Consider the following 121,896-nt stretch of genomic DNA (forward strand, 5'->3'; position numbering starts at 1 on the left):
TCCTTATTCAAGAACTGTACATATTGTTATTGTAAAGCTATACTCAATAAACGCCTGAATTAAAAAAAAAAGAAAACATAATGCCCCAATTTATGCTCTGAAGTACAGTCCTTAAAGAGATAAAATTAGCTTTTCTGAAACTCAGTTTCTTTGTTACCCCAGCATATATTTGTTTTCCACTAAACATCAAATAAAGTAACATTATGGTCACTATCACCCAGAGGTTCAGCCACTTGCACATTTGCTATACGTTCTGGGTCATTATAGATCACTAGATCCAGTACAGCATGGTCTCTGGTTGGCTCCTCAACAACCTGTGACAAAAAAGTTGTCATGCAACAATTTTGTAAACTTGTTACCATTTATTGTGCTTAGTTACGTTGCCTACACCTTTGTGCATGTACCCCTGACGAAGGCCCCTATGCTGTTTGGCGAAATGCACTGGGTTTTTTATATGTGCCACTAATACATTTTGAAATGTTTTTCTGTGGAGTGCTGTGTTTTTTGCAATTGATTGTAATTGTTATGGAGGCTTTCAGGTGGCTTCCAACATTTTGGTGTGCCATTCTGACATCTGTATATTGTACCATTTACTGTCCCGCCAGTCAATATCAGGGTAATTAAAAGTATTGTTCCAAACTAACAGCCTACCCCTACCATTAATTTGCTGGACTCTTTATTATCTGTGAAAAGCTCAGCTCAGAAGGCTTCAGCTTCCTTAAGTAAACAACCATGTATTGACCCAGAAGATCCCTGAAGATGTCGTTGACAAATTCTTTTAAGACAGCAGGGGCGTTGCAGAGCCAGACACCAGGAAAAGGGGAATGCCTAGATGCTTTATCTAGTATAAATAAATCTAAAGCAACTGGACTTGTTAGGTAATCATTGAAGACGTTTCACTACTCATCCGAGCAGCTGAAACGTCTTCAATGATTACCTAACAAGTCCAGTTGCTTTAGATTTATTTATACTAGATATACCATGACCTGGATGAATGAAAATCTTCATAAACACCTAGATGCTTTGCAAAAGCAAACTCCTTGAAATTCCATGCAAAAAATAAAGAAAGTTCCATAAACCAACTGAAACTGTACTGGAAGCAGGAATATATGAGAGTTCTTTTGGGTAGAAGGTTCGATGCTGCCCAGATAAGACTCCCCAATCTTATAAAGGCACTGGTGTTTCCCTGCATCAGAGGACAGATGTTTGCAAAATGAGCCTTGCCCCCACAATATAAGCACAGGCAAGGCAGAACATCATCACAGTTTCTCTTGTTCAGAAAGGTGTCTGAATAGGTTCCTCGGAGGAAGTGGAAGGGAGCTGAGGAGCGGGGCTCTGAAGAAATTGTCTTTGAAAGGATAGGCTGGAATCTTTTGCCTTGCTCTCTTTCAGCTTGGCGCTCACTGAGGTGGGTATCTACTTTGATGCTGAGAGCAATCACATCAAGGTCATCATTTAACCTATCAGACAACCCCTGCCAATAAGCCACCACATATACCTCACTGTACCAGGCAGTCTTTGCAGCAAGTTTGGAATTTAAAAGTGTGCTGGCTAGCACTGTGATTTCCTTGGCAGATCTGCATGAGATGATAAGATGTGGTCGCCATGAAAGTCGCCATGTTGAGTAAGGCTTTCTCCATTTCAGAAGGTGATTCTTGAGTAGGGTCCATGGCCCGATTTTGCTGTCAGAGCCCGACGACCATTACTAGGGTTGAGATCAGGACCAAGGAGGAAGGTGAGTAGAAGTCCAAGGGGTTAAGCAAGGCTCTATTTTTAATTCAGGCAAAGGATTGGGGCAGATAGTGCAGTCACAAACTAAGCAGATAGTCAGAAACCGGTGTCAAGGCACACCCAAGAGCTTTTTGAGAAAGGACCTAAGTAGTGAAGCGTCTACACCTTTCGTCAAACCGCCCACTTCCGGTAAAGTGACAGGTGCCCCGCCCCTTTTCTGGTCTAATGCGTCAGATGTCCCGCCCCTTCCGGTTTAAGTCCCACCCACTACACCCATCGATCGACGCTTGAGCCCCGCCCAGTACACCCACAGGAATGTCACCACGTGACCCTGAACAACCAATGGGATGGCTTATTTAAGGGCGGCACCACATGACCCTGAGCAACCAATGGGGATGTCTTATTCAAGGGGCGGCACCACGTGACCCTGAGCAACCAATGGGGATGGATTCATGGTTATTGAGGACATGCCCGGGCATGTATAGTGTTATGCCCGGACACGTCTGTGACTAAAAAAAAAAAAAAAAAGGATTCTGCGCAGTGTGGTTATAGTTTTTGCTGTATATTGTAAAAGCACAAACTCTCTGTAACATGTCGCTATGCCCTCTATTAAACTTTTATTAAAATAACAATAGCACAACCGTTTTTATCCATTAAATTCTCTTTATTAAATAACAAGTCATACAGTAGAATGGTAAACAGTATGAATAGAAACAAAAATGTAATATACAATCAATATTCACATTAAAACACAACATGTATTTACAGTGTTACAAAATATTTACAGCGTCAACCAGGTTGTCTGTAACAAAGGGAAACCTCTTTTCTTTGGAAGTAAACTACCCTGTGTTAATCCTGGTGATGCGGTTGTTAAAGCTTGTTTTTTATAAGGTCCAAGAGACATAGTGTTCAGCGGTGAAGAAGCCCCATGTAACTGTATTTTTACATTGTCCAGAAGTGATCTCGTAGTTGAATTGCCAACAACTGTAGAGGGGATGTTTAATTCAGCCATGGCGTGCATAAAAGAATCCCAGCCATGCGGCATTTTGCTTTTGATCATTCCGTGACTCTGTGTGGTAGTGCGTACCAAGTCCAACATGTTGGAGCCAGGGAGGGTTTTACCTTTGTAAATAAATTCCCCTCTTTCATTCCAAGATGTGATTTCTCCAGCCTGTCGCAGTTTGTTTAACAATAGTTCTGCATTTTTCTTGAAACGGACATTTACATGTCTTAGTATTTCTGGGACAGCATTATCTTCGTTACTGATGGCACTTGGTGTTTGTTGTGTACTATTAGGCATTAGCAATGTTAAAGTTGACAATTCCTTTGCATCCTGTTTAGCAAATACCAAGTATCTCTGCAACACAGTTGTGTATCTTTTAATTTTTTCATCATCTGATAAGTCATTCCTATGTAAAATTTCACTGATTTCAGTATCTAAACGCTGTGTAACACTCTGGCGGATGTCAGGTACTGCGGGAAGGGGTCTTTTTAGCCTGTCAAGTTCAAGCTTGGATACCAGGTACATTTTATCAGCATTTTCCATTATGATTAGCTAGCAGTCTTATTACCAAACAAGCTAGCTATTAACGGAATCGCAAAACTCAAAAGAGGAGCAATGACACCCCCTGTCTGTGTCACAAGCCGTTTTTTTACCTCTGATAGGAAATTTTTTATCACTTAGTTTTTTTATAGCTTTTCGCCACCTCTTTAGAATGCTCTTTTGGGGCTTTTTTAGAGGTATTCGCCCTTTAAGCACATTAAGAGCAATTTCACTAATGGCGGCTATCAAATCATTACTGGCTTTTCGTAAAATAGATTTTCTATCAGATGCTCTAGCGGTCACAAGGGCTTTTAAAAGGGCCCAGTTGCGACGCAGTCTGCTAGACATCCTACCACCAATGCATATAGTATTAAGAATGCACACAACAATGAAAAAACTTACTTTTTAGAGCAATTTTTCTTAACTACGTACACCGCTGGTAGGGATGGTGGGAATAGACCCGTTCTTAACCGGAGTTCCTCAGGGGTGTTGGATCTTAAATCAACTAGTAAATACCCATAGGGTTGACTTGTTGCATCCTCAAAAGCTTCTAAAAAGAAACGTGTTTTTCCAGGGTACATTTGTCGTGACAGTGTAATAATTTGTAACTTATCACGCGGATTTTTAAAAAGCACCATATATTTGGTGTTTAAGTTTATTGTCCGGCTTTTCTTACCCTGACAAAACACATTTTGCACAAGATACATAATACTTAAATTTCTGTGATGCACATACTTGGTAAATGCTTTTTCTATTTCAACATTCTCACTAGCACTTTCCATAAGGTCATCAACAATTGTCAAATTTACCTTACCAGGAGGGAACAAATCATCATCCATAAATGTTTGAGGCAGACCCTCAATAAACCTAATATGGGGAAATGAAGAAGATAATTCATCATACAATTTTTGCCAGCATGCATAAAACCAAACAATATTATCAGGTTTGTGTGACAAAAGTGTCTCAGCATTGACTAATAGCTGTTTTACAAAATAACTTTTCCCTGAATTTGATGGTCCTGCTAAAATACAGGAGAATGGATGTTGAAGCCGTGTATCCATGGCCTCTATTTAGTAGCCAAAAGGTAATGTTGTAAAATCGTTTGACAGCTGTCTCTTTGTATAAACACACTTTTGTGTTTTCCGTAGTGTCCTGGTCTCTATCTGCCAACGTTTCTTGTTTCTGACAATACCAGATTGTTCTGTTCCTATTGTCTTTTGCGTCTTAACATCTGTATTGTGTGGGTAATCCAGAACCAGATCTTTCAGGCTGTCAAAATTAATAACCTGGGTGTTAGCAACATTGAGCGTTATGCCTTTCACTTTCAAGGTTGTTTTACCAGTGTTAAGCCTGTAACCATATGTCTTGGGCCCTGCAGATACAAATTCTGTGATATGTGTGTTATTTGGCACCTCACTGGTCAGTTCACCCAGATAATCACCCAGTGGTGGATTCCAGTCACCTTCTTTACTCACAAAAATAACAGAGTCTGTGTCATGATAGAGGCACCTTTCTTGTAGCCTGTCTAGAAGTTTGTATAATTCTAGTCTGGCATATGCTGTAGTAAAACAGGCTATAAAGATGTTGGTGTTTTTATTGATTGTGTACCGTTCCTTACTGTATTTCCAATTTACAGCAGCTGTCTCATCATTTATAAAATTAACCTCAGAAAGTTCATAGTAAGGCAGAAATGCTAACTTAAAAAGTTCATCGGGGTCTGTGACAATGCTGGTGTGTGGTAGGTTAGACCTCTGGCCAAACTTGCCCCACAATGAATTGAGAAATAATTTGGAAATTTGACGTTTTGTAGGGTTTACGGCTATCTTATCAGCACGTAACTGTATGCCCTCTTTTTCATAAAATGCGGCAATGTATTGTTTTTTCTTGGCCGCATCAGTACACCAGTTTGGATAACCTGATGCTTCTTGTTTGTCCCTGAGGTGTAGATTAATGTATTGTGTAAACAAGTCATTGCTGGAATTGTCAAAATGCCAGATCTCATAGATTTGTGCTATTCTGTAACCCTTTTCTATAGCTACCTCTAGTTCCATAGTCGTCCACGTACCAGTCAGAGAGCGCTGCTCATCAGAGTGTGTGCATAGTTCTGCCTGACAATTCAAAGCACATGTGTAACAGAGAGGGAACATGAGTTTTTTGTTCAGTTTCATAGGTAAGACTGGAAAAAACAAATCCCTTGGTGGGTATACTTTGACCTTAGCAAGACCAAAGTATTTTTTGATGTAACCAAAATTTTCGTAAATTATTTTTGGGTGCCCAACTGGATAGGTCTTGGTTTTATTAACAAAGGGGTAAAGGCTAGTGAAATCATAATAATTTATGTTTTCACCATCCTCTACTTTGTGATACAGTTTGATAGCGTTTGTTCTACCGCCATAAAGCGCATCACGGGGATCCAGGGGTATTGGAAACTGCATTTTATGGATAAATTCTTTAAGCCGTTCATCCTTTTCAAGCATTTCATGCCATTCATGCTCCCACATCAAACGAATTATAAAGCCACATTTTTTCAGTCTGTGATGGTTTTTTGTGTGTTGCACGGCTCTCAACATTATGCGCAATGATCTCAATGTCGGGCTCTTTTAGAGTTGCACAGTCAAGAATGTTTAGGTCTAAAATAAAAATATAGTTTTCTAAGCGCCGTGGTTATGATATCATACGTTATATTTGAGCCCTATACTAATAACTGTGATTAATGTACAAACAATACAGTACGCTTACCTCTAGCTGTTAGTCCTAAAATATCTTCTGTTTGTGAATAGGGCAATGGTGGTAATACAACATCCATAACAGCCGCTATAACAAAAATGAAATAATAAATAAAAAAAAAAGATAGCAAGTTTACTAATTAAACAATGATTACTGTATCAAACATACAGTAAAGACAGGTAGATAGATAGATAGATAGATAGATGATAGATAGATAGATAGATAGATAGATAGACACATAGATAGATGATAGATAGATAGCTACATAGAAAGATAAAGTAAAAACATACCTAACTGAGAATCTGTAATGTCCCCAAAGTTGTTAAACATGCTATTAGCGCTGTGTTGAGACATCTAGAAATACAACACAATACAAATAATGTAATGTAATATTGAAGCTATACTAACATTATTTACATCAATTTAACAGACTTATAAATCTACGCTGGGACGTTATCCTTATAATATATACTAAAATAAGCGTCTGAAAAAACAGTCTAAATTTTAGGAAACCATCAGCCCTCTATGTGTGAACAACAGGCTGTTTACAGAGTATACTAAAATGATGTGCATAAACAGAACATAAAAGTATAACATTTTAATAAGCTTTAGTTGCACAAAATATAGAACAAAAGCCATCAAATAACTAAATAATAATTAATTTTAAGAAATAAATGCGATTAAAATGTTCTGTATATAACAATTACAAAAATATATATAGCAATTAATAAGGTATAACTAAAAAAAAATATATATATATATAAATCTACAAGTATAAAAATATGAAAGATATAAAATAATACATACCTTGTTTTTTTATCGTCAGAAAAATGTTTCTGTGAATAAAACTTTTGTATTGTCCAGGTCTCATGGTACGCTGTATTTATGGCCATCCTGTATTACCGCCCATAGATGCCTTGTTTTTGCGATTGGCTAGGCCTAAATTACGCCCCAAAACTATCTGCACTGCTATTGGGTCTGCTTAAATTATAAGTTTTAGATATTACCATATTTAACACTCCCCCTCAACTTATAATTAATTAGACTAGATACCATTTAAACATATGTTGCTAATTTGTATATGCTTTTGTCCCTGATCATGTTCCTGTGGTCAAGAGTCCCCAGACACAGAGTGTCCTGAGTGCTTAGATAATTGATATAGCATATGTGCTTTGTCTTTTGTTTCTGGCCAGTTCCCGAGGTCATATCTCCCAGACACATGTGGTACTTATTGCCAATATAATTGATATAGCATATGTGCTTTTGTCTTTTGTTTCTGGTCAGTTACTGATGGCCAAAGGGCATACATCTGTCATTAGTGATTATATATTTGAAACGGTCACACTTCCCTAATATGTTCACTGACAACCCCCCCCCCCCCCCCCCCTTTGCATCTCAAACTAGCATGTATCACTTTTGCTTTAGAAAATACACACAAATGTTGTCCATTATTAAATAAGTTTATTGTATAGTTTAATAGTATCAGTTACAGATCATAGCTGTGTTTTCACAATACGGTATACATGTTTGATTGTTATGACAACACTGTCTAAGTCTAAATGTTAAATACAGCATACGTTTATTTACAAAATGTTTTACTATTCTATCATTTCTTTTAAAATCACTATTAAAGAATTTTAATACATTTTTATAAGACACACCACGGGCTATATGGTGTAACATGAATATACAGTAATGACCGCAGTATGAGCTAACAGTATCCTGTAGCTGTCTATTTTGGTATGTTATTCTTGTAGAATTTCTTTTTAAAAATTGTATAAAATCCTTAGGAAATACAACATTTTCTGGTGATAACCCATAGCTATCAAAAAATATAGAGTTCTTATTATCACATAAAATGATCAAGATCCAGTGACGGCCTCGTTTTTCTGAACTGTCTGTATTTACAATATATGCAGCAGGCTTCTGTTGGACCTTATGTCGCGGTAATAAATCACATGGAAACACACCCATAAACATTCTCTGGGCAATTGCATCTGATTTCATAATGTGGGTAATTTCCAAGTTATTCATTTTTAATTGTAGTCATACAATATTTCTCTTCTATTATTGATCTCAATAATGTTTGCATTTACAGAATATACAATCATATTAATGGTGTTTGGTGTAGGTTCTGCAAATCTTATTTCAGCTCTTAGATTGCCCGTCTTTACTAGAGAGAAATGTGCTCCGGGTTCTTGATCTGGTGATAAATCAAATCCAAATAAAGTAAAACCATTCATAAACTCTTCACGATCCACTGAAATCCCATTATCTGATTTTTGCTTGCCAGAAAGGTGTACAAGGGCCATGTATTCACGAATTGCTGCGTCATTTTGGAAGGTAGGCTGAAATCCTCTCCCACCAGGTACCTGTTGTCCGTCAACATATAAAGCCGCGTGACTTATATTATAATGATGGAAACATAATGGATTCCTCTGGTAGCTTCCACTGAAAGCCTCATTATCCACAAATCCTAATATTACAATTTTAGGAATTTGCCCCAGAAAGAGATTTTCGTGGTTTGTGATCCTTGTGCCTGCAGGTATACTGTATACTTTCAGAGAAACTCGATCAATGGCATACTTTGCGTTTGTTGTCAACAGCGCTTGGCTGTGGCCTATTCTGACTGCTGGAGAGACCTGCACTCTTTTAACATAGAGGGCCGCTTGTAATATTTGCACTTTATAGTGTTCAGCATCAGCAGTCATCAGACAAAAAGCGTCTTTATTTCTGGATAGTTTAATTTTGAGATCAAGTCCATTCAGAATCAGGCGCGGTGAATTAAAAACATCACCATAAATGGGCCCTATAATTTCTACAGTTTTTGAGCCGGCTGTAAACCGGGCCCTTTTGTTGAATCCTGTATTTTCCCCATTAGGCGTCCTATCATGATGATGGCCGGCTGTGTCTTTATAAAATAAGCCGGCCGTGAATTGTGAAGATAGAGTTTGTGGGCTATAGTTCAGGAGGGTTTCAATGTAAGCTCTGTAAGTATATAGATTATCAGATTGTGAAATGAGTCGATCACCCAAAGTTATATCCACTTGGTTAAAGAGACTGGCTATAGGGTAATTGATAAAGCCCACACGAGCCCCATCCCCTATAACTGTGTTATCTTGTTTAACAATTTTACAAAGTATGTACAAGAGTGTGTTATTTAGGTCATAATAATATTCACCACTCCCTGATATAAAAAATTCCAGCGGCGCATTGTCTGCAAGTTCCGCTATGGGCTGAGACTCTACATATAGGGATTTTTCAATACTTGTCTGTGTAGGAGGTATTTGAAAGATGTCCAGTTCAGATTTAGCACATTCATCAGAACTGTCGTGTACAAAAGCCATGTTGCTCTCTTAAAAGATGTCACCGGGTGAACGTCTAGCTGTTTTCTGCACACGGCGTCTTTTACGTTGTGTGCTTTTATTGGTTGCCATTGTTAAGAAAGCTGAATTATAACGCCTCTTATATTTCCTTGGCTTTTTACTTATGTATGCAATGCCTGATCCTTCTTGTTCTTGCGCTGGTCGGGTCATTCTATCCATAACAGCTGTTGAGACATTGGCAACTGCGTCTTTGACTATGTTTCTCGCAGCATTCTTTACATGTGGTTTTATAATTTCTAGGCCTCTTCGAAAAATCGGGGAGATAGTCCTAAAAAAACCGCGGAAGAGACCCCCGATTCCTGCTCCATACATATATTCACTGCCACGGAACCCATCCAGCCCATGGCCACTTTGTGTAATGTAATAATGGGTATATACAGCCGGATCCCCATACGTTCTTTTGGACAGCATTTTTAGTATGACAGTTCCTTGCGGGGTCTAAAATGTAATCGCACCAGGCATTTACCGTACTTGAATTTAACTGGTTTACACTGGTCTGAATAAATTGAAATTGCCACTGAATCAAAGTGCTGTTTGCATACAGGTATGTAATCTGGTCGTGTGTATCGCTGTGTGATTATCTCATTGTTTTTACCACTGATTTCTACAGTCCGGAGAAGTTGTACATAACTATCGCCCACTAGTTGATGTTGTATTATGTCTGAGTACACAAACATTGTGTAAAATCCTGCTTTTATATCTGCATAAATCTTTTTGACTTTTGGTAGAGAGGTACCGTATGGAGCTATATAACCATCCATACCTAAAATATGGGCAAGCTTTTCTCCGGGTGCAAAAGTGTATATTGGTGATTCAGATACTGATACGCTTCTTTCTAAATCATCATAACGCAGTTTAATATGCTCATGTGGAATTTTTAAACTATCAAGTCTCGCATTTATTGCTTTCACAACCTCATTAATAGTGTTATAATACCCCGATTTAATATGATACTCTTTCAAAAGATCATCCTGTTTCCCAACGACAAAATTACCTTCATGGGGGTCAAAGGTGTTCCATGTGTGGGGGTATTGTATTTCTGTAAGGGCTACTTCCCATGGCCCTCGAAGGTCAACACTTTTTGCTAATTTAGTTGTGTAATTAGATATGGTGTTGTCAGGATATATCTTGGAGGATGCATTGCTGGGCAAGGTCATATAGAATGATCCCTCATCCATGGTCTATAAATCAGTCAATTGATTCTCTTCAATCCAACAATTAAATTTTGGGGGGTAACCCATCCATTTAACAAAGAATAGATTAATGCCGTCAATATTTTTCTCTTAATAATTTTCTCTATTCTGTATATGCGATTCTGATCTGGAGGAACTTTTTGTATTTCTTCTGCGTAGAAAGAGCCATCTATGGGGTCATCAGCCAGATCCTTCAGTTTATAAAGCGGTCTGAGCCCCCTGGTGTTTATATCGTAAATGGTGAATATTTCATCTGTGTAACTCTGCTCATACCCTTTACTAAAAGTTCCTTTATATTTAGAAATTCTGACATCATCACCGATTTTGAATTTGGGTTTAATCTTTTTAGAAGAAAAATATTCATAGTAAAGATTCTTCCAGATTTTTAATGAATTTTGTTTTGTAACATCAGCTGGTCTACACCGAATTGATGAGTGATATGTGTGATTGTAACTATATACCAAGTTGGGCAAAATATCAATATATCTAAAAGTGTTACGTTTTGTGAGATATCGCCACATTTTAGTCTTTAATGTACGGTTAAACCGTTCCACTAAAGAGCATTTCACAGTGTCTGATGAAACAAAATGTCTTATTTTGTATTTATCAAAAAGCTGCTTTACTTCTTTATTCAAGAATTCTTTACCACGATCTGTTTGTATTTTAATCGGTGTTCGGTGATCCTCTTCAAATATTCTCTGAAAGGCCGTGGCCACCGCTGTCCCTGTCTTATTGCGCAGGCCGCAACACCAGGCATATTTTGATAGGACATCTATAACTGTCAAAATATATTTTATACCATCATTTTCTTTAGACAAATCTATCATGGATACCAGATCTGCTTGCCACTGTGAGTCGATATCTGAAACCACAACTTTGTTTCTTTTAAAGTTCTTTCTAACAGGCTTATGCAGTGCATAGACATCTTGCTGATTTAACCACTCTTTTACATCTTTTCTTTTTAACCTGTGTTTTTTTACTTCTCTGTACAGGTTTTCAATACCGCCATAAGAGCCAGGTGCTCTGGGGTTAAAATATTGCCTTTGTAATATGTGTTTTTTATTCCTCCGTCGTGGCATGATTGTAATGCAACAACCACTATAACCACAATGCGCAGAATCCTTTTTTTTAGTCACAGACGTGTCCGGGCATAACACTATACATGCCCGGGCATGTCCTCAATAACCATGAATCCATCCCCATTGGTTGCTCAGGGTCACGTGGTGCCGCCCCTTGAATAAGACATCCCATTGGTTGTTCAGGGTCACGTGGTGACATTCCTGTGGGTGTACTGGGCGGGGCTCAAGCGTCGATCGATGGGTGTAGTGGGTGGGACTTAAACCGGAAGGGGCGGGACATCTGACGCATTAGACCAGAAAAGGGGCGGGGCACCTGTCACTTTACCGGAAGTGGGCGGTTTGACGAAAGGTGTAGACGCTTCACTACTGACCTATTTTGGGGCATTGAACCCAGGACTTTGCTGTCCTTTTATTTTGAATTTTTACACCAAGCGCAAAGTGATGATGTCACTGTGCTGGTGCTGCATCACACATGTCGCCCATGGGCGCCGCCATTTTGGATGCAGGACCAAAGAGGACATACCAATTTGGAAGGCAGGGTGTACAAAACTTTAAGAATTTCAAGGTCTTGTTACACATTCATTCCAAGGTGATTATAATATATTTCTTCAATAATGATTTTTCTGTGGGCTCAGGTCTGACCAGGGGGCTGTGTGGGCTATTTTGATTGATTTTTGTTGTTTGGATCTCCCGCCTGCTCAATTGTTGGTGCTGGCAATTGGGGGAAAGGGAGCACCAGTTGAAGCAGTAGGGCGTAGGTGCAAGTGGGCAGGGCAGGAACTAGGTAAAGAAAGAAAAAACACCTGCATATGGTGCAACTATGGGGAATGGGGGAATATAGGCATGTATCTCTTCTGTCTGCCCCAATCTGGGCTCTTGTTCCCCCACCAGCGCTCACTACCATGCAATTCTACCCCCAGTGACATCACCACTCGTTTGCGCACATGCAGGGGAGGGTGTCAAGTTGGCCAGCCAGGTTTCCGAGGGTGCCCGGCTTGACTGGCCTCTGCCAGTGTTTTGGGGGTGGGGGGTGTGAGTGGCCTAGGGGTGCAACCAGCTTTAAATCTGGCCCTGTGTGGACTAAAAATGGACATGCTGTAAAAAGGTAGTAAATAGTTTAACCCTTTTACTGCCAGCCATTTTGGTCAAAGCGGAACTTGTATTGCCAGACAGTTTTTGAACATTTTGCACTGTTTCACTTTAGGGGCCTTTCCTCGGGGGGACTTTTAGTTTACCAAGGAAAACAATATATCGTTTTTTTCAGAACAACCTAAGCTTTCAAAATATGGTAGAATTTTTGTGTAATTCCAATTCTGTAACAAGATATAGGCTTCTAAATGTCTAAAAATGCAAAAAAAATCAAATTTTCCATAATATAATCACACATACTAGAAACAAAAATTATTTTATGCACGAATATACAACTGATTTGAAAAGTCCCATGTCTCCTGAACGTGCCAATACCAAATATATATAGTTTTATGGAGATTTCTCACTTGTATAGGTCAAAAACTCCCAGCAGTACACTACCAAATTCCCAAAGCACTGCTCCAAAAAAACTGCATACTTTGGATTTCAAGGCCAAAATTCCACTAACAGAAGGTTTATCCCAGAAAATTGTACATTTTTGGAAAGAACAGATTCTGGGGAATACAGAATAGGCACAACTGTCTGTCTACTCCAAACTATCAAGTCGCAATGCTTTCCTAAAGTTATTGGTTTTTATCAAAATTTGTGATTTTTTTTAAAAATCGCTTCAAAGCTTCCAGTCTATAGTATCTTATCTCCTACAGGTCATAAAGTAACCAAATAAAACACCCTAAATATGAATGCCTGGGGTCCACTGAACAGTTTGATGCCCAATATGTATAGGTTTACCTAAGTATGTGGCATGTAGGGGCCCCAATGTGAACATACCCCATATGAACTGTCATTTCAGCTTCTGCAAAATCAACACATTTACATCATTATATGTGGGATAAAGCTAGTAAAAAGTATGCTCACCCCAGAAAGTCATATATTTTTGGAAAGTACACATTCCCCCGAATCTAAAATGGGTACCCATGTCTTTCTACTCCAAAGTACCAAGCCGCACAGCTTTTCTAAAGTTAGCAATTTTGATGACATTTCCAAAAATCCCCTCAAAGCTTCCACTTTGAAGCATCTTATCTCCCACATAGCATTAGGTACCAAGATAAAACACCCTGAATTTGAACACCAGGGGTCCACTGAACAGTTTGATGCCCAATATGTATAGGTTTACCTAAGTATGTGGCATGTAGGGGCCCCAATGTGAACATACCCCATATGAACTGTCATTTCTGTCATTTCAGCTTCTGCAAAATCAACACATTTACATCATTATATGTGGGATAAAGCTAGTAAAAAGTATGCTCACCCCAGAAAGTCATATATTTTTGGAAAGTACACATTCCCCCGAATCTAAAATGGGTACCCATGTCTTTCTACTCCAAAGTACCAAGCCGCACAGCTTTTCTAAAGTTAGCAATTTTGATGACATTTCCAAAAATCCCCTCAAAGCTTCCACTTTGCAGCATCTTATCTCCCACATAGCATTAGGTACCAAGATAAAACACCCTGAATTTGAACACCAGGGGTCCACTGAACAGTTTGATGCCCAATATGTATAGGTTTACCCAAGTATGTGGCATGTAGGGGCCCGAATGTGAACATACCCCCATATATACTGTCATTTCTGTCATTTCAGCTCCTGCAAAATCAACACATTTACATCATTATATGTGAGATAAAGCTACAAAAAAGTATGCTCACCCCAGAAAGCCATATATTTTTGGAAAGTACACATTCCCCCGAATCTAAAATGGGTACCCATGTCTTTCTACTCCAAAGTACCAAGCCGCACAGCTTTTCTAAAGTTAGCAATTTTGATGACATTTCAAAAAATCCCCTCAAAGCTTCCATTTTGAAGCATCTTATCTCCCACATAGCATTAGGTACCAAGATAAAACACCCTAAATTTGAACGCCAGGGGTCCACTGAACAGTTTGATGCCCAATATGTATAGGTTTACCTAAGTATGTGGCATGTAGGGGCCCCAATGGGAACATACCCCCATATGATCTATCATTTCAGCTCCTGCAAAATCAACACATTTACATCCTTTATGTGGGATAATGCTACAAAAAAAGTACATTCACCCCAGAAAGCCATATATTTTTGGAAAATACACATCCCCCCGAATCTATAATGGGTAAATATTTCTTATTGCTACAAAGTACCAAGCTGTAAAGCTTTCCTAAGTTTGCAGATTTATATGACATTTCGAAAATCGCATAAAAATGTTGCAATTTGCCGCATTTATCTCTCACAATTTCTTGATAAAGATCAGATAAAGACAAATCACCCCAAAAAGGAACACCAGAGGTCTACTGAACAGTTTGATGCCCAATATGCATAGATATACCAAAGTCTGCGGTATGTACTGAACCCAAAATGAAAATAGCGCATAAGGATTTCTCGCCTGCCAGCTCAGCTTTTGCACACAGAGCCCCCTGTCAGTGTATTATGTGCCAAAACTTCCCCTAACCATACAGTGACCCCCACAAAACCATATATTTTTGGAAAGTACACATTCTGACAAATCCAACAAGGGTAAAGAGTCCTTTCTACACCAAAGTACCAATCTGCAGAGCTTTCCTAAAGTTATTGGTTTTTATGACATTTCAGAAAATCGCCTAAAAATGTTGCAATTTGTCGCATTTATCTCACACAATTTCTTGCGTACAAAGGCAAGTCACCCCAAATAGGAACACCAGAGGCCTACTGAACAGTTTGATGCCCAATATGCATAGATATACCAAAGTCTGCAGTATGTACTGAACCCTAAATGAAAATAGCGCATAAGGATTTCTCGCCTGCCAGCTCAGCTTTTGCACACAGAGCCCCCTGTCAGTGTATTATGTGCCAAAACTTCCCCTAACTATACAGAGACCCCCACAAAACCATATATTTTTGGAAAGTACACATTCTGACAAATCCAACAAGGGTAAAGAGTCCTTTCTACACCAAAGTACCAAGCCGCAAAGCTTTCCTAAAGTTATCGGTTTTTATGACATTTCAGAAAATCGCCTAAAAATGTTGCAATTTGCCTCATTTATCTCACACAATTTCTTGCGTACAAAGGCAAGTCACCCCAAATAGGAACACCAGAGGCCTACTGAACAGTTTGATGCCCAATATGCATAGATATACCAAAGTCTGCGGTATGTACTGAACCCTAAATGAAAATAGCGCATAAGGATTTCTCGCCTGCCAGCTCAGCTTTTGCACACAGAGCCCCCTGTCAGTGTATTATGTGCCAAAACTTCCCCTAACTATACAGATCCCCCACAAAACCATATATTTTTGGAAAGTACACATTCTGACAAATCCAACAAGGGTAAAGAGTCCTTTCTACACCAAAGTACCAATCTGCAGAGCTTTCCTAAAGTTATTGGTTTTTATGACATTTCAGAAAATCGCCTAAAAATGTTGCAATTTGTCGCATTTATCTCACACAATTTCTTGCGTACAAAGGCAAGTCACCCCAAATAGGAACACCAGAGGCCTACTGAACAGTTTGATGCCCAATATGCATAGATATACCAAAGTCTGCGGTATGTACTGAACCCTAAATGAAAATAGCGCATAAGTATTTCTCGCCTGCCAGCTCAGCTTTTGCACACAGAGCCCCCTGTCAGTGTATTATGTGCAGTAACCCCCCCTAACTATACAGTGACCCCCAGAAAACCATATATTTTTGGAAAGTACACATTCTGATGAATTCAAAATAGGTAAAGTTATTTTTGTACACCAAAGTTACACCTGGCAAAGCTACGCTAAAAACAGATCAGGAACACTTATATAGGGATAAAATGTGATAAAACCACAAAAATTGTGCAAATCAGTGAAACAACAAAATAAGTTACATGACAGTGTAATTAGTGGCCAGAATATCTGATCCAATAGTTACGCTGTCAAAATAAACAGTTTTTAGGTAAAAGAAAATAAAAACAAAGTGGTAAAATGAAAAAAAAAAAAAAAAAAGCAAAACAAAAAAAAACCAAAGTGTTTGTGTATACATGTGTGTACATGTGTAAAAGTTGTGTGATAGTGTGTAAGTGTGTATATGAGTGTAAATAAGTGTATAAAAGTGTGAAAAATGAAAAAAAATAAAATTAAAAAAAAAAATAAAAAAAATGCTAAAATGTGTGCTGTAAGTGTGTGTAAATGTATGTAAATGTGTGTATAAGTGTGTAAAAGTGTGTAAATGCAAGAAAAAAAAAACTCCTTACCTGTTCCTGAAGACCGATTGCCTCCTTCCTCAGTTGGGCCGGCGCTGGGGGAGAGGGAGGAAGCAGCAGACGCGATGCGATCGCGTCTGCTGCTTCCTGGAGGGTCCTGCGAGCGATCGGCTCGCAGGACCCTGATGACAGCCCCCCTGGCACATTGCCCAGGGGGGCTGTCATTGTTAGAAGCCCTCTGCAGCGGCGGTATGAGACACGTCGTTGGCGTTTAAGCCCTTTTACTGCCAGCACGTATGCCATACGTGCTTGGCAGTAAAAGAGTTAAAATACTTTCTATTTTTATTCTTTCTGATCTTTGGGGAAAATTTATTAAGACACGAACGCTCCGAGCGTATTTTTGCCGTTTTTTCGTACGCCCGCGCAGCTTTTTCGTATGCTTGCGTGAAAAATTCGGAAAGGTTCTGCCGCTGTTTACAATCGCTCGGTACGAAAATTTCATGACTTTCGGATCGCCAATGCGATATTATCGTGACTAATACGATTTTTTGTAAGCATTTTCGTGATATTTGCGATCTTCAGAAATTATTGTATCCAATCCGAATTTTTCCCATTCGGGATTCAAACTCATGTTTTTCTAAAGGTGGCTCAAATGTGAGATAAACATATATGCTTTGCTTTAGCAATTATTGTTACTCTGTATATCCTTGTTTGTTAAGTTATTATAAACCCCCTGTATGTTAGAAATGAATTGAAAAGCGCTGCATAATTTGCTGGCTCTATTTAAATAAATCATGGTGATGATTGTAGTATATCATCGTTTTGTATCTGAATATGTGATATTACTGCAAAAAAATTAAATATAATTATCAACAGGGAGCTGTATCAGTGCTTTCTGCCCTGCGTGGTTTCAGTCACCTATTTCATTCCACACTCCTTTTCCTTGCAGTATAGGGACTTTATTAACATACTGATGTGGATTAGAAGTCTATTGTCAGTGTACAAATCCCAGTTTCATTCTAAACTTAGAATAACAATAGGTGGAAAGGCCTCATTGCATTTTTTAAGCAAGGAAAAAACATTAAATAAACTCTTATTGATTGGTTTTAGAATAAAACGTGTATTTCATACTATTTATGTATAAAAAGTGGCTTATTGACAGTTTATTTGCATTGTTTCTCTAGATTTAACTTGCCAAATCAGGCAGAACATTGCACAAATCATAATGTGACTGGAGAAGATATCTCTGCACTGCACTGATGAGTTGAGATAACTTTCACAGCTCTCTGTTTATTTTTAGGGGTATAATTATAATCATAATCTCCAAAAGTAAACTGTGGCAAGCTCAGTTGCCCTGTGGACAAAATATGTCAAATGTTTATTTTATTTATGGTAACCATTAATCATTTTTGTTTAATGACAGATCTGTACCATACTGGAAAATATATTTGAAAATATTGCCTGTTTACCTTGAGTCACCACAATGTGATGATCTGTGTGCTCCCTATTATATCCGAAGGGCAGCCCTTAGCACTTATAATGGCAGTTTACTATTTAGGATTATCCAGTTGTTCCCCAGCATCAATAGGCACGGCTGTACACCATTCACTATAAAAGGCAGGTTTAATGCATTGGCATGTATGTCACAGGGGCACATATTGATGTAAATTACTCCTTAAGTTTTAAAAGCCACCTTCCATTAAAGGCTTGTAGTCTAAATAATTAAGACAAAGGATTGGTGGCCTTGTTACCGCAGTTAGTGGCCAGAAAAGGAACATTTCTGCAAGTATGAAACCAGTTCCCTGGCAACTATATATCAGCATGAATACTGGGATATACCCAGCAATATTCTGAAAATTGGGATATCAACAGAAAATATGCTCAAGAACGATTTAGTAAAAGTTGAGAGAATACAGATCTCATGACGCAAAACCACCTGAATCTGATTTTTACATTTGCTGATCTTTAAGACACCATCTGCAAATCTGATCCAGCTGAACAGCTGCAAAGTTAGTGGTTGCTATGTTTGTAGAATGGGGGTTAATCTCATTCACAGCTGGTTTACCTAAAGACTAATAAGCCTTGGAATCAAAATTATAGTGTATATTCATCCAAAATTGGTAGATGAAGAGGCAGATTGTCCTGTCCTAGCTCTTGCTAGAATAGCAGGCAATGGCTGAAAGAAAACTTTCATGATGTAAATGAAGTAGAGATAGCATGAATTGCCTGATCTGAATATCCCATTATTGACCTGTTTCATAGGAAGGGCTTGAAGAAGACAGCTGAAGAAATATCAACCAAAACAAGGTCTTCAAAGTGACATTCCAGGTGGAGGCCTCTTTTAGTGGTTCAAAATGAGGAGAAAACAAAGGAATGTATCTGCTTTTGACCACTGTATCTGATGAGCTGTCTGTGCACCTCATTGTTCCATGTGTAATAGTGCTACTTTAGGAAATTGTTTTTACAAACTCTCATGGGAATATGCTTCTTATTATGCTTGCGACAACAAAAATTAAAAAGTCCCATTAAGTAGAAAAGGCCTCTTTGGGAGTTAATATCTGCCAAAACAATAAACAGCAACTATTTCCAACCTATGGAATACTTATTCTTGCTGATATGCCTGTTGCATATACTTTGAGAGCTCTACATATGTGATCTTTTTAAGCTGTTTTTAAGTTCCAAGATTTGAGGTAAAGATGGAGAAAAAAAATCATTCATATCTTTTTAGCACTGGCAGAAAAATCATTTCTCAGAATTCTGTACTAAATATTAGAAGCTGGCATCTTTCTAGTTTGAATAAAGGTCTCTATCACCACATCTAGGCCTTTCAGTCCCCATACCATCATGAGATGATATCCGGATTATGAAGAGGTCCTTAAAGTAGCAGGTTTGACTTCCAAGATAAGGACCAAGGATCATACTTTTGAAGCTTCAGGAGAAGAGGAAGGGCAGCAAGTCCAGTTAAGGGCAATAATGTTTGCTTTCATCACCTCCTAAAGGCTTTTCAGTAAGGACTGGAGAAAACACATAAACAAGAGAAATATCTAATTCTGCTGCCTGAGATTAGAAAGAAAAAACAACCAAAGTAGCAGGGTTGTTTGGTTCTTCATAAGGGTATGCTTGGATTTCTCCATCTTCTATCTTTCTCCATCAACTAATGAAAAACCTTTGGGCTGAATTGTTATTCATGTTTGCATAAGACACTCTTGCTGAGTAAGTCTTATTGTTGCTTCTCCAGACTGGAAACATAAACTGCTGTCAGGACTTGTAGATTCTTTTCTGCCCAGCTCAGAATAAATTATATTTTTTTTACAGAAAAATATAATTATTCTAATACATAAGGTATACTCACTGATTTCACAAACACACAGGGTAGTGCAGATTCAGAGCAGATTGTGTTTAGATATTATATGACATTAATAAAAAAAAACCAAAATAATGTGTCTTTTGCCAATGGTTTTCGGCATAATTTGGGCTTGTTATGATAAAAACTCAGCTGTGTGTATACTGCTCTATCATAACCAGGGTAACATTTGTGTCTGCATACAAATACCAAGCCAGAAATCTTTGCTTTTTGGAAGAGTTCCAGAAACTGGCAAAAGTCACACAACATTCTTCAGGAAACAAATACATATGCGGGGTTTATGGTTTAAGAACAATACAAAAATATTAACTATGTCTTGATTTTTTTAAGAAATATTTTTGCATTGTTGAAAAATTATTTTTAAATGGGCTTTATAAATATGTGATCACGTTGACAGGATAGCTTGGACAAGGAGATTTATGGAAATAGAAGGAATGTTAGCATAGAGCAGAACCAGCAAGAGTCATTTTATCCTATCCTGTAGAACAGCAACCCAGAACATAGTAATAATTGATTTGTTTGTGTTCAGTGTTGGTGTCTGCTTCTGTGTCTACAAACTGAAAAATTATATCAACTAACACTTTAGCAATTTAAATGACCATAGTTATGTACTCTGAGGCAAGCATATGCAACCTTTGCTACCTGAGTTGCATTGAAACTATTGCCTTTATCATTACAAAGTGCAATTAATTGTCAGCAGCACTGTGCACACTTATTCTGGCCCAGCAAATTACTCCTATGTACTGTATGTTTGACTCCAGAAGGCTGATGTACAGGTACATGGAGCAATGTGTGCAAGGTGTGTCTTGCCCATAATATTATTTAGTAGCTCACACACACACAAGACCTAACTCACCCTCCATTGCCCTCTATGACTGATATGAATAATGAACAATCTCTTCAAAGATTCAGATGGTTTGATGCAGATGGGTTGTGCCATATCAAGGTTAATAGTAAAAAAATGGCTAGTTCTTGTTCAAGCTCTTATCAGGAGATTCTTTCCTGAAACCAGTGCTGGAGATTATTGCCGTAAGTACCATTAGGTACTTTTGTAGTTGTGTAGATTTACTGAATAAATATGTTCTTTGCATTTTTTTCTTCTTCATTTCCCAGGAATTGAGAGCTTGGGACAAATATGTCCTTTATTGAGTTCTGCACTAGGGTTACTATTGCCAGTGATTTGCCAGTGATTTTGCCAGTCGCTGCCCATTGCATCATTTCTTGCATATAAACTATAGCAAAAAAGGAAAAGTTGTGCTCGCCACTAAATTTTAAACTATTAGGCCGGGGTGCAATGAGGCTATGACCACAAAATTCACAAATTTACATAGACAGAAACAAGAGGTCCTCTGTACTCACCCATTTTCAATATATATATGACATTAAAGAGATGATTTAGCAATGTCTGAATTCATTTTTTTTTCATGAATGTGAATTATGGTTCAAAAACTCGAATGCCTGATATTAAATAAGGGGAAACAAAAACTCGAATGTAAACTTCCTCATCTAAAAGCTTGCGAGTTTATGTAGAAGTCAATGGGAGTTGTCCTAGGCAAAGTCAAGCTATATTTTCAATTAGAGATAATTCAAGGTATTCAAGCTTGTTTATTCTAACAAATTTTTAATACTAATAAAAAAGCAAGCTTCAAACTAATAAAATTCACAAATTTCAAACCTAATAAATAAGCCCATTATACATTCTGTGCATTAATCTTCCAAGAAATGGCCTCCACATTGAACAAACCAGGCATTGTTTGTCCACTTATTGCAATATACTTCCAGCTATGTTGGTCATCTGACGTCTGGTCCGGTCAGTCGTACACTCTCTTTTATCTGATTTATTAAGAATGCTAAGAATTCTGCTTCATTATACCTTTTACAAAGGGACTAAGTATTACCTGCAACTTGCTTGCTTTCAGGGTTAGTTTGGTATATTGGTGAGCTGAGCTTTCCCTTTTTTCCTCTAGTGGCCAGCTTCATGCTGTAGCTCAAATGCTTCCCAGCTTCAGTCAGGTAATCCGAATGGCCCAATGAAAGGGCAAGCATTTGAGGTTTAAACCTTGAAAGTAAGCAAGTTGCAGTCCTTTTGTAAAATGTATTTGAAGCAGTAGAATTCTTAATGAATCAGATGAAAGTTAATCCCTTGGTCTCCCCCAGCATCATCAGCTCTGCCCCTAAACATTATCTGCTACACCCCTAGATGTCATCCTCCCTGCCCCCAATATCAAATGTCCTGCCCCCCTGATCTCATCTGTCCAGCCTAAAGCAGTTAAAAAGTGACAGCCCTATTCTGCAACTTGTTCAAAATGTGCTGCATACCTTATTTTGGCTTTTGTGAATTTAACATTCTTTTAACTGCAATTTAACTAAAACAATATATCTTACTGCTCTATTGATCTAGTAACTCATATTTACTTCAACAACGTGACCAGTAACTGGAGTAAACTTTGCAAAAAGACATATTACTGGAGTTAAATTGTCATTAAAAGTTTGCAAAAGCCTTACACAGTTTCTTTAATACAACAGTTTTGTATGCTTAAATTGAAACATTCAAAGCTGTCGTATATTTTTTTTGGTGTTATAAACAAGTAAAACAACATTTAGTGGAGTTAAAATCAAACTAAGAAAAGTTTTTTTTTTTTTATGTAGCGCAACTGGTGCATGCAGCACTGAACAATACAATAACAGAACAGTAGTCAATACAATAATAAAAGTTGATTACAAAATATAGTTACATTAATTTTTAGGTGCTAATATGGCAATGTAATAAAAAGTTTGCCAACATCTAGTAACCCCTAGCAATTGGGGGCGAAAGCTTGCCAGCACTCATTTTGGTTTAAAAATATTTTTGTTTTAAAAAATGAGGTGTTATTACTGCACTTTGGCGAAAATATGTTAGCTTGTGTGCCAATTATCCGACAGATTAAGAGCTCCCTGCTTGCTCACTACAGCTCCTTTGCTAAGGGTAAGTGCAACATGGTTTTACTACTCTGTCACTCTGTTTGCTTGGGGACTTGATTTTAATTGCACTACAGATTTAGAATACTAATAGGCAGTGTAGGACTTAATGTGGCATGTGAGCGTACATATTTTGTGGTACAACACCTTATTTTTTGTAAAAAAAAACAAACAAACAATATTTTAAAGGCAAACTGAGCACTAGCAATCTTTCTCCTTGTGTACAAATAATGGCTTTTTATCCTTTCTAGCAGCTGGTCAAATCCAGAACATGGGTTAGAACAAGTGCTGGCAAAAAGGTGCTTCTAAGCAGCTGGTCAATTCAACAACATGGATTAGACCGAGCGCTGGCGATTTCTTCCTGTGTTTCATAATCAATCGGAGGTATGTTTTCAAACAGCTGACCAGTAAATTCTACCTACTGTTGGGCTCTTACACATAGGCAATTTTTTTTGTGTGTTTGAGCACACCTAAATGCATCAGCAAATTTATCCAATTATATTCTGCCTGGAATGTTGAAAGTTGCAGCGTATAACTTTTTGTGTGTGAACTCTTTTATTGTGGATGTATTTAACTGTTCACAATACTCTACAGCACTTTTTTATTCAGTCAACTTGGTGCTCCTTTCACACATGAACTTCACGTTGTTGTTCACACCCAAGGGTACATGTACACCACCAACGTGCTATTTTATTAATACCGTTTGTGTGTACACCTGCATAGAATGTTTGAAATATTTACTACACAACAGACACATGCACATCTATTGTATTAAGTGGTAACCACTAGTTGTTATAGAATAGAAGGGAACCTTTGCCTTCATGAATGATATTTGTGTGTTTTTATTTTATTATATTTTAAGACTGTTGATCATAGAGACTGGTGATAAAGGGTGGAAACTTTGCTGCAGATGACACTTTACCAGCAAACACCCTAGAAACATTATTTTTACTCAGAAATCCAACTCTTTTTTTGTAAGAGGAATTAGTCTGTGATGCTATATGCCCCCCCCCCATTCATACTGCAGAACCGTGTAGGCAGGGAATTGGGCCAGCTGCCTCAAGTAGCAGGTAATTCATAAACCCCCTTGAGAAAAATGCTGTAGTTTGGGTACAAAAATGTTATCAATATTTTGTTCTTCGCATACTTTTAGTAAATGACTTCTATGGGCTGTTTACCACTGGACAGAATGAGAGTGCAACTGCAAATAATTCACAGTGAAGCAATTTTATTGCCTTCTGTGTATTTTTCTTCGAAATACATTTTACATAGGTATCAGCAGATAACTGCCATGTGGAAATTCGCTCCCATTTTGCGTCGGTTCAGCAGGGGCATTAAACTGAGCTGTCCAGGCAGAGTCCATTTTATCTGTGTGACTAAAGCAGTGGGCATGTGGTTGCACCGAGCTACCATTAGTATGTGCATGAGTGCTATCGTCACTGCCTGCAGGATTCGCTCCAGCATTGACCTGCATTTGCAGCTGCACCGCCAGGCACTTCCCCACTGAGCCGTAGCTTTCCCCCCAAAGGAAGCGATCACACGCCAAACCCCGGGAAGGTGCTTTTCTGGAACACTAAGCTGTTCCTTTAAGAAAAACAATGACCTGTGTGTGGGAGGAGGGGCCGCATCCTGAGAATCAGGTGCATGTCTGAAGGGATGATGTCATCTTCCTAACGAGACCTGCCCGGGAGGGAAGAGGGGAAAATACGGATGCAGAGCGAGCTATTTCCTTAATTGCATTGTTCCAGATGGGAGGATGCACAGGGCACGGAGGGGACTGCCTGCGCTTGGTGTGAGTATCAGAAGCAGCAATGGTGCCTCAGTCAGTCAGGGCTGTGCAGCTCCTGCAGATGCGTAGGAAGGCAGTTTCAAGGTGACACGCTGTCGCTTGTCCCAAGTTAAAACACAGCAGGTAGGGAGATGTGCTGTGCAGACGTCATTATTTACTTCCCAAATGTTTGATTGTGTATCGACGTCACTGTCATTAACCCTATCTGCACCGTAACGGCTCAACACTGCAGCAATGTGACCTGACTCTCCCTAATCCCCTCTCTCTCCCTGCCTGCCTATGAGGCTTAGCATCACTCTGCCTTGCTTCTTGTGTGCTTCCTATGGCCATACTGGAACTAGGATTATGTTATGTTTATTTCAGTCAGACTTGTGCTTTAGTGAGTATTAAAACTGCTTAGGCCACTGTGTTATGGCATTGTTATCCCTGCACCACAGCCTTACCTAGTAATAAGTAACATGCACATCAGTACCATCTGCCATATTTTTATAACATTCAAGTATTTATTTAGAAGTGCAGGATATTTACTGATGATACTTGTTTACTATCTAGGCCCAAGAGCCTTATTATGATTGTGACAACAAAGCCATTATACATGTTATTTCTAACACAGTTTGTTTTTGCTATATATGTAATATTAGAATAGGCAGTGTCAGTGCTGGCAATTGCTTGATACATTGAGTGAGAACAGTTTGTTGCAAATCAGGGTATTTTATTCAGATGCCATGCTTGTGCTGGGCCCGGTTTGTTTATCTTTAGTCCTGGTAAATCTTTATCTCTTTCCATACATCAGCACTCATAATAACAATTTATTGCAGTAATCGTTAGCAATAAATATAAGCCTTTGCCTATGCATGTAGCAACCTTGAAAAGCAATTCATGTTGTGAAGGCTTACGTTTAATTCGGAAAAACAGAATCAACATGGATGCGGCTGCTGTTACATAACCTGTGTAAGTCGGAAAGCAGTGCTGCACATTGGCTTTAGGAAGCCCATGACTGCAAGTAACCTCCCTGGTTTTTAATATGTCAGAGAACGTTGAGGCTTCTGCATATGAGTGTGAGTGAAATAATAAAATATTTATGTTCTGGGGAAATCATTCTGTTGCATCCTCCCCTTATGGATAACTTCTGATGCTGATTTGTTCGTTTTTAACTGTATTTTACATTGGGAGCATTCTGTTGCTGACTGTTGGGAAGACTTTATTTTCTATGCAGTTGGTCTGTTGTAGCTAGAAAGATTGCACACTGTTTGTTTTTCCTCTGAGAATTTGTTTTTAAAGAAATCGCTCTGAAATTAGCATTATTGCTACTATTAACAGATGTATTTTTATTTGATCCATTTACTGTTAATGCTACAATATGTATCCTGGACTTGTGTGGAAATGTTTTTAATGAAAAATAGTCTGCATGCTTTATTTTTTTTTGTATTAAACTTGTTTATTGTCGTAATAATAAAGCATCCAAAGAATATAGTTACAACATTTCACACTTGTACAGACAATTTCCTATATAGTCTCATGTATTATAATCATTATGTAACAAATGCAGAGTGGGGAAGTAGAGCTTTGTAAGACTGTAATAGATTAAAGTCTAAGCAAAAGCAGGTAGGCAGAAAATTGTAGGTTGAAAGAAATAAGAGAGGGGAAACATAGAGAGTAGAAAGGGAGGAAGGTCTGCATGCTTTATTATTTATAAAACACCATCATCTCTTGTGGTGCACTACAGAGTTGGGGTTCAAATACAAGGCATAGCTAGTAGAATGCATCTGATTGCAAGACCTCAGATTTATTATAAATAAATTTGGTGCCCCAAACTGAAATCCGGCACTGCTCATAGGCCAAACTTTGAAGGGGTCCGCACACACCTACCTGATCCTCCCTCCACCCACAGGCTTGCCCACCTGCCTGCTTGTGTTCTCTGCTTCCCAGCCCCTCACGCCAGGTAGGTAAGAGAGAGGCTGGGGAGGGGGAATTTCTTAGAGCTATAGTGGGAGTAGACCCCATGGTCTGGGCCGGCCGCCACCGCAGAGTCTTTTTCATGTATTGATACTCCACTGTGTGCTTTAATACTGAGCACCAATTATAAGTGGTAGAGAAAACCTTGATCTGTATGCAGTAATGTAACTAACCTTGGCCGGACCCAGGTGCAAAATGTGCGGACACTTCTACACCGGTGGCACAGCTGGTCCTGAGGGGATGTTAGTCCTGGTGCAGTCAAATCCCCCACACCAGGGGTGGATATGCTACTGCCCTTATACAATGTAATAATGGATTGTGTGGATACAACTTTTTTTGTGTCAATATGTTGATGAAAGGTAAAGTTGGGCAGGTATGGGATCCTTTATCCAGAAACACAGAGTCCCATAGACTCCATTTTATCAAACAATTAAATTTTCTTTGTAATAAAAAAAAAAGGTACAGTTGGGTTAATTTATTTTTAGTATGGTATGGCGATCCAAACTACACAAAGACCTCTCATCTGGAAAACCGCAAGTGCTGAGTATTCTGGATAACGGATCTCACGCCTGTACTTAGCTGACACATGTAAGTGCTGATCCACAGTCACTTGGATTCAGGATGGCATAGTAACAGCGGAATCAGTAATTTTATATAATATTGGAGTAGACTCTATGGTTAAAGCAAAACTATACTCCAAACAATGTAGATTGAATAGAACATCTCATATAAAACCCTGCTTCATAAAAATAATCAATTTAAATAAAAATATAGTTTTTCAGCAGTATGTGTCATTGGTTAAACCTAAATAGAAAATTGCCATTTTAAGTACTAAGAGGTACCCTCTGGAATCATACGATTCATGGTGTACACAAACATAGCAAGGGCACACATACATGTTTGGAGGGTTATGGATTTGATCAGAAATGCATTTCTGGGCATTATCATCAACCAGTTATGATTGCAGGGATTGGCACAGTAGTAGTAAGTGCATCCAGTAGCCTAAGCTTGGATGTCCAGAACGTGAACTACAACACCTCTAGCTGTATCGGAGTTCTTGCATGCTACAATTTGGTACAACTGGCCAAATCAGATAGTGCTGCAATGTGATTTCAAGCAGTCTGGTACCCTGGTACCAAATGGTATTAGAGAGAAATGAGAGAAGAAAGAATAGAAATTAAAAGACAGAGGGGAAACCAGTATATAACGTATTAGGTTATGTCTTCTATATATCTTCCCCCACAATGAATAAAGAAAGTAAAAAGCAAAAACTTTCAGAAAAGTTTGTAAGCAAAAACCCCCAGTTTTAAAACTGTGACTGAAATAATGAGAGAATAGTAAAATTCTTGAAGCTAGTTCATCAGTAATGAGTAACTAAAAAGGAAAATACAAGTTCATTTTTTTCTAATGTTATTTGTAGAAAACAGTCCTCACTCACAGGTTAGGCCCACGGTCACTGGTCTACAGTAAAGGCCCTTTACCCAGAGGTGCCTGCTACTGTATTACTATCCTGTGTGTGAACCAAACACTTATATTTTGCTCAAATTGAAGCATGCAAAGTATGCTTTAGATTCGGCAAAATCTTTTATGGTGTATTTAGCATTCAGCCAAGAAAAAAAAATCATAAAGGAAAACGATACCCCCAAACAATTTAGGTCTCTCTGAAAATAAATCACATAGAACAGTCCATATGTGCTTCATCTAAATAAACAATTTTTATAATAATATATATTTTTTTTAGTAGTATATGCCAACTGGTAAGCCTCAATAGAAAACTGCCATTTTAAGTATTTAGGGCCGCCCCTGGAATTATACTATTTACGGTGTACACAAACTGCACACATACATGTTAGGTCACGTCAGACAATTAATAGACAAAGTTCTGTCTTTTACTCCTACGCTTCTTCCTGTTACAGTTGAAGCTGCATTATTTCTGGTCATGTGATCTCTGAGGGAGCACACAGCCCATCACTAAATGGTGGATCAAGGTAAAATGTAAAAGAGCAATATTTACATATATATATATATATATATATATATATATATATAATTTCAATTGGGCAAGTTTCATTAATAGTTTTTATCAATATTGGCCTATCAAAGTATTCATTATGGGGATACTGTTTTGACACACGGCAAATTTGCGCTTAAGTTTCGCAAAACAATGCCGAAATGCGGAGATTCGCTGCAAATCCATGCCTGCAAAAAAATTCGCTCACCGCTAATCCCAAATATTGTTTGGATGTGTAGGTATGTGTATGGATAATTTATATTAAAAAATGTATACCTTTAGGGTAAGCTTCCCATCTCAAACAGGATTTTGTAAGGTGGAAGGAAAATGCAGATAAGGCTCAGCTAATGGCTGCTGTGCCAGATGAGAGCAGTAAGTTACCCATCACACTTATTAACTCATTACAACATGTATCCATTTGAGTCAAGAAAAGTCCAGTTGTTTTAGACTTTAATTCTACCAGATACTGTATATCATGACCTGGATGAATGCGAATCTTCATAGATATATCACTTAAGGCTTTTCACAGGCCGAGAAACAGCAAAACCACTGTCCTTAACCCATACCTGTTATCTGTCAGTGCACACACAGAGCACATTTTGGCTAAATATCCCTTGTGTACTTTTTCTGGGGGAAATCTGCTTCATGTGTGCACTAACAGATGGATTACAGTCTTGTCAATGTGTTTATATGGAATAGAGAGCTGCGCCTTTCCATGGGCTTATTGGAACCCTGTGGAACTGTGTCTTTCATTGCAAAGTACAGGTTCATTGGCGCATTTACACAGAGATGTATGTTATTCAGACACTCTCATGTGTCTCTGCTGCATGTTTCCCCATTTAGTAAAATTTACTAGGGGCAGATTTCACATTAAAAATCTGACAGCCTCTAGACTCTGCTACCTCCAGCTCCTCTACTATGCCAAGAAGGCCATTCTACTGCAATGGAAATCCTTAGCCCCCCCAACCTTCCCATTCTGGAGAACTCTAGGCAACAACACTCTTACCAACCAGAAACTGACCTACCTTGCACGGAGTTGTCCTAAAAAATTTGATGCAATATGGGGCCCCTGGATGACCTTTTTTACTTTTATGTTAAATGAAAAATGCATAAATAAAAACTTAAAAAAAAAAAAAATCCCTGACAGCCATATTTGGCTGACAGTATGTACAAGACATCTCACTGCTGTCATCAAGAAATTCAGGTCTAAATGAACCTGGCACAGTAGGGTTTACCCTTAGGTCAGGTGGGCTAGGGTTGAAATTTGCTTCCTAAACCACTGCTGGCCACTCAGAAAATCTGGTTGAAGGTTTCAGTCAATTTCTTATTTGCCTAAAATTGCCAGCCCAATGGGGGGAATTACTGATGAGACTGAATCGCAATGGGGCCAATGCAGAGTGGATAGGTAAGGCTACCACATTAACCAGTCCTATGTGGTACTTTTCACAACGTTTTCAACCTATCCCATTAGACAACTGAACAACCACCAACCGGACATTGGTCGCTCAGGTAGGCAATTGTTTAGGTTCCAGGAACAATGCCAGCCGATGTATAGTCCGCTTTAAATATAAGTCTGAAAGGTACTTTTGGCTTCGAACAGAAAGCAATTTTTCTTGTAACCACCTAGTTTTTATCTTTTCTAAAGCTACCTTCTGCTCTAACATTCTGCGCAGATTACATCATTGTTGTTAGCTAGACAAGTATATATACATGTATGACTCATGAAGACTGTGATTCTAAATCTGATAGGTTGCTTATAATTTGGGTAAAATATTGCAGATCTGCCTTTTAAAGTAGACCCAGCACAATTTGATGTAGGTCAAAGGTACATGTGATGTTTTGCTCCTGCTACTTTTCCACGAAGATACAGAGCTTGTTAGACATATTCACTTAAAGGAGAAGGAAAGGCTAATAAAGAGTTAATCTCAAGCAGCAGGCATACCTTCAGTTGCCTCAATAGTACCCTTAAGTCTCCCCATATTTCATCTGTTCAGATGATCAGAAGCCAAACAGGAAGAAAAAAACGCTGAGCTGTGTAAAGAAAGTTCCCATAATGCCTCACTCCTAGACCGAGACCAAGTGTACATGCTCAGTTAGAGTATGAGTCCAGCTTCCTGCTGATTGGCTCAGATCCACATTCCTAAGGGGGGGGGAGTGAGTCCTTAGCATTCTTGAGGGAGGGGGGAGCAGCAGAGAGCTGTGTGTCTCTGGCGCATGAATTACAGACACAAGAAATCTTTTGACAGAGAAGTCAGTGCAGCATTTCAGTGAGTGCTTATGGCTGTATTTACATAGACTTTTCTGATAAAGCTTACTTAGTTTTTACGTTTCTTTCTCCTTTAAGCTGATTAGTGATCAGACTGGATTTGTAGGTAATGTAATCTAAAACATTGTGGTCCATAGTGTACCAACTGATTGTTCCACCCACTGCATGCATTCAAGTCTGCCATTAACCACATACATAAAACATGTCATTACTTGTCTGCTGTGATATCAAACACAATGACCAATCAACATCTAGTTGTTCAGCAGATATGAATTGTCTAATCAGCTTTACCTTCACAATGGCCAACCAATATGGTCATCCAGTCTTTGCCTGGTTTGTATCGCAAATACCACTATTGTTAGTTAAGACCCCAGTATAAAAGTTCTAGACTCAACAAAAGAAGGTTTCTCTCCATGAAGATGTGGACTGTGCAGTATTAATGTACAGGTCAGGAAATTCTGAACCTGCACCCAACCCTAACCAGCAAAATGTTGCAATTGTAGGAGCAGTGTCTTTCCACTCTGTATGGTACTTTGGTGTGCGCCTTAGGTTCCAAGACAAGGAAAATTTGGGAGCAGAGGAAAAATGTACTTCCCGAGTCTGACCCACACCAAAGCCTAATTTCCAAAGGTCACGATACTCATTGGTCAAGTTGGAGCAGTTATTTATTAGGCACATGCCAGGACATCTAAGTAGCCAAAGTTAAACAAAATCCTCTGTCCAAAATAATTAAGAGTGCAAAATAAAAGTGACCATTTAGTTTAATTTGTGAGACCTGCTTAATGAAACATTGGGGGGAAATTATGCTTAACTATGATTAAAACATTTGTAACTAATATTCAATATTTTTCATTGACTGTTTCATAGTATTTTATAATGGATCAAAGTGGATTTTTTTAACAAAGAGGGGTCATGTTATTAAAGCTGCAATATTTGCATGCTGTCTCTCTTGTTTTGCAAACCTGACTTGTTTTGTCCCTGCTCAACATGGCAGTTATAGCTTCTAATGATAACGGACTACTGCTGCACAAATATGGCAGCCCTCTCATAGACAATTATAGGGGATCAGATAGGTAATGCAAAAGCATCAGGCAAATACTTTAAAGGCAAAATTATAAAGCTCATGCAAAGACAATGTTATGATATATTAAAAAATATTTAATTTCTTTAAAATGATGTTTTCCAAATTTATCAGGCTGGTGTCAGTATCCATTTAATAAACTGTCCAACTGTAATTTTACTTCTGGACAGTGCTCCCCTTCTTTCTCCATTACAGACTCATGCCATAACTTCTGTTCTCATTGTCTTAGTACTTGACATTGAGCTTTAATGGTAGGATGAAGTCTTGATGGGCTGGGGTGTTGTTTACATTTGTACTCAGCCTATCAAGATTTTGGCCCACATTCTAAGAAAATTGGTGTCTACTGCAACATCACAGATAAGAGCCATGTTGCTTGAGCAACACAGGTCCAAAATGCAGGTTTGTGGTGAGGCATGGGTGACACAATTCTACAATACGATTAGTGCAAATTGTTAACATCTATTTAAAGGGTAGTGAATAATATGGAAAATGTCACAAACATATTAAATATTTGCTGTCAAACAGGTGACATGTAGATGCAACCTGCTGATTGGTTTCTAGGCCTTGGAAAGTTTGCAGAATTACATAACCCTCTATGTATTAACGATTTACATGCTGCTTGCCATCTATCATGTCAACACCGAAGGGTCTGCATTTTGGGTATACTTTAGGTATGTGGCACGCTGCTTGTTTATTAGTGCCATGCTGCAACATTATAAGAGCATTTAGCAGAATAAGGTTTAAAAGGGAATTTCCCTGTAATATAGGTGTATTTCTTAACTATAGTGGGATTTAAATAAAAGCTATTTTTGTTTCCACATATAGATCAAACATTATTGCCAAGAATTTGGCAAGAATATTTAATTACATGTAAGTGAAACAGTAAAGAGCAAGAAATCTATATGAAACCATTTAGGAAGTGGAATGTCTAGTCTGACAGCATACTCATAACAATGAGACTGGCAGGCAAAGAATGATTCAGTAAATACTGCAACAACTGCGTATGCAGTATGCCTGTGTAGGCAGATACAAACAGATGTATGTTCTTTTTAGGTTTTCAGGCAAAATGTTTTATTAGGGCACTTAGTCAACATATTTTTTCCTGAAAAACAACTCAGACATGTTGCTTTGATGTTGGAAATTCCAAATCATTGACTTCTGCACCAGTTTATTACACTGGGAAAACCAGTCTGTGACTCACAGCATGGCTAGGTGTTTGCAGCAGTCCAAATTTGTGTGGTTGAGGAACTACAAATTATAGCATTAGATATCTGAAAAATTATAGATTAAAAATTGTTTTTTTAACCATCCACTATACAGTTTGTTATTTTATGGGTTAGCAGTCTGCATTTAAAGGGAAAATACTGTGACTACAATTTTTAATTTTATTAATGAATCAGATCGTATTTTAGTACAGGTATGGGATCTGTTATCTGGAATCCCGTTATCCAGAAAGTTCCAAATTGATGGAAAGACCATCTCCCATAGACTCCATTATAAGCAAATAATTCTAATTCTTAAAATAATAAGAGTACCTTGTACTTGATCCCAGCTAAAATATAATTAATCTTTACTGGCAAAACAATCCTATTGTTTGAATAATCTTATAGTAAACTTAAGGTATGGAGATCCAAATTACTTACTTTTTTAGGAGATTAATGTTTTATGACACTCCCCATTAGCAATTGTAATTACCAGATCCATAGAATTAACCAGGAAACTTGTGTACCTAATTTGATGATGATAATGAGTGGGTGCGTGGGGAATTCCACGCACCGAAAGGAACCAACAGGATGTTCTTAAAACAAAAACTTTATTCTTTCATTAAAAACATGGGTCTTTAGGGAACGATTAAAGGTATAGTGACATGGTAAACTCGAACAGGAAAGTGTCACTATTTTTGATGTAAATCGAATGCAATTGTGCTAAATGTTTTTTAAGTCCAATTGTGTGCCTGGATTTTTTAGACACAGGTATGCTCTGCCCATTAATGCTGGGCATTAAAGGGAACCCTGGAGCTTTTGGTCCAGAAGGTGGTGGTAGCTCTACTGCGTCCATAGGTGCACCTGTGCTCGATTCATAACAGGAAGCAAGAAAGACTGAGGGGTGCTGAGCACAATTTAAAGAGATTGCAAAGAGGGTATTTTGACACAAGTACCTTCAATGAAAGGTGGAAATTATGTGAATGCAACTACGGTAGATATATATGACTCATTGGATGCTTAAGTGCATTTTCTTTAGCTAATTTAATATTTGCTTTGTGTAATGTACACTATTATCTAAGGCTAATGTCCAACAGCGATTTAGTTGCCCATGCTTGGAAAAGCATAAGCGATGCATAGGCCTTTTCACCAGTGACTCTTTTTGTTGCTGGTGGAAAGGCAGTTCGGAGCAGTTAGTCGGCGTGGTAGGATCTATCACAGGCGACTAAATTGCTCTGTCGGACATTGGCCCAATGGTGGGGATAGAAATACAGACTGAATGGTTTTATTAGAGTAGTAACCCTCAGGAACGTGTGTGCCGTGATCAGTGAAACACGTAACACAAATTCAAATAAAAATGGTTATTGGTCCATTCATGGGTAGAAATTTTTTTTTCAATTAGAGAAGTACTTGTAATATTTTTATTGTACTGTTGTAAGCACATTCCATGTAGTGTCTTTCTTAAACTTACTTACTTTATAGAGTTTTATATATGTACTTGTAATGAAACACTTACCAGCGCGGCGGGGACGCCCACCGCGCTGCCATCGGCGGGGACGCCCGCCGCGCCGTTCTCCTCCTGTGCCGGCTCCTTCCTACGTGTGTGCGCGCGCGCATTTCCGCAATTTAAAGGCGCACGCACGCTGGCGTCATGACGTCATCGCGCAATGGCGCGAAATTCAAACTATTTAAAGGGACTTTTGCTTGCATTCATTGCCCGTGATAGGATTCGATTCCTGGTGCCTTCCTGAGCCTTGTGCATTCTTGTTCCTGTATTCTGATAGTATTTCTCCTGTTTTGACGATTTCGTCTCATCCTGCTGTATTGATTACCCGGTTTGACCCTTGCCTGTCTGACTATCCTTGATTGCTGCCCGCCCCGACCTAGCCTGCCTGAAGACGACCTTGTTTAACCCTATTTGTACCGTGATCTTTGGCCTAACTGACTTTATACAGTCGTGCCCCATTGCTAGCCAGAACTCCTGCTTTGCACCTCTCGTATAAGTCCAGGTGGCATCCGAGTAGCTGAGGGCTCCTCCCGAAGCCAAAGGCGGTCACGCTACTGGTGAAGCACGAGCCGAGACCAGGGTGCTTGGTACTAGCTCTGGTATTGGGTGCCGACCGTGACATTATCACGGGCCATGGAGGACCAAGATCACGTTGAGTCCGCTGCTGCTTCTCCCGCTCCATCTGCTACTACTGAAGCGCTTCTTACTGCCCTGCTACAGCGCTTGGAGGATCAGGAGCAAAAACAAAATTATCTCCTGCAGGGTTTTCACAATTTAACCCGCCAGCTGGAGACCCCGCAAGCTTCACAGCAGCAGCCAATTCCTAGTTCTTCCCCTCCTGTGGGTTCATATGCTTTGGGGGGTAACACTTTCAGGTCCCAAGAACCCAAAATTGCATTTCCAGAGAAATTCTCTGGAGACAGGTCTAAATTTTTCGTCTTCAAAGAGGCATGTAAACTGTATCTTAGCTTTTTCCCTCTTTCTTTCCCTTCGGGTGTGGAAAAAGTAAGATTTGTTATGACCCTTCTAGTGGGGGATCCCCAAGTTTGGGCCCTTAGACTGTCTCCCTCTGATCCTGCCCGTTTTTCCCTTGATGTATTCTTTGATACTATGGCAGTTCTTTACGATGACCCAGATCGTGCATCATCAGCCGATTCGGCGATTCGTAAACTGCGCCAAGGGAGGCGGGAGGTAGAGGTATACTGCACAGAGTTCCGCCGGTGGGCAGGAGAGACTGAGTGGAACGATGCGGCCCTGCGCAGTCAGTTCCGTGTCGGGTTATCTGACTCTATTAAAGATAGTCTGGTGAATTACCCCTTGTCGTCCAGTCTAGATGATCTCATGTCCCTAGTCATCCAGATCGATAGGAGACAGAGGGAGAGAAGGAGTGAGAGGGGTCATGCTAATTTTTCTGGGGTTTCTTATATGGGACCTGACTTGGTGCCCAATGTCAAGTCTTTGGTTTCCCCAGTGTCTCCACCTCAGGAGGAGCCTATGCAACTAGGCCTATTCCATCTCTCTCCTGAGGAAAAGACACGCAGGCGGACCCTTGGGTTATGTATATATTGCGGGGACAAGGGTCATTTTCTGAAGCAATGCACTAAGAGGCCGGGAAACGCCCCAGCCTAAATGAAGAAGGGGAGCTTCATTTGGGTGCAGGCGTTTCCTCTCCCCAATTTGCCTCTAAGGTTCAGCTACCAGTCAAATTGACCTGGCCTTCGGGCTCCATTAATTTGTCCGCTTTTGTGGACTCAGGGGCCGAGGGTAACTTTTTAGATGCCACGTTTGCAGCCAGACACGGCATTCCTGTGGTTCCTCTAGATGTTCCCATGAGAATTTTAGCGGTGGACAGAAGACCCCTAGGCTCAGGGGTGGTAAATAAGAAAACCATCTTCTTATCCTTAAGTACAAATAATGTTCATAGTGAGGAGATAGCCTTTTTCCTCATCGAAGGTGCCTCTTCTCCTCTCATTTTGGGGTTACCCTGGCTCCAGGCTCATAACCCCCTAATTAACTGGGTTACAGGGGAGGTCACTCAATGGGGGGATGGTTGTAGGGGTGTTTGTATTCCTCCTGTTATTGCGAACACCTTACTAGAGGGTTTACCTGCAGCCTATTCGGCTTTCGCTGATGTTTTTTCCAAAAGGGCTGCCGAGACCTTACCTCCGCACAGACAGTATGACTGTCCCATTGACCTGGTTCCAGGCGCCTCACTTCCTCGGGGTCGCACATATCCTCTTTCCCTACCTGAATCTCAGTCTATGAGGGAGTATATCCAGGAAAACCTCGAAAGGGGTTTTATTCGGCCCTCTAGTTCTCCTGCAGGTGCGGGCTTTTTCTTTGTGGGTAAGAAGGATGGTAGTCTTCGCCCTTGTATTGACTACAGAGGTTTAAATAAGGTCACAGTTAAAAACCGCTACCCCCTTCCTCTAATTTCAGAGTTGTTCGACCAGGTCAAGGGGGCTAAAGTCTATACCAAGCTTGATCTGAGAGGGGCATACAATCTCATTCGTATTAGGGAAGGGGATGAGTGGAAAACTGCTTTTAACACCAGAGACGGCCACTACGAATATTTAGTAATGCCCTTCGGGCTCTGTAACGCCCCCGCAGTTTTTCAGGAATTTGTCAATGACATTTACCGTGATTTACTAGGGGTATTTGTAGTGGTCTACCTAGACGATATTCTTATTTTCTCGTCTAATCTCCATGAACATCGTATCCATGTTTGTGAAGTCTTAAAAAGGCTAAGGGAGAATAACCTGTATGCGAAACTTGAAAAATGTATCTTTGAGGTCTCTTCGGTCCAGTTTTTGGGGTTTATTATTACCAGCAAGGGTCTAGAGATGGATCCTGGTAAGGTGAAAGCGGTCCTGGACTGGGCACAACCTCTTTCTTTACGTGCAGTACAAAGGTTTCTTGGGTTTGCCAATTATTATCGGCAATTTATTAAGAATTTTTCCCTTATTGTAGCCCCCATCACGAATCTAACTAAGAAGGGCGCCGATCCCAGTATGTGGTCCCCTGAGGCTGTTCAAGCTTTTGAAACTCTTAAGAAAGAGTTCAGTTCTGCCTCTTTCCTTAAATACCCCGATTCTGCACTCCCTTTCATTGTAGAAGTAGATGCATCTGAGGTGGGAGCTGGGGCAGTCCTTTCTCAAAGACACCCGATGACCAATAAATTGCATCCCTGTGCTTTTTTTTCCAAGAAGTTTTTACCCGCGGAGGTAAATTACGATATAGGGAACAGGGAGTTGTTGGCGGTTAAATTGGCCTTTGAGGAATGGCGTCATCTTTTAGAGGGGGCTAAGCATCCGGTGACGGTCTATACGGACCATAAAAATTTACTTTACATTGAGTCCGCTAAGCGCTTGAACCCAAGACAAGCCAGATGGGCTTTATTCTTTTCTAGGTTCAATTTTGTTTTAACTTTTAGGCCTGGTTCAAAAAATACCAAGGCAGATGCACTCTCTAGGAGTTTCAATTCTGTTTCCTCTGACCCTAGTGAATGTACTCCCACCATTCCCAGGGAGATTGTTGTTGCAACCTTGGAGTCCGATCTCTCTTCCTTATTGTCTCCTTTACAATCTTCTGCCCCTGTTGAAACCCAATCTGGTAAATGGTTTGTTCCTGAAGAGCTTAGGGAACAAGTTTTAAGAGAGGTTCATGATTCTAAAGTAGCAGGCCATCCAGGTATTGCTAAAACTGTTTCTTTATTGTCCCGTCATGTTTGGTGGCCTTCCTTTAAACAGGACGCTAAAACTTTTGTCAATTCCTGTGCAGTCTGCCAACGCTCTAAGCCATCTCATCATCTGTCCCAGGGTCTCTTAAATCCCTTACCCATCCCAGTGATACCATGGTCTCACATTTCTATGGATTTTATTGTGGAATTGCCTCCTTCCCAGGGTAAGACAGTGATTTGGGTGGTGGTCGATAGGTTCAGTAAGATGGCTCACTTTATTTCTTTACCACAACTCCCTTCTGCTAAGGTCCTGGCTGACTTATTCATCACACACATTTTTAAGTTTCATGGGTTTCCTGAAAATATTATTTCTGACAGGGGGGTTCAGTTTGTTTCTAAATTTTGGCGTGCTTTCTGTTCTTTGGTTGGTACAGAACTGTCTTTTTCCTCTGCCTATCACCCCCAAACGAATGGTCAAACCGAAAGGGTGAATCAGTCCCTTGAGCAGTATCTCAGGTGCTATGTATCCGATAACCAGTCCACATGGTCTGAACTGCTTCCTTGGGCAGAATTTGCTTACAATAATGCTACCCATTCCTCCTCAGGGAGGTCTCCTTTTTTTGTCGTTTATGGGTTGCACCCCAAAGCATTTTCTTTTTCTGGCTCTAATTCCCCGGTACCCTCTGCCAATTCCTCTGTCTTAAAATTTTCTGAAATATGGTCGTCAGTTCATGATTCGTTGTCGGCAGCTTCCCTAGCCCAGAAAAAAGCTGCTGACAAATCCCGTAGGGAGGCTCCTCAGTACAAGGTGGGGGATTTGGTATGGTTATCTACCAAAAATATTAAGTTGAAGGTCCCCTCTCCCAAACTAGGTCCCAGGTTCATTGGTCCATATCCCATCATTGCAATAATTAACTCATCTTCTGTCCGTCTTCAGTTACCTCCTAATTTCAAGATTTCTAATACCTTTCACGTTTCTCTCCTAAAACCTGCTTCTAATACTCGTTGTCTGTCTGTTCCTCCCCCGGTGTTGGTTGAAGGTCAGCCTGAGTACGAGATCCAGGAGTTCCTCGACTCCCGTCTGGTGAGAGGTAAGTTACAATATCTCACCAGGTGGAAAGGCTTTGGTCCTGAGGAGAACTCTTGGGTCTCAGTTGATGACATCAAGGCTGATCGTCTCAGGAAGCAATTCCATTCAAGATTTCCTGAGAGGCCTGGGGGTCCAGTGGCCCCCCCTAGAGAGGGGGGTAATGTAATGAAACACTTACCAGCGCGGCGGGGACGCCCACCGCGCTGCCATAGGCGGGGACGCCCGCCGCGCCGTTCTCCTCCTGTGCCGGCTCCTTCCTAAGTGTGCGCGCGCGCGCATTTCCGCAATTTAAAGGCGCACGCACGCTGGCGTCATGACGTCATTGCGCAATGGCGCGAAATTCAAACTATTTAAAGGGACTTTTGCTTACATTCATTGCCCGTGATAGGATTCGATTCCTGGTGCCTTCCTGAGCCTTGTGCATTCTTGTTCCTGTATTCTGATAGTATTTCTCCTGTTTTGACCCGGCTTGCTCCTGACTATTCTGATTATCCATATCTGACCTCGGCTTATACTTTGACTACGATTTCGTCTCATCCTGCTGTATTGATTACCCGGTTTGACCCTTGCCTGTCTGACTATCCTTGATTGCTGCCCGCCCCGACCTAGCCTGCCTGAAGACGACCTTGTTTAACCCTATTTGTACCGTGATCTTTGGCCTAACTGACTTTATACAGTCGTGCCCCATTGCTAGCCAGAACTCCTGCTTTGCACCTCTCGTATAAGTCCAGGTGGCATCCGAGTAGCTGAGGGCTCCTCCCGAAGCCAAAGGCGGTCACGCTACTGGTGAAGCATGAGCCGAGACCAGGGTGCTTGGCACTAGCTCTGGTATTGGGTGCCGTCCGTGACAGTACTGTATATATACTGGTATTGGACCTGTAATCGAGAATGCTTGGGACCTGAGGTTTTCCGGATAAAGGGTCTTTCTGCAGTTTTGATCTCCATACCTTAAGTCCACTAAAAAAATCATGAAAACATTAATTAAACCCAATAGGATTGTTTTGCTTCCAATAAGGATTAATTATAATTTACCATATATACTTGAGTATAAGCCGAGTTTTTCAGCACGAAAAATGTGCTCAAAAACTCAGCCTCGGCTTATACTCGAGTATATACGGCTGACCATACCGCTCCCCATACTGCTTCCCGCTGCGTCTTCTCTGTCTGCTGGCAGGTGTGAGTGGGGCCCCGGGTCAATTCACGGACGGGGGAACGCACATTCGGCACGCTCTGACACTGGTGACATTCGCTCACGGGATGGGGGGGTGCAAGCGCCGGTAAAGCTCGTTGTAGTGTGGCCGTCCCCATGTGATGATAGGCGGGATCTCTAGCCGGCATGACCACGCTTCCCATCAACCAGATAAATCAATAATATTCGGCGCGCTCTGACACTCCGGCATGACCTTACTTCCCATCAAGCAGCTCTGACACTGCTGGCATTCGCACGCAGTGTCAGAATGTCAGCAGTGTCAGAGCTGCTTGATGGGAAGCGAGGTCATGCGGGCTCTATACTGGGGCTGCAGTAGGACGGGATGTGGGGGGGGGGAAGTTCAGCTAATAATATTCGGCGCTGCTGACATTCGCGCGAATGTCGGCAGTGTCAGAGCGCGCCGAATATTATTGATTTATCTGCTTGATGGGAAGCGAGATCCCACCTATCATCACACGCGGATGGCCACACTACAACGAGCTTTACCGGAGCGTGCACCCCCCACGAATATCAGCAGTGTCAGAGTTAGTGCACTCCCATATCTTCTGTGTTTCCATGACCTCTAAGATCCTCTGTGTATGTTTATGTGCTGCTGTTTGGTGGGAATGGAGCTGCAAGGAGCAGTCTGATTATTCTGCATCTTGTCCTTAAATCTCCTTTAGTCACATGCATGTCTCGTGTGTGCGCTTCATTGCTTTTAGTTTTATTGTCTTTCATGGCTGTGTTTTTATATGATATGAACATGACTTGTAGAGCAGCAGGACTAGCAACAACAATTTCCAAGCATGCACGGTCAGCCTTTAGTGCTACAATGGGAGTATGGTGTGCTAGTACAATTAGGCAGGCATAAGGTAAATGCTGTGTATATAATGATGTTTAATTTTTCCTTAAACCAGTGAACTGTTATCTTTCTAGCTGAACTTCAGCCCCCACATCCCATCCTACTGCAGCCCCAGAATAGAGAATGGTAGTGTGAATGCCTGTAATGGATGAGAGGGAAAGGGGTTAAAATAGCTGGTGTGCATTGTCTCATAAATCTTATGGTTTGACACACTATTCTTTCTCCACCCTGGTTCTGTTGCTATAGCTCTCTTTTCTACAATACTAGCAGCTTCTACGGTGTTTTAAAGAACCAGTAATGTCATATTGGGCCGCACTGGTATAATGTGTTTGCTTCAGAAATGCCTATAGTTTGCATGGATAAGCTACTGTGTAGCCATTTGAAAAGTCTGAACTGCAAATATAATGTAAAGAATATTTATGTTCTCTCCCAGCAGTGCAGTTTAGTAAGACATTTATTTGTAAATGACATAATGAAAAATGACATACCTTTCCCATCCTAGGCTTATACTCTAGTCAATTAGTTTTTCCAGTTTTCTTAGGTAAAATTAGGTACCTCGGCTTATATTCGGATCGGCTTATACTCGAGTATATACGGTAGCTGGAATCAAGTACACAGAACTGTTTTATTATTACAGAGAAAAAGGAAATCCATTTTAAAAATTTAAATAATTTGCATGTAATGGAATCTATGGAGGATGGCCATTGCATAATTGGAACTTTCTGGATATCAGATCCGATATCTATATATCAATCTGTATATGTAAAACTATCAAGTCAGTGATAGAACATGCAGATGAACAGTAAAATGTTTTCAGTTTTACTATATTTTGCTGTTTTAAAAGCAATTTAGTCCGAAAGGTATGAAAAAAGTGATGGGTTCTATTTTAAATTATATCCCATCAATATGTACAGCATAAAAAAATAAATGTTAGAAGTTCCCTTTAATAAGGGTATTTAAATTTGCTGTTAATATATCAAAAAGTTCCTTCATCATCCAATATGGGGTGTTATTCCCGCTGATGCATTTTTATCAGAAACCACCACTCCCAGCACCAATTGTCGGCATTCCAAATATTTGTATTAGCCAGTCCTGGCCAATTCTAGACATTAACCACTCTAGTGCATATTTCAGCTGGCACAGAAAAATGCCAAATGTGCCTTCAGCCATTAGATACATGTTTTCCATGCACATTTATATTTGTAAAGATATTGTAAACTTTACATGCCTTACTGGGGGTTTTCAACCTTAACATTTTGGGGAAACTAGTTTATGAACCTTAAAATAATGTCCCTCTGTTGTATAAATAAAAGTTTCCTTTTTAAGCCTTTTTGACAGTTTAGGGCTCTGGCACACGGGGAGATTAGTCGCCCGCGGCAAAACTCCCTGTTCGCGGGCGACTAATCTCCCCGTGTGCCAGAGCCCTTAGGCATTAGAATTATTATCTTTGCTACTAGCCACTACAAATGCATAAAATACTGCAGGAAGTCTTCCACAGCTTCAGCTGGCTTGCGAGAGAGCCAGGCCTGTGCTTGGAACGTGCTGCTACAGTGAATTTAGAATGTTTATGGTTAATGCAAGAGGTGGGCATGAAGAAGCTGCATGCTATTGGTTTGCTATTTTGGTTAACGGCTGCTAATTTTTCTATACGTTGCTGATAACACAATGCAGAGATTACAGTAGTTGATTCTACTTTATAAATCATTATAAATGATTTAAATCTCTGTGGATTTTCTAGCTAGATAGGTAGAAATTTATGTGTATTTCACTGTATGTACAGTAAATGTGCATTGTAGATTTGACATCAAAATTGCCTATGCTCTGCCTTACCGAACTACATTTTTAAGCAAGAGATAATCTTGATACTGTTACAAAAAAAATGTGGTAATCTCATATAGAATTTAGAAGTATGTCCCCTTTCAAGTAAATGGTGTGTCTGGCAGCTCTTGGGATATTAGTATTATTGTTAGCATAGCTGTCAGCTGTTACAGCCTTGGGGGCTGCAGTCCTTGGCTAGGGTGCTCTGAAGCTGTCTTTATTTAGCTTGTTTCCCTAGCAGAATCATTTTATTACAATTCAGGAAGCATCTCTATCCAATCATAAGCTGTGGGGAAAATCAAGAATTTGCTTTAACCTTGATATGTAATTTTTTGTTGTTTATTTCCCTACATTGCTTTCATATAACACATTCTATAAATCCTTTGCCTGTCTTGAATTCCTTTCTGGGAATTTATTCTTATTATTTAGGAATGTATGGCAGTCATATATTTGCAATTGTTGTCAATATTCTATCCTGAGCATTTCCAGACCAAGTACTCCCTGTGCTAGTGGTGCCAGGCAGCTCCCATTGATGGGCAGGGTGAGGCAGCAGGGGCAGTATGGGCTCTCCAGGGCTAGCTGAAATACACATTAACACATTTATTTATAAAGCGCCAACATATTCCGCAGCGCTGTACTCTATAAAAATATATTGCTTAAACAAGCTCATATGTAAAACCCTGCTTCATCTTAAATAAACCATTTTCATAAAAATATACTTTTTTGTAGTATGTGCTATTGGGTAATCCTAAATAGAAAATTGCCATTTTAAGAATTAAGGGCCGCCTCCTGGGATCATAGGATTCACAGTGCACACAAACAAGCCAAGGCACACATACATGCTTGGCCAATGAATGGACTGAGTTCTGCCTTTTGCTTCCATACTTCTTCCTATAAGGTCAGGGGTGCACGGGGAGATTAGTTGTGCTGTGACAAATCTCCGTTGTCAAGGGCGACGAATCTCCACGCAATGCCATCCCACCGGCTAGAATGTAAATCGCCAGTGGGATGGCATATGTGGCGCCGAAGTTGCCTTGAGAGGAAACTTCGGGCATCTCAGGCAAATCGTGGTGTCGCGTATTCCATCCCACCGGCAATCTACATTCTAGCCAGTGGGATGGCATTGCGGGGAGATTAGTCACCCGCGATAACTAAGATTTGTTGCGCGGTGACTAATCTCCCGATTTGTTACTGCCCTTACAGTTAGAGCTGCATTATTTCTGGTCATGTGATCTCTGAGGGAGCACACAGCCCATCACTAAATGGTGGATAAAGGGAAAGGATGTAAAAGGGCAATTAAAACTATCTGTTGGTTAAGAATGAATATTCTTGGGGTATATTTTTCCTTTAAGGCAGTGGATCCCAACCAGTGGCTTGTGAGCAACATGTTGCTCACCAACCTCTTGGATGTTGCTCCCAGTGGCCTCAAAGTAGGTGCCAATTATAGCTCTTATTGGCACCTCTAGGAACTTTTGTCATGCTTGTGTTGATCTCGAAAACCTTTTCCATTTGAATGTGGCTCATTGGTGTAAAAGGTTGGGGATCCCTGCTTTAAGGAGTGGGTGTATTTGATCTTGTTAAATTGCTTATTAGCTTGGGTGGAGATATTGTTAGATATTTTAGTGCATCATTTGGATGCCATATAGTTTACTGCACTGTATTGTATAAAAATCTATCACTCATGTCTTTGATGTCCAACAGTGGCCATCAGTACCTTGAAAGGCCCCATGTGATAATAAAGCACTACTTGCAATTGGCTGCCTACAACTCATCCGCCTGGTGCCATAGAGGGTCCTCTCAGTATACTTTTTCAGACTCTGATGCAATGTTTTAAATCTTACACAATTTCTTTCTGATGAAATCATGTTATCCTATTGACAAATTCTACTTAAATAAGGAACATTCTGGTTTACTCACACAAGTACAATAACAATTATTGATTGTTTAAATTCATTCCAGCTAACACAATTAATAGCAGTTGCTGTTTACTGTTCTGCATTTCACATTGTATTAGTGAGAAGACTAACACTACCATCAAGAGTTTAAATACCAGGGAATTCCCTACCAGTCATTTGAACTGAAGAAGCCACTCGGATGAGTGGTGAAACGTTTTCAAGAAAAACTCAGAAAAGTCCAGTTGTTTTAGACTTAATAGATACCAACACCCAAGTTTTAAAATGGCAGTAATACCCATTTTTCTACATTAGTTCAGTATATCTATGGGTTTTGCTATTTCTTGAACTAAACTGCACTAAGCTGTTAGCAACTAAAAACTGAAAGTAAGAATCTTTATTATTACTTAATGGTTCTTACAAGCTGCTTTAAACTTATTACCAACAAGTTGGTATTATTGTAAATTTTTTATAGGTCAGTGGTATAAGTAACATGCACTACGTGACTTATTGTACATTGTTTTTTCTTTCTTTGTTTTTGGACCAAGCAACTGTCACTTAATATATCATACTATACCTGTCTCTTTTACCATTGTTATTTGTTTACAAAGCTAAAAATATAAGTTAAAAAATACCTTTCCACTAAGAAGCTCTCTGTTTAAACAAATATCTCCCTTCTTCTAGCTGCAGCCTTTGTTATGCTTTAAGATAATGAAGATCTGATTTTACAGAGGACTTCTCAGTGGGTTGGAATGGAGTTTTAACCATTATCTGTAAGAAATCTGCGTGTGCTCTGTTTCACACATTGGGAGAAAGATAGCAGCAGGAGGATATGTGGGAGTCAGAGTTTCTCTCTCCATTAGCTGCTCTTTAGGTTTCATTAAACTAGTTTCTCATTGCCTTTGTTATGTTAAATACCCCCCCCCCCCCTTCTGTTTTGTCCTAAACCTGATTAGAACTGTCCTTACTGCCCCGAAGAAGCCTTGCCCAACCAACCTGGACCCCCACTATTCAATCTTTCATGTACTGTAACAGTTTATGTTTGAAAACTAAATAAAGAAAAAAATATATATATATATGTATATTGTGGGGGTTTAGCTGGTAGCAGCCAGTAGCGGATGGAAATCTGGGCTTCACAGAAGAGACAGGCAACTCGGGTTTGCAACCAAAATGATCAGGCTCCTGCCTGTGCTTTATTTCCCACAGCAAACAATATATCACCACATGGCATTTGGAACTAAACAGTTCAACAAACCAAGTCTCACCAGACTGTAGTATAAACAAATCCTCACTGCCAATGCTTGGCAGTCCCTTTCTGGAGTCCCAGAATCAGGGGAGCTTGTAGTCAGTCCAGCATATACCCCTCACAGTCTCTCTCAGATACTCTCCATGCTGCATGCTTCAGGTGTTGCCTAATTGACTCTAGCATTCTCTAGCCATACTTCTGGGTCCTAGCCTCTCCTGCCCTAGCGAATTAAAGGAGCCAGTACCTCTTTTTCCCCTTAATGTTATGCATATGCTGTCCTGTTCTTTTATTAGTCATTATAGAAGTCACCTCAGAATACTGTGGCCTGATTAGGGAATGTCCACCAATAAAAAAAAAAATTTTACATTTATTTTCTTAATATATTTTAAAATTCCTAAATAAAATTGAAATAAAATGTTGTTCTGTGTTCCACAGAAAAAGTTTTATCAGAAATCAGTTCTCATCTAGTAATGCAATCACAGAACATACAAGAAAGACGTTAGAACTGATGAAGACTTGGCTGTATGAGATCTGACTACCTATGCAGTTTTCCATCGGTATGAAACCGATAAATTGCCTACATGCCCTTTTAAAAGTACTTGATCTGTGGACCATGCCTTTTATATGGTCACAGTACTCCTTGCAGCCAAAAAAGAAAATATATTCTCAGCAATTACAGGTGACTCCTAATTTGTTCCAGGGTTGGTCTTTGCCAGTATTACATAAGATATTATATAAACACAAAATAACTTTGTGGCAAAGTTATTTATACCACACTGTTACATAAGAAAACAGGTTTTTGTGCTTTTTGGAGCAGGAGTGTGGTAATGAACTGAAACTAACAAGTGAGGTTTAGAACTAACATCCACTGTTATATGTAGAGCCATATATAGTTTGTTGGCAAAATTAAGAGTACATTTTTGCCAAAAAATGCTAACCCCTAAACTGTTTTTTCTTTGTCATACTTACAAGTAATTTGCTATGTTCATTGTTGTTGGCATCCATCATTGCAGGCAGACAAACATATGAGTTGGTTTTGTTCCTATGATGCTTTTAAATGAAAAGGCAAATGAACTGATGGAAGTATTTGAACAAAAACTACATAGGTGTAGGGTGATTTTTTTTGGGGGGGGGGGGCGGGCTCTAAAATTGCCTATACATGTTTGTTGTAGCAAATTCTGCACTGGTGTAAAAATATCCCCATAATTCTCTCCTGGAGCTGACATCTACTTTAATAGTAAACATGCTAAAGCAGACCAGGCACATTATATACAGTATGTGGCAGTGTTTAATGACAGACTAAGCACGTGATATGCAGTGAAAGGCAGTGGGCACTGGGAGCCCAAGTAGTGCTTGCCACCCCACCCAACAACAATAAAATAATGTATCTAGGGCTACAGTGATGCCAAAAACGAAAATGTAAGTCGCCGGTGGCATGGCACATGCGGCGGAGCAATTTCGGCAAATCGACGAAAATGCCTCGCGAGGCAACTTTGGCGATTTGCCGAAATCGCCTGCGCTGCGTGTGCCATCCCACCGGCGACTTACATTTTCGCAGGTGGGATGGCAATACGGGGAGATTAGTTGCCCGCGAACAGGGAGATTTGTCGCGGGCGTGTGCCAGAGCCCTTAACCTTTTTGTCTGCCTGCTTGTGTGTTTTGATCCTTCCCTTTAATTGTACCACTCCTGCAATAAAATCACTACAGTCTTCCATGCTGCTGGTTTTGCCCTTAATGTTTGTCCAAGTATAGCCATGCAGCTATTGGCTGAAGGGAGGTTCAAAGCTAATCATCCAGCCAGAGTAATTCCTGCAAAGCTGTACTGGGAGCTAAACTGATCCTTGCAGGCAGGAGATACCTGAACTTTGATGTATGGGAGAAGAAAGGAAATGGCAAACGAGATAATGGCAACACCTCCTCCTGCTCCTTCACCCCTTCCGAGATAAGAACTAGCAAAGTAAGGCAGAGGAGGGTTTTTTCTCATCTCTTTTATTGTTTTTTTTTTAATGTAATTGGACTTGTTTGGGGAGGCTTGTATATAAATTTTTTTCAGCAGGCATGGATTTGCCACGTGTCAAAATGGTTGTGCGATAGCCACAGTTTGCAATTTTTTCCAGTTTTGAGAATTTTTCAGTAAAGCGAAACAGGACAGATTCACTCATGACTATATATGATATATATGCTTTATACTTTTCTAAATAAAATCAGAAGTGGCAAAAAGATGGTTACAGATGACAGAAGCACTAGTGGATTTAACTGGGACATGGCTTGTACAGATCGGCTTAGGTTTGTTTTACTTTGTTTTGCTGACAGTGATGTAATATTTTTTTTCCACAAGGAAAAATTTCATGGTACTGCCTGTTTATGAAGGATGTTCCAAATACCTATACAGATGTTTGCGTTCCACTGTGTTGTGTAATAATTTGTAATAAAGTGGTTGATATTTTATAGTCCTGTATATTCTGTCTTTTCCTGCTTAGCTTACATATGAAACTTTTATGTTGTGGCCTCTCCCAACAAAAACTAAAAAACAAAACCAAAACAGAAACCATATGAATACTAAGGGGGGAAGATTTATCAAAGTTTGAGTTTGATTTTTTTTCATGATTCGAGGTTTTTTTCCCTAAAGAAACTCAAATTCAAATTATGTATCAAAAAATTGATTATCTGGTGCAAGAGACCCAAAAACTCAAATGTAAAAATTCTCCATCTAAAAGTTTGTGAGTTTCTATAGAAGTCAATGGGACTTGTCCCAGGCAAAGTCAAGCCATATTTTCAAAATCAAATTTTTTCAGTTTTTTTTAAGTCTGTAAGCTCAAAAAAAAATTGAGGTATTCAAGTTTTTTATTGGAACGAGTTTTCCTTTTAAATAAATAAGAGAGCATTCGATATGCAAGTTTATTCGATTTAGAAAAACAAACTCTAATTCACAAACTCGAAAACCTATAAATAAAGCCCATATTTCTGCGGAATTACCTTGACTGTTAGATGAAAGTTACAATTAAAGTTAAACAATATCCCCCTTTTCCCTACTTTAAATAAAATTTTCTTAGACAGTCAGCATGGTGGTTGTTATATTGGAGGGTTAAAGGGGAATGATGATTATACCAAGCTGTTTTTTTTATTTAAAGGGGTTGTTCATCTTTTAAGTTAACTTTTAGTATGTTGTTGAATGATTAATTCTAAACAACTTTTCAATTGGTCTTCATTATTTTTGATCATTTTTGAATTATTTGCCTTCTGACACTTTTTAGCTTTCAAATGGGGGTCACTCACCCCCACAGCCAAAAACTGTTTTATTGTTTTTGTTAAATTTTATTACTTTTTCTATTCATGTCCTCTTCTATCCATATATCAGCCTCTCATTCAAATTAATCCTTGGTTGCTAAGATAATTTGGACCCCAGCAACCAAATAGCTGCTGAAATTCCAAACTTGAGAGCTGCTGAACAAAGTGATATAATTGAAAATAATAAAAAATGAAGACCACTTGCAAATTGTCTTAGAATATTACTCTCTACATCATACTAAAAGTTAAATCAAAGGTGAACAACCTCTTTAAAGGGAAAATTGTATATTATACTGATTACAGCTTAAGTCTTCACATAACAGGGTGTAAAAAAATAATTTAAGGAGTGTAATACCGTATGGGACTTATTATCCAGAATGCTTGGGTCCTGGGTTTTTTCCTGATAAGGGGTGTTTCTTTGTTAGGTCACTAGTCAACTAAGAAAATTGTGTAATCATTAAGTAAATCCAAAATAATTGTTTTGTCTCCAATAAGGTTTAATTACACCTTAGGATTGTACGAGGTTCTGTTTTATTACTACAGAGAAATTTAAAAAAAAAAAGTAAATTATTTGATTCAAATGGAGTTTATAGGAGATAGCCTTTCTGTATTTGGAGCTTCCTGGGTAACAGGTTTCTGGATAATGGGAGATCTATTATCGAGAAACCTGTTACCCAGGAAGCTCCAAATACAGAAAGGCCAACAAGTTTCTGGATAATGGGAGATCCATTACTTGCGTATCCATACTTGCGTATGCGCAGTAGACTGAAACTTGGAAAAAAAACTTGGCTTTTACACTCTACTGCGCATGCCCCTGCCCAGGGATTCCATACACAGAAGACATACGGAAGAGGAAATACTCGCTGCTGCTACCCCAGGCTAGTGCGGTTTTCTCCTAACAGGGGCACCATCCTGGGGTAAAAAGGTAAACGTTTAAAGTCACTTGAGGGTGCCTAACATTTTGGCACCCCCAAATGACTTAGCCTTTCCTTCTCCTTTAAACCTGGTGGCTGCTTGTTTAATAGAACATTTTACTGTCCTGGCTGCTTAATGAAGTCAGGTTCAGTGAGGTAAGTGTGGTGGTACCCTGACACATATACATTTGCAAGTGAGGCGGGGATAAAGTTCTTCCCCTAAATGATGGCCAAAACCAAATTTTTTCGGTACAGATATTGTACAGATACAGAGTTTGATGAGAAAAACTTGATGGATATTAATGGGGAAAATTTGGAATTTAACTGAGAGAAGTTATTCTTATTGAATTGTATCTGACCAATTATTTGGTAATGTAACATCTTCTTTGATACCCCAGACACGTGGTTCCTTATGTGCACTAGAAGAAGATCTGCATTCACTAATTGTGTTTTTCTACTGAGCTTTGACCCTATGTAACACAGAGGATTAGTATCAAGCATCTTTTTATTGTTTTCTACTTTACAGATGTCTTTAAGCGCGTTTAATTTATAAGCTTCCAAGCCTGAATCTCGGACACAATAGACATTAAATCTGTGCTGATTGTCTTATTTACTGGTTTTCTAATAAAAGCTTTTTATAATCAGGTCAGATCAGAAACAATGCAAATAATTTGTGGTTAACGCACTTTCAAAACCGGTAAAGCTGGAATCATTAAAAAAAAAAAGCTATTTAAACTTAAAATAAATAGCAATATTTCTATTTTCTTAAGTTGGTTCACCTAAAATAAGCAGTAATCACACATGTTCATGGTTATTTAATATCATAAGTCTCATTTATTTTACAAAAATGTTATTTGCTTTACATGGCAACTTCTGGTCTCATAGCTGTAAAAAATGAATATAGCAGGTGCAGAAGTTTTTAAGGCAAAGCCATGTCAAATTCCCTGAGGGGTGCAATGTGTATGCCACACCCCAGTGGATGAAATCGCTTACCTTAAACCCCACTCCTATTTGCTGAAAAGTACCATCGCACCATCTCTACCAATGTCACAGCGATTCTGGGTGGTGCTCAAGGGATAATACCCTGGGATGGTGTGCTTTCATCAAATTTGAGTGGTGGTCTGAGGTAAAAGAATATATTCACTAGGAGGTGCATATCACATTGGCACCCCAGTGACATGTCCTTTAAGTAACCTGTGGTTTTGTTCCTCCATAATTTATAAAATCAGGCACAAAAATGTTCATTGCATTCATCCATATGGAATTTTTTAGAAGTGTCCATGATTGTTTTTGCATTGTTTGGTAATCTTACCATGAATAAAAACAAAGGTTCCAAATTTAGTGCAGTGTAGTGTGACCTGTTATAAACCTGGCTTCCAAAACCCTACTTCCAACATCTCTTTCAGAAGACCTGCTAGAAATAATATTATTTTCTTACAAAGAAGAATAGGAGTCACCAAGAGACCCAGAAGTAGGTGTCTGAAACAATTGAGCTTGAAAGCCAGGCAGCTTCCAACACCTAGATTTGCTCATAATCTGCCCTGTTTCTTCTGTAGGTAATTGCCCTTCCATGCACAGTTCAGCATAAAAAAGTTTTAAGTTTCCCTATTTAAAGGATACTTCTTAATATTATACCTCACTCAGTCTTAGTACCTAATGCCCTGAGATGGGCACTCTTTTCTTAAAGTGATACTGACACTAAAAAACTATTCTTCACAATATAAATGTACATTAAGAGTTACCAATAGGCCATGTTTCGCTGATAGGTTTGCTTTTGTAAGTAATTGTTACTTGAAGTTTTTTAAACCTGACCTTGCTAACCTGGCTGTCCCTTCTCAACGTGTCAGTTATAGCTTCTAATGCTAATGGATTCCTGCTGCACAAATATGGCAGCCCCCTCAGAGGAATATGAGGGATCAGATAGTTAATGTAAAAACATTGGGTAAATATTTTTATGGCATAATTATTAATAGCATGCAAAGACAATGTAATGATAGATGTAAAAAACAAAGATTTAATTTCTGGAGTCAGTATCTCTTTAAGAAAGCCTTCTTAAGCAGCTATACTTATAGTTCTCGCTAATAATCCCATCAGCTAACATTTTTTAAATAACATTTAAAAAATACTGTGGATTTGTGTGTTTTAAAAGGCTTCAATTTCTGCTGTGAAACTGAACTAGAAAAGGCGAACACTGCTTTAAGATGGTACTGCCTGTCATGTTCATGTCTGTGATGTGCCCATGCTTCCAAAAGGCAGCACAAAGGGCTTTTTGTTTGCAGTGAGTAGGGAATTTGAAGCAGCAGGTGTCTGTTAGCCCTCTGAATGAACAACAGAGTATTATCATGCTGATAATGTCTGATTGTGCCATTACTATTGCATGTCCATATACTATTGTGCCTGGGGTTTCAAATTAAGAAACTCTAAAAGTTTTCATTGTAAGTTCCTATTGTAAACTGAACACAACAAAACAACAACATTCTTTATTTAAAAGGAGCAGCCGTCTGATAGGGACTACATATTTCCTAGGCTGGTAAAGATTTTATCTAGTGTGATGCACCACATTTTCATTGCACACTCAATTAGGAAAATAATTTGGGGTTTTATGCATTGTGGCATGTCACTTTTGGAAAAGGACTGTTGTGAATAGAAGTTTTGGAACTTTTTGAACCTTCGGGCTGCACTAACTGCAGACTTTATAAAAGGATAACAAACAGTCAATGGACAATTTTAATTTCAAGGAAATAAAGACTTTTAGATCAGCAGCCATATATTGTGCTGAACTCTAATTGCCACTGGCTAGGGTTTTGAAAGGAATAATAATTGCCCGAGTGAGTTACTTCCCTCAGTGTTTTTGGTGCACCATGTTTCCCAACTCTCCTCCCCCTACAATATTGCTTCCAATCAGGTAGGGAAGGAATGTGAACTGAGAGAGGATTGTCTTCAAAGTAAATAGGGGGAGGAAGAAGGATGGCGGGACACTGCTAAGTCTCCTTCCAAGTCCTGGATAATGTTGGAAATGTATCATCCACATGCAAGTATGATGTGCTAGTTTATTTCAGAGTTGTATTTCATTTGTATAAAGGTGTTTTGTTAACAATTGCTTTTTTATCAATATTCATGATAGTTTTGATAATTTCCAAATTTTCTGTGTTTAATATGTAGTTAACTGGGAATTGGTTCCTTAGTTCCTAGTTTTAAGGCTGGCTTATAAAATTCCATAGAACTGCTTCCCTGTAATCTCTATACATTTAACAGCGAACTGTAAACTTTGGAATTCGGAATTTATATTTATTTATAAAGGAAGTACATTGAGCTTGCGTGCCTGAATTCAGGGTTTAACTATATTTGAGCTATGTTGATAAAGATGCATGCTTGTAATGCCAATTTGAATGGAATGGAATACTGAATATATACTCAACTTTCAAAACAAATCTTTGAAAGAATTTTTAAAGTAAACACAACTGAAAAAATACACCTGTGCGAAATGCATTTCTTTTTTTCATTGCCAGATTAAAGAATAATGCATGTTTCTCTTCACTGCAATCTAGTTAAAATTCACTTAGTTAATGTTTCTCTGCAAGACTTCTTTAGACTGCCAGGGCTGTGCTTTCATAGCCTTTTGTATGTCAAGAGCTAAGAATAAGTGTAGGTTGTGTTAACATGGGTGGTTTCACCAGACACTGAAAATTAGCATGTTGAACTTTTTTCTAAATCTGGCTGATGTTCAGGTTAAAGCATAGAAATCTACCTTTTAACAATAAAAAAAAAAACACATTTGTGATACAATAGGTTAATATTCTGCTAGTTCTATATATCTGGTTTATTTCTAGACCATACTTTACTGTTACACTGCACTAATTGTTTAAACTGCATTTGCAACTTCAAAGAGAATTGAAAGGACATTTATGTAGTGAGTATGGGATGTAAGGATACAAATGCATTTTTATTTTATTCTGTGAATTGCGAGAACTATTGAATAGCTCTGTTTAGAGCCCAGAAACAAGAGACTGTTTTAGTTTATGCTAGCTTTAACTGGACCAGCATAAAAATGTAATGTTCATTTCAACAAGCTATGAATGCTATAAATGCATTTCTTCATTAGGTGTTAATATGAAGCTTATGCTGTTAAATCCCATTGTTTTTAGTTGGTCTGTTAAAAGGAATCATATTATCAGTTCTCTCAGACCCAAATGGCTACCTATAATGAAAGTGAAGTAGTTAAATAATGGCAGTAGTATCCAGGAGTGTCACTATGTTTATACTGCATGCAAAAACAAAATAAAACAAAGAAGAAATGTGCTCAACAACAAATCATTACTGATGCATATATTTTTCTGTTTAGTACTGTGATTCTGCATAATGGGACTAAATGATTCTCTGTGCCGCAAAATGCCTTTGTTTAAAAGACTGAAGCCCTTATTATGGGAAAGATTCAGAGGTCAGTGCATTTCCACACTTCCTCCCCAGCAGAGAGGTTAATTAATAGTCTGTGCCCCTTAGTTTCTTCCTCCTTTGTATCAGAGAGCACAGGGGTGTGAATAGTTAGACAATTTAGTAGAGGTCATAACTGTCAGTTGTGGAACTCATAAGTAAGTCACTATAATGCGCATAAAACTCTATCCAGTTTAGAGTATTTAGTTTCCTGTGTTTATGTACAATTTTGCTCTGTCTGCCTTTCAGAACAGTTAAATAGGCAACATTTCCATATCTGTCTATTAATATTTATAGGGCAGGTTGTTGTATGGGCCATGTGGCTCAGTGATTTGCATTGTTGGACACTGCCTATGACGAGTTTTTATATTCTCGCTTTGTAAAAAATATAATATACAACTAGACCGAGGAAGTCATACTTCTAATTAATGAAATCACCCTTGCATAGATACTGAAGCATCAAAATTTATTGTACAGGTATGGTATCCCTTATATGGAAACTCTTTATCCAGAAAGTTCCAAACTACAGGTGTCATCTCCCATAGTTTCCATTTTAGGAAAATATCTAACATACTAATTTTTAAAAATGATTTCCTTTTTACTATAATAATTAAACAGTACCTTACTAAGCTGCATGAGTAACATTGATGGCAAAACAACACTGTTAGGTTTTTTTAATGTTTACATTTTTTTTTTTTTTTTTTTTTTAGCATGTTTATGAAAAGATCCCTTATCTGGAAAAATCTAGGTCACAAGTATTCTGGATCATAGATCCTATACCTTGGCTTGAAAAGGTAATTGACTGCTGGTAGAAATTTGCTGTAGAATGTATTTGATAGGGACCTTCACTGGGGCAAGGGTTGATGAAAAATCTCTGTAAAAGCATTTTGTAAGTAATGACAATAAAAAAAAAATTATTTGTGGGCTGGAGGGTTTTTATTTTTGCTATTCTTACCAAGGTATTGAAAATATTAAGTCCCCATTTCTGACTAGTCAGTCTCTAGCCACCTAAATAATATTTAGTTTAAATGGGCATCATACACCTGTGTTTAGCATATGCCAGTTAAGTAACTTACCTCTGAAATCTTTAACCTGTCTTTCTAACACTCACTATTACTTTAGCCTGGCCATACATGTTCCAATATATTTTTGTGTGTATGGTGCAACTACAAACCTGACCATTATCCATATACTATGGATATCGGTTAGTTATAAAAACAGCAGGTTAAAAAAATTCATATGCTGAAGCACCATGTTGACCAGTTCATGCTGCTTTGGCAGATAGGAACAGATAGGAAGCTGACATCCCATGTGTGGCCCATCATACACCCTCCATCCGTCAGCCTGTGGGCTGATTGTGCGGAGGGGGTAAGTGATGCTATTTATGCCGCCTATAGAATAGACCACGTACTTACACTTTTACTAGACTTTACTCCAGGGATGCTAAATTATGTTATTGTCCACTGCACTGCTGCTAAAAAGTTTTTACTTTATGGTACTTTGACCTCCTTTATTTCCAGCCCATTTCCTAAAGTTTGTGAAAGGGTCCTTCTGTATCATCACAGCAGGTGCTGGAAGTTACACTCCTGCCATGTGTAGACAAGTGCGGGATCAAAACCAAATTTAACAATATTTAAATTTAATATGCCGAATTAGCTATCAAACTGCCAGAATATGTTATGATCACAATGAAATTAGCTTGTCATGTACCTTGTACAAGTGCTAGAGCTGACCTCCATCATTGCTCTATGTCTGCGTCACATAAGGTTACAGTAACGCCTATGTGTTGGCTGGTTAAACTGGGTAACGAGAATATACTGTCACTCTTTGTACTTGTTAATAAAAAGCTTGTTAATAACATCATACTAAAATTGTATGACTCTTTCTGGATAAGGTATAGCCCCCTATTATACCTGCACAATTTTTACTACTAAAATGTTTTCAGATATTTTTTACAGTTTAATATATTTATGACAAAAGAGTGGAAAAAATGCTTTCAGAGATATCCAACCTGCAGTCCTGCATTTGTTGTTAAATTATGGCTGTAAGCTTTTCTTTTTTATAGAGATGGAAATGTATCTAACCTGAAGGTTCACTGTGTTTTTTTTCTGGACTAAAAACATATATAGCCATATTTATAGTCCTGTGCTCAATATAGGAAAAAAAATTCTGAAAATTAGCACAATTTGATTTGGCAAAACAATCCAATGGTGATCCAAATTACAGAGAGATCCCTTATCCAGGAGACCCCAGGTCCCAAGAATTCTCGTTAATATAATTATATATACACATAGACATTTTATAAAATATGTTTTTATGTTTTAGGCTTTATGTGTGTATGTATATGTGTGTATATATATATATATATATATATAAGTTGAACATGAAGAAGCCGCTCTCGCAGGTCTTATGTACAAAATAAAAGATTCTATTTATTTAAATGGTGAACCATTTAAATAAATAGAATCTTTTATTTTGTACATAAGACCTGCAAGAGCGGCTTCTTCATGTTCAACTTTTGTTTTCTGTTTTGATGACTGCACCCAGGCAATTTTAGTGATTGTGCCAGTGGTTCCTAACTTATATATATATATATAGATATATATATATATATATATATATATAGATATATATATATATATATAGATATATATAGATATATATATATATATATATAGATATATATATATATATATATAGATATATAGATAGATAGATATATAGATAGATAGATGTATATGTGTGTATATATAAAACTCAGATGTTAATGCCTTTGTACTTTAAACATAAATTTTACTTTGTATACACATTGTTTTTCTTATTCCTTGCTTAATTTCCCTCCCTTTTTCCCTTTAACTAGGTTTCTGATATCTTCTGGAAGAGGCCTCTTGAAGTGAAACATTGTTCAAGTATAAAGCTTTTTCTTTCAATATGAAGGGATCAGTACAATAACAGAGATTTTCACAGGGGAACCAAACTGCTTCCCACACCACGAAACCCACAATCATGGGTTTTGAAGTCAACAATTATTCAGCCTTTACATTGGGAGAGATATATATTTTAATGGCCTTGAATACATAAAAATAAGGAAATAATATTTTGGTAAGACTTTTTAGAAACAATTATAAAATGGTCTTCCCTAATAAGCTTTCTCCCTATGGATCCATGTTTTTAACCTGCTACAGTTTCCCCTGCTTGTTTTTTTTTTACTTTGTTTTTTCTCGTCTCTGAAAAGTGAGGGAGGTGAGGCTAGCAAGACTTGGCAGAACACCATCAAACAATGCGGAATGGTAATTATGTGACGTATTACTTCCTAATTCTCACCTCTTATAAAGCTTCCTGGGATCCCCAGTCATTCAGTCATTAAGAGGCAAGGTTCGTATGTACAAAGCAGTGAAACATGGATAAATCAAAGCTTTTAATTGGAATATTTTCAGGATAGCAAACAAAATAGAAGATTCCTGCAGTATCGTGCTGTAACCTGCCCTGATTGAAGTTGGTTTTCTACTCCCCCTTTGCAATCCACAGGGGGGTACCCAGTCATGTGAGAAGTGCTGTTACTGTGTGTGGGTTGTGGCCACTTTTCTTTTTTTTTTTGTTTTTTCTCTCTTCACTTGCCTGATCTTTGTATAATTGCTGTGCGACATCATCCCATGGAAGAACTGAAACTGGAAAAGGACACAGTGTTTTGCTGCTTTCGGCACTACTTGACCTTAAATATCCTGTCCGGCAAAACCTACAGTATTTAATTTTCTATGGATATCTCTGCCTGAAGGACTTTTTTTTTCTAAAAACATGTTCTGCTAAGAACACAGACATTTCCTGTTCAGTTCAGATATTTCTACACTTGCATCAGCATCACTAATATACTAGGCTGCTACTGAGAAAGCCATTCTGATTTGAGTAATAGCCTAGCTGTTCTTCAGGAGGTGTTTGTCCCAGGATATAAACAAAGCCTATTAAGAAGGATTTTAGTTTTTTTTTGTATCTATGATGTCCTGGAAGAGAAATTATTTTGCTACAGGTCGAGGAGGAGTTCAGGAGATGTTTACACCACGCAATTCAATATCCATTGCTCCTAGCAAAGGCCTGATTAATGAGCCAGGACAAAATAGCTGCTTCCTAAACAGTGCACTACAGGTAAGGTATCTACCATTAAACACAGAACTAACCTAATTCAGCTTTTCTCACAGCATTAATCACTCTTAGCTGTTTTGTTAACCCTGAGGTGCCAGCTTACTCACCTCAGTTTCCCTGCAGTGACAGTTTACTGTGGTTGAATTCTTGTTTGAAATTAACTTTTTAAACTAATTTTGATTGTGTGATTTTATGGACTAGTTTCCTTTGAAAGGGCAATGAGCAAAAGGTGGATCAGATGTGTGTATTTGTAAACTAATAGGAAGTTCAGTCAAATTCTAGGCTATAACAACAGTATTGAAACAGTGAAACCTCTTCTGTTGATCATGTTTTGTAATGTCATCTGACACTAAAGAATAATACACTGTCCCCATTAATGAAAATATTTTTGCTTTGAGATAAGTTATTTATTTAAAGGATAAGCAAAGGTATCATCACTGCGGGTGTGCCAATATGTTAGATGCCCCCCAGTGATTGTAATCAATTACCTGATACCCTTGGTCAGTGCACATGTTAGCAGAAACCTGCACTGGCCCGGCATGCCTGCAATTGAGTGGTCCTCTTCCTTCTGTCTTCGCACCTCTTGCGCATGTGCAATAGAGTAATAAGCTGAACTTTAACAAAAAAGCAATTTTTTTCCCCTGTACTGCGCACGCACCAGCCCTGGGATCACAAATAAAGCAGACAGAGGATTGCTCATGCTCAGGTACCCCAAGCCCGTGCAGTTTTCTGGTGACAGGGGCACTAGCCCAGCTATCAGGTGTACAATGACTGGGGGTGTGTAACATTTTGTTCCCCCCAAGTGATTATACCGATCCCTGTCGGCAATTCCCATTCCATTTCACTTATGGGGGGGATTGCATGGGAGGTGGTTGGGGTCCCCTGTGGTTGCAGGCCTGGTGGCCCCTGAACCAACAACCCCCCTCCCGTCCGATACTGCCCTGAACACTAAAACACTAAAAAAATTTACAACCACAAGTGTGTGTGTTTGTGTGTGCAAAGTTCCTGTTTTTTACCCATTATGCAGCATATTTTGAGGCTAGTCACTTGGGCACTCTCTAAAATCGCATTTTCCTTGATTCTTGAAGTGCATTTCTGCTGCTCCTATTGATACTCTGGTGTTGGAACCCTGGCATATCAAACATGTTCAGGGTGGCTGTAGCACCAGTGCCCCTTGCATCAGTAGGTGCATGTGCGCAGTTCACAAAGAGGCGGGATGAACACAATTACCCATGGTGAAGCCATATAGTAGTGATAGTAGAGTGTTGGAAAGCAAGTACATTTAATGAACAGTATCACAATGCACTACGGTTGCGTCCATTTTAGTGGGACCACAATAGCGGCTGCATTTTAAATTAGTCTTAAGTTTTCTTTTTAATTTAAGATAACGACGGACTCACACAGACAGTTGTCTGTAAACACAGTAGCTACAGTAAGTAAGGTTAATCTGCATTCTCCTGACATATGCCTTGTCTGATTCAGACTTTAAAAGGACATTATACACCTATATGCACCCTTTTTCAACATGGTCATTATAAATAGAACCTTTGCTGAAAATACATTTTAACAAATTATTTTAAAGGTAAAACCCCACTAGAGACTGTCCTACTTGCAATTTGTCCTCTTCTCTGGATCTGGAAAAGGAGTATGCGCAGTTGAAAGTGGATCTGGATTGCATTCAACTGCCTATGCTGCTGGCATGAGATATCTGGGGGACTGAAGATGTCTGAGGTGGCATGCTCCAATTCCAATGTAGAAGCTTTTTGTATGGTTGGAGAAGAGGACCCTTTGGTGGGGGGTGGGGGCGGGGGGGCACACAAGTCTTTTAAACAATCTTTTTTGCTTGCTCCGTGCCACAGCCACTGAAGTTTTCCTTCAATTTCAGCAAAACTATATGTGCTTCATTTTGCTAATTTTGTTTTCTAACAAAATGCCACTAACAATAGAAAAATAATTCAGCCAGCTGAAAACCTTACAGCATACCATGTGTATAAATATACAGCAACTCAACAGTCTTATTTTCATAAAAAGGAACAACTATCCATCATATGGATATCCATCATTTGGATCTGTCAACAGATAAAAAAAAAATCCCAAATTCAATGTTCCAGTTTGACATACTTCAGCTTTAAATTGCATTACTGTCCCTCCCTAGCAGTAAATGTATTTATGCATACACAAGTGAGTCAGCTTGGCTGGATCCCTATTGCTAAGTAGGTTTGTATCTAATTGACCTAACTTGTTATATAATTGTGAAACTTAGATTTGGGAGTAGAGATGAGAGAAATGGTTCAGAAAGTTTTGAAATTATGCAATTTTTTTTACTTGCTGGGTAAATAGTTCAAGAATATTTGGCTGAAATCTGTTACACTTTCATTTGTCAAAACTTTCTTCAAGAATTCAGTAAATATTAATTCTTCTTAGCATCATTTCATACCAAACTCTAGTTCAGTGATCCTCAACCAGTGGCTGGTGAGCAACATGTTGCTCCCCAGCTCCCTTGATGTTGCTCCCAGTGGTCTCAAAGTAGGTGCCAATCTTTAAGTCTCTGGCTCAGAGGAAGCTTTTGAAAGCAATGAGACACAGTTGTGCTCCAAGCAGAGCCTTCTGCAGGCCAGCAGTCCATATGGGGCTACCAAATAGCCAATCACCATCCTTATTTGGCATCTCCAATGAACTTTTTCATTCTTGTGTGGCTCCTCAACACTTTTTACATGTGAGTGGGGTAAAAAAAGATGGAGATCCCTACTCTAGGTGCTACCTAGGTCAATATAGATTGCAGTTTCAGCGAGACTCCTACAAAGATCATTGAATGGCAAAGATGCGAGGATGAAAGCAATGTTTAAGTGCTGTAAACATTTGGCGTAACTGTCTACTTTGTTTTTATTTCACCTGCTTCGGAAATAGTTATTGCTTGTAATAACCAGGTGTGCAGTATATACAGCTATGGGATCCTTTACTAATAAAGCTCCAAATCTCAGAATGTCCAACTCCCATAGACTCAATTTTAATCAAATAAATAATATTTTTAATTTTTTTTCCTCTGTAATAAGAGTACCTTCTACTTGCCTCCAATACTGATTAATTATGTCTTGTTTGAATCAAAACAATTCTATTGGGTTGAATATTTAAATGATTTTAAGCAGACTTCAGGTAAACAGATCTAAATTACAGAAAGACCTCTTATCTGAAAAACCCAGGTCCTGAGCATTCTGGATAACATGTCCCATACCTGTGTAATAAATGAAAAAAAAATTGTTAGCCATCCATTTTCATAGGTGAGGCCTAATTTTGGGTAATGACCTAAAACTTTATCTACATATTTGAGTCTTAGAAGAATTCTAAAGGTTCTAAAGGTTTCACTGCTGGACCTAATGGTCTGGCAAAGAGAACTTTGTCTCTAGTTGGAAATATTTTACAATAATATTTCATAACATTTGCAGTGGTTTTAAATGTTATCTTGTAGTAAACATAATGTTGATATTCCCTATTCTGTCCTAGTTTGCAACATAGCATAGAGAGCATTGCACAGACAGCAGTTCCTGGATAATATTTCACAGTAAATCAATGGTGGAGACGGTACACCAGTAATGTTAGGCTTGGCTCCTCAGAAACCTAACTGGAACTACTGGATAGTATAGTATTTAGTAGCTGGTTCTTCCTGTGCCAAGCCTTTAAAAAGCAAAACACTTTGTCATTTAGAGGGCATCTCTGATGACCTAGCTTTATGAAAATATTTTTTTTTTTATAAGCAATAACATTAGTTATTTATTCTTTTGTGGTTTTACTGTAAAATTTGTAAGTCCCTTAGTTTCATAACACAGGCTTTCAGATTCAGTCTGCATGATTAGTTACTGCATATCTGTCTAAATTGGGATGACAAAACCATTTCTAAAAAAGTATCTACAGACCTTTTTTTTTTTTTTTTTTTTTTTTTTTTTACAATTCTCCTGCCTCTTAACTGCCACTGAGCCACATGGGGCTTTTAGTAGTGCAGATGGATCTCATGCACCTCTTTTAAGATTGTAGTGACATTACAGGAAATGTAGGTTAGCATAAGAATGAAGTAGTCTTGTAGGTAGAAAAAAACTGAAATTGGGTACAATGAAAGCTTCAGGCAAGTGTGTGTATACATTTTTTTGAACACTTTTATAGGTGTACACACCCATGTAATTGTATTATTCCTAGAAAAATATTATGTTTACTTTGGTGGGTTTTGGTTTTAAGTGTATTTTTCCAATATTATTTGTTCTTTAAAGTAAGGGTTTTTGTGTTTATTGTTTAAATGTATTCAGATGAACATTGCTGTTTGTGCATGGAAACATTATACTGTAATGGCATAAATTTGCTTTATTTTTTTTTATTTTTTTTTTTACAGCTTTGGTAAGACATGCATATTAGGACAACCCCCCAGATGTGTGCATACCATGGCAATGCTTTCTTACCAGTAGTAGTAATGAGATGGTGCCAAAAAAACTAATCACAATATTAACGTGACCCTGACCTTTTACTTAGACCAAACTTGTTTACATTGTTTGACCTTTAAGAGGTGGAAGCAAAAGGGAAGGAACCAAAAGCTTAAAAGCTACAGTGTTTTCCATGTATAGTCAGTCACCTTACAGGTGTCTAGATCCACCACCCATGCTAAACTAGCACAGTTATGCATTTTGCTGATGCAACCTCTCTTGACCAGCAGGTAAATCTGTAGGTTTTGGGCCTAACTTTTCTTCACTAACTAGAACAGCTGTTTGAGAATTGATTAGTAGTTTGCTTTTGGCCACTCTTATGGCCACTCTCTATGCTGTGTTGAAAAATAGGCCAAGATGCCTTGTTTGTATGCTTACAATTCTTGTATACTTGATTGTTTTCTATCATCCTCTTTTATTTGTGCAATATTCCAAAGATACAGAGATCAGTGTTTGACAGTGAATAGTGTGCTGGTATCTACAAGTTGCACTCTCCTTCAGAGGGGCAGCAGGTGGGTTACCCATGGGTATCTTCTTGCTCGCACCTGTAAGTTCAAGGTGCTTCAGGAGCCCTGTACCTATACAAGCGCAAAAGTGACCTGTGCATTAGCTAATATAGATGCAAGTATACTTGTAATAGGATTATGGTGTACAGTTTTGTGTCCTTAAGTGCACCATGTGCTTGTCTTTAGCCTTTTTAAATGAGCCTACGAGCATAATTAAGGGCTCATACTCACCAGAATTTTTTCACCAGCACAAAACAAATGCACCCCATTCTTCCTTATGGGGCCGTATTAGAACAGGTGCATGTAAGTGCTGAACACAGATGGAACGCAGCATGTAGAATTGACATACACTGATTTGAAGTTTTCCTTAATTTTGCACTGTTGTTTTTTTCTTAGGTCCTACCAATATGCAATGCAAAATGCATTTCCCTGATTATACTTTTACATTTTGTACACCGATTTTTTCCTGGTCCCTAAAAAACCGGGGGTTCTTCTATACTAGAAAAAGCAAGGAAAATAAAATGGTGTCTCTGCATAGACACCCCCCCTTCCAGTGTGTGTTCTCCATGTACAGAGAAAAAAGCTGAAGATGGTTGCTGGCCATGTACATGTAGTGCTCCACTGCTGCTATATAGTACTGCAAAAAAAAAAAAAAAAGGGGGGGGGGGGGGGAACGCACTCCTTTTAAAAAAAAAAAAAAAAAAACATCCTTTATTCTATTTTAATATAAAAATGTGTGGCTACTGTGAAGGAGTGAAGGAGCATTCCACCCCCCCCCCCCTTTTTTTTTTTTTTTTTTTTTTTTAGCGGTTCTTCTATACTATGTTTGGAGGAAGTATAGCATTTGTTGCATGAGGCTAACATTTGCAGACAATTGTGCAAATCCATAGACTTGTGTTGTAACTATTATAAAGTAGTATTTAAAGCCATGGAAAGATAAAAATAGAACTATACAGTATTGTGTGGTAATACATTCCATCAAGAAGCAGCTATTTTGACTGAGTTTATATAATAAAATCTCTTGTAAAAATGAGTACCCTTGTCTTTCAGTATCTGTTATGGCGATGATGACCATATTTATATGCTTCTCTTTCATCACTGTCTTATTTAGATTTAATGTGTATTGCTGAATCTTTCTTTTGTTATGCTTTAATGTGAAAGTCCACCTTTTTGTAAACCTGTTATTAACAAGTCCCTATTGCTGAAATAAGTACTGTGACAATAGAGATTTTTTGGCTAAAAGCTCTACTTTTCTTAAAAATTGTAAGTGTAATTGCTGCTTACCCAAAGTTAGGTTCCACACTTTCCCAGTGGGAGAGGAGGTTGCTGACCCTTTCCTTCCCTTCTTTTTGCAGAGATCAGCAGCATGTAGCTGATGGTGGCTGCACATACTCCATTACTTCCTTTCTCGTTTGCATTATATGAATTGTACAGCCAAAACAATTCATGTTATACCAATGAGTGAAGAGAAGTCACCACTTGTTATACTTGGAGACATTGCTGGGGAAATCTAAAAAAAAAAGTGTTGAAACTACAGGTAAGCCCTGTAGTGATAAGCAAAATTTTTCATCAGGCATGGAGGCACTGCGAATTTCCGCAGTTGTGTCAAAGTCATGGTCACATCAAATAAATTGTGGTTGTGTCAAAACGTTGCGCACATCAGAGCTGTGGCATTAGGGTCTTGTTGATGACAGATTGAAATAAAGGAGGGTATGTCCTTTAACATTTATTTGATAGGATAAGAAATATACACACAAAGTACAATTGCCTGTGAATACGGTGTAGATAATTTACTTGTTCCACACCTCCATACAGTACATTGGGCAAAATACAAACAAGTAGAAATAATATAAGACAACAGATCAGGGAGCCCTACTCTCAAAGCCTCGAAAAAGGTACCTCTGTACTGACTTACCATTATGATTATATTAATGATCTAAACTAATATTGAATTGGAAGTCAAATTGCTGTAAATATGTTCCATTTAGTAACTATTAGGCAGTAGAATATATAAGAATACTGTTTGTTATTAGACCTTGCTGGTGCATATGCCTTCATGTACAACTACCTGACACTACAAGTGAGTTGTAGTAGCTCCAATCCCTACAATGAGGTCACTTTGTAACATTAAATTCAGAAGTAGTGTGGATCTGAAGTGTTAGGGAATTTTTTATAAGTAACTACTACATCACATTGATCTCCTCTTAGTGATTTAATGTACCTCTAATTATTAACATTCTCTCATTTCTTAGTTTCTTTGTTACTTGTTGTTAATAAGGTTGCTGCGATTTATTGTGTTTGTCAGACCATTGACTCATAGGCACACAGGCCCAATTCTTGTATAATTCTGCATTGAAATTTAAAGAGAGAGTCATATGTTAGAAATGTCATCTGTAACTGAATTGTTTACCACCTGACCACAATTTGAGTCTGTACACCTAAAAATTATAATATAATATGTTACAAAAAAAAAAAAAAATTTGAATTTATGTTTCCATGGTCTTGTAGTTAGGCTTCTGTTGTACTATTATTAATGTTGTGGCTTTACTTCTCCTAATACATTAACCCAGACGTCCTCAACCTTTTTACCTGTGAAGCAAATTTAAATATAACAAAGTTGGGGAGCAACACAAGCATGAAAAAGTTTCCTATAGGGCACCCAGCGTGGCAGCCCCAATTTGCCCTGTCAGCCTACAGGAGTTTCTGCTTGGCAGTACACCTGGTCTTTATGCCTCCAATCTTGTCTGAAAGTCTGAAAAAGAAACATAATTGGCTGTTAGGTAGCCTCAATGCACACTGTCAGCTTACAGGAGGATTTTTCCAAAACTTGCCATCAAGCCAGTAATACAAAAATAGCTACCTCATTTGGGGGCACTGAGAGCAACATCCAAGGGGTTGGAGAGCAACATGTTGCTCACGAGCCACTGGTTGGGGATCACTGCCTTAAATCATTTAAGTGCCTCCTGACCAATAAAAGCATTAGTTCTTTACCTGTCTGAGAGTTCAGAGGTAATCCTAAACACCGACAAGCCTGGATTTCTGGTGAGGCCACAAAGGCTCAATCCTAGGGGGGCACAAATTTAGGGGTGGCATGCCACTTAGCCGCACCTGAACTTTACATATGGAGCAATGGGGATAGGAAGCACAGAAACCTTCAGCGCGTCCTGTCCCAGTGCTCCGTATGTTGGATAAATAGATGAACATGAGCTCTGGGTGCCATAATTAGAAATCCGATGTTAAACACTGACCTTCCGGATAAAAGCAAGAGGACTCCGTTCCTGGTATTCTGCAAAAACAAATGTTTTTTTGTAGCATTTTTGTAGAAACACCAATTTTAAGAGAGATGAAGCAGAACAACATAGGAAGTAGACAAACTTTTCCAAAGCATCTGGTTTAACCCCCCAAAGTACTTTTTTGTTCTCTAATATTCTCAAAACTGCAGTAAAAAGTTTTCTTTGTGTAATTCATCTCTTTTGTGTTTGTCCACAGGTGTTATGGCATCTAGACATATTCCGCCGGAGCTTCCGACAACTTACAACACACAAGTGTATGGGAGACTCCTGTATATTCTGTGCACTGAAGGTAGGACAAGTGTGAAATATACCATATTAGTGGTAACATCTTTCTGGAGCATACAAAACAAAGGCAGGCCACCTATGGTATTTAAGCACAGTTACTGCAGGTAATTTTCACTTATCCTTCACTCAGTAGCAGTGCTGTCCAGCTTTTTCCTTGAGTTAGTTTCCCAATATACAACATGGTCACAGGACAGTTTATATTCAAATTATATCATAAAAAAACATGTATGCAACCAGGGTTGGACTGGCTTGGGGGGCACCAAAAAAAAAAAACCTGCTGGGCCCTGCCGATCTGAAACCGACCCCTGCCAGGAAGCATCAGAGCTCCACCAAGGAGCTCCCTCCCCATATCACATCTAGGTAAGTATGATATATGTGCACTCGTGGGAGCGGATAGGTGGGGGCCCCTGGGGTCATAGCGCTGGTGGGCCCCACACACCTTAGTTTGCAGCCCATGAGCCTTTAACTGGATATCCTTTCTGCATTGGTATTACATGGCTAATGCCACAAAAGAATTTTAATTAGTTGAAATTGCGCTCATTCATAGGATAATTACAGGAAGCTTCTGACGTGCTTCTGAGAGCTTTGATATTAAACGGCATCAATCAAATTGCTCTGTGTGTCTTGTCCAACGTTTTCTACTTATCTAAAAATATAACCTAGGTCTTTCAGATACAGGATAACTGATCTTGTGATGTATTTTATAAGATTATTGCTTTGATACTAAATTTCTGTCTAGAATCCCAACCATTAAATGAACCTGGACTGCCACATTTTGTTGTTAGGCAGTATAGTAAGTCATGCAAATACTGTACCAGTAAATAAGTAACCTTCTTAAAGGGATTGATTATTTTTGTGGTGCACTTCTGAATGACATTGTTTACATAACAAACAATTCATTCTTGAGCCTACAAATGTATATATTGTTTAGTTGTAATATTGGTGTGAAGGCAGCCATCTTAGTGCATTGTACCCAGTCTGAGATTGCAGTAGGAGCCAGCGCTACACATTAGAACTGCTTTCAGTTAACCTGTTGTCTCTCCGACTTCCATGTAACTGGAGGAGTCATAAGCCAGACTTGGATTTTTTTACTATTGATTGCTATTGTGATATCTTTTAGCAATACAGGCGTCGGGTAGCTGCTATCTTGCTACCTTCCCATAGTTCTGCTGATCATTGGGGAAAAGGGGGTTTTATCGCTCCAACTAGCAGTAAAGAGTGCGTTAAATTTATCAGAGCACAGGTCACACCCTGGGAAATGAGGAACATGGCTAGCCCCATGTGAAATTTAAAAATTAAATATAAAGAAAATCTGTTTGCGCCTCTGATTTCAGAGTAGGGTTCTGCTGGAAAAGCTATATTAATTGATGCGTTTTTTTTAAAGAAAAACGTCTTTTCCCATGAAAGTATTCCTATAAAGTGTCATTTTTTGCAAAATTAACTTTTCCAAAATAAGAACTCTTATTAAAATCCATAAATAAATGCATTTTTTACTAAAATTAGGTATACATGTATTGGATCCATTATCCGGAAATCCATTATCCAGAAAGTTCCTAATTATGGGAAGGCCATCTCTCATAGACTCCATTATAAGGAAATAATTCTGATTTATATAAATGATTTTCTTTTTGTCTTTAACAAAAAACCAGTTCCTTGTACTTGATTCCAACTAAGATATAATTAATCCTTACTGGAGGCAACACAATCTTATTGGGTATAATTAATGTTTAAATGATTTTTTGTATGGAGATCCAAATTAAGAAGAAATCCCTTATATGGAAAACCCCAGGTCACAAGCATTCTGGATAACAGGTCCCATACATGTATAACTACACAGTAAATGTTTTTTTGTTTGTCTGTTATTCTTCTTGAAACTTCTTGAAATAATTTATTAGGATGGGCCAAATGCGAATCATGCAAACAAATGTTAGGTTGCATCATTTGACTTTAAAGATCTGGATTTGGAGAGTAGTAGTCAGCACCAAGCCTTATGATTAGTTAGAAGTAGTGCAGGTTCCCCAATGGCCACTTTCCATCGGCATATCCTGGTACAGAAGAACAGAAACAGCACCTCTTGTCTTTGTAGATTAAAATGCCTTTATTGCAAAGTTTTCTGGGGCAAACAACAACAGCAGCAACGTTTCAGGTCACATAAGACCTTTTATCAAGCATTGTAAGGTACAATACATAGTTTTGTTCTCTTTATTATTATAGTCATTGTAAAGCCGTATTTGTTGACATAGCTTTTTATTGGTCTAGGTTCAGTTGCCTCTAATGCATGGCGATTACCCTTTTTTTAAAAAGGGGGGAGGGGGGTTTGCTTTGGGGCTTACTAGCTAGGATGTGTTTCGGGCAGGTTTAGCATAGGGTTGGCATCCAACCAGGGGGTCCATATCCTATCAAATTTTTGTGGGCAAATAGTAAATATTTCAATGTAAAAATGTTTAAATGTAAAAATATTTACATATACAGGTATGGGACCTGTTATCCAGAATGCTCGGGACCTGGGATTTTCCGGATAAGGGATCTTTCCATAATTTGGATCTCCATAACTTAAGTCTGCTAAAAATCATTCAAATATAAAATAAACTCAGTAGGCTTGTTTTGCCTCCAATAAGGATTAATTATACTTGGGATAAACTACAAGGCACTGTTTTTATAATTACAGAGAAAAAGGAAATCATATTTTAAAATTAGCATTATTCGCTTATAATGGAATCTATGGGAGATGGCCTTTCCGTAATTCAGAACTTTCTGGATAATGGGTTTTCGGATTAAGCATCCCATACCTGTAATATTTTTTTAAGTTAAGGGCAGCATTGTCAGAGGATTAATGCTAATTGTTAATTCTCTCCCAAATATCACATTTTTTCTCAGTACAAATCGAAGGTTGGTGAATTGTGGTGAGGTCTAATCTCACATTTTGATAAATATGCCCCTAAATAGCATTTCATCTGCCCCATAGTGTGAAGTACCCTGCCTGAATTCCTAAGTGGTGAATACATCTCAGTGTTTAAACATGCAATTATTGTATGGAATGCTATTCATTATAGAAAGATGAGATGCTTCATAACTTTTTAATGAGGTTGCCTGAAATAACACTTCATTTTGTCTTCCTTCAACTAGAACAAACCAAACCTAAAATAAGCAAGTACAATAATATTAAAAGAAATTCCCAGGATATCTTTGATTATATTCGATATTCTTATGGAACAAGACTGCTATGCTTCTTTTAATGCTAGCAGTGCCAATGAAAATATTAACAATTAAAGCTGTTTAAAATGTTGTCACTGTATGCTATTGAGAGCATAGAGATGACAACAAAATTCTGCTTTATCTATCTATATTTTATCATGCAATATTAAACTAATTTATTGATTTATCTGAGCCTCTTTGGGGACGGAACTGTTTTAGCTTTGATTACTAGAATTTAAGCATTTAGGCTATATGTGTATCTTAGCTGAGAGATGCATTTTAAGTGGTATTTTGTGGGCAAAGGGCTAATTTATAGCAGCTAATAACTCATAGCAACCAATAAAAAGTTTGCTATTGTTCAACCTGCAAGTGGCTAAAAAAACAAAACAAAACATTGGTTTCTATGGGTTACTGCCCATGGGAAAATTTGACCAGTGTTTATCCTCTGTGTCTCTTACACTGAACCATCACTACCTCTTCTAATAGAATCAAATGCAGCCCCAGACCTTTAAACTATTCTGTTTTTGCCCATTTGAGACATTTACATTATTTTATATGGTTCAGCATCTGGATTTTCCACCAATTCTACCCTGTTACTTTAGCACTGAGCATTGTTTTAGATTAAAAAGACTGTTCTAAGATTTAAGCCTATAAGTAATGTGTTGTACAGGATGATCACCATCACATTTTTTGCAATTGTTTTTTTTTACTTTTATTGGATGGATATAATTCTTTGCGTGAATACAGGTTTATTACTTAGAGAGTGCTTATTTTATATGGTGGTTTAATATATAATAAAAAACATGTATGCACACAACTCTTATATGTATTAATGTATCACACACATTTCTTCCATCATTTGTTCTTGTAGAAACAGTTGTTAGTCATTGCATTTTTATACTCCTCCCACCTGTTGAAATAGAACAAATGGCACTGGAGGCACTTAATTATAATTATAATGTCTATATGTTCTTAAAACAGATCTAGTGTGTATCATTTCACATGCTGTCATAAAATAAATAAAGACTGAGTACGGCCCAGTTTATTTTGCCTTAGCAATGTTTTTTACAGTGTCACAAAGACAAAAAGTTAATTTTCCTTTTCAAAAAGAAACGGTATGACAAAAATAATCTATTTTTTTCATGCCTTTTTCTTTTTAGAAAACAGTGACATGTATACATGTACACAACAATTCTTTCTAAAAAGAAAAAGGTGTGCCAAAAATTATTTTTGTCAAGCCTTTCTTTTTAGAAAAGAAAATAACCATGAAAGTAAGATATCCTAACTAGTATTCCTTAGAGCAGCGGAAACTGGCATTTAAAGCTCACATAATATTAAACTATATCCAATGCACCATACGCACAATTCTACACAAACAATAGGACTGTTTCTGGGATTTTTTTTTTAGAAGTTCCCAATCTTTTGTCTCCATTGCCCTTCCATATACTCAGTGGTTCTTTAGGGTCTTTTTGTTCCATTAAACTTCACCACAAAGACATTGTACCATTATAAGGGCAATTAAGGCAAATTACTCCAATAACTTTTTTTGATACTTCTTTTGGGAATATGAATATCTGGTGAGGCAGGTAGCAGCAGTCTGCTGTATTTGGCTACAACAGAAAAGTTGGCTGGGATAGGTGGCCTAGATCTATATATGTATAGGGCATGGATGACCTAGAAGACTATTGCGCTTATTACTTCTTCTTAGGAATCTGCTGGACCTGCCCAAAGGTTAATCCGTTGAATCACTGCAATATGACCAAGCGTCTGTATGGCCAAATTGAAGGCTAATTAGCCAGTTGGATTTTGGGTTAGCTGTTTAACTATCCTATAAACATTTTTTAGTTTGTCACTAAGTGCTGGCACTTAGTAGGTACAGCAAGGTCAGTCTAACTAGGTTTAGAAAAACATAAATAATGGAGAAAGAAAAAATGTATCAACACAAAGCTTTGCAGAGAATGCCCATTTTTTTACTTCAGGTCCTGTCTCAGTAAATATTATAGTAGAGTGATCCTTGTTGGGGTCATCTAACCTACCATTACATTTCTAGGAAATCTGAGAATATAGAGAGATTCCACATAAACATGGACAAAAAAAATTAAATTCAGACGGTTAGACAATGAACTGTAGTCTCGGCTGGCTTTTGGTATGTTTGACCTGTGTGGTCTCTTAAGGTGGCCATACACGCACCGATATTATCGTACGAAACCTCGTTTCGTACGATAATCGGTGCGTGTATGGCATGTCAGCGAGCCGACCGATATCGCAGGAAGCTGCTGATATCGGTCGACTCGCCGATCGGCCAGGTTAGAAAATTTTGATCGGGCGCCATAGAAGGCGCCTGACCAAAATTCTCCCTTCAGAGCTGAATCGGCAGAAGGAGGTAGAAATCCTATTGTTTCTACCTCCTTACCTGCCGATTCAGCCCTGAATGGTGTGTGGCGGATCTGACGATGTTTCGTGCGACCGACGGTCGTACGAAACATCGTGAGATCGCCACGTGTATGGCCAGCTTTAGGGAACAGTAAGGTGTGCCAGACTGGCCAATATCCTTCTATATAAACACCTGACATGTAAAATGTATACTTCTTAAGAATCAACCTCAAAGTTTTCACTGAAAGTGAAGGTATTGTTGCTCGCTTTTAAGCAGAAGGAAGATAAGAGGACCACCACATTTTGTAAGATACTTTTTTTGACTGCCAGCAACTGCTCTATTTAGGTGTACTTGCTAAATATATAGTGACACGCATATTATATATATATAAATAAATATATATATATATATATATAATATAAATAATAAATGTTGCCTTGTGATTATTCGCCTATTTATCTTAAAGAAACTTTTTATCCAGCTTGTTTGAGAGAGTTCCTGATGTTTTTAATTCTCTCTTTTTCATTCTTCAGGGAATCTTCAACCAGTTTCAGTGTAGCAGTGAGAAGGTGTTACCATCAGATACTCTTCGTTGTGCTCTTGCTAAAACATTTCAGGATGAGCAGCGGTTCCAGTTGGGCATCATGGATGATGCAGCAGAATGCTTTGTAAGTACTGACTGTCATTTATTGTTTTGACCACATTTATTTTCAAATAAACACCACAAACATTTGAAATCCTGTTACACTGAATAAAAAAGAAAGGGTTTGAGGATTGTACCATTGACACATGGAATTGTATTGGCATGCATTTTGAAATATGCTGAAGACTAAGGCCCATTAAATCTTGATGTAATGATGAGTAATGATGTGATTAGGCCCCATGCAACTCTTCAGGAAATTCATGGTTAGCTTATAGAGCAAAAGGTCGGATGAGGTGCCTCTGCAAAGATAATCTGCATCAAGGCTCAAATGTGGTTTTCCTAATTCACAGTATTCTTAAACACTCCCCTCTCTATTTTGTCTAAATAATAGTCAACAGTTCTAAAACAGTTATACATAGTCAGTAATGTTCGTAGACATCTGTGTAAACAACAGAATGTTTGTTTATATTTGCACAATCAATGTTGGCAACCAGTGGTGTAAAAATAGAATGTTTAGCTCTTCTCAAAAATACATTTGGGAGCCAGTGCAATAACAGGTCTAAAATGTGGTCTGTACAACTATAACAAGATATTTGAGTTTATTCTGACCGCTGTGGACCAGTAAGTGTTACCTGCTAGTACATTTTCAGTGACCCATATGTGATGTGTTATGTACTGTTAGCCTTTATAAAGTTTCTAGCACTAATGGGAAAATGGGCGTATCAGAGACACTGTGTAGGAGCTGTGTAATTTTTTCCTATTTTGATTTTTCCTTTCTAATTTTTATAAAATGTTCTTTTTTTTTTTCCTTGCATTTCTGTTTACGTTTCTTTCTTCCCCCTTTTTTGTTCTATTCACTCTGTCTCCTTCCCTCTATTGCTGTTCCTTCATTCTCATTTACTTTTCAGTGGGGCTGCTTTGTCCTTTAAAGGAACAGTAACACCAAAAAATGAAAGTGTATAAACGTAACTAAAATATAATGTGCTGCTGCCCTGCACTGGTAAAAGTTGTGTGTTTATTTCAGAAAGTCTACTATAATTTATATAAATAAGCTGCTATGTAGCCATGGAGGCAGCCATTCAAAGGAGAAAAGGCACAGGCACATAGCAGATAAAAGATAAAACACTATTGTATTCTACAGAACTTATCTGTTATCTGCTATGTAACCTGTGCCTTTTCTCCTTTTTTCCAGCTTGAATGGCTGCCCCCGTGGCTACACAGCAGCTTATTATATAAATTATAGTAGTGTTACTGTAGCAAACACACCAGTTTTACCAGTGCAGGGCAACAGTGCATTATATTTTTATTACTTTAAAGCTCTTTTATTTTTTAGTGTTACTGTTCCTTTAAGTGTACATGATTACAGGGAGCAGAGTAAGAGAAGTGTATATTGGGAGGCTTAAGTAGGCAACAGACCATAGAGTCACAGATGCAGAGAGCATGTTAGGGAAGGGGTGGATGGAAATACTATGGAGACACAGGGAGTATAGAAGCACAGGCATCAGCCATAAGGTTTGCTTTAAAGACCAAAGACCCAAAGATGCTGTAATGATTGTGTCTGTTCTAAAATAGCAGCAGTACTTGCTATGTCTCCCATATGCCATAATTGCACCAGTAATTAAATTGTTTTAAAAAGCCCCTTGGTATTTGTTTTCTCATATGTTGTGATATACCTCTTCTTCTTGGGTTGTAGGAGATCTAGTAGTGAGTGTTTTTTGGTCCCTATTCACATTTATAATTATGGGTGGAAAATAAGTTAAACAAGGTTTCAATGCACTTATTTTTTCATACATAGCTATACATACAGTGCTATGATTTAATTAAGTCTTATATATATATATATATATATATATAATTATGTAAAAACTTCATCCACTTCATTAGGGAAAGTATAAATAAAAAGCCATCACTCCCAATAACTTTTTATTAGAGTGAGAACCTAGGAAGCATATGTGGCACTTGCTATTTGGGTATAGTCTTGTGTTTTTTGCTGATCCCTGTAATTATTGATATAATTGTGATACAAGATAACAAAAAGCATATTTAAGAAACTGGATGCAATTGTTTTTTTGGCAGGAAAACTTATTAATTCGCCTTCACATCCACATCGCAGATGAGTCCAAAGAAGATATCTGTACTGCCCAGCATTGCATCTCCCACCAGAAGTTTGCTATGACCTTGTTTGAGCAGGTAAATTCTAGTTTTGTGCTTAGCTAGGAGAAAACCCAAACGCTATTATTTTCTATATATCTCAAACCATTCCTGTTACTTTCTGTTGCAGTGTGTTTGTACAAGCTGTGGTGCCACTTCTGACCCCCTGCCTTTTATACAGATGGTGCATTATATATCTACTACTGCACTCTGGTAAATTTGGTTCTGTTATTACATAAATACAAACAAATACTTGTGTTAGAAAATGTGTAATATTCTGTATCTAAGATGGTCACATCTCAACAGAAGTTATTGTTGCATTCACAAGCACATGTGTGTAGATATTTCTTTCTCAATTCAATTCTCTGTGAAATACTGTGATTTTTTTTTTTCCCCAAAAGGATAAAAGGTTTAATTCTGAACTTTTTAATGTAGGGTCCTGTATGAATATTCGATACCTACAGCATAATATTTACTGTAACATTCCCTCTCAAACTGGATTACCTAAATAACAGTTAATAAGAATGCAGTCATTGTAACATGTTTTTCCTTACTTTTTAAAACAGCAATCAGGCAATCTTTATGCTGGAGAGAAAAGAAAAACCCACCCCTGATATGTTTGGGGAACTGCTGCAAAAAGCCAGTACAATGGGAGACTTGAGAAACTGCCCGGTATGTTACCTTCTAGATCCATGGAAACACTTAAATGGGTGGTTCACCCTTAAGTTAACTTTTAGCATGTTCTAGAATGTCCTGTTCATAACAACTGAACAATTGGTCTTCATTTTTTGTAATTTTGGAAATTATTTGTTTCTGTCTACATCTTTAGCCTTTAAATGTGAGTCACTAACCCTGGCAGCCAAAAAAACTATTGCTCTGGGAGCTTACAATATTATTGTTGCTTTTTATTCCTTATCTTTCCATTCAGTCACTCTCCAATTCATATTCCAGTCTCCCTTTCAAGCCACTGCCTGGTTGCTAAGGTAAACAGGACCCTAGATAGCTGCTGAAATTCCAAAATGGAGTGCTGCTGAACAAAGAGCTAAATAACTTCAAAATGTATGTCATACTAAAAGTTAATTTAAACAACCCCTTTAATCTGAAACTAGATAAAATGGAGTTTTTGGTAAAGTTTTCTAAAAATGTAATCTGTATCATCTTAAATGATCCCACATTAAGATTAAAATGTGATGTTTTTAATTTCACAATAAATGTATTCTGTTGAATTTTCAGAGTAATTGTGGTGAAAAAATCCGAATTCGGCGAGTGCTAATGAATGCCCCTCAGATTATCACCATTGGGCTGGTGTGGGACTCAGATCACTCAGATCTAGCCGAAGATGTTATTCACAGTCTTGGAACCTGCCTGAAGCTTGGTGATGTGAGTTCACTATGATGGTGACCAACCTATAGCTGAGCTGTAGATGTATCAAATTAAATACCTTTGGGACTATTGCACACATTTTTCAACCAGCATATTTAATCAGTTGAAAAGTGACCAAAACCACTCTCTTCACCTTCCTTCAACTTTGTCTGACAATGCTAGTGACACACAATGACTTGTGGACCTGTGGTCCTTCAGCTGTTTTAAACTACGCAACTTCTAAGATTCTGACGTAAGATTAAGTTCTTTCCCCCTTATGTAATAAAAAGCAATAAGTTTGCCCAGGAGCAGTAACCAAGAGCAACCAATAAGATGTTTGCTTTTAAACAGGTGACCAGTGTATTCTATCTGCTTATTGGTTGCTATGGGTTACTGATCCTAAGTTATTATTATTAACATTTATTTATAAAGCGCCAACATATTCCACAGCGCTGTACAATAAGTGGGTTTCAGACATTGAAAACTAATAAAAACATGTTGGATATGATTTTTTCATACTTTCAGAAATATCAAAGGTTATTAACTACATCACTGCATCCTGAACTTTGATGTTTTGAACAAGTTCAATCAAGAATCACCTCTGTCTCTTTTCAGTTATTTTACAGGGTAACCGATGACCGAGGAAAACATTCTGAGCTCTATTTAGTAGGGATGATTTGTTACTATGGCAAACATTACTCTACTTTCTTTTTTCAAACCAAAATACGCAAGTGGATGTATTTTGATGATGCTCATGTTAAAGAGGTAAGAATCATTTTACATTGCAGTTCTGATTTTCTATATTTTTTGCTAGAGAATATCACATCTGCAAGTTAGTCTTTAAGACATTACTCTACAAGGGGCTACTTTTCTGTAAAAATTAACTTGCAAGATCTAACAAATATCTGTTTTGAGGATGTTTAAAACTTGAACTTTTTTTTTTTTTTAATAGATTGGTCCAAAATGGAAAGATGTTGTTACAAAGTGTATAAAGGGTCATTATCAACCATTGCTGCTGCTGTATGCTGATCCCAGGGGTACACCAGTAACAGTGCCTGATGTCCTGTCTCAGATGGATCTACGTCAGTACACTAGAACATGCTATGACAGTGAAGATTCTGGTAATTAACTTTTTTATGGTCATATATTTCTTTATTTATTACTGTAAACTGCATTTGTTTGTATTTCCTTGAGCTTGTTAACGTCTTCATAGGCAGGGAACCATCCATCTCCAGTGACACCAGAACAGATTCTTCTACTGACAGTTACCATTATAAGCATTCTCACCATGAGTCAGTGGTGAGCTACTTCTCCTCTGAATCACAAGGCACAGTCATCTACAATCTGGAAAATGATGCAGCATCTCAAAGCAGCAGAGACACAGGTACAGCTTTCTAAATACTGGATAGAGTGTACTTAAATCATTGACCATAAGGAGACATGTAGTTCACTGTGGTGTGATATTAGAAGATTCCCTAAATTGAGTACTGTGATTGTTGTCAATTTTGTTTACTTGAACCTGGGCCATTTGCTCTAATACTTTGGTCCTGCATTAAATAAATATATGTATATTTAAAGCTTTCTCTGTTTACTACAGAGTAGTTATTAATCATATCAATGTTTGCAGGAAAACATTAAAAACATGTATTTGTCTAGTATCTGGCTAGTAATTCTGAGTACAAGCTGCAATCTCTGAGAATCATCTGGTGATTTTTTATATTACTCTGTTAAGGACACTTGACAGATAGCGAGTGCAGCCAACGCCACTTTTCAAGAAAAGGACCCTTTACAGACCGAAAACGAAGTTCCAGCCGCCCTCGGAGAAAAGGAGATGAGTCACAGTCTTCTGGCTATCACAGCGAGGGTTAGTCCTGTTGGATTTATATATTTTTGTGAGAATATTTTACTCCCATTAGTATTGAATATATTACCCATGTTTCGGTTTTATCACAGATTCTTTCTTATACTTTGGATGATACAACTGTGGCACTTTTTTTCAAATAGGTGAGACACTAAAGGAGAAGCAAGCACCCAGAACAGGCTTGAAACTGTCCAGCAGTTCTAGCAGGCTGAGGGATTTTAAAGCTACTGTTAGCAATATTATACATAACAGACCATCCCAAGCATCACAGACTTCTTCTCAAGGCTTTCACCATGTGGGGAGTAACCTCGATCAGTCAGAAATCAAGCCACCTACAAACTTGTCAATGAGACTGCGGGACTGGGATATAGACAACAGCAACAATGAAACAAAGTCTGGCTTCTCAAACAGGTATCGCCCAACCTGGCGGCCTACTCGTGAGCCATTAAATGTAGACAGTGTCTTCAGGTCAGAAAAGAGGAAAAATGCTGCATACAGTCCACTTAGTCCTTTTTCAGAAGATTCAGGTAAGCTGATGTTCTAGGCTTTTAAATCATTCCTGTTAATACAGAGCTTTGTTATGTTTTTTAAGTGACCCCACTGCATCTGATCAGTGTATACTTTTTTTGTTGTAGCTTTAGAATGCTGCTTCTTTATATTTATGTTTATAAAGAAGTATGAGCATTGTTAATAAATACATTTTTATATAGTAGTCACAACTTGTATACTAATTGAAGAATTTTGCTTTGACTAGGATTTTTATTTTTTTTTCATCTGCAGTTTCTTGTTTTTTAGCTTGGCACTTGTTTAGAGGTTAACTAGTCACCTAGCTGTGGAAAGGTCTTTCATTGAAAGTTAAGTGTCTGATTATGTTGCTTCTTTCCCTTTCTTTTTAAACATTAAGGAAAAGAAATGGCCACTAATGAATTCCGAGAAATAGCCAACTCTGAATCAAAAGACAAGCATCAGTTTAAATACAGAAGTTGGGGCATTGGGAGGGGTGCCCCACACTTTCTTGACCACCAGCAGCCTCGTCTTATCCAGAGAATGGAGTCTGGGTATGAAAGCAGTGAGCGGAACAGCAATAGCCCAATCAGCATGGACTTGCCAATATCAGAGAACTGTAGTGCATTTAGGTAAACATCTGTTCATATTTTTGTTTGATTATTTTTATTTCATAGCCTATTACTCAAGTGCTGATATAAGTCATGTAATAGTTAACACTTTTATTTTAAAATAACATCATAACAGTAACACTGGATATCACGCAGACATCTTGACCTTTAAGTTGGCTAATTAATGAGCATTTTTGTTGGTTTTGCAGAGGCTGCTTTTTTGTGAGCAGCTATGTGAAAGAAAAGACATTTGAGAAAAAAGCATATCCTACACAGATCATTTTAAACACATCATTCTGTTTAGTCTAAAATGATAATATAGTTCACGTCAAGAATGTAGGCGTAATTATAGAGGATGAGATTTAGATGAGAAAAAGGAAGATAATGCCAGTAGCTGTTTTTGTCCTTGCACTAGAAAATGCACATTCATAAATATATATGTGTGGGCAGCCAGAGGTTTTTTTTGTACACTTAGCTCTAAAGTTGCTGGATAACATGGTAAAAAAAACAAAAGGCAGGTGTGTAGTAATGACAAACTTGAGTGGTTCCCCTTATCATCATAGCTGTTAAAAGACCAGTAACACCAAAACTGAATAGTATTTATTTGTCCTTGTATACTAATATTTCTATCCTATAGATGTAAAAATCTTTTAAGCAGAAGTCCTGGTTTTAATTCTAAAGCATTTATGGATTCTTCTGTGTTTATCATTGCGGTTTTCAAATGTGCAGTGAAGATTATATGTAAATGTTTTAGGACGCTTTAATTTTCTGTTACCAGCCAGTGCTTCTAATTTTGCCTTGACCCAATATTCTTCCAGTTAAACTTTGTTTGTTAATTGATAACATGTTTGATCCTAATTACTCTGTTAGGACTGGAAATTTTGATGTTGGCTAAACACTCTTGTTTATGTATTAGAAATACTAAATCAGGGGTGCCCATGAGTTATACTGCAGTTTACCAGTAGATTTTATGCTGATGACTACTAGTTCTAGTACAACTAGAGAAGCCCAGCATAGTCCACAAAGAGCTTCATTCAATCACTCTTGTGGTTGTGTCCTTTTTGGATTCTATAAATAATTACTTGACAAATGGGCGGTGTCATTTGAATACAACATTATTAAAATTAAAAATTAAGGAGTAAAACTGGGTTTTCTTCCCAGGATTCCTTCTGCTTTGCATACAAATGAGGAGAGGGTCTCTATACTTCCAATACTGTTCTTGAGGATTCATTTCCCTGGTCTTGCTGATAGTAAAACCCTGGTTACATTGATTGATCCTCACAAAGAGTAAACTTGGTCTGGGATCTGCAGCCCGACCCAGCGGGTTAACTAACTAGAATATTTTATGAAAACAAAAATGTTAGGAGTTAATAGGTTTTTATCTTCCTAGGACTTTGCATACAAAGTAAACAATAGTTTCCTTACTTAAAATGCTTTTCTTGTAATGATGTGTAATTTATAAGGCAGAATAACACTTGCAGCAGTAGAACATGATAAGCACTCAAAGAAGGCCCCATGTAACATATCTGTGCACCCCTATTGCAATGTTCCATCTAATAATATTTGCACATGCATTCAGTTTTTGTGGCAATAACAGATTGTGGTTCACAAAGAATATAGTGTGCATGATGGAGAAATAAGCAGTCTTCATCCCAAATTTTAAGGTGACTGTGCACAGGCAAATTTAAGCTTCTGATTCAAGTGCTTTAGACCAATTTGGCAGCTTATCTGCCTGTATATGGGGCCCCTGATGTGCCCCCCAGATCCATATATGGCTAAGAATTGGCTAGTTGTTGATTGGACAGGTTTAATTTTGCCATTGGATCGGGCACCACATTGGCTCATTGATGTAGTCCTTGGTCCAACGGGCCAAGCCTAGGGCCAAATGATCGAATTAGCCTGATATTGCCTACCTTAGGTGGTCATGTCGGGAGGAGATCCACTTGTTTGGCAACCTCGCTAAACAAACGGATGTTAATGTGTATGGCCACCTTTACTCCATCCATTCTTTATGTTTTGTAACTAAGCACTGTCCCTTTTGTGTCCTGAAATTCAGTTTTGTTCCTAAAAATCCAGTTGGTTGGTATGTTAATTGGTTTTCCAAACTGTTCTGCTCTGTGCATGACAATCCTCTAAGGCATTCTACTATATGGTATTGTTGCTTGCACTTTAAGGGAATATCACTCAAGGAAAAGTCCAGGTACAGCTCCTACATGGCGAAACATTCCGAAATCTCAGAGCAGCAGTGCATTAGACATGGCAGATTCTGCTTCCAGTGTCTGGGTGAAGGTCCATCCAACACACATGGGTAAGAGACCTATATGTGAACAAATCTAATGAACTTTTATATGTTTCATATTTGCATTTTTGTTAAATCTATATAAGCAAAAGGTCTGGTGCTAACTTATAAATATATGTTTAATGATTGTCTGGTTAACACACAAAGGATTTGCTTCCTAAATATATTAGGTTCTGATCAGTGGTTTCCACAATAGTTGCATAATGCAAAGTAAATGTAATGCATGTACATATGTATTTATATGGCATCACAATTCTACGCAGTGCTTTATAAGGTGTAAACAAAAACAGGGCTATAGTTATTATAAGTTAAACAGTAAAAATAGATACATCTATGCTTAGGTATTTCAATACACAGTTGGAATTTGGCCACTGTTGTTGGCCAGGCAAGCTTGACTTTAAGTTGGCATTCCTATTCATCCCTCAGGTCTAAATTTGGGTTGAGGTCAGGACTGTGCAGGCCACTCAGCTTCTTCCACTACAGTCTCAGCAAACCTTATTCATATTTTATATTGACTTCACTTTGTACATAGTTTACAGTGAAGAAAATACAGAACTATCAAGGTATCCTCATTGTAGACTGTAGCGTTAAGTTTTGCTTTTACCGGATCTGGGGGCCAAGCCAAAATCATAAAAAAAAAAAAAAACCCAGTCCACTCTTCCTCCTGTATCAAACCTTGCAGTCAGTTTCACACATACAGTGTGTGTGGCATTTGTGAAACCTGAGCTTATCTTTGACACTGTCATATGGTGAGGCACATTTATCACTCTAGAAACACACATTTCCACTGCTCCAGTGTCCATTGAAGTGACCTCTTCACTAGTTTACCAGACTAGATTATAGAAGCTAATACACAAAAATGGTTCCTAATGAGTATTTCTTCTTCTGAAGTTACTTCCAGAGACCATTTGGAACAAAAAGTGTTCAAATTTAAAACATGAGATTTAAGAGAGGGTGTTGAAAGTTGCTGGACACTTTTAGCCATATAGTTCCTATTGTACAACCATTCCATTGTATACACTTTGCTTGAATGGGCTTTTGTTGGTAGGTCCACAAACAACTCTATACCGAAGAAAACATTGCATCCATTTCGCTATTTTGCTTATTTAGTTGTCCTGTATTCTTGCCATTGACAAGAACTATGTATTAGTGGAATCCACATGGACCTAACTCAGGCAAGAAATTTCCCTTACCATAACATGTAGGCAGAAACACTTAACCCCCTTCTTATAGTTGCTCAGGAGGTGTTGGACTTAGCAATGTCATGTGCTTGAATTATAGTTGAGGGTTGATGCACTTTGATGCAGCCTGTGACAGAGAAGAAGGTGCATACTTGCATTCAACAGTAGGGGCCCGCTCAAATTAGCTAGTTGTTGTCATTGTTGGAGAGGTTCAGGTTGGAACACCATGGTCAGCACGCAAGAAAAACACGTATAACCTCTAAGGCTATGGGAAAATCTTTAGGGAGAATTTCAGTGATTCTGCATGCCTTCTGTGGGGCGAGAGAACTTTTTTGATGGTTTCTACATTCTTGGAAATAGCATGTGAGTGCTTTTGCCTGTCCTCTCTGAATGAGAAAATGTTTGCTGTGATTTAACTTATAGTGTTTCTGCCTGCTAGCTATGAGTAGGAGAAGGATCATTTGAAACTGAGGAATGCTTTTTCTGTAATTTTACCGTTTTTTGTTTTGTTGTTTTCACATTGCATAGCTAAATTTTAAGTTTTGATCTGATATTAACTTTAATACTACAGCAGTTGAAAGCAATGTACCTATGAAGAGTGAACTTGATGAACTACAGGAGGAGGTGGCAAGGAGGGCACGAGAACAGGAACTGCGATGGAAGCGGGAGAAGGAAATTGAGGCTGCAATGGGATTCAATCCACGACCAAAACGGTTTTTGGATTTAGATGAATTACAGAATCAGGGTACTTTGCTTCCACATCACTATTGTATTTGTTTGATATACGTTTTATATAGCTGTGCACATTTGACTGATTAATATGGCTAATTAACATTGTAATTGGGGTCCTTGGGCTTGTGCTGCTTTCTGGGAAGCTGCCTGCTTTATCTACAGCTGCCACCAATTCCTGACTCTTGTCTTTGTTTTTTTTATCTCATCCAGTGGCAAAAAGAACATTTCTGAATATTTTACTAGTTTTCTACCACTGTCTGTGCACCATAATTAATCGGACATCCCTTTGCTTAAATTTTGTAATGCTCGTCTTTGGTTAATACAGGTAGAAGTGAAAGCTTTGAGCGATCTATGCAAGAAGCAGATTCTGTGTATGAGCAGTCAGTGAGACTGGAACAGAAGGGAGATTACACTTCAGCGCTGGCTTTGTGTAATGAAGCTATTTGTAAGTAACACAAGTTCAATTAACTATTTTATTCTTGCTGTGCTCTTCTACATGCATGTCTAACATTTCTGGCTCTACTGTTGACTGGAAAAGGGCCTGTTAATATCCTTATTTGAATGAAAGTGTTTGGCATTGCCTAACCCTGCAAGTATTTTATAGCAGTTTTCTGCTTTTCTGCTTTTTCTGACCAGCTTGTGCTAAATCAGCAGGTGCTTTGCAGTGTGGGAACAGAGCTCTGAAGTTCAAATAATAACAAAAAACCGTTATAACATATTACAAAAACCTGTTATAGGTTGAACAGAACATGCTTGCATAAATGTATTCCATTATTGCTCTGTATCTAATGAAACTGTAATGCAGGATATTTCTCAGAGTGTCTTCACATCAGGTAATGTTGGATCCTGCTACCAGTTTTCTTCTGCTAAACTGGCTTCTTCCAGTGCATAGAAAACAATCCATAAATGTTCTGTGAACACTAATCACAGCCACAATTGCTCCTATTGCACTGACTGTTTGAGGCTAAAGAAATAGAACATAATCTGTTTTTATAAATACAGCTATAGGATCCATTATCTGGAAACCCACATCTAGAAAGCTCAATTATGGGAAGGCCATCTCCCATAGACTCCATTTTATTGAAACAATTCCACTTTTTATAAATAATTTTTTCATTGTAATAATAAAATTGTACTTGACCCCGACTAAGATATAATTAATCCTTATTGGAGGCAAAACTGTCCTATTGGGTTTAAATGTTTAATTTTTTTTTTTAGCAGACTTAAGGTATGGATAAGATCCCTTATCCAGAAAACCCCATGGTCCCGGGCATTCTGGATTATAGGTCCCATACCTGTAAACGTTATTTTTGATAGGCCAAATAAATGTCGTTTTTACACATCTAACTAACATTGAACATACATACAATATATATTTAAAGAAACTGCTGTAATAGATTGATACTGTCCCTCAATTTGTACCGCAGAAAATCAGATATGTATATTGGCAATGAAACTAAAGGTTCTGATTTAAAAATGAAGCAGTGCCAGCACTCTGAACTGAATTCATGTAAAAGAAAACATGCAAGTGCATGTACATTCTACATCATGGTTCCATACCCGGAGGCATATGGGCCAGGGATAGCCCTCCTTGGCATTTGTCCCAGCTTACTGAATGGCTGCATAGACTTCTTTGCAAAGAATTCTTATTTTCATACAATTCTACGCAGTAGATTTTTTTTGTATTATTTTATATGTATAACTAGCCGACCACAGCACTTGGAAAAACACTTTTATCAATAAATGCACAAGTAGAATAAACAGTAATTTTAGCAGCACTTTAATGTCATTCACAAACATTACAATAATAAGAGGGAAGCAATGCTTCTGTTATCTTTGTAGGAATTCTCTGAATCACAGTTTGCTACAGATATAATTCAAATTCCTACTACAACTGACAAAATTATTCACAAAATTATTCAAAATTATTCATTAACACTTGGAGACACAGCATAAAAAATAGATGTGCAAACATTAACATTCTTGTGTGTTTTTAAATATAAATGTGAAATATGGCTGAATGACACAAATATGCCCAATAACACCTAATTGCTAGTTTAGTTTAATTATTCAGGCAGTTAAAGCCCATAAGTTGATATGGATTTAATCTTATGATATTGGGCTGCTGTGCCTTAAAGTCTAGCAGTCTTCTGTCATCTAGGCACTTCTCCACCCATTCTTCCAAGGCAAATTGTATTTGCAGTGCAGCACTCCTGTGTAAAAGGTCTAGTACAAATGTGCTTGGCTTGGTGAAAGAGGGCCACGCTAAAAAAAACCTAAAAGGTAAGTTATGGGTTGCATAACTTATTGCAACTTATAGTGCAGCTGACCCTGGTAAAAGGAGCAATGATCAATGTCATAAGAATAATAAAACTAGGTCATATATATATATATACATATACATATATATTATTATTTGCTTTTTTGACTCACTCCAGTTGTGTACAATATTTTATGCTGAAAAAGTTGCTGTAAAATAAGTCAAATACCTATATTTATAAACTTCATTGCTGTCATGAATTAGTGCATACAGTCCCATAAATAATGCATTACAAAAAAGCTAATCAACATATTTACAAAGTTCGGGAGTGTTTTTTTTTGTAATTTTTTTTTTATATTCATTACACTGTTGGCAGAAACCATAAATGTCAATAAGGAGAATTAGGTCAGCAAAGAATTGGCATTGGCTAAAGTGCAATTCGCTTGTTCTAAACAACTTTCTTTAAGTAACTCTATCAGCAGTGAACAAGGACGCAGAAAGTGATGGCTGCCATCTGTTCTGTTTGCTGTCACTAGAGAATCAGATCCATTTAATCTGGAAACAAGGGGAGATGCTATGCACAGAAGTTGACATGGAAACTGGGCCACAGATAACGATCTCAGTAGCTACTAACTATTGTCCTTGCTCTCATGAGGAGCCATTTTATTCAAAATCATAGGTTAAAACCTATGTACAGATATTGAACCTTAGTAAGGTTTTACATACAGTAAATAGGAAACTGTCTCACAGATAATTTTCTCCTAACTATACTAAACTGCTTGATCCTATCTGAGAAATGTCATCTAAATTTGTTCAAACAAGACCTTGTTTTACTATCAGTAGACAGGACTCTGCTGTGATTGGTGACATTTATAGGCTATTTATTAAAGGAGTCACTATCCCTGTTGCTAAATAAAGTGGATGTGTGCACCTCGTTTCAGAGTCATATGTAACCCTTCAGAGATTTCTTCTTATCATACTGGCTTATAGAAGCATTTTGATTTGCTGGCTTGTGACTTTCCACATTTAAGGTGTAGCTTATTTTGAGAATCTTTACATTACAATACAGCATAACCCCAGTTCAGTGTCTGTGCACTGAATGCATCATTCTGAAGTTCATAGGTAGCAAGCCACTTTGTTAGGCACAGGTCACACACTTAAAATCTTATGAGTCTTAGTTTTCTCCAAAGCTTCCTTTGCTAATCTAACTATTATTGGGTGGTTGTGGGTTTTTTTTAATAACATTTCATTGGCCATCTCTTGAAATCCGCCACCCCCACCAAAAAAAAAACCTGATTTTAGGACAGGTCACAGAGATAATATGGAGACTGTTCCCACCCCAGCTTGTTTTACATTCATAAGGCTGGTTCAAGCAACATTTTAGGATGCATTCGCTGCATACATAAATGTTTGTTGTTAATCAACTGAAAAACATTATTTGTTTTGTTTTTCTGTAGTGCATGTGTTCATGTTATGCTCCTTTCTGCATCCGATTTTTTTTTTCTTCTTTTTGTGTGTGCTGCATTTGTTTCTGCTATGTTTTCTTTTGCATTTTAGCTAAAATCAGATTTGCCATGCATGATGCCAGATCTAGCACTCACTGCAGAGCCATAGCAGATAAGAAGTTGCAAATGTGCATACGAAAAGCACGGAGTCTTCAGGACCGCATGCAGCTGCCGACAATTCCTCAGCCGCCATCACCAGATTACCCCTTGCCACAGGGGGAAGCTATAAACCAATCTACAAGGTAGCTGCTGTGTAACTTCCTTAACTAGGCATGGACTAGTGAATTATTCTTTGATTTCTGTATTTAAAGGTCAAAACAGAAATGATCTTATTTAAGCCTACCATCAAGAAATATTTACTATACACCTCTTGTTGAAATATATTACATATTCAAAAGGTTGGCTACCTTGGTAACCTTACTGCAGTTACTCTTCCAAATAACGCAGTCTATGCTGATAACAAAAAGTCACTAGCCTCTCAAATTGATACAGTAGAGAAGCCTGATTATTATGCTGCATTTTGCCGTTGCTTGGTCCATTTAAATGTTACATTTTTTTAAGCTGGAGCCGCTTAAATTCAGTGTTAATGTTATGGTGTCTGCTGCATTGTGTACAGAGATCTTCTGATTGCATAATGGAAGCCTTTGTTTACAACTTATAACTCATATATTTTAGTTGCTAATAACGTGTCAAAAATGTTTAATTTTTAGTGACCAGGCTATCTCGGAACAAGTTCCAGTGAACAGACCGGTAATGCTGGAGACCAACACAAAGGAGGACTACCCATCCAATCCATTATTCCACCCGTTAGCTTGTAGCCATGAGTTGCTTCCATTGTCCTCTGAGTCTTCCAACTTGTCAGCTTCTGAGCAAAGCCCACATAGCAAAGCGTTTTCTAACTTTCTGGCTCCATATAACAGTCTCGATTCTGAAGGTCTTGTCTCATCTCCAAAGGAAGCAGTGTTTGAGAATAAGGTGAAATCAGAAGCTTATAGCCAAGGCCTAGTAAATGAACAAACAAAAACAGAAAGGGTAAAGAATGTCAGCCCTGATAAATGTAAGGTGGGAGAGGAAAATGAAGGAAAAGAAGGCCTTCTAACATTGCATAAGGTGAAACTAAGTGGGATTAAATCTGGTTCTTTACCATCATTGCTATTTCCGTGGGCACGCCGAACACAGACTCAGTCTCCTGATAGAAGCAACCCACCCAGTCATTGTAATAAATCTGTTAGCACAGACAAATGTGTTAGTACTGAAACTGGTGAAAGTAATAAACAGATGGGTTCCTGTAATGACATCACTCCACCTGGTAACACCAGCCTCAGCCTTCAACAAGCCAACTTGTGCTCAAGTGCAAATAGTCATGAGGCATTATTAGACAAGCAAGGTGAACTTTGCGGTCCAGAACCTTGCAAATCTGAGGCACCAAAGAATAAGGGGTTAGTACGCTCTCTAGCAGAACAGTTTCAAAGGCTCCAGGGGGGCTCACCAAAACTAAACAATTTTGGTGTAAACTGTACTGGTGTTGATATTGGTGAGAAAAAGCCACTGCCAGAACAGCAATCTTTCAGTCCTTTGGATAATAAATCCAGTTTGCAGCCCCTTGTAATTCATGAAAACAAAGCTAGCTGCACAGAACAGATAGACCTCTCACCAGACTGCCTGGGCAGGTCTTTTGACATAAAGGGTTCCAGTATACATCTTGTTGATAACCAAAATAATGGCTCTGAAAAGAAAGAAACGCCTGGATGGGTTGTTAATGCTCCACTTAACCAAGGTAAACTTTTCTATAAAGGAGGGAAAAAAGTTAAATTTGCAAGCACTGTCCATTTACCTGGCTCTGTGCCCATGGAGCAGTGGGCTGAAGATGTCACCAGATATTATAATGATAAACTGGAGAGTATAGGTGATAAACCTAAAGTTGGACACACTGTATCTCTTAAACCAAAGTCAATAAGGTATGGCTTATCAAAAAGTTCAATTGATCTGCGCCAGGAGTGGAATCGGGATGAAGAGATCTCAGACCTGCAAACTTTATATAATGCTAGCCTACAGGCTTGTCCAAACCGGAATATGCAGTGGAGGTCAGAAAATGCAAGACAAGGATTTGGAAAACCACGTGAGTATTATATTTAACAAATGTGTGAAGTACTATTTATGCTGTGTCATCATCCATGCAATATAAGAGTTGCATCTAACCATCAAATTATTAACGAGATGCAGCTCAAAAAAATTCTGAAACTGTTTTTTTTTATATAACGTCATATTGTGTTTCCTGCATGTATTAGCATCCATTAGCTGGAAGAGTAGAGTTTTGCCAGTTAAAACTCCTGCCTCCTCTGCTTCCTCCTACTAATAGCTCTAGGTCTGAAATGAGGAGGCTTACAACCTATATCCAGACCTGGCAGCATTGGAGCAAATTGGTCCTCCTTATGGAGCTAGTTGCGGGTTTGCAGTCATGTTAGCATTTAAAGCCTTTCAGACACTGGGATGCTGGAGAAGGGGTACCATACCTACACCTACCTGTCCTAGCAAATTTATGTCACACTTTATCTCCTAGTTCTGGAAAACACAGCTGGAAGGAGGGTGCAGACAACTGCTGGTAAAGGTCTTTCAAGGACGCCCACAAAAGAAATGGAGCACAATCTTAGTGGAACCACATTTTCACCTGTGCCAAAGGTAACACTGGATTTTTAAGTGGAGGTTCACCTTTAAAATACGTTTTTGTATATTTCAGATTGTCCTACTTTTAGCAACTTTTCCGTTAGTGTTTGTATATTATGGTTTCTCAAGTTTTTGCCTTTGGTTTCACAAGATGATTTTTGAGTGATGTATTTTTTTATTTTTTTTTTCTTTGTATTAAAGCCCTTCTCTTTTCATCTTCCATTCTGACTTCCAAACCATTGTCTTATTGCAAGGGTTAGTGAGACCCTAGCAACCAGACAGGCATTGACATTTCACATTGGAGTGCTGCAGAAACAAAAGTTCATTCAGCACCCACAAAATAAAATTGAAGACCAAATGTAAACTATACAATGCCACTGTCTAGATCAAATGGCAGTTGTGAAATGAATGACACCTGCTTACTGAATACAAATCGCTTCAAAAATGGACTTCTTAAAGATGCTGCAGGAAAAACAACATAAAAAGGGAAAGTTTGTAATTTTTGTTGGGGTATCAATTTGCTGCGCACATTAAGAGTGCTATAAAGCTGTAATATCCAAAACAGGCAAAACATTTCAAGAACCAGTGGGATGTAGACTATATATTCTATTGCATCCTACAGTTCATTCCCCATTGCCCAGATAATCTTTCCATTATGGCCTCAAAATACAGGTTTTGGTCAAATCACATGATTAACTGTATTGGACAGTATCTGATGTTGTGTAATAAGCTTATAGCTCAATATTGCTGAAATCTTGGTTTGACCTATCCAGTCAACCCTAAACAGTTGCAGCACTGTTAAGTGTACCTCTGATTTTGTGATGATCACCAAAATAAAATCAGTCAGATCATGGGACTGACCCATGCAGCAGTTTGTAGGCTAAACAGGTTAATAAAGCTGTACAGTCTTTATGACCAAACCTTGCTGTTGACTGAGCCAGGTGACTGTTTTAAAGGCCCCGCCTTTGTCATAATGGTCTCTGCCATAAAGTAAAAACTGAAAATCCATTTCCTTATCATATTTCTGAAGATTGTTTAATTTGTGGTAATATGTTAATAGGTGTCATAAACAGTATTAACGATTAACACTCATATAACTGGTTAGCATGACTAAAAGGCAATAAATACTCTGTGCACCATTGTAAACTCATTTATTTAGGGTTATTTGCTTATTCATCCTTACTGAATTTTTGTATACTAAAAAACAAAATCGCACAAGTATATAAGCATTTTAGCTCACAGTAGCTATAACAAGCTATAATCAGAACTTGAAGGTAACTTTACAGATCTGTATGGAAAGACTGTACAGTAGAGCTGTAAAATATTTTGTATCATTGGGTGATGTGATGCTTTGAATAAAGGAGAAGGAAAGGCATTTTACTGCCAATAGATTAGCCATAATAATGCAAGATAAAATGCTTTATTTATTCTGCAGAATGCTTTACCATACCTGAGTAAACAGCCCTAGAACTTCCTCCATTTGTTTAAGATGCTGCCATTTTCGCTTGGTCTCAGTAGCTTCCGTGAAACAGTTGGGAGGGGTAACAGTAGAAGGGAGGTAGAGACGAGCAAACAGAGCAGACTTGAGTTAATGCCCTGAAGCATGGTTCTAGGAGCAGGCAGTCTGATATCAAAAAAGAAGAAACAAAATCCTGTGCAAGTCTCCCCATATTTCTCCCATTCAGATGATCAGAATCCTCATAGGAAAAATAAATGCTGATCTCTGTAAAGAAAGTTCCCATAATGCCTCGCTCCTGCACCAAGACCGGTGTATATGCTCAGTTTGTAAGACTATGAGGAAGCTTCCTGCTGATTGGCTCAGGTAAACATTCCTAATGGGGGGAGTGAGTTGTTAGCATTCTTGAGGGAGGGGGAGCAGGAGAGGGGAGAGAGCTGCTTATCTCTAGCAGAGGAAAACAGACCCAAGAAATCTCTTGACAGAGGACTCAGTGCAGCTTTTCTGTGAGTGCTTATGGCTGTATTTACACCTTTCTGATAAAGCTTACTGAGTTTTTACCTTTCCTTCTCCTTTACTGTGTTGCTGGTATAATAGTTATTTATTTACTGATTTTCATATCTGGAAACACTGTCATACACTGAAAAGGAAATTATTAATGTTATAACAGCATTTCACACAGCATTTACAGAGGTTATTTATATAGAAATGCAGTGTAATAACATTACCAAGTCTTTATTTAGTACCTAACATGGTTTTACTAAAAAGTCTTGCTTGCTTTGGCTTTCTAATCTGCACTATACTTTTGCTTTATGAATTAATACTAGTCTGAAAATTCTTCCAGCTCTGGACTAAACATGAACTGATTTGGTTCAGAAACAGAGTTTTCAGGTGATACTTTGAGCCTTTCTTCGACTTTGCAAATTCTGTGTACACCTGCAGGTCACTCATGGCGGGGACCAAAGCAGGGAGTCTGAGGACGATGAGCTGTACAGTGCAGAGAATTTCCGGCGCCTGGCTCGCAGCCTCAGTGGGACAGTCATCAGTGGCAAAGAAGAGGCAGTTGTCTCTTCTCAGAGCTTTGTAAGTAGCTCTCCCTGTCTGAAGCGATTTGGTCCACATTATGATAAGATCACGTTAAACCTTCTCCTACACAAACGCAAGCTTAACTTATCAATTTCTTGCTTGATTTCCCTAACAAACTGCTGCCGTCTTCATTGGTTGTGTGAAAACCACTGCTTGGCACTTTTTACTAATAGCAATAAAATGATAAACTGTGCACTGTTATATTACCAGTTTCTACAGAGCATTAAGAAATGTGTTATCATATTTTATGTCTGCTCATAATGAATAAACTTTTCTTCACTGAACAGCTATTATTCTAGTAGTAGGAGAGCAAGTAACCAAGTTAAGACCTCATATCGCACTTCAGTGTATTATTTGTGTGTCCGTTTTATATTGTATTATTAATAGTAATATAATAAAATTAGTAATATACATAGTAACTTAGTTTGACAAAAAGCCACACACCATTGAGTTTAACTCTTAATATCTATAAAAAAATATGTCCAACTGCTAGTTAATTTGCCACATTTATTGATGTTTACATAGTTACATAGTCCAACCTGAGGTCAACCCCGAGTTGACCAACCCCAGTGCACATATATTCACAAACCTCTACAGACCTATATATACACTCACGTATATAAACTAGGGATACACCGAATACATTATTTTTGGGTTTGTTCGAACCACGAATCCTTTGTGAAACAGAATCTGCCATCACAACGTCACTGCCTTTACAGTGAAAAACCACCTACTCTGCTTCAAATGAAAGTTCCGTTCCTCTAATCTAAAGAGGGGACTCTGGTTTGTTTGTTTTTTTGTGGAAAAAAAAGCCCACGCTGTCAGTCTATAATTTCATCCATTGTACTTGTAAAGAGTAATCATGAAATGTTGGCGAGAAAACACGCCAACATTAACAGTCTAACCTCATAGCTTAAATCTTCCATCCACTTCACCAATTTAGTTGCAGTCTCTGCACTCCCTCCAGCTCATTAATATCCTTCTTAAGGACTGGAGCCCAAAACTGCACTGCATACTCAAGGTGAGGCCTTACCAGAGATAAACGGTATAATTATACTTTATTATCATACTTTGCCTTACAAGAGGCAAACATTATCATCATACTTGAGGGATATTCATTTTCATCCCTCAAGTTAATGTACTTTTTTATGCAAGACAGTAACTTTATTTTATTTAGTAGCCGCTGTAGAATCACACAGCTTATTATATGCATAAAGAATCATCCTACCCAAAAGAAAAAAAAGAGCAGTTTTACCCCATTTAGTAGAATCTGCTCCAGTCGTCATAGCTAGTTGGCCCTTCTCCACCTCTGCTGACCATCATTAGAGTCTTCTCACACACAAATTAATACAGCAAGTATAGTGAAAAAAAAAAGTAAAAGTAAAAGTACTGCGCACTCCATTAAAGAGATACTGACACCAAAAATTAAACCATTTTTTACATCTATCATAACATTGTTTTTGCATGCTATTTATAATTTTGCCTCAAAAGTATTTGCCAAATGCTTTTACATTTCCTATCTGATCCCCCATGGCCCTCTATGAGGGGGCTGCCATATTTGTGCAGCAGTAGGCCATTAGCTTTAGAAGCTATAACTGACAGGCTGAGAAGGGACAGTCAGGCTGGCAAAACAGTCAGGCTGAGGGACTTCAAGTAACAATTACTTACAAAAGCAGCCCTATCAGTGAAAAATTATCAACATGACCTATAGGGAACTTTTTATGTACATTAATAATTTGAAGAGTAGTCATTAAGCAGCACACTGACAAATAGAGCCAATACCTGGGTGTCAGTGCATTTACAGTAACAAATATAGTAGTAGGTAGTGACGGCACTCATGGGATCTTTATGTGATATGTGAAAAAAATGAGGATCTTTATTCAGTCCCAGGGCTGTTATTTTGGTGACGGGTGTGCTCCACTCTGTTCTCTAATTATATATATATATATATATATATAATGTGTGTGTGTGTGTGTGTGTGTGTGCCTTGTATTAAAGAAAATTCATCCTTTATTATTTTAACGTTGTGTTTTATTTACAGTATGTTATCCTACTTCACTTCAGCCATCTTGTTCTTGTGTGAATTTTTCTTTTTATTTATTCAAAGGAGGCACCCAATGAGAGGAAACCGCTTATGGACAGCAGCCACTGCTCTCACAGCTCCTCCTTCCACCCTTATTCCCAAAATCCTTCTGTCTTATCCTTTGAACCCCAGCACTACCCAACCCAGCTGCAGCACCCATCCTTTGAGGGACTGGCGCCCAGCATGGTGGGTGCAGCACACAGGCCATCAGGTAAACCTCACAATGTTCCTGCATGTTCTAACAAGATCTGCCTCTTGTGTGTACCTTCACTGGATTACCATTATCTCTGAGTAATTTGCATTAACCACATTCACCTTCATGAACTTGCTTACAGGGTTTAATTCTTCTCTTTTTATTAGTTTGTTTTAGAGCTTCAAATGATCATTGTAATGTTTTGTCATTATAAATAAGAATCTTACAATGGAAACATTAAAAATATCTGCAAAATAACTGTTCTGCACAATTTTTTTAGTGGATTGCTGTTAGTATGTATAAAGTGGGGCATGACATTGTGATTGTTAAAAAAGATTTTCTTTTTCTCTGTAATAACAGTACCTTGTAATTGATTCCAACCAAGATATGATCAGTCCATCTAGGGCCTAAACAATCGCATTGGTTTTATTTAACGTTTAAATAATTTTTTAGTCACAGACACAATTTCATGATTGGACAGGCACTCCAAGCACCAGTGGGTGTGCTTAAAAGGGAGCTTTATTTCACAATCCTGGCATGTTTTGTGTCTTCTGATATATAATTATAGGCATATGTCTATGATTACGTATCGGACCACGGGCACTGGTGCTTGGAGTGCCCATCCTTTCAAGAAATTGTGGCCCTTTGCTACAAGTCTGGGTGGGGTGCTGCACCCAGACCACTGGATCGATGTGGTGAGTGGCCATAAAAAAGCTACATATTGAATGAATCTTTAAATTGGTGAAAAGTGACTCTCCCCATTTTATTTGTAAGAACCTCTGGCGCACTCTGTTTTAATTTTTCTGCATAGCAGCAAGAGAGGTGTAGTTTCACAACACCCTCACCTTCCTCTTCCACTTAGCGAAGGCCCATTCTGGGTAAGAGAGTACAGTGTAACCCATGTTCTACTGATACTAGTCCGGGAAGGCAGCTATTGAGCTGAAATAGAGGTTACATCAATTTCTTGAAATGTTTTGTAGGCATCATTGACTACTTTTGTAAATTGTCTTTAAACAAATAAAATATCTTGAAAATTCCCAACAAAACAAGTGACCTTGCTAGCGTATGTCTTAACTATAACAATATACTGATTGCTATACCAATTCAGAGATATTTGTATATGTAACATTTTCGAAATTATATTTTAATCATTGTTCATTTTCTTGTATATTTTTTAGGAGGTCCCAACTTCCAAAAAGTTTTGGCTATGTCTGACAGGGGTGAAAATGTCCAAGGTAACGAACAGTCGAGGATGGCACTGAGCTATGCAACTTTTCCAAGGGCACCTAGGCTCAGTGCTACACCAACTGCAACAGCATCACAAAGATCTTATGCTGTTCTCGGGCAGCAGACAAACAATCGAGATCAAAATGTTCCAAGTCATTATCGGTGGTCAGGTCATACATCTCAAGGGTCTGCACCTGACAAACACATGGTTAATTCCAGTTTCATGACTTCACCTGGTTGGAGGTCACAAAGTCCTCAAACCTCAGGTTATGGAGGCTATTCAAACTCTTCAGCTTATCCTAAAGCTCAAGATACTGCTGATTACAGTACACTGAGGATGCCACGAAGCTCTTCCATAAGTAGAGGAGATATATGGGAAACTTCTCAGGCTAATCAGTCAAGAGTTCAAGGCCCGAAGAGAGTAGACATGCCACCTGAAGAAGACTGGAGACATAATACTTTTACCACTCAATTTGGTGGTAGGAAAACACAGCCTGTATTTTCACCCCACAGGACCTACTCATCTGCTGCTGACCTATATGGGGCAAATAGCTGGAGAGCTGCCTTGAACAGAAATGGGCGATAATCTTTTCTGATGTCCACCCAGTCAGCTGACCATGAAAAGATATTTTACCCCAAAATATACTGCCAGATTTATAGCTTAGACCAGTGTTGCAAGCCCTGTAATGCAATGGACATTCCTGTATAGAATTTGTACCAGTATTGTCTTAACACCTTTGAGCCTGTGATGTGTCACCTTGTACATTGTGTTATAGATGATCAGCAAGAATTGGAACCCCATTATGTTTTAAACTGCCCACTCAGCCAGGAAAGGTACTGTGGTAATCTTACATGTGATCACAGTTGAGGACTGCATATTATGAATGCTCCAAATTACTTCAGGGTTGAATCACTGACAGATCTTTCTTCCATCCAACACACAGTAAGAGCATTTGCAGATTTAGTACTCTGTCAGTATGGTGCTCGCACAGCAATAATTGCTTAATGGAGACTTTAGAAGTAAACACAATTTGTTTCCAAACTACCCAGCCTATTGGAAGTCAGACTTCAAACTACATTTTTGACAATTTTTGCCTTTGCTCATACAGAAACTTGCTGCATTTAGCAATAGTTATATATGTTGCAATGGAATTAGGTAAAATCTTAAAATGTTTGCTGTTATATGTTTGTTCCCTGCAAGTGAAATGTAAGGCTTCATTGCCGTAGCAATTTCACTGATACATGCACTGCAGCCCTTCAGGGCACATAGTTATCCTGGTTATCCTTGTATTTTTTTCTTTACCTTTTTAGGGCCAGAGCAGCCTGGAACCTATATAACAGGGAAGCTAAGAATCCTAAGGCCATGCACATTTTTGATTGGCCATCTAGATCACTTCGCACAGTTAACCTGTAGAAAGCCTGATAATCTTATGACAGGAATTGTTGAAAAGGTAACCCAGCATTAAAAGTGCAGCTAGTTAAGCACAAATCTTGACTACTGAATAGGAGGATAGTATGGGGGGGGCAATGCCACGGGAGTTTAAGAAAAGCCCGCCCTTTTTTCCTTTCCTCCAGTATCTGTAGCAATGCTTATAACAGAAGACTGTTATCACTGCATGCTTAAATCCACTGACGTTAACTTCTAGAGTAAAATTAAATATTTTAGTGTCAAAACATTTGCTTTTGTAAGTATTTTTCGAATAAATATACGAAATAGTTCTATTACATAACTTCTGCCCAGTGGTCTTGTTCTTTATTTTTGGGAAGGCGGATATATCTTGTGCAAGGGCATAATAATCAGAATGACATTGCCTACATGAACTCGCGCAGATACTTTGCTGGGGCAACTGCTGTTCTAACTGGCGACCGCAAGTAAAAACTTTTTTACTCACAAATAGAAATAGCAAATGCCCAGTTTAATAAATCTTAAACATATTTAGGTTATTATACCATGTAAGCATTAGCAAGTACATACAAATAGGAGAACCTGCATATAGCCTCATCGGGTATGTCATGGAAATGCATGTACTTTTTTTCATTTTCTTGAAAGTCTGTTACAAAGATAATGGCCTTCATCAATATCTTCCCCCACATTGCTGTGTTGGAACCCACTACATGAACTTGCAATATTCAGTAAGTTATATGCATTGTGGGTATTAACAAGGTTCACTGCACTTGGGGAGGTTCAGGAAAAAAACCAAAAACATTGGGTGGTTATTCATGCTAAAATAAGATCATTTAAAGAGGAGTTTATTTAGTGACCATAGCAACCAATTAGATGTTCACACATGGTGGGATATATGTGTGTGTGTGCAGTGATGTTTTTAGAGGGGTGTAAACCCTGCAGTAAGATGGCACCCAGAAAGTACCCAAGACCTACCTATTATTCCCATTTCAGCAACCTGCTATGTCCATTTTAGCACCACATTGCCTGCAATCTTTGATATGGATCTTTGATACCCCCTATTACATCTAGTTCTGCTGGAGGCCCAAAGGTCCAAAATTATACTCTTTTTTTATAACTCATCCCGGTGCATCTCATTCATCCGACTGCCCCATGTTCTGAGCATTTGAAAGTTATCTAGATAGCGCTAAACAGCTTCTTTGGATGAGCTGATCTGAGTGAAAGTAAGTGTCCTATCAAATTCCTGATACCAACCACACAAGGGGCCAATAGGCAATAATCGGCAGACAGAAACAAATATCCAACTTGCCCAAATAATATAATGCTCTAGGCTACCAGATGATAGTTTGAGAGTGAGTGCTCTTATGTTATTTAACAAGATGTGGTGGCAAATTTACTAAAGCTCTATTCTTGTTTTTTTTCTTTTTAAAAATTGGAATTAACTAATTTCTACAAACCTCTGACATTTATCAAAAAATCTGAACTTAAAAAAGCACTTGCAGAAAGGTTGCAAAAACTTAAAAGTTTTTCCACATGTCACACTATACACATATATCCCACCTTTTTCAAACTGTCCTACAAAATCCTGTGTCGAAAATCCAAAAACCTTCAAAGTTTCGAAGCAAAGAAAGATTTTCTAGGGAAGGGAAAGGACGTCTGCCATTGACCTCTACTTGATCTCCACAAGTTTTAGATGATGTATTGCGGGAATGTCTCTGGTTTGTTGCATAGTTAATCTCAAAAAGATTGCAACAATTCTGAGTCGGGTGGAAAAAAAACCAAGATAGTTAGTTAATATCCCACTAAGTAATGTGTCCTTGGGGGCTGAAAACACCAGGACAAAAACAATTGGTAGATCTTTTCAAGCTGATTAAAATGTGATGTAAAAGTTACAGCAGACAAAATGTTCTTTCACTGGCATTAGAGCTAAAGCTGGCCATACACGTGGCGATCTCACGATGTTTCGTACGACCGTCGGTCGCACGAAACATCGTCAGATCCGCCACACACCATTCAGGGCTGAATCGGCAGGTAAGGAGGTAGAAACAATAGGATTTCTACCTCCTTCTGCCGATTCAGCTCTGAAGGGAGAATTTTGGTCAGGCGCCTTCTATGGCGCCCGATCAAAATTTTCTAACTTGGCCGATCGGCGAGCCGACCGATTTCAGCAGCTTCCTGCGATATCGGTCGGCTCGCTGACATGCCATACACGCACCGATTATCGTACGAAACGAGGTTTCGTACGATAATATCGGTGCGTGTATGGCCACCTTAACTCTTACCCCTTATTCTGGCACCTTTAATCTTTTTGCATAGCATTCCCTGGAAAGGGACATTTAATAACACTATCCACTCTCCTAAGTCTTGAGTTTTTATCTCATTGACACGGATCTTAAAAAATGCAACACTCGACCAGTATTTTTATTCCATCCTTACTGCAATAGGAGTGTGTCTGCTTAACACCTACATTTAATTGTTATTTAAGCGCCTGGGCGTTATACAACAGGGAGACCTACATACTTTTCTTTCACAGACTGCAATTAAATAAGGTGTGTGTTTATTATCAGCTATGAAATCTTACTAACAAGTTAGATCATGTGTACTTTTTGTTCCTCCTAAAACAGCTGTACCTACTAATCCCTGCTCAAATCATCCCAAATATGAGGTGGTGTAATATAATGGCATAGAAAATGCGCACATGAGCCAGATATCAAATAAGCACCACAATATACCAGCCTGTTTAGTGGGTTATTTATAAGTTCAGCAACTAGAAGTTAGATGATACTGGACTGGCTACAGATGGATCAGCACCAAGTGTCAGGTGGGAGAAAGTCTCCAAGAATGCTTGTTTTAGCTGAGACACTGGTCAGGAATTCCTGCAGGGCGTGTTCCTACAGTTACATTCACTTGCCATGAACACAAACTATATGCCCATGTCCATTGTTAGCAAAGCCAGATGGCGCAATAATCTTTACACACTCACTTTAGTCACATGGCGCATTTTGATCACACAGTAGTCGGAATGCTCTATGTACCTCAAGCCATGCAGTAGCTTCCTTGTCACCAAAGAGGTCCACAGTGCTTGAATTAGTTGTTGGAATATATGCAACAGCATTCATGCTTAAAGGGGACCTGTACCCAAGACATAAAAAGCTGTATATTTAAAAGTAATTTTCGAATTAAACATGAAACTTTTATTACCACATCCATACCCATTATAATGGCATTTAAAAATCTCAGTTACATAGGGTTGAAAAAAGACCATCAAGTTCAACCCTTCCAAGTAAACCCAGCACACACAAACCTATACTGACCTATTTACACACTCACATACATAAACTATATATACCAACATCAATACTAACTATAGATATTAGTATCACAATAGCCTTGGATACTATGCTTGTTCAAGAGCTCATCCAGGCTCCTCTTAAAGGCATTAACAGTCAATGATATATTGCCTACCTGCCTTTGTGTGACAATGGCTTTCACTTTTCATTCAGCACTCACTTCCCCCATCCTGCTCACCATCTAATTGTGTAGCCAGTGCACAGACACGTGCCTCAGGTCCCCCTGGGCTGATGCAAAGCTTGCTGCCTGCCTGCTTGCTCTGATTGTGTAATTTCAAGGCTGAAGGAGATTCATATTACTTATATAGTGAAAACAAAGTTTATTGTGCTTGACAAACACAATAGAAATACATTTGGAGTTATTTCTTAGGTGACAGGTCCCCTTTAAAATTTGTGTGCTATATAAAACAGCAACTAGGTGGCACTGTACATTTCGTTAATGTGTGTTTTTAGTGATAATCTGCTGTTGTTTTTGGTTTCCTTTTCCTTCCACCATTTTTGTTCTTGGTTTATAACACTGAAGTGTGCTCTGTTTTATCCCAGTGAAATTCTATAGTAAACTTTCTCACAAGTTGCTGTGCTGAGTATTCCATATGTGATCACCATAAAGAACTCCCTGGCCAACATTAGTTACCAGTCTACCTATTAAAGGACAATGAAAGGTTAATATAAATTAAAAGTAAGTCTAAAGGCATTCTTTTTAAGTACTTACTGCATATCTAAATTCCCAGATCCCTGCTTGCTTCTCTGGCAGCCTACAGCAGTGTGAAGACTCCAGTGACATCACTGAAATCTCTTCCCCCCTCCCAGCCAGCGGCAGCCTTCCTATTCTCTGAGCATGTGTGTAACTTGATCCTGTCTCCTGTTCTGAGCTACACATGCCCACCAGCCAATCAGAAGCGGATCTGGCAGAGGGGAGGGGGGGGAGGGAATGAAACACATGTGCAGTATGAAGCAAGGAGGGAAAGGAAGGGAGAATACCTTTTTAGAGATGGCTGCCTGTTCTAGAAAATGTGAAGTAAGTGTGACTGAGTAAATATTTGATTAGGTGAGCCAAAAGTGTGGTGTTTTTACTAAACAATAGGAGGACTATTGGGCAGTATGCTTTTTACATTTTGACTTGCATTCTCCTTTAAGGGTATAGATTCTCTTATTTTATATTAACACAGGACTCTTTCTGCTGAATAAAACCACAAGACTGGTAAATGCTTTGTTCAGAAGACTGTTGATTTGAAATATCAGCGTTGAGTTTCCTACTAGTTCGTGTGATGGTTTGGTATCTATCCATATATGGAACAGATTTTCTGCCAGTGCTGATATCTGGGGTTGTAAACTGGACATATCCATATGAGTGCAACATATACAAATTCATTGCATAAGTAAGTTCATAGTATAGTTTATTTACCCTTTAAGATAAAAGCTACCAGTATTACAAACATTAGGTTCTATAGTATAGAAGTTTTCTCACAACATATTGTAGGTCCAAAAACCACTGCCAAGAACTGTGTTGTTTTTTATTATTATCATTTTTATTACCATGGAGGTGCCAAATACAGGGGGCTTTATTGGGTAGTAAATCTTGTTTTTATTCAACCAAAACTTGCCACCAAGTCAGGAATTCAAAAATAACTGGTTTGGGGGCACTGAGAGCAACATCCAAGGGGTTGGTGAGAAACATGTTGTCCCCGAGCCGCTGGTTGTGGATCACTGTTGTAGATAGATAAACTAATTTTAGGCAAAAAACTCTTTTTAACTTAAAGGGTGTTCCTGCCAATGCAGTGTAAGTTTAGCTACTTGCTAGAATACGATTGCACGAATCACTCATCTGTTAGTGCCATCATCCTTGCAAGTTATATATATATATATATATATATATATATATATACAGTTTGGTAATTTCCGTATGGGACCATACTGTAAATTAAATCCATATAAACAGGTCTCGCTCCACTTCCCACCTTCCCTTGCAAATCTCGCCCCCTTCCACCCATCTCTGCTCTTGGTGTCCCTCCTACACTCGGCGTTTCCCCTCCACAGCTCTCTTTAGCATGCAGCTCTAATGATGTCACCCAGGGCTGGTCGGTTCACAGGGGGAAAAATGCCGACCTTAACCCTAAAGTAGGGACAACAGGGAAAAACCAGAAGAAAAAGCTGAAATCAGAAGGGGAACAAAACATTATCCATATATACACTACAAAAAAAGCCCAGCACCGCCAAGACTTCATGTGAAAAAAACAAAACCTTTATTTAAAACAGCATGATTAGATATATATATATATATATATATATATATACACACACACACACACTCACTAGGAGGAGTGGTCAGTTAATGCCTACTTTATGGATGAATTTTAAGCTTGGAAACCAGTAATACAGGTTAGGTGTTATTAAGAATTGTTTTAAGATGAATAGCAAATACATGCCAAATGCCAAACCACAAGATTCCCTTGCAATTAAGAATAAATCCAGGGTATTAAACATTCCTGAAGCCTTATTCGAGATGATTTGAATTAGACAGAGGAATTTGTAGCTTGAATCTCCTGACAGTAGGTGTGTGCTGTTATACTGTACATGTATAGTGCCAAAACTAAAGCATAACAAAATAAATTACAATTGGATAATGTATATGGCTAAGTAATATTAAGGGCATACACCCAATGACATCATAAAGATGGCTAAAGCATTACATTCAAAATTCATGTTGCCCAGAGCCATGTACAGGTACAAATACATGATTTATTTGGGTGGGATTATTTTGTTAAAATAATTAGTTGGTTGAAAGGGTTGGGACCTGCTTCTGCTCAATTTCTTCAACTTTTCCTATAACTATAATGAAAGTGCTAATTTTATATAACATGCCATAAAATAAAGTTCTCAAGTGTAACATGTAGCCATTTGGTAGCTTTGTAAATAATGCATTGGGGTTTAAAATAGGAGTTTCTAGGTTTAACCTATGCAGCCTCTGATTTTTAAACATTTTCTAAAATTAATAATCAAATTCTAAATCAGTGTAATATACCATAAAACAAAGTTTTGGAATAAAAGTATAATCTATACCTAGTAGCTTGTGGGTAAGGCAATGGGCTTTACAATGGAAAGCTTGACTCTGTTTAGCAAACCTTTTCTATAGTTAATTTTAAAAGGCTACTTAATTGTAGTATGGAACATTAACTCAACCATTTGATATTAACCAGTAATATTATACGGTTGCCACAGCATTTGACAGTGAATGAACATATGTGTTGCGCTTCTCTCCTGCACAATGAGAGTCACGGAATATATTACTGAAGGTAGTAATGTGAGCTGCACAGTGTAAAACTCCCCTTTACAATTTATAGAGAAATATGGGAGTATTTTTAAAACTGAGCACTTTGGTGCAGCATTGCAAGGACACTGCGGGACCTACATCCTGCCTATAAAAACATAAGAGGTCATTTCTGAACGCAGGTAAAGTGTGCAAAGTGCAATTTTAGACGGCAGTAGCTACAGTTTTTCCCTACAATGCAGCGTTTCCCCGCAATTCCAGATTCACTGTAAAGGAAATGGAGTTGCAAATGCAGTAGTTGCACCAAATACATCCAAATGGGCACAACTACACACGCAGTGAATAAAATGCAAATTGCAGGTGGTTTGGGGGCAGAGCTTGCCTCAGTTCTGGCCTGCAGCATTTTGGATGTGCCAACAAGCTCTGTGGCGCTGTACTGATCCAAAGAGAACATAACCTGATCATTCAGACAGCTACTGTAGATTTGTGTTATCGCATCAGGAGTACGCAGAGTCATTACACTGTATAACGGTATACTCCTTATCTGATAATTAAAGGGTTTAGTGAAAAAAATGAAACTAGGTAAATAGATGTGCAAAATAAAAAATGCTTGGGTGAACGGGTGCCTAACATAGTAGCAGCCAGAGTGCAACTTCTTCCTTTGCAGCTCTCTAACCTGATAAAAGTCAATAACCAATCAGTGACGTGAGGAAGGACATATAGGAGATTACTGTTTGTTTTTGAATCTGACCTGCATGCTAAGGATCAAAAGCAAATGTGCCCCTCCTCCCCTAAAGGTTAGAGAGCTGAAAGCAGGAAGTAGTGTTCTGGCTATTATGTTAGACATCCACTCTTTCCAGCCTTTATACATTTTTGGTTAACTGGCTATATTAGAAACATTTTTTATTTTGCACAGCCTATCTATTTATCCAGTTTTACTGTTACACTGAACTGTTCCTTTAAAATGTACTTTGTATTATCCATGAAAAAAATTTTCTGCCCTAAATTAAATACCCTATAGGTGTTGCAGTATAATTTGTATATTGAATTTCAGGTATAAAGCTTTGCTTAACAAACTCAGATAATGAAAGGCTCACTGCTGACAATCTTCTTGGGCATCAATTTATAACTAATCAGTTAAATAATGATGAGGCTAGACTAGTGCTCAGAAATGTTATAAATAAAGGTATGAATGATTATTTATATTTATAATAATAATATTGTGCTTTACTGAAAAGCTTTAACTTAATTCTGATCTATATTTCTAGATCACAGCTTAAAAATTACATAGACTTGTTTACTGGGGTGTTCTAAAGGCAGAAAAAGGGGGATTTCAAAATAGCTGCCATTTAATAATGTTTGTAATATACCGGTAGGTATGGGATCCGTTATCCAGAAAGCTCCAAAATACGAAAAGTTTGTCTCCCATAGGCTCCATTATAAGCAAATGATTCAAATATAGTATAGTAATATATTCAAATATATATATATATAATTAAATATAGTTTTTTTAATTTTAAAGTATTACCGTATATGCACTCGAGTATAAGCCGAGTTTTTCAGTACCCAAAATGTGGTGCTCTCGAGTCCCTCCAGAGCACCCTCTAGCACAGGGATCAGGAACCTTTTTGGCTGAGAGAGCCATAAACGCCACATATTTTAACATGTAATTCCATGAGAGCCATACAATATGTTTGGCCGCGGATGCTACGGGGTAAGGTCGGGTGGGTCCCAAGGATGCCGGATGCGGATGCGATGCAGAGGAGGTTGTGGCCTGCACTCGGCGGATAGAAGATGTGTTCTAAGGCTTAGAACACGTCTTCTATCCGCCGAGCGCAGGGGCAAGGTAGGATGGGTGCCAAGGATGCCGGATGCGATGCGGAGGAGGGTGTGGCCTGCGCTCCCCAGTTATTTTTTTTATTAAAGATTTGGCAGCGAGCCAGATGCTGCCATCAAAAGAGCCACATCTGGCTCCTGAGCCATAGGTTCCCTACCCCTGCTCTAGCACTCCCTGCTACCCAATTCCTGCTCCTGCTGCCCCCACCAACCCCCGGACCCCTCACGTGCCTGCTTCTGCACGCCATATTAGCTCCTTCCTCACACCTTGCTCTGTCCCAGAGGTGACATCACATGCCCCTGCATGTCGATCCCGGCCTCCAACACAGAGCTACAGTAGGTTATAATTATAGTTACCGTTAATCATACTTGATTAAAGTTAAACACATATCATGTGTGTTTAACCTCAATCAATCAATAATTACCTATAATTAGTTCCTAAGTACAGTATTTACCAGTATTAGCAATGCTGATCAGGTATTTCCATATCATGTGATCAGCGTTACTAATACAGGTGAATTCTGTTAATTATTATTAATTAATTTGAAGTTGAACACATACAGTACAGTAAATAATATACAGTGTACGATCAGCCTCAATTAATGTAATTTTATTGGTATTTATTTTAATTATTGAAACATAGCAGTAGCTGCTGCATTTCCCACCCTAGGCTTATACTCCAGTTTCTTAGGTAAAATTAGGTACCTCGGCTTATATTCAGATTGGCTTATATTCCAGTATATACGGTATACTGTAATGTAAATGGACAGAAGTGTTCTACTGTAAGTAATATATTTAGGCAAATCACCTTGTTTCTGCAAACTATCATACTTATGTTATACCTTGAGGCTTTATGAGGTGAATAACTGCAACTAGAAGCAACAAATTTGTCCCTGTTGGTGACCTAGCACCCCAATCAGCTATGTACTCAGAAGAATACTAAGTGCTATCAATAAATTGAGAAATACTACTTTAGGCCTCTAGCAGATTAGCAGTGAGCCCTTGGTCAAAAAGAAAACCTGAAATGCTAAATGCCTATGCATGGAACAAACCCAAACAGTCCCCCATCCACCATCATAATGTTATGATACCATCATCAGTCATAATAACATAAGTCAAAGTGTTATCAGTGGCCCTGTTCTCTCTGATACCTCTCCCACCCCAACCCCCACAAATCACCTAACTGCATTGGCCCAATCTGTCCCGTGCTGCCTCTTCTACCTTCTCACTCTGCTCTGCCCGTCATTGTCATAACCCCACCCATTTTTGCATCCAAATCCCATTCCTGTCAGTGCCCCCTCCCCTAGTTTTTACCTTTCTTGTGAAAAAAATAAAAAAAGTAGAGAAAAAGTAAGCTTTTTCAGAAAGGTCTATGTAAATACAGCCACAGAAAAGCTGCACAGAGTCCTCTATCAATATAAAAACAGGATTTCTTGTCTTCTTTTGTGTACACATGTTCTTCAGTATCAGGCTTCCTGTCCAAATCACGTGCGTCAATACGCAACGACAACACACTGAGCGCGTAGCGTCAATACGTCACCACTATCGTGGCTACAAATCTCCTCGTGTACTATGCTGTAGTCGATTTCAATGTTTGTGAATGGCAAGGCTATTGTACTCAAGTTGCTCAGAAAAGGGTCTGTGTGCGATTTGAAACAGGAGGCGAGTTGAAGTTGCCTCGTATGTTTTGACGCTGGCGATTTCCATTTGGTATCCATTATCGTCTTGTCGCCAAATCGCTTTTAAAAAAATCGCGGGCGACAAATCTCCCTGTGTGCCAGAGCCCTTAGGGCTCCTTCATTCCTGGGGCATGAGTCTGCTCAGCTCTCTCCTTTCTCCCTCCCATAAGAATGCAAACAAGTGTATTCCTAGTCCCATAAAAATGTATAATCTGAGCTACCACCAGCTAGAGCTGCAGCATAGGAGGTGACTGACAACAAGCTAAAATGGCAGCTGCTATCTTAAGCAAACAGATGGAGCTTCTAACTTGCAGGAGGGAAAAGAAGACACTTCCTATGTATCAGTACTCTTGGTCCCTGGGGAGCAGTAAAAACAGCAGCTCCCCATAAAAGCCAACTGAAATCTAGCTGATGTCTGCTTTACTGATAGCATCAGGGAGTTAACATGAATTGATAAACTGCAAACACATATTATTCATGCCCCAAAGCCCAATTCCCTGCTTAGGAATGTGACAGACATATTAAGGTAAAGAACAATGGCATAAATCAAATATAAGACCCTATGGTACATTTTTATAGATAATAGCAAACTAAAGCACAATAAATAAGGGAGCAAAGCAAAGGGGGGATAGTGGCAAACCTGTTTAGATTGCATTGTTAGATGTAGGGGATATCTGCCCAAAAATGATTTTTCTTCTTTTTACTATGAAAGCAAATGCCATTCTTAGTTACTTTACCATAAATACATCCCCCTTAAGATAACTAATACATGAAAAAATGACTTTTGCAACTTAGAAGCCACTAACAAGGCAGGTGCTCTGCAGCTTTAATTTAATAGACACCCATAAATAGAAAGAGCAGCTAAAATGAGAGAATGATACAGGATGCAGTAAACATTTTATTGGAAAGCGCCCAACGTTCCAGTGAGGGGCTCATCCTTTCTCATACCCTGTTATAGCACTTGCAGTCTTACATTACATTCAGTGTAGCTTTTTATTTTGATAGCTTGTGTTACAGATGAATAACAAAAGACTGAGAAATTTGTGCAAAATATAGATATGTTAACTCGACTACAATGAATTTGCTCCATGTTTATATAAGTATTTCATTCTGTTCAGTGCTATTTCTTTTGTATAGATCCAGAGTAACAACTATGAACCTGAAATGTTCCATTTACTTTCTAATACTATAATGTGGTGAGGTAAGGGAGAATGTAAGAATCAGCTGCATTGATATGCCCATCTGTTCTGAAAACAATGGGAACACATTCTTCCTTCTTACATCTCGGGCACCAATACAATACATGAGACTTGCATTTGGCAGGAATACAATGCCCTCCTGGGAATCCAGTGCTTATGTATTCCACAGGAATCATTTTGTCAAATGCATCTAAAGAGTCTTTGTGGTCTGTAAAATAATAAATTTCTAATCTTTTTAAGTGCAGTGACCGCAGAATGACTGAGTGAGTTAAAATCAAAAAGATCTATTCAATGGTGAGCTCCAGACTCATTGTGAGACGTAACTCCTGGAATGAATTCCTGTTATGTTGTATTTCCTGTAAGTGAGCTGAGTGAATGAGTTCCCAGTCTCCTCCTTGGGTGATGGAGAAGTGAGAGGCAGCACTGCAATAGATTTGTGTAGCCTCTTATTAACAGGCATAAAGTTAATGAAGTCCTTAGGCTTGCCTTCTAACAGTTTCCTGGCTAACCAGAAGTAAATAAGCAAACAACTTGTATTTGCTAGTGAAACCAGCCAGCACCATATATTATCATACCCCCCAGCTGTCCCGCTTTTCACGGGACAGTCCCGCTTTTTATGGCGCATCCCGCTGTCCCGGATAGTTCCATGAATGTCCCGCATCTGGCACAGCGGGATGCGCTTGCTGTAGCCGGAAGTTCTTGCTTCTTCTGCGGCTTCGTTATGCCTCTGCTTGTGCAGCGCGACAGGCATTTTTATAAGGTTGCGCCTGTGGGTGTGACGTCATTACGCACGGGGCGCAAACTTATAAAAGGGCCTGTCGCGCTGCACAAGCAGAGGCATAACGAAGCCGCAGACGAAGGCGGAGCACCTATGGGAGGTACTGTGATAGGGGGACACTGTGTATTGGGGGGTACTGTGTATTGGGGGCTACTGTGTATTGGGGCTACTGTGTATTGGGGCTACTGTGTATAGGGGGCACTGTGTATGGGGGGCACTGTGTATGGGGGGTACTGTGTATGGGAGACTACTGTGTATTGGAGGGTACTGTGTATGGGGGGCTACTGTGTATTGGGGGCTACTGTGTATGGGAGACTACTGTGTATGGGAGACTACTGTGTATTGGAGGGTACTGTGTATTGGGGGTTACTGTGTATTGGGGGCTACTGTGTTTGGGGGGGCTACTGTGTTTGGGGGGCTACTGTGTATAGGGGGCTACTGTGTATTGGAGGGTACTGTGTATGGGGGTACTCTGTATAGGGGGGTACTGTGTATGGGGGGCTACTGTGTATGGGGGGGGCAAAACTGGTACTTAGTTATAACTCACTTATAACTGACTGTCTTCTCTCTATATTTGTATTTTATATGTAGGAGTTGCTATATTGTTTTCCTTAGGTCATTCAGTATGAGGGTATAGAACATTTTTGTCTGCACCCGCCATTTGATCTATATAAAAGGGGTATTTTTTTAAAATGGGGTGTGGTAATTGGGGCGTGGCCACAAAAAGGGGCGTGGTCAAAAAATTGTCGTTTTTGTCCCTCTTTTCATTTTTCAAATGTTGGGAGGTATGTATTATTCATAATTAGGGTTTTTTCCATTCATCCAATATGTCTCTTTTAAATCAAGTGTTAGTATGATGTAGACACTGATATTTTAAGACAATTTGCAATTGGTTTTCATTTTTTATGGTTTTTCAGTTATTCAGCTTTTTGTTCGTTAGCTCTCCAGTATAACAATGAACAGCTATCTGGTATCTTGGGTTTTGCTTACCCTAGCAACAAGGCCGTGATTTAAATGAGAATCTGGAATATAAATAGGAAAAGGCCTGACTAGAAAGATAAGTAATAAACAGTAACAATAACATTAATATTGTAAGATCTAAGAGCAGTAATTTTTTGGCAGCTGGGGTAAGTCACCCCCAATTGAACCACCCCTTTAATATCAGATCCTACTGCATTTGGATGGAACTGCAAATGACTTCATGTAATTTAAGTGCAACTTCATTGGATACAATTTTCCATCCAAATGGCAGGATGTACGAAGAATGCCATAGGCTGCAGTTTCTTTAGCAATTCTCAGTAGGATCAGAGATAACTGAACAGTGCAGTCAGATCATCTGATTCTTAGTGGGCCATAGCCATGAAAAGACAAACTGGAACATCAGAACACAGTGGGAAGAATGTCTGGCTTATTGCTTATAAGAGTTATGGTAACACTGCAAACGTATGGAAGGAGTTTTTAGCTCCCTTTTTATATCTGCCACTGAAATTTACTTTTGCCTATTCTTTTACTTGAAAAAATCTATATATTCTTAATTCTTTTCTGTTATAAACCACTTACTGATAACAGTTTTTATCTTTATGACCACCCCCTCTACCCCCTGTAATGACAAAGTCTGAGCTCTGCATAAACAAACCCCTCCCATCCCCCAGTTGTGTCAAGTTTTCATATAAGGAGCGCAGAAGACATATCGAGAGCATTTGACAGTGCATAATTCTAACTTTAAGAGACACGTTTTTAATTTAAAATATGCACACTGTAATAACAATGCTGCCCCTGCCCCTGCCCCAATCTGAGTGCAAATGAGGCAAGCGCTACCTCAGGCAGAAACTCAAGTTACTAGTGTATGTAGGCTAGTAATGTGATTAACTGTCTTCAAATCCACCCACAGTTTCTTGCAAGAACAAAGAATGTGAAGGAATTCCCCCTCTGTGCCTGGTGACAGGAGGAAGCCTTTAAAGCCACGTGCAAACAAGGACATTTTCTCTGCCAGTCAGACATGCAGTATATGTCTGTCTCTTTATGAACTGAAACTTGAAGACTTCAGTTTCACACAATGCCTTGCATGCTTCGTCCCCGGGGCGTTTATCAGCTGGCTTCTGCGACTGTGTTTCAATAGACAGAATATGCTGAGACAAATACTTTAATTTCAGTAGCAATTACATTTGCAAAAATCTGTTTAACCATTTAAATGTCTGTTCGAAAGTTGCTTAGAATTTCATTTTGTTCTACTTTGGACATTATTTGGCAAGGAACATCCTGTGTGCCTGGTCAGTAGGAAAGCTTACCATATGACTGGTGGAGGATTTATATATTTTTTACACAGTATTCTTCATTTGGAAAGGTTATATATCTAGGGGCACATTTATCAAATTCCACATGAGTACAAATGAGAAAAATCATGTTTTTTCTAATTTATAAAACTTTGTATTATTTCTACGATATTTTCGTTAAATCCTACAACTTTTTTGTGCTTTGCGTCAATCTGTGAGACAAAATCGTATTTGTCGCAACGACTACGAAAGTTTCGGATTCATTCAAGCTTCAGTATCGAGACGTTCCTTGGGCCAGGTTGGAGCTGCAGAGTGCCATTGAGTTCTATGGGAGACTTTCCTTGGGCCAGGTTGGAGCTGCAGAGTGCCACTGAGTTCTATGGGAGACTTTCCTTGGGCCGGGTTGGAGCTGCAGAGTGCCATTGAGCCCTATGGGAGACTTTCCTTGGGCCAGGTTGGAGCTGCAGAGTGCCATTGAGCCCTGTGGGAGACTTTCCTTGGGCCAGGTCGGAGCTGCAGAGTGCCATTGAGCCCTGTGGGAGACTTTCCTTGGGCCAGGTTGGAGCTGCAGAGTGCCATTGAGCCCTATGGGAGACTTTCCTTGGGCCGGGTTGGAGCTGCAGAGTGCCATTGAGCCCTATGGGAGACTTTCCTTGGGCCGGGTTGGAGCTGCAGAGTGCCATTGAGTTCTATGGGAGACTTTCCTTGGGCCAGGTTGGAGCTGCAGAGTGCCATTGAGCCCTATGGGAGACTTTCCTTGGGCCAGGTTGGAGCTGCAGAGTGCCACTGAGCCCTATGGGAGACTTTCCTTGGGCCGGGTTGGAGCTGCAGAGTGCCATTGAGCCCTATGGGAGACTTTCCTTGGGCCAGGTTGGAGCTGCAGAGTGCCATTGAGCTCTATGGGAGACTTTCCTTGGGCCAGGTTGGAGCTGCAGAGTGCCATTGAGCCCTATGGGAGACTTTCCTTGGGCCAGGTTGGAGCTGCAGAGTGCCATTGAGCCCTATGGGAGACATTCCTTGGGCCAGGTTGGAGCTGCAGAGTACCATTGAGCCCTATGGGAGACTTTCCTTGGGCCGGGTTGGAGCTGCAGAGTGCCATTGAGCCCTATGGGAGACATTCCTTGGGCCAGGTTGGAGCTGCAGAGTACCATTGAGCCCTATGGGAGACTTTCCTTGGGCCGGGTTGGAGCTGCAGAGTGCCATTGAGCCCTATGGGAGACTTTCCTTGGGCCAGGTTGGAGCTTCAGAGTGCCATTGAGCCCTATGGGAGACATTCCTTGGGCCAGGTTGGAGCTGCAGAGTGCCATTGAGCCCTATGGGAGACTTTCCTTGGGCCAGGTTGGAGCTGCAGAGTGCCATTGAGCCCTATGGGAGACTTTCCTTGGGCCGGGTTGGAGCTGCAGAGTGCCATTGAGCCCTATGGGAGACATTCCTTGGGCCGGGTTGGAGCTGCAGAGTGCCATTGAGCCCTATGGGAGACTTTCCTTGGGCCAGGTTGGAGCTGCAGAGTGCCATTGAGCCCTATGGGAGACATTCCTTGGGCCGGGTTGGAGCTGCAGAGTGCCATTGAGCCCTATGGGAGACATTCCTTGGGCCAGGTTGGAGCTGCAGAGTGCCATTGAGCCCTATGGGAGACATTCCTTGGGCCGGGTTGGAGCTGCAGAGTGCCACTGAGCCCTATGGGAGACTTTCCTTGGGCCAGGTTGGAGCTGCAGAGTGCCATTGAGCCCTATGGGAGGCTTTCCTTGGGCCGGGTTGGAGCTGCAGAGTGCCATTGAGCCCTATGGGAGACTTTCCTTGGGCCAGGTTGGAGCTGCAGAGTGCCATTGAGCCCTATGGGAGGCTTTCCTTGGGCCAGGTTGGAGCTGCAGAGTGCCATTGAGCCCTATGGGAGGCTTTCAAAATCATGCACTGAAGGTTCAAAGTCAGGAAGGTTTTTGCGCCATTTACGATCGTTCAGATCCGAAAATTTCGTAACTTGCACCACAATACCTTTGTATGACCACAATATGATTTTTTGCGCAATTAACGCACATCAGAAATTATCGTTGTTAGTCCGCATTTTTTCAAATCATGCTTTTAAACATCCAAAATGTGCCCCCAGTGTAACTTTTACAATCATTTACACTTTGCGGTGTTATTATCAGTTAAACATACTACACTATATTATTATTTTTTATATGCTTCCTCTTTAAAGTAGTAGTTCACAGTGTTAGAAAATGTCCTATTTTAACAACTTTTTAATTGGTCCTCATTTTTATAGTTTTTATTATGTTGGGTTGAAAACCCCAACATACTGTTCTTCGACTTTAGCTCTTTCTTCCGCTTCTTCTTTTTCTTAGCCCCCCCATTTTCTAAACGCTACTCCTCCTACAGTTTTAGGGGTACAACACCCAAACTCCCCACACTTCTTCGCCCTATAGCGGAGCAGGTTGCTTGTGCTTTTCTAAGCGATCCCACCCCCCGTCTTTTTGTGGCGCCCTTCTGAACCCAACAATTTTCCCATTGACTTTGACAGGGAAGATTTTCAAACTGCTGCCACACTTACAGCTTTGAAGCTACAGCCCCCAAACTTGAATAACATAATCATGGAGTCACCCCAAATGAAACAGCGACATTTGTTGGATGACCCCAAAGTGAGAGGGGCCAACAACAGCCAATCAAATTTCACCTGTTGACTTTAATGGGGAAATTGAAACTGCTGCCAATCTTACAGCTTTGAGGCTGCACTCCCCAAACTTGCATCACACAGTCATGGGTTCAGCCTGAATGAAAATATGATGATTGTTGGATGCCTCAAAGTGGGCGGAGCTGTGAATAGCCAATCAGATTTTACCTATTGATTTGAAGGAAATTCAACCTGCTGCCAGTCTCACAGTAATAACACCGGGGTCCCCAAACTTTTTACACTTGGTCACTAGGGGACTGCAGTTTTAGTTTTGAAAAGTGGGCGGAGCCACCAACAGCCAATCAAATTTCAACTATTGATTTTTATTGGTTTGATGCCCAGAATTCCCAAACTTTGCACAGTTAGTCACTGGGTGACTACGCATTCAAGCCTGAATGAAAATATGATGATTGTTGGATGCCCAAAACTGGGTGGAACTGTGAACAACCAATCAGATTTTACCTATTGACTTGGTGGAAATCCAACCTGCTGCCATTCTCACAGTAATAATGCCGGGGTCCCCAAACTTTGCAGAGTTAGGCACCAGGTAACTGTGGTTCAAGGTAAGAAAAAGTGGCCGGAGCCACCAACAGCCAATCAGAGTTTACCTATTGACTTTCAATGGGGAAATTCAACCTCTTGCCATTCTCACAGAATTAACACCAGGGTTCCCAAACTTTGCACAGTCAGTCACTGGGTGACTTCGTACTCAAGGTTAGAAAAAGTGGGCGGGGCCGCCAAAAGCCAATCACATTTCTTTCATTGTTTTCAGTGGGTAAATTTTAACTGTTGCCATTCTCACGTGTTTAATGTCAGGGTCCCCAAACTTTACACAGTTTGTCACTGGGTGACTATGTTCCAAGTTTAGAAAACTTGGTTGGGACCAACAACAGCCAATCAGATTTCACCTATAGACTTCATATGTTTAAATTTAAACTGCTGCCATTCTTTAAATATTAATACTAAGGTCCCCAAACTTTGCAGAGCTAGTCACCAGGTAACTGCGGTTTAGCGTTAGAAAAAGTGGGTGGGGCCACCAACAGCCAATCAGATTTTAACTATTGATTTTCAATGGGGAAATTCAATCTGCTGCCATTCTCACAGTATTAAGACCAGGGTAACTAGGGGACAGCATTTTTAGGTTTTAAAAAGTGGGTGGAGCCACCAACAGCCAATCAGACTTCACCTATTGATTTTTTTTTTGTTTATTTAAAATTCTGCTTTTTTCACACTGTTTATGTCAGGGTTCCCAAACTTTGCACAGTCAGTGACTGGATGACTACATATTCAGGGTTAGAACAAGTGGGAGGAGCCACCAACAGCAAATCCATTTCCTCCCATTAGATTTAATTGGTTTATATTTAAACTGATGCCATTATTTAAATATTAATTACAGGGTTGTTAAAGTTTCCAGAGTTAGTCACTGGGTATTTGCCGTTCAAAGTTAGAAAAAAGTGGGCGGAGCCAATAAACAGCCAATAACATTTCACCTATTTACTTTCAATGGTGAAGTGTAAAATGCTGTCAGTCCCACAATTTTTATGCCTGAGTCCCCAAATTTGCAAAGTTGGTCACTGGGAGACTGCAGTTCAAAAACAGGAAAAGTGGGTTGGGCCACTAACAGCCAATCAGATTTTATCCATTGAATTTTATTGGTTTAAATTTAAAATGCTGTCATTCTCACACTATTTATGCCAGGGTACTCACTGTTTGTCACTGGCTGACTTTGACTCAAGGTTAGAAAAAGTGGGCGGAGCCACCAACCACCAATCACAATTCACCTATTGATTTTTATTGGTTTAAATTTTAACTGCTGCCATTCTTTAACTATTAATCCTAGGGTCACGAAACTTTGCAGAGTTAGTGACTGGGTAACTGCAGTTCCAGGTTAGAAAAAGGGGGTGGAGCCACCAACCGCCAATCAGATGTCACTTGCTGATTTTCAGTGGGGAAATTTAAGTTGCTGCCATTCAGACACTATTAAAACCAGGGTCCCCAAACTGGCATTTATAAAGCGGCAACATATTCCGCAGCACTGTACAATAAGTGGGTTACATACATTGGACATACAGAGTAACATATAAAGCAATCAATAACCGATACAAGAGGTGAAGAGAGCCCTGCCCAAAAGAGCTTACAATCTACAAGACATATTTATGTTATATCTTTGCACAGACAGACATTAGGCCACGCCCATGAATGATGCCCCAGGAGCTTAGTCTCTAATTGCATCTATTGAATAGAGATGTATACTCCTGTACTGTAGCTTGCTGGGTGCCCACTACAATGTGTTTTAAAGTGCATTAGTAACAATCCATGAAAAGTAATGTCTGTTTCTAGATGTCAAACCCAACAGCCAGAAACATTGTCCTCAAAGTACAGTGGAGAAAAAGGGTCAGGGTAAGGGGCAGCAAATACTTTCTAACTAGAGAGACTTGTATCAAATAGCAATGTAGCAGCCATTACAAAGAGAAGAACTAGGCTACATTGCTTTTTGAATCTGCTTCAGAAAAGTTCTGGCTTCAGAAAAGAAAATATGGATCCTAATATGTCTCTTTCTCTCCCCAGTTTGATGGCCATGCTTTATGAATAACAACTGGCAAAGTCCACAGAAGTGTTTATCTGGTTACACACTGGCCAGTTCAACATGCTTAATATGTGTTTCAAAAAAGCATCAGTTAACAGAGCTTCTCCTGCAGAATCCTGCATTGAAATCTGTGTGTTTCCCCATGCCAGATTCCCTTAAAAACTACCGTTCTACCTACTACAGTATTGCACTAGAGTCTCTGATTTTCTTATTAAATCCTCTACAATAAATCAACTAAGAACTTGCTATGCCACAAAGATTAGTAGTGTTTGCAAGGTAATGCTTCAGAGCAAATGCACCACGCAGCATGGATTAGAAGCTGAGGATGATTTTGAGTAGCACTGCTGCCTTATAGAAGCACTGGTCACAGGTTCAATCCTGGCCAGGGCACCGTCTGTAAGGAGTTTAAGTGTATGTTCTCCCCGTGCCTGCGTGGGTTTCCTCCGGGTTCTCCGGTTTCCTCCCACACTCCAAAAACATACAGATAGGTTCCCCCTACCCTTAGTGTGTGAATGTGTGAGTGAGTGATAAGCCAGTATGAATAATCTCCATGGTCGTGGAGGACTATACTGGCTTGAGTGAATGGGAGCCAGTATGAATAATCTCCACGGGTGTGGAGGACTATACTGGCTCGAGTGAATGTTTTGCAAAACATTTGTATGAAATTTCAACAAAATTTACCTAATTTATCTATATTTTTGGAGTTCATTTAATACTTTTTTTGAAAAATTTACATTCATATATTTTCATAAAGGACATGTCAACCCCCAAAATTTTTTTTTGCCTCATAAAAGAAAACATAATTCAAGGCAACTTTCCAATATCAATTTGTTAAACATTATTAGTGCTTTAATAGTTATTGTGTTGGGTTGAAAACCCCACAGACTGTTCTTCCACTTTGGCTTATTCTTCCGCTTTTTCTTATTCTTAGCGCCCCCCATTTTCTAAACGCTACTCCTCCTACAGTTTTAGGGGTACAATACCCAAACTCCCCACACTTCTTCACCCTATAGCGGAGCAGGTTGCTTGTACTTTTCTAAGTGATCCCGCCCCCCATCTTTTTGTGGCGCCGCTCCGAACCCCCCAATTTTCCCATTGACTTTGACAGGGAAGACTTTCAAACTGCTGCCATTCTTACAGCTTTGAAGCTACAGCCCCCAAACTTGAATAACATAATCATGGGGTCACCCCGAATGAAACAGCGACATTTGTTGGATGACCCAAAAGTGGGAAGGGCCAACAACAGCCAATCAAGTTTCACCCATTGACTTTAATGGGGAAATTGAAACTGCTGCCAATCTTACAGCTTTGAGGCTACACTCCCCAAACTTGAATCACACAGTCATGGGGTCAGCCTGAATGAAAATATGATGATTGCTGGATGCCCAAAAGTGGGCGAAGCTGTGAACAGCCAATCAGATTTTATCTATTGATTTGAAGGAAATTCAACCTGCTGCCATTCTCAAACTTTTTACACTTGGTCACTAGGGGACTGCAGGCTTTGTTTTGAAAAGTGGGCGGATTTGATGCCAGGGTTCCCAAACTTTGCACAGTCAGTCACTGTCACAAGTGCGTGGAGCCACAAACAGCCAATCCATTTCCACCCATTAGATTTCATTGGTTTATATTTAAACTGATGCCATTATTTAAATATTAATTCCAGGGTTGTTAAACTTTCCAGAGTTAGTCACAGGGTATTTGCCGTTCAAAGTTAGAAAAAAGTGGGCGGGGCCACCAACAGGCAATCACATTTCACCTATTTAATTTCAATGGTGAAGTGTACAATGCTGTCAGTCTCACAATTTTTATGCCTGAGTCCCCAAAATTTGCAATTTTGGGTGACTTCGACTCAAGGTTAAAAATCACAATTCACTTATTGACTTTTATTGGTTTAAATTCTAACTGCTGCCATTCCTTAACTATTAATCCTAGGGTCACGAAACTTTGCAGAGTTAGTCACTGGGTAACTGCAGTTCCAGGTTAGAAAAAGGGGGTGGAGCCACCAACCGCCAATCAGATGTCACTCCTTGGCTTTCAGTGGGGAAATTTAAGTTGCTGCCATTCAGACACTATTAAAACCGGGGTCCACAAACTTTGCATAGTGGTTTTTCCTATATAACTGTGGCCCAAGGTTAGAGAAAGTGGGCGGAGCCCATTCAGTGACGTCATGTTTTTCAACCCAACATGAAGTTTGTTCTCAAACTTACTTTTCTAGTTTAATCTGCCTTTTTAAGTGAAAAAATGATTGAACTCCAGGGATACAATTTTATTGTTACTTTTTATTACTTATCTTTCACTCACTTCTATTCATCCTTCAGTCTTTGACTCAAACCACTGCCTGTTTGCTGTTTAAAGGAAAATGCAAGTCAAAATTTAAAAAGCATACTGCCCAATAGTCCTCCTATTGTTTAGTAAAAATGCCACACTTTTGGCTCACCTAATCAAATATTTACTCTGTCACACTTACTTCACATTTTCTAGAACAGGCAGCCATCTCTAAAAAGGTATTCTCCCTTCCTTTCCCTCCTTGCTTCATACTGCGCATGTGTTTCATTCCCTCCCCCCCCCTCCCCTCTGCCAGATCCGCTTCTGATTGGCTGGTGGGCATGTGTAGCTCAGAACAGGAGACAGGATCAAGTTACACACATGCTCAGAGAATAGGAAGGCTGCCGCTGGCACCTACAGGAAGGGGAGAGAGATTTCAGTGATGTCACTGTAGTCTTCACACTGCTGTAGGCTGCCAGCACCATATCTCAGAGAAGCAAGCAGGGATCTGGGAATTTAGATATGCAGTAAGTACTTAAAAAGAATGCCTTTAGACTTACTTTTAATTCATATTAACCTTTCATTGTCCTTTAAACTAGACTCTAGCAACCACAGAACTGCTGAAATTCCAAACTTAAGTCCCCCTTAACTAAAAGATAAATAATTTTTCAACTGGATAATTTCTCTAGCTATCGCTGTATACACTATAATGACATTTATTGTAAAGGTGATCTACCCCTTTAATTTAAGCTAGGTGCTCAGGCAAATGTCCTCTCTCTGCTCTTCACTAAATCTGGCTTTGGTCCAATTACTAAGGCTCAATGCAGGGCTTTAATTGAATATGAGTGAGTTAGTTCAGTAGAAAGAACCCTCAATATCCTAAAATATGTAGAGACATTCACATGTTTAAAAACCACAGAATCTATGATCAGTGGCTAAAAGAGTGAAGTTCCACATACAATAGATTTTGCTTCACTTCCTTGCCCCTAGGGAAGAAGCTGTGAATCTGCTGTTGTCCCTGCTACTGAACCCCTTCACCACCCCCGCT

At 38.9% G+C, this 121,896-nt stretch overlaps 3 protein-coding genes across 13 annotated transcripts; 1 reads left to right on the forward strand and 2 right to left on the reverse strand.

Moving 5' to 3' along the window:
* Positions 1 to 2,374: 2,374 nt before the first annotated feature.
* Positions 2,375 to 7,356, reverse strand: LOC105945465 (probable DNA polymerase). The gene is made up of 4 exons (XM_031906403.1): positions 6,809 to 7,356; positions 6,292 to 6,355; positions 6,014 to 6,088; positions 2,375 to 5,904 (listed from the first exon to the last, which is right to left on the reverse strand). The coding sequence occupies exon 4, from the start codon at positions 5,842 to 5,844 to the stop codon at positions 4,345 to 4,347; it is 1,500 nt and encodes a 499-aa protein (XP_031762263.1). The 5' UTR covers positions 5,845 to 5,904; positions 6,014 to 6,088; positions 6,292 to 6,355; positions 6,809 to 7,356; the 3' UTR covers positions 2,375 to 4,344.
* Positions 7,357 to 8,037: 681 nt separating this feature from the next.
* LOC116412354 (uncharacterized protein F54H12.2-like) lies at positions 8,038 to 9,348 on the reverse strand. Its single transcript, XM_031906497.1, has one exon. The coding sequence runs from the start codon at positions 9,346 to 9,348 to the stop codon at positions 8,038 to 8,040; it is 1,311 nt and encodes a 436-aa protein (XP_031762357.1).
* Positions 9,349 to 24,540: 15,192 nt separating this feature from the next.
* On the forward strand, positions 24,541 to 99,270 carry usp54 (ubiquitin specific peptidase 54). 11 transcript variants are annotated; one of them, XM_004915929.4, is made up of 25 exons: positions 24,547 to 25,037; positions 55,378 to 55,473; positions 56,177 to 56,260; positions 58,327 to 59,606; positions 68,065 to 68,157; positions 74,256 to 74,390; positions 76,442 to 76,555; positions 76,647 to 76,729; positions 77,083 to 77,188; positions 77,750 to 77,896; positions 78,494 to 78,643; positions 78,831 to 78,999; positions 79,092 to 79,262; positions 79,611 to 79,742; positions 79,883 to 80,266; positions 80,644 to 80,875; positions 83,029 to 83,162; positions 84,906 to 85,079; positions 85,392 to 85,511; positions 88,884 to 89,073; positions 89,542 to 90,950; positions 91,392 to 91,510; positions 93,894 to 94,034; positions 96,145 to 96,331; positions 97,492 to 99,270. In XM_004915929.4, the coding sequence occupies exons 4-25, from the start codon at positions 59,457 to 59,459 to the stop codon at positions 98,124 to 98,126; spliced, it is 5,175 nt and encodes a 1,724-aa protein (XP_004915986.1). In that variant the 5' UTR covers positions 24,547 to 25,037; positions 55,378 to 55,473; positions 56,177 to 56,260; positions 58,327 to 59,456; the 3' UTR covers positions 98,127 to 99,270. The 11 variants fall into 11 exon arrangements, with proteins under 11 accessions (XP_031761979.1, XP_004915986.1, XP_031761977.1 ...); XM_018095874.2 differs by lacking the exon at positions 24,547 to 25,037 and adding an exon at positions 25,044 to 25,157; XM_004915932.4 differs by lacking the exon at positions 24,547 to 25,037 and adding an exon at positions 54,013 to 54,070.
* The last annotated feature ends 22,626 nt before the right edge of the window (positions 99,271 to 121,896 follow it).

This window comes from Xenopus tropicalis, chromosome 7 (genome assembly GCF_000004195.4).
Source record: "Xenopus tropicalis strain Nigerian chromosome 7, UCB_Xtro_10.0, whole genome shotgun sequence".
NCBI lineage: Eukaryota > Metazoa > Chordata > Amphibia > Anura > Pipidae > Xenopus > Xenopus tropicalis.

Bases quoted from the DNA above. Each gene is read 5' to 3' on its own strand.
- LOC105945465 (XM_031906403.1), bottom strand. From the start codon at position 5,844: ATGTTGAGAGCCGTGCAACACACAAAAAACCATCACAGACTGAAAAAA.
- LOC116412354 (XM_031906497.1), bottom strand. From the start codon at position 9,348: ATGGCTTTTGTACACGACAGTTCTGATGAATGTGCTAAATCTGAACTG.
- usp54 (XM_004915929.4), top strand. From the start codon at position 59,457: ATGATGTCCTGGAAGAGAAATTATTTTGCTACAGGTCGAGGAGGAGTT. The intron at 79,743-79,882 runs GTTAGTCCTGTT...TTTTTCAAATAG, and splicing joins TTCTGGCTATCACAGCGAGG to GTGAGACACTAAAGGAGAAG. The intron at 83,163-84,905 runs GTAAGAGACCTA...TTAATACTACAG, and splicing joins GGTCCATCCAACACACATGG to CAGTTGAAAGCAATGTACCT.